The 108,078-nt window shown below is 56.6% G+C and overlaps 2 protein-coding genes and 1 long non-coding RNA gene across 3 annotated transcripts; 2 read left to right on the top strand and 1 right to left on the bottom strand.

Moving 5' to 3' along the window:
* Nucleotides 1-17,838: 17,838 nt before the first annotated feature.
* On the top strand, nucleotides 17,839-20,544 carry LOC129736070 (noggin-2-like). The gene has a single exon (XM_055710225.1). It carries the CDS (start codon nucleotides 18,890-18,892, stop codon nucleotides 19,526-19,528), a length of 639 nt encoding a protein of 212 aa, XP_055566200.1. The 5' UTR covers nucleotides 17,839-18,889; the 3' UTR covers nucleotides 19,529-20,544.
* A 20,410-nt stretch (nucleotides 20,545-40,954) lies between these two features.
* Nucleotides 40,955-72,929, top strand: NTN3 (netrin 3). Its single transcript, XM_055708820.1, has 7 exons — nucleotides 40,955-41,088; nucleotides 50,141-51,136; nucleotides 58,154-58,342; nucleotides 63,582-63,731; nucleotides 64,714-64,767; nucleotides 70,814-70,888; nucleotides 71,163-72,929. Exons 2-7 carry the CDS (start codon nucleotides 50,170-50,172, stop codon nucleotides 71,489-71,491), a joined length of 1,764 nt encoding a protein of 587 aa, XP_055564795.1. The 5' UTR covers nucleotides 40,955-41,088; nucleotides 50,141-50,169; the 3' UTR covers nucleotides 71,492-72,929.
* A 29,805-nt stretch (nucleotides 72,930-102,734) lies between these two features.
* Nucleotides 102,735-104,372, bottom strand: LOC129735794 (uncharacterized). Its single transcript, XR_008731645.1, has 3 exons — nucleotides 104,303-104,372; nucleotides 103,517-103,655; nucleotides 102,735-102,818 (listed from the first exon to the last, which is right to left on the bottom strand). It is a non-coding gene; the product is annotated as an uncharacterized LOC129735794 (long non-coding RNA).
* Nucleotides 104,373-108,078: the final 3,706 nt, after the last annotated feature.

The raw sequence follows: 108,078 nt of genomic DNA, 5'->3' as shown, positions 1-108,078 counted from the left end.
CTCTACCAGGGACCACAGAAAACCATCCAACCTGGCTATAGCTGCTCTTCTCCCCACCGCCTGTGCTTCTCCATCCCTCAGTGCCCTGCATGTCCTCTCCCCCAGTGCTGATCTTGTGGGTGGCTGCCAGGAGTATGGCAAGGAGGTGACTTGGAAAGCATCGGCTTCACAGCACTAGTTCTTCGTGCCATCCCTACCGTCTGATCCTAAAAGGGAGCATTTTTCGGAGAGTTATGAGCCTGTGCAAACAGGGCTTTATAAGGCAGCATCACTAATATGGAGCGTAACCTTCCTACCCACAAACATCCTGATACCCTTTCTGGTGTGAGTTTGGCTTTGTAAGCCAAGCCAATCTGATCAGGAAAATCCTGGGGAGAAAACAAACAAGGAGCCCTGGGAGGAGGCTGGAAGTCTCTTTCCAGAGTCAGAGCAGATGTTGTTTAGCAGACAATGATGCCACAGATGTGCCTTGGCTGGCTGATCCATAAGGCCACAGCAGCCTGGCCACTGGGCAGAAGGGGCTTTGTCCCCACACTCCTGGCTGTCCCAGCCCTGCTTCAGCCCCTCTTCCCCCGGCAGCTGCTAGGACAGGCTTCAGGAGCATCGAGGAGATGGGGGAGCCCTCCGTGGCACGCTTAGTCACCCCTCCTTCCCCTTCCCTGGCCCATAAGATGGCATTTCAGGGTCAGCTGCTTTTGTCCCGGTGCTGATGCCAAAGGTTGTGAAAAACCCATTTTCCCAGCTCAGCAATGCCCCGCTCCTCCCAGCCACAATGTCTGCAGCTCCACGCAGCAGGGAGAGGCCAAAGCCCCAGGGAAGGGACTCCTTATTTAAAAATTTTATTTCCCTTCCACTTCTCAGCACTGCTGCAGCCGTGTCCATCCCGTACCACCCCCCCACACCCCCCCTCGATAATGAGCTGTTGTCTTGTGCAGCATTGAGAGCTAAGTAAGCATGAAAAATTGGAACAATAAAGAAGTAGTTCTGGGACAGCAAAGCCCCATGTTTGACAAGGCTAATTCCACACCCCCCAGCCTCATTTTCTTTCAGGCACCTTCCCCCTCCTCGCTCCTCCTTTATTAAATGAACTGGCTTTTATTGGGGTGGAAGCTGGGTTTCCTTTTCCCCTCTCGCCTCCCCCTCTGTTCACATGTAATTTGGAGAGTTAATCTCCTCAGGCAGGAAATGTTGTTTCTTTCACTCTTTCTCTCCAGCCCTTTCCATTTGGCTCTTCTAATTGGGGCCCAGACCAAGGAAATGGCCACACCACAGAGCCCAAGCAGGAAGAGGGCTGTTTCTGCTGAGGGGCCCTGAGCATCCCTTCCCACTGCCCCAGCTCACTTTCTCCCCTTTGGCAGATGCACCCTTTGGCCAGGGACAGGGGTACCCATCTCCCCTTGGACAGCCGGACACCCCAGCTGCCCTGGGGAAAGCGGGGCTGGAGATGTTGCTTGGCATTTCTGCTTCTTCTCTGAATTCCTCTTCCTGCTTCAGGTCAAGTCACTCAAAGGTTTCAAGGTGTGACATCCAGAGCCATCTCCCCCAGCTCTCCAGTAGTAGGAAGGAACTTGGCTGCTAATATTTTCTGTGGAATCTCTCTGAAAGTCATGACGCTGTAAAAACCCATGGAAATCTCCTGATTTTTCCTGATGTTTTCCCCCCAGTTTCTTTTAAATAAAATAATTCAGTTTTAATAAAAAATAGAGAGCTGGGTTTCTCCACCCACCGTCTATCTGTCTTGTTTCTTTAGGCCGAAGGAGATATACAGCAATCCCTCTTGCTGGCACGTGGGGCACATGGCCCAGCGTGGACATCATCTTGTGTGGTGCTGGTGAATACAACTTGTAGTACAAGCAATCGTGATTGATAGTACTATGAGACCTGATCGTTCAACACTCACTAGATGAGGGCTTCCTTCAGAAAAGACAACTAAAATCAGAATCCATGCTTCATTTAAAGGCAGCATGATACCATGCCGAGCTTTTTTTTAATAGAGAATCCCAGGAAACTACCTGAAACTCATGGGAGAAACCTTTCCTAGAGCAGAGCGAGGCTGGGCAGGAATAGACACTTGGAGCCTGCAGCAGCCTCTGAAGATGCTGGCTTGATACGCGCCAGCGTGTGCAGGGAAGCATATGGAGGCTTGAAAGGCTTGTGATGGGAACAGCTGTTGGAGCCTGGTCTGCTGCTCAGAGCAGTGTCCTGCTCCCACCGTGCCCTTTGGATGGCAAGGTGCACTGGGGACAAAGCTCCAGGACACCCCTCGATTTTTCTGCACCAGCCTTTAGCTGCTCCCGGCTCCTCTGGACACCCAGCCTGGGGGGATGAAGAGGGACTGCTCCTGGGTAGGGCTGAGAAAGGGCAGTTATCTGCCAACCAGCTGGGAGGCTGTGGAGACTCCAGCCTCCTCCTAACCACAGTTTGGCCTGAACATTCCCAGCTCTCTGGCAGCCAAAAGCTTTTGGATCACTCTTTGGCACCATTCATCACTCCCAACAGGGCAGTGATTCACGCCGGGAGGCTAATTATCATTGAATTCACTCATCCCTCTATAGATAACCTCTGGAGGAGGGGATGGCCTGTGGCTGCGTGTTCATCACCTGCCATCCCCGACGGGACTCAAATGCCAGGGCAGGTGGGGGAATCACAGAGGACCCTGTCTGCATTCTGCAGTATCAGGTACTACCTGGGAGGGAGAAGCTCAGCAGGCAGCACCCAGTCGTGCTGCAGGAGAGGCATCACCTTGCTGCAACATGTACCATGCCTGGATTGATGGCCACGGGGTGCCCTGCTTAAACACTCGTTGAGAAAAATAGGCTGCTCAGCATACTGTATGCAGCGGAGGAGACTGAGCTCTGAGAAAAGCTGCCAGATTTTAGGACTAGATAACCAGATCTTTGGCATGAGTTGATGCTGTCCTGGAGAGAGCAAAGCTTTGCTGGGCCACGCTGGGTGAGTGTTCAGCCTCTGGAGTGGGAGGCTGGGTGGCTGAGGACAAGGATATCTGGAACGGGGATGTCCTCACTGGGGTGTGAATGCAGTAGTGTCTGGCTGTAAAGGAATTGTAGAGGAATGAAGCTGGGTTAATTAACATTGATAACATACAGCTGTGGGCTGGCTTGGGGTGGTGGGTTGGCTGGTGTGGATAAGGTGCAGCTGTGGCTGGTTCCTGCTAAGTAGTTAAATAGCTGTAAGGGGTAGGGGAGAGGAGCAGTGACTGAAGAGAGACCTGGAAGAAGCAGAGGGAGGTGAGAGAGTGCCCTGGATGTATGAGAGACAAGGAGAAGGATGCAGCAGAGGCAAGAAGCAGGACGGACTGTCTTGAAGAGGATGATGCAACAGCACAAACAGTAGATGAACTGTTGAAACCTTGTGGGGGATTGGTGGCTGTGCTGGGGCAAGGTGCAGAAACTACTTATTGAAGTTAGCCTGGTACGGGGTGGTAAAAGCCTTGTTGCAGCTTGACAGTTTTGAGAGTGCTGTGACAGCTGGCTGTATCTGGAGGGAAGGGAGATATCACTGCAGGCAGAAGTTGCTGTGACCCACAGGCTATCTGCCATCTCCACTCACCTATCTGGGGAGACTCTTAGTCCAGTGAAGATCTCAGTCTCCAGCAAGCTCAGATCCCAGAGCACATGAACCAAGGGGACAGACTTTTCTGGAAGACTTTTTTTAGGCAGTGTGTGAAATCCTGCTCCTCCCCATGCCCTGTGCCTCTGCATGGGGACTTGGGAGCAGTCCCCAGGCTGTGCCTGCTGCTGGCTGCAGAGCATGCATAGGCTGCACATGGCTCAGGGCTCACTGACCTGGGCTCAGGGCTGCATGGGAAGCTGGCTTTGCACTGACAGGTTGATCTGTGCATGTAGAAAATGAAGGGCCATATGTTGCCTGCAGTGACATGTAATTCCCTGCACAGATGCTAAGGAGAGCTATACCTCTCTTGGTGCACCCCAAAATCATCTGGGTGGAGGGATGTGGTTCCTTTCATTTAAAGCAAAGCAAATCAAACCCCAGCAGCATCCCCCTGAGCTAGCCAAGATGCCTGGCTCTGCTTCCAGTGCAGCCTTGCCCTATAGCAGCCTCAGCCCTTCACCTCCACTTCCCTAAAACTTGACCACCTGGAGCCAGGTGAGAGTGCTTGTGCCAGGCTTAGGTCATGCTGTGGTCATCGGGGAAAGGCAGCGTGCCCTGCTCGGTACCTCCTGTGCTGGACTGCATGGGCATGTGTCCTCCATGGTATTGCAGCATCACACAGGGCTGTGCCCTGGGTTGTAGGATCCAGACGCAAGTGGGAAGCCAAGCTGTTTGGGCACGTCCCCAGCTGCCTTCAGGAGCTCAAGGCTCGGACTGGGAACGGGCAGCAGGGGCTCATGGGCATGGCACCAGGACAGAGATAAAGGGGCCATCCAGCGGCTCCCAGGGATGGCACAGTGCTGCTGGGTACAAGTAAGGCCTTTTGATGCTGCCGTGTGGCAGGGGAGGGTGGTGGCGATGGGAAACCCGCGGCAGAAGCTTCTCCTCGCAGAGCCCGGCCGAGGGGGACCAGCCCCGGCCGGGACAGCGCTGCCCAGCGTCGCTGCTGCGGCGGGACCCCGGTGCCTCGCCCGGGTGCCCGAGGGACATGGGAGGCCGTGCCTGCCCCGGAGTGCGGCCAGGAGAGGGTTAACCCGCTCCCCCAGGTCCTTTGCAAGAAGATGATGCCACGCTCTCCAGCTCACAGCCTGCAGCCTTCCCCGGCCCCCCCCGCGCCCGTCAGCGCTCTGAATAGGGAATTAGTTTTGCCTGCGTTTAGACCTCTTAATTAGCTATTCTTTTTGCTGGGCTGGGGAAGAGGAGGGGCGAGAGGAGACCCTCACGCACCCCCAGCTGAGCCCTGGCCCTGCTCCTGGAGCAGCACAAAGGAGCGCAGCAGGCAGAGCCATCGGAGGGCGCTGGGGACGCCAGGACCTGTCAAAGCTTGTTTCCCACCTTCCAGAGCCAACCTTTTCTGTCCCAGCCAGGAGACAGCCTGCCTTAATTGGGCTGAAAATCTAATCATTTGTACCTCCGGGCCTGGGAAGGGGGCAGGGGCGGGTGCGCAGAGCCCGCAGCCGCGGAGCGGGGCTGGTAGGAGGGACAGGAGGAGGATGAAGACGAGGGGGAAGCGTGTAATGGGGAAAGGCAGGACGGAGATGAGGTAGGAGAGGGGTAAGCAGAGTCCTAGAAAGTGCGTAGGCTTGTGGAGGAGCCGAGAGGGCAGGAAATTACTTTTTTAAAGAAGTAGATTAGAAGTCAGTACTTTGAAAAGGGAAAAAAAAGAAAGTGAGCAACTGAAGGGTGGAAGAAAAAGATAGCAGCAGAACACGTTAGCCACTTTTCCTGATCTCAGTCTGCTCTGATAACTTGACCAAGGCTGTCTTTGTCATCCTCACATGTCCCACCAACATCCAGAGCCTGAGATGCTCCTGCATCGCGGGCATTGTGTCTGTGTGGCTCCCGTCTTGGCATCTGCTTTCTTCTTATGGATTTGACACCGCTCTCCTGCCCCTTGGGTGCTGGAGGCTTACCCCTCCCACCTCATAATAACATGTGCAAGCCTTGCCCAAAAGTGAAGAGCAGGGAAAACTATTCGAATTGCGGCCGTGCAGCTTCTGCCATTGCTCACATTTGTGGGGCAATGACTGGTGCAGCAGCTGTGCTCCTGCTTTATCTCAGCTGAAGGTTTTCCAAAGCTCGGGCTTTCTGTGTTCCCTGTGATATCAGGGCAGGGCAGGGGGGTGCCAGCCAGTGTGCTAAGCTGTGTTTAGCTCAGTCCTGGTGGCTTTGCCACCTACCTGGTATGTGCAAGCCAGGTCTGAAGAGTGAGGACCAGCCCCAGGTCCCTTGAATCTTGTCAGTGCTGCTTCTTTGCTTACACCACTTACACCCTTCTGCTTTATATGCCTTTACATGGTGGCTGGGGGCCTCCCCATAAAGCTGACTGTTTTCAGGCAACGTTGTAAGGGCAGCCGTGGATGACAAGCCTGCAAGCAGTGCTGCCCTGGGAGCCTGCCAAGGTGGGCAATGGTCTCAGTACCAGCACTGACAGAGCACCAGGCATCAGTTCTACAGCAGTTGCTCCCCAGAGCTGCTGGAAAGACTCCTGCAAAGCTGGAGATTTTATTGCTGGGAGCCAGGAAGAGCAGATGCTCAGCAGTACTGCTCCTGGCTGGGCAGGCAGGGAGGGCAAGCCAGGGCTTTGGCTTGATGCTTATCCATCCCAGGAGGTCCTCAGTGTGTGAGGAAAGGACAAGCCTAGGGGGTTCATGGGCTTGTGAGTGGGTCTGGGCACAGAAGGTCAGGAACTGCTAACCCTGCAGCAGCAACATCTCTGGGCAGTCATGTGCAATGAGGAGGGTTTCAGGCTCTGGTTTCAGAGAGCTGCTTGGGGAGAGGCTGCTCGGAGCGTGAGGTGATGCAGGAGAGCACACAGCTGGGACAGGGCAGGGTGCTGGGGTGCCCAAAACACCTACTGCTCTGCAGGGTGCCATCCTTTGCACAAGGCACCTGTGAATGCAGCTACCGACAGCAGCATAGAGGGCTGCAGCGTGTCCCAGGTCAGCTGAGGTAGCTCTGTCCCAGCCAGTGATGATGACGAATTGCAGACAGATAGAGGCAGGCGATCTGCCCTTGTGATACCCTTACATTTTCTAGCAATTGATGTCTTAGTGACTTCCTGAGCCAGGAGCGGTTTGCGTGCCATCCCATGTAATAGCCACCATGGAGTCTGCCCTCAGTAAATTTGTCTAATCTCATTTCAAAGCCGTGTGTATTTTTGGCCTGCGTGGCATCCTGTGGCAATGAGGTCCACAATTTAATTACACGTCGCGTAGGATAGTAATGCCTTTGGTCTGCATGGAACCCAGGGCCGGCTTGTTTCATTCATAACTTCTCCCTGTAACCTCAGCTTCCTGATTCCAGTGGAAATTAGTCAGCGAAATGCTAGGACTCCCGTGACTGGTGTCCTTTTAGCTGGAGAAGTCTATGGAGGCACGCAGCCAGGGCTGACCTTGGTGGAAAGCATGGGGAGTTTGAGGCGAGCAGGATGCCCGTGCTCAGTGAGAATGGAGGGGCTGGGCTGGGTAATGCTCCTTGCCATCCTGCTGCAGCAGGGAGAGGATCTGAAAGATCCATAGGGGACCAAGGAGAGCAACCTCAAGGGGTTCTTGGGGACTGGGGTTCCTTGGGCAGCTCATGTCACCAGTTGGAGGCATGAAGCTTGGGACAAGGAGTCAGTGGGTGTATGCCATCGGAGTGAGATCGTGAAGCAAAGCAGGGTCCCAAGAAGAGAAGGGGAAGGGCTGCGATGGTGCCGGAGCCTGCACCAGAGTTGGACAGAGCTGTAGCAGAGGAAACCTGGAGCATCTCCTACTGTGTTGCTCCAGAGTGGGGCTGCCCTGAAGAGTGCAGCAATGGAGACCCTCAGGGGTTGATTAACACTGATATAGACCCTGGTCTTTAACACTGCTACCCAGTGTATCTAATCTTAATCTCTTGTAAGCAAAGGGGGCATTGCCAACATACTAAAAGTACTGCTTGAATAACCAATGTCCAAATCTTTCCAGCCCAGCCCAGCTGAAGAGTTACAAGACATGACAGACAAGGTGACGAGCTACAGGGTAAGATACTGGATTTTAGTAGATTATCCCATTCAGCGTGTCCACAAAGCCTGGCTCCAGTGAGGCTCCAGCACGGCCAATCTTCAGCCAGGTCCCAGTCAGTGCTACCTCCTGGCACAGGTGCAAGAGTCAGGTTGATTTTGTCCCTTTTTTGAGCAACTATTGCTTCTGGCTTTGTGCAGGAGTCAAGAGTCCAAGAACACAGCAGGAGCCCTGGTGGTGACCAGGAGGTGATGGGACAAGGACTGTGGATGTCTGAAGGCACTGAGAAACATGACTGTAAGTTGACTTGGATAATTCAAGTTGCCTTGAATAATGAGGAACGTCCTTTGGCACAGAAGGTCAATAAATCACTCGCTCACTGGATGAAAACTGCCAACCCCCTGCTGTGACCTGGAGCAGTTTCAGGTCTGGGCTTCACATCAGCGTGGAGGGAAGGGCAGGATGCTGTCGTGCAGCAAGTGCTGCCTTCCTCACTCTTCTCCAGCAAGGAGCTCATGTCCTCCCTGTCCGCACCACCCCTGCCTGCAGATGCCTGCCCTGCTGGCGCAAGCCCCCAGATACAGCATGCTGTAAATGGTCACCTCCTTGTACCCCTTCCTCACCTTCAAGTCATGCGTTCCCCACAGCCTGGAACAGGAAGGTCTGGACAGCACTAAATGAAATTTTTGAGATGAATATGTTATTGCTTTTTTTGTTAAATGCAGACTCAGAGCAATCAAGACTTGTCTTGAATTTAGATCAAATTAAGCAAACGGTTTCCTCTGGAAAAGAGGAAATGTCTGGAAAACTTTCATTCAGACACTGAAAAATCAAATAATTCCTATGGACGTCTCTGCCTGGTTGGTGAAGTGGAGCTGGGTGCCCTGTGCAGATGCCAAGGGGAAGCCCAGTTACGAGGGTGCAGGTGCAGTTGTCCCTCCCTGGTGCACTCCCAGCTTCTTGCATCTGGTGCTTGTGTCCCCTCTTCTGTGGCATGTGTCCTGGACCCCACACCATCCTGTAGCAGCCGGCTTCACAGGCAAGGGCTGCACAAGAATTGCCTCTGCTGCTCAGTGACACGTGGGGTGCTGAGGAATGCCGTAGGAACCAGCAGGGTGCTGGGGCTCCCTCCCCTCCTCTGGCCACCACGCAGGCCAGTGCTGCCCTCTCTGCCTGCGAGTGGCTGGCCCTGAATGAGCACCCCAGTTCAGAGGGCTCTGAGGCTGATGATCCAAGGCTTTTGGTTTCTTTACCAGTTTTTGATGAATAAACTACTGTTTCTGCCAGTGGAGCCCAGATAGCCCCCAGAGGGCCCAGGCTGGATGGCATGAGAAGGAGGGATTTCTCACCTGGGAGAAAAGGCACTGAAGAGCCCATCCTCACATGACAGCAGATATCTCACAGCTCTTCCCAGATCAATACTATTCCTTCCCTCAGCTACTCTTTTGCTGCTGCCCTCCGAAATGTCCATCAGGAAGGACAAAGGCCACATCAAAGTGTCAGCTGTACCAAGAGCATTTCTCTCGCTCCCTTTGTGGTTCCCTTCAGGGCTGATAAAAGACCCAGAAGCTTCGGGATGTGAATCCTAGTTGTGCAGCTTCTTTTGCAAGCATTCGCATGGGGTGTGCGGGAGTGAAACACCCCAGGTCAGAGCAGTGGCCCCTTGCACCCACGAAGGGCTGCACAGGACAGGAGGGTGAGTGGGAGCCAGACTCAGCTCGGCCGCTGATGCATTTGAACTCCTTTGCCGCTAACTTTCTGGCCAGAGGGAATGACTGACAGAGACTGATGGTGTCTCTGCCTGTGTGTAATCTTAGAGCCGGCTGGATTTGGGAAATCTCTTTCATTGCTTTAAAAAAATAAGCAAGCGACTAGACTGAAGGGTCCCGATTAACCGGGAAAATCTGGGCAAAATGCAAATGCCTTCTCAGGTTCTTGCCCCTGCCAACCTTGCTGTGTGTCCCAGGGGAGGGCGGTGAAGCCCAGCTCAGGCTGCAGTGCAGGAGGTACAGCTCGAGCCCCAGGGAGGGCCAAATCCTGACCATACCACAGCCATGTGAACAGATCCTGAATGCAGAGCTGGAGCTCCCCTCCAAGCCACCCAGATCTGGAAAGGTCTTTGGATGAGGAGCACTTTGTAGGCACTGGGATTCACTGCTGGTCCTGCAAGCCCTCCCCTGTCTGCCCTTGATGGGTCATGCTCTGGGATGTTCATGCCCTCTACGCCACAACAACTGCCTTCCTCCTAGGCATCACACTCCTCAGGGTCTGTAATTCTCCCAAGATACAACTGTCAGAGATGATGTTATTACGTTGAATTATTATTCACAGACAGGCTTTTTCAAACAGGAATTTAGGGAGGATTTCACACCCACCCCCTGGCTCTGCCTGCTCCCTTCCTACGTGGTCCCAAAAGTCACCCAGTTCCATGTTTATCTCCCTACATCTCCACAGCATCTTAGGGACAAGTAAAGCTGGAACTGAATCAAGAGAAAACGAATGTATTGTCAGAACACAGCATAGAGAAAGCCGCATGGGTGCAATATAAACTCCCCCAGGGTGTTGACCAAAGCCTACAGAAAGCTGGAAAGCTGTAGTTCAGGCAAGTTTTGAACCAAGTAGGTTTCTGCACGCAGGAAAGCTGGGATGCTGCTGCGTGTCTTGCGTTAGAAAGACCTTTGTCAAATACATAATATTGTCTTCCATGGCTGAAATAAATTGAATTTGCAAGGCTGGAGTGAGAAATGCCAGGTGGAGCATCTGCAGCAGCAATTCTCCCGGCTGCCCAGCCATAAGGCTGGGGAAAAACAGGAGGCGGCTGGCTGTGCACACTTTCAGAGCTGGTGTGACCTCCAGCACTGAGCCACGGAAGAGCTCCAAGCCAGCACCGGGGTCCCCTTTAGATGGTGTGTGAATTGTTCCAGGGTGAAAAATATCTCTTTCATGAGGAGAATCACCTGGACACCCCTGCTCTGCCCCTCCAAGCTTTGGGATGGGCTCCGTCAAGGCATGAGGTAGCTCAGTGTTAATCACTCTCAGGGGCTAAGCTTAGCCCAGCCTCTGGGTCCCCTGGGATTTAAAGACAGAAGAAACTTGTCCCTCCTGCAGTCAGTGCGGAGCCAACTGCTCACATTGTGGGGCAGGAGGAGGTACAGATTTGAGGTACACATCAGAGTGAGAGGTGGGTGGGAGAGCTCCACAGCAAAAGTATCTTCCTCAGGATAAACACAAGGTCACATGCTGACACAGAATCCCATTTTCCATCCTGTGTCAGCCCATGCCTCCTGCTGCCCTGTATTAGCTGCTTCTCTTGAGCAAGGGACCCACGCCACTGCAGGGAGAAACGTCCCTCCTGGAGCTACCTGGAAGAAGAGGAAGCAAACAGAGGGGCCTTCGCTCTGACTGACCCACACCCCTTGCTGTACAGGAGTACCAGGCTTTGGCAGTGTTAAACCTCACACACACGCTCCTAGGATTGCTCTGGCCTCCGTGGACCTTGGCGTAGTGAGCGATAAGTCCAGGTCCTCAAAAACACTGAGGTTCCCTAACTCCTGGTGATTTGAGCTGTCTGACAGCAGCATCACAGCACGGTTATGGGATCAAGTCTCTGCCTCCTGCCAGGGCAACCATTGAAGATGAAAAAATCAAAGATAAAAAAACTTCTTAAAATTAAAAAACCTCAAAGATGAACAAAACCTTGAAGATGAACAAAACAAGAAGATAAAAAAGATTTGTCCATGCACATTTGCCTTCAGCACAGCTCCCAGGACACAGCCCCTTTGCCAAGGGAATGTGTGTGCCTGGGCTGCCAGGCTGGAGAGAAGAGCTGGGCTGCAGACGCAGTGTGGCCAGTGTCACAGGTCCCTTGGAGCCTCAGCATGGATGTGTCCCAGGCTAGCAGTGCATTAGCTGGTGCAGCAGCAATTCAACCTCTGTGGAGCAGAGTGCAGGTGACTGAACTGCCCAGGTACTCCCTGTGCACCCTGGGAGGGCCAGAGCTGGCAGCCAGTGCTGAGCCCTGTCCTGGCTGCCACCTGAGCTGGACCTGCCTTGGGTCCCTCCACCACATGTCCGTTACAGCCACAGCTTGGAGTCCCTGGGACCATCCTTGCTGTGGTGCTCCCTTCAGCCTTGAGCTCACTGTGGTGGGACGTGGGCTTGCACCCAGGGGAAAGCCTGGAGCGTGTTGGCTTGGAAAGGGGCCTGAGGGCAGGCTGGGACTGCCGGGAGCCGACCTGCCGCGGTCCTGCGGGAAGGAGAGCCTGAGCCAGCACTTGGGGCCTGCTAGGAAAGGCAGCAAAAGGAAAGCGCTGTGTCCTCCCACAGTGTTTGCTGGAAGATGGATGTTTGCAAGAAGAGACGTGTGGGGAGTGGGTTGGGGATGGGCTGTAGCTGGTTCTTTGGTCCAGCTGCAGTTGGAGGAGGTTCCTCGGAGCTGTGTTGGGCAATGCCTGGGTGCATTGTGCAGGGCTGCGGCATCTCCTCTTCATATTCAAGAGCTCCCATCACCAGCTGCCAGGTGACCCTGCATTTCAGAGTGGCTCAGGGCAAAAGGCAGGGCTTGTCAGAGCAGAAAGGAAGGGGTGGCAAATTTGGAAAAGCCTTGTGTCACCAGGTTGGCCTGGGGCTGGTCGTTTGGGTTTGGTTTCCACTAGCAGCAATGCGTTCTCCCTGGACAGGGGCTCTGGAGACTCTGAGCCAAAGCCGCTCCCCTCTGTAACCACCCTCAGTGGTGGGCCATGTCCCCAGGGCATGCTCTAGCCCTTTTATTCAGGACCTTTTCAAAAAATAGCTGCCCTGAGCATTTCTCTCTGCCTTGGACTAGTGTTGACAGCAACTGCCACGTACAACATGACGTGGCAGCATTGCTCTGTGTCAACACATGCGGTGACAGATGTATGCCAAGCGGGTAGAAATCTCAGAGCTCCATGTTGTTGTTTTTTAACTTTGGCGGCTATCCAGGGACCATTCCTGGTCTCTCCGCCGAGGAGCGTTCCTCTGGGTCCCCCAGGAGAGGAAAGCTCGGCCTGGCTAGTTTTTGAGGACTCCATCCTGACATCCTGGCTTTTGCAAAGCCGCAAGGCTGTGTGGTGGATGCTTTGGGCTGGAGAGGGGTCAGGAAGATCAAACAGCTCCACTGGGGGCTTTTCTTCTGCAAATTCCCTCACTGGAGGTTGAGATCGCCTGCCCACAAGCACTGGGCCCAAATGACTGATGCATGTGAGTATTTACATATTTACAGGGCGAATGGTGACAGAACTGCTGATGACTGCAGTGAAACAACCCTCTTTCCTCCTGCCTGTAATGCCAACACCTGCCCAGAAGGAGCTTTGCAGAGGACACCAGTTGAGTCAATACAGTCTGTTAGGTGGCAAGTGTTGTAGTCACTATGAGTGAATTGAGACCAACCAGACCGTAAAAGGTTCTTTTCCAGTACCCTGAGCATCACCTGTCCCAGGTGCTTAGGCTATAGGACACCACGAATTGGACATAAACAACCCCAGGCTGTAATGGAAGAGGGAGGAAAACTTCGCCTTGGACTTCTTCACGTGTACTGGCAAGAGGGTAGGTTTTTCTGAAGAATTTAGGACATCTAGCACCACTGGAAATGTGCCAGGATTTGGGCAGACTGTTAACTGGAACTGGCAGAGCAATTCTGGGCTCTCAGGGACAGCAGGGGAATGGGGGTTTGGAGTGAGTGGTACCTAGTAAGGGAGACCAAGGTGCCGCAGCCAGTGCACAGTGCAGTCATCCACAGTGGAAATGTCAAAGGACAAGCTCCAAGCACCTGATGGGGACTGTAAGATAAAGCTGCATGGAAAACAGGGAGATACAGGGGCAGGCATAGGGCAGGAAATCGATTTGGATTGTAAATGGGTGAGGCAGTGAGGGACGAGGCATAACACCATGGTGCCAAGAGGAAGAAAGTAATGAGGAGCCTGAAAAGCATAAAAACATTTCATGATAAGGACAAAGAAGGGATGCTAGGAAGCTCAGAATAACAAAAATGCCCTGCTTGGTACAGAGAAATTGTATTTCTGAGGCACAAGCAATCTCCCTGGAGCTTCAAGGCTGGTTTTTCTTTCTCATCTCTTTGGCACATCTGAATTCGGTGCAGGGTAAGTGCCAGGGAGGTGCTGAGCTCCCAGCACCATAGCTATGAGGTTCTGCTGGTGTGCTGTTAGCTCGACTTCCCAGAAGAGACCTTTGCCAGATGCTCCTGCACAGCCCCACTGGGGAGGGGCAGCACTGGGCAGCCAAGGGGGCTTTGTTGGGGCTGGTGGCCCATGGCTGTAGAGGAGGGAGCTGGGGGTGAGCAAGGGAGGTACCAGACCTGCACAGATTTAAGCCCCTAAAGCAGAAGGTGGCTGGGGCCACTTTTCTTAATGCCCCATTTCTCTTCCCATCCCATTCCTGATCCCATCCTGATGAGATGGTAAGGGAAACCTGTGAGCTGGCAAATAACCTGATTAATTTGGGGACTGCCAAACTACTCTAGAGAAATTAAACTTAAGTAGGTCTATGATGAGAATGAGAAACACTGTGTGTGTTTCTGTGTCCCCGTGTCCCATTCTTTTGACCCTTAGGGTGACATTTTTGCCCCAGGGGGATCCCGTCAGCTAGAGACACTAAGTCCTGCCCCAGCCTCCAGGGTGCAGAGGTGCCTGCCAAGTCCAGCCAGCCCCAGGCGGCTGAATGGGCTTTGCTGTGTCCCCTGCCTTCACCGAGTTTTGGGGCCAACCAGCCACTCTCAGCCTCCAAATTCCTCTTGCTCGAAGCAGACGGCAGGGAACCGTCGAGCCCATGAGCTGCTGCGGGAGGCTGCTCCGTGGACCCCTGCCAACCACTTGCCATGGCATACTTTGGGAACCGCTCCTTTAGACACACTGACGAGAGCAGGATAATGTATTTCTACTGGAAAATAAACATATCTCTAATGAAAACCTGGTGCACCATCGTTTAGACTTTTTTTTTTTTTTTGGGTTCCTTAAGTGAAAATTAGGGCTTTTGTCTTGTCAGACCCAAGAAGCCTTTCCTCATACTTGCCATGCCAGCCCATCAGCATTATTTCTCAAGCATAAAGAGAGCCTGGAAAACTTAAACAAGCAAACAGTGCAACAGAAAAACCCAAAAGAGACAAAGGATGTTTGGCTGGCAGTTGTGTTCCCTGCTCTGCTCTGCCCTTCTCTCATTTTTAGGTTTCCAAGCCTGGGCTTCCTGCTCTCCTGGATAGAGCAAGAAGCTTTTTCATGGTTTGAGGTGTGCGTTTGAAGCTTTTGTGCTACAGCTGAAGGAATAGGAAGGACTTTGTAACAAAGATAATTTTGTTCTGTAGCTTTACCCCTGGCTTTGACTGAAATTAGTGCTGCCTGAAACAAACTAAAAGATAAAAAACTTTGTCAGCTGAATAACTGTGTTGCTAAGACAGTATCACTGATGTTTTGCTGCTACTAGGAATTTACTTGCTTGTGGAGCCTTCCAGGGAAAACAGAGCAGGCACTGCCTAAGTTTCAAATGTGAAATAGAAATGCCCTTTTTCTTTTGTTACAGAGTTTTTCAGGTCTTCTTCAGATGGCAAAAGCATGCTGGATGAGGGAAAGAAGCAAAAATAAGCTGTTTGCAATCATTTTAACCTCCAGAAGGTACCTTTAACATCACATCTTTCTTCTTACACGGAATTATTTTGATAAGGCTTTTCTGTATGTGATATGTACCCTTTCCAACTTTAAATCCTTTAATTAAGGGCTAGATTGTGAGTTGGGCTGTGTGCCCATGGAAAGCAGTAACAGGGAAGGTATATGAATGCATAGCACTGCTCAGCCTCTTAGTCCATGCATGCAGCCATAAATAGGATTTTGTCCCAGTGCCTCTGGTCCCGGAGAGAAGGGAACAGAAAGGGGCTGGAGAAGGAGCCTTTGGCTGTTGTGGTGGACTTGTCTTTATTTCCTCCCCCTGCCCTTGAAAAGTTCATAAGAACGCCAAGTGAGATGTTTCACACTGGCTAGCACAAGAGCACAGCGGTTAGCCCACTGCAGATGGACCGCCCGCTAGAAAGGTTGGGAGGGTCATCCAAGTCCCCTGCAGACCTTGGTGCCTTCCCCCCACTGCCACTGGGACCTGCCAGGCACCATTTTCCAGGGATCTTGCCTCTGAAAGGGGAAACCTTCCCCAGCCCACCCTGGAGAACCCCTCCTCTCCCATGGGAGACCTGTCGCAGTGAGGAGAGCGTGCCCAGAGCAAAGGCATCTTTGCCTGGTGTGGGATGATTAAGAAGAATGTTTATAAAGTCCAGGAGACAGCTGAAGGAGTTAAGTTACTTGAGTGCTTTGGGATCCTTCAGGATGAAAAATGCTGTATACATGTCGGATTTTATTATTACAATTACAGTCAGATGTTAATCCCCTCACCGGGATTTACTAAGGCAGCAGTGCCAGCAGCAGTACATCTCGCTGAGTAATTGCCCCGTTCCTGACTCTTGGGTGTCTCTGCCCTGAGCTGCTTCTCATTACTGTGTTTGCTTTAATTCTGACACTGCTGAGAGACCTGCATTTTCCCACCCAGCAGCGATCAGAGGCAGGGCGCACATCTGCCTGTGCATCAAGGCTGACTTTGGTTCAAGCATCACATGTAGATAGGGCTCAGGAAATCGGTGGTGGAAATGTTCTACTGGCAATATCTAAGGGACAGCGATACCCATCTCTCTTGCAAATTGTTTTGAGAGCTAATGATAAAAGAGCACTTTTGTTTCACAACTGTAATTGTGGAGTGTGTGTGATTCAAATGAGCAAAGAAAATCTCAAGAGTTCAGCAAACCACGCTGGGATCAGGGTAGCAGAAATGCACAGCAAGGCAAGAAAGGCTGGATATGTTTAAACTGTGCGCTTTAATCCTACGCACTGTAAATAACCAGGATGCATGTGCCCGGCTCCTGAGCCAGTGCGCAGCAGCTTTGTCCCCACGAAGTCCAGGGGATGCTCTGACTCCACGCAAACTCAGGGCTGGATCTCTGACCTCTCCATTTTGGGGGGTGTGTGTGTGTGTTTTCTTTTCCTGTCTGAACCCAACATTTGGCATTTCTGGGATGATAAAGAGAGAGAAACCGGGACACAGATGGACACATGCTCCGTTTGTTAGCTTGCTGAGCGAAGCCACCTCTGCACACGCTTGGCGTGCGCTGGTGGGCGCTCCTGGCTGGCCTGCCATTACAGCCCTTCACTTTGCTTGGTGGGTCATAAGCACGTCACGGTGAGAAATTGGCCCCGCGATCTGCCTCGACCCCTCCGCACCCGGCCTTGGCCCCAGTGGGTAGCTGGTTATCTCATGCTTTTGGGAGGGAGTGACTGGCATGGGCAGGAATGTTCTTACACACTGTCGGCCTGGAGGAACCAGCTGTGTGTCCAATTTCTGGACATGGTTCAAGCGTGAGCTCAGTGCCGAGCGATGTGGAGGTAAAGGAGGTGAGAAGGGTTTGGGTTTTCGCGGCGTTGACACACACCAGGCTCCCACACTCTGCGCCTCAAAGGCTGCGGGTCCACCTCTCCATCGAGAGATTTAGCCCCACGCTGCTGCGAAGGGGGTGAAGGAAGAGCCACCGGTTTAATGGGGCTGCCTGCCGCCCCGTGCCGCACGGAGGATGCCGCGGCCCTTCCCCTGCAGCGGGAGCGCTGCTCCTGCGGGGCTGCAGCCTCCCCTGCGAGGGCGGGGGGGAGAGATGCTGATGCCGGGGGCGCTGCGCTGGGGGCTCTGCCCGGGAGGGGCTGTTGGGACACGGTGCCCCGTTAGAGGCTGGGGAGGGCTTCGAAGGCGGCGTGGGCTCCCGCGGAGAGGCAGGCACGGCGGGGCAGCGGCGGGGCTGTGGGAAGCGGAGGCAGAGCGAGGGCCCGGCGACCCGGGAGGTCTGCGCCGCTGCCCGCCCCGCCCCGGGCGGAGGATGCCGCGGGCAGCCGAGGGCTCCTGGCCCGAGCGCGGTGCCGCGCCCGCCGCTGGGGTGATGCCCCGGCGCCTCTCCGTGCGTGGCCCCGCGGGTGGGACGCGCGGGGCGGGGGGGCGGCAGGACCCTGCGGCGGCGGCGCGGACGCGGCTGTCACTCAGCGCGCGGCGAAAGTGACAGCGGGGGCGGGGCGGCCGCGCGCCGGGCGCGTATTTAACCTGGGCGGCGAGCGGCGGCGCGGCAGTGCGCGGCGGGCGGGCGGCAGGCGCGGCGGGGGGAGCTGCGCGGCCGGGGGAGCTGCGCGGCCGGGGATCGCACCGAGCTGCACCGACCTGCGCTGTGCCGAACCGAACCGAACCCCACCCGACCCCGCTGGGCCGAGCTGAACCCCGCCCCGCCGGGCTGGGCTGCGCCGAGCCGAGCGGCACCGCGGCTGGATGCGCTGAGCGCGGCGGGGCCGACCGGGCCCCCGGAGCAGCAGCAGCAGCAGCAGCATGGGTCGCCGGGGCTGCTGAGCGGCGGCCGAGCCTGCCCCTACCCGTCCGCGCCGAAGAGCCGCGGGCGCCGCCGGGGACTGCGCCGGGAGCCCGGGCGCGCCGCCTCGCCGCGCCGGTGCCGGGGACACCCCACCCCCATCCCCGCCCGCCCGCCGAGGATGCCCCGGGGGGCCGCGGGCCGCCCCCGCCGCTCGCCATGAGGAGGAGCCCGACCGGGCCGCGGGCGCTGCCGCCGCCCGCCGCCGCCTGAGCCCCGCGCCCCGGCGGTGCCCGCGCAGGGGCCGCCCGAGCGGGCCGCGGCGCCGTGACCCTCCTCCCCGCCCCCTCGCCCGGCTCGCCCGGCTATAAAGGAGGGTTTTATTCTCGGGCTCCGGTCTCACGCCAAACCCTGTCACACCGTCTAGACGAGCTGTCGTGGGGCTCGGCCCAGCTGTCACCATGGCGATGGAGACGAGTCCGCTGTGAATTTTGGGGGGGAGCGAGCGAGAGCGGCGGCGGAGGAGGAGGAGGAGGAAGGCTCGGCCGCCGCCGTGCCCTGCCCTGCCCCGCCGCCGCCCGCGGGGGAGGCACGGACCCCCCGGCGCTCTCGGCCGCGGCTGGAGCCGGCCCGGCGGGGAGCCCCGGGGAGCCAGCGGCCGCGGAGCGAGCCTCAGATGCGTCTGTCACACAACCCCGGCCGAGCTATTTAAAGTAACGGGCCTCGCCGGACTTTTGTCTCTGCCTATTTATGAGTCCCCGGGAGCTGGCAGGCGCCGCCGGGCAGCGCTAGGAGCCGAGCCCGCCGCGCCAGCCCCGCGGGGAAGCCAGCGCCGAGCCGGGGCCGGCGGGCGGCCGCCCGGAGCATGACGGCGATCCGGGCGCTCCTGCTCTGCTGCTGCCTGGGGCTGCTGCGCCCGGCGGGCGGGCAGCCCTTCCTGCGGCTGCGACCCTCGCCCAGCGACAACCTGCCCGTCAAAGACATCGTGGAGCACCCGGACCCCGAGTACGACCCCAAGGAGCAGGACCTGGACGAGAGGACGCTGAGGAAGAAGCTGGGCAGCCATTTCGACCCCGGCTTCATGGCCGTGGCCGTGCCGGGGCCGGCCAACGCCTCGGGCGCCGAGGCGGCGGCGGGGCGGGGGCGGGCGGCGCTGCCCGCCGAGCTGCGGCGGCTGGAGCTGGGGCCGGCCCGGGGGCCGCGCCTGCGGGTGGGCAAGAAGGCGCGGCGGAAGGTGCTGCAGTGGCTGTGGGCCTACACCTACTGCCCCGTCCTCTACACCTGGAAGGACCTGGGCGTCCGCTTCTGGCCGCGCTACATCAAGGAGGGCAACTGCTTCGCCGAGAAGTCCTGCTCGCTGCCCGAGGGCATGTTCTGCAAGCCCGTCAAGTCGGTCACCAAGACCTTCCTGCGCTGGCACTGCCAGGGCTGGTCCAGCCAGAAGTACTGCACCTGGATCCCCGTGCAGTACCCACTCATCTCCGAGTGCAAGTGCTCCTGCTAGCCGCCCCCGGCCCTTGCACCGCTGCCTTTCTCGCTTGGATGATGGGGGGGGTGGGGGGTGCTTTTTTTTTTTCCCCCTCCCCACCCCCAGCGCGGGGTTGGGGGGCGGGGGAGAGAAGGAACCGAGGTTGGGTTGGTTTGGGGGCTTTTTTTTTTTTTTTTTCCGGACTTATTTTAATGTTATTTTATTTTAAAGGGAAAAGTGAACCCAGGAACTGCAGGGCAGGCCAAAGGCACAGTAAAGCACTACAATCAGATGTCTATTTTTATACGTATATAGCCTTCTAACAAAAGAAAAATAAACTAAAAAAGAAAAAAAAAGAAAAAGAAAAAAGAAAAAATGACCAGCCGTGTAAATAGAGAGATTTTAAAGGAAAGGGGGGGAGGGGGGAAATTGCAGCTGTTTTTTATTATTATAATTATTATTGTTATTATTATTATTTTAAAGACATAGGACCACATTTTAAACCCATCCCCACAGAAAACCTGAGCACTTTCCCTGGTGAAGGGAAGGGCAGAAATTTCCTGTAAAGGTGGATTTTAACAAAAGGAGAAAGGGGTACAGGGGGTTAAAAAAAAAAAAAAAAAAAAAAAAAAAAGGCAGCATCCCCGAAGACAGTTGTTTCTCTGTGTTGTTTTTGTTTCCCCCCCCCCCCCCTTTCTTCAGACCTTGTCACTGATGTTTGAACTAATTTGCCAAGCTCTCTAGGGTGGTTGTTTTTTTTTTTAAGTGTATAACGATTAATTAAGGAGGAAATTTTAAAGAAAAGTACAGATCTATGAAAGAGTGGAATCGTTTTGTTGTGTGGGAATACATATAGTCATGTAGATGTTAAAGGAAATTTTCTGTGTACAGTTTATTTATTTTTAACTTTTGTGTATAGGAAAAAAAGCTAGAGATTATGCCAGAAACTATTGGAAATGTTTACTTGAATATTCCTTTAAAAACATATCAATGTAAATATGAACTATCACTGATCAAAACATTTTTAGCAATAAACTCTATCTTTGAAGAAACCCCAGCACCACCCCCACCCCCCCCATGCTGCAGCCCATCTTCCTGGGAGATCGGCAGAGACTCGAGTTCTTGCTCAGAGCAGGTGATGAGTAAAAGACTTTGGCTGGGCCACGCTGGGGTAAGTTGTGAGATGCCCTGAAGGCTGGTAGAGCCCTGCTAGTTATTGCTTCTCCAGGATTGGATTTGCTTTGTGTGTGTAACCTGTTGGGGAGGAGAAAAAAACAACAAAAAAAGACAGGAGAAAAATGGCTTGTAATGCATAAAAGAGCTGTGATGTCCCGGACAGGAGGTGTCATCTGAAGTCCTTGGGAGATTCCATACTCTGTGGCTCCTGGATTCGGCTCTCCCGCTGGCAGAGGAAGCGGTCGAGGTTACCGCCCCGGCCATCAAAGCGCCTGACACAGCTTGGCAGCCCTGTGTCTGTCAGAACAAATGTTTTTTCTCGGCTGCCGCCACTAGCACAGGAGGGAAGGATGGAGATGAGCCCTGTGCCCAGCCCCGCTGCCGCGACTGAGCCCCAGGGCTGGCATCCCTCCCCACGGCGTGGCTGGGTGGCGCTGGGGTCAGGAGGAAGCGCTGGCACTGCCATGGCACTCCTGTGTGCCAGGGCCATGGGACCCCCGCTCTCCACGGAGTTGGGGCAAGGGAAAGAGATGGGGGCTCAGGCCGGCTGCCGGGCCAGCTGGGGTGGAGCCCAACACTGGTGAGCGGGGGTACCGGCAGTCAAGCCTGCTCCCGGCGGAGGTCGGTCGGTCTGTCATAGGGCTTGGAGTGGGGCCCTGACGGGCTGCCAGGCTGTCCCCCTGCGATGTCTGCGTGGGCTGCCGGTGCTGGATGGGAACGTCTGGCCATTCCCTGCGATGTCTGAAACGCACCCGGCATCCCTGAGGAGCAAACGTCTGCCGAAGGCCCCTGCCAGTGCAGAGCCGTGCTCTGCCAAGCCGTCTGCAGGGTGGCGGGGAGACCCTGTCCCCCTCCAGCTCTGTGGGCAGCGCAGGAGAGCAGCGTGACACCGAGCCCGTGGGAAGGCACCGGGACCCTCTGAGGGCTCTGGCTGACATCCCTCTGCCATCCTCCGAGGGGACTGCAGTCCAGTGAGCCCCCTGGAGCAGGCCTGCAGAACCCAGGGGGTCTTGTGCAGACTGAGGCTCAAACAGGGAGAGAGCTTTTCTAATTGGCACAGTGGGGACAAGGCAAGAGGGACAGTGGCATCCAGCAGCCAATGTCCCCGTGGCCATCTGCTCAGCCCCACGCAGTGGGGCAGGTTGGCCTTTCCACACGTTTGTCAGCAAGGGACCGAGGAAGGGGGGGATGCGGAGGGCAGGGTGGAAAAGAAACCTCAGCGAAGGCAATGTGCAAAACATCAGGGGCATTTGGGAGAGGAAGGGGAAAGCTCATTTTGCAAGAGGAACAACATCTGTGGTGTGGGGGCCGAACATCTGTAGGAGGGAGCATGGGGGGAGGGCATTCTGGGAAAATATTTCTGACATAATCCCAACAGTATCTGGTGTGTTGGGATTTGGTTACAAATGGCCCTCTAACGTCTTTGTGCGTTTTGTTCTGCTGGTTTCAGGGGCACACAGAGACCCCTGCTTTGTGCTAACCTGGGAAATAAACCATTCGCTGGGCTCAATGGCTGAGTTCAGTTGCGCGGGGAAGCGGGGGGGGGTGGGAATGGGGAAGGCGAGATTTGTGTGAACTTCAGCGAAAACCAGCCTAAAAGCCTCTGTGCCATGTGCTGGAGGGAGGAGGAGGGGCCACCGCCGTTCTCTGGGGAGAACTTGGTGGTCCCGCTTGAGATGACGGCTTGTCTGGAGGCAGAACCATGAGACCTGAGAGCCGAGGTGCCCAGCGCAGGCAGGGGCCAGGGAGCAGAGCATGGCACCACGGGCTGCAGGCCAGCTCGCTGGGCCCTGCCTCGCCAGCCCGCCATGACGTGGTGCATGGTCACCTCGTGCTGGCGCATGGTCACCTCGTGCCACAGAGCATCCTGCCCGGCTGCCCCGGGAGGCGATGAGTCGGACGTGTGACGGCTGGGCCGTGGGCGTGATGGCCCGCCTCGTCTGCTGAGCCTCAAAGGAGTGAAAGACAAAGGGGAACAAGCCTGATTCTTTGGTGTGGTTATTTCATTGTCTCCCCAAGCTGCTTGTGATTAAGGGACAAGCTGGGGGGAGTGTTGGGGGGGTGGGGGTAAAGGGGGCAGAACTGGCAGAACCGGCAGAACCCCAAGATGAGGTGGGTGCCAGCTTCTGAAGACAAGGGTCTTTGCCCTCGCACTCTGGGGTGGTGGCCTGCAAGATGCGCCTGGAGCACCAAGGGTGGGTGGCATCCTCTAGGTTGGGTCCCACATGTCATCACGTTGGCAAGAGACATGCATGGCTGTGGCCACACGCTGACAGGCATGGGCACACCCGCCTCTGGGCGCCCAGCCGGTCCCCCTGTTCACCCAGTATTTGCAGGGGGTCACAGCTTTGCAGCCTGCCTTCTCTGCGCTGGGCTGCATCTCCTCCAGGCTCAAACAGAAGGTGGTTAGTGGGAGGATCAGAGCTTTAACCCCTTCTTCCTTTGGGCAGGGCAGAGCACACACGATGGAGGAGGCTCCGTGGGACCTGATGCCCGCCCACCCCACGTCCTGCAGGCACATGTCCACTGGCAGCGTGGGAAAGCGAAGATGACTTTCCTCCCCACACCCAGCACTGGCCAGGGCTCACCTGCTCTGGCACCACATGATGCGCTGCAGCAGCTCCCTTGACCGGGTCACATCCGATCTCTTCCCTGTAGTCCCTACAAAGCCTGGCTCAGAGCAAAGCGCCCCTCTCTCAGGTCCACAGATGTCTCCATCTCTTCCTTCTGCATGTCAAGGCCTTTCTGTCACCTGGTGAATCACTCTCCCATGTGCTAACCCCAGATTTAGACAATCTTGCTTGTCTTGGGATACAGCGTGAGCTCAGGATGGCTTCTGACGTTTGACTTGCTGGTATGGAGACACTTTTCCATTTGTCTTTCACATCGCGGTTTTGCTTTGACACCAGCAGCAGATTAACTCTTTTGTCTTTGCTGGCAAAAGATATTTCAGCCCCATTTTCCTGTGCCACCTCACCCCTTTTAGCTCCGTTCCCCCCAGCTAAGGCCAGTCTCCAGGAATGCGGTCTCTGCTGGCGCGCCGGCTCTGCCAGGGTGACCCAGATTCACAGGGCGCAGGCTCACAGATGTCTGATGCCAGCTCTTGAGATATCTGACTCAGGGCCGGGTGATGATCTAAGCCCATCACTCATCGTTCCTAGAAAGGCAGACGAATGGTCTGGAGGCAATAATTGGCCTCCTCAAACTTCCAAGCCCAGGCTAAACTGGGACTTTTCTCAACATATAAAATTGTACTTGTCTCCTCCTCCGGTGTCACTCGTCTTTGCAGCCTGGTACGGCCACCAGGAGCTGTCAGGGAAGGCCAGTCTCCCTGCACACTCTGCTTGTTCCACCAGCAGGTCCCTGGTGAGCTCGTCCCGCTGACCGCTGCTGGCCAAGAGATCTGGCTGAGCTGGACCGGCTTCCTCCAGGAACTCCCAGCTCCTCGTTCGTCACCACAGCGAAAAATATGCACAATGCTGAGGTTAACAGGTAGGGGCCAGGGTAGACCGCGCTGACTGCAGGCATGCCCCGTGGGATGGGCAGAAGTGGGCTCTTGCCTCACCATCTCCCCAGGGCTGCTGGGTGCAAGGGTGGGGGATCTGCTCCCTCTGTGCAAGACCCACCTCAGGCTGCCTTTCTCCCCGCTCATTTGCAGTTCTCCTTAGCTGCCTGTGTCTCCATGTATAGTAAACCCAACCCCATGGCCAGTTGCTGCTCGGCAGAGCTGGGCCCTGGCCCCTCACCAGCATGCGTGTGAGGGGATGCAGGGAGTATCTAGGGCTTTACTCACTGCCACTCCAAAGGTGTCAGACAGACTGCTGGTTTATCTGCAAAAAATGAGCGTGAGCCTGCGTTTCCCCCTTGGTGATTAAAAACAAACATTAACAGCAGCACCATCCTAGGAGATACAGTTTCTCTTTGGTGTTTGCTATTTGGTATTTCGCTTAAAAATGTCAGACACCCTGTCATGGAGAAGGGACCACATCATGTGGCGCTGGGGAGCCCAATTGGAGAGGCAGAGCCAGGAGGAGCACATCACGGCTAGCTGGGAGGCAGCGCTTGCAAGCCGACCATTGGCTAAAATGGCCCTTTCAGGCAGTGGGTGAATGAATCCATTCACAAAAAGGCAGGGCTAGTTTGCAAACAGCTAAACAGTCTACATATTTCTTTTTTTTTGCACAGGATGAGTCTGCCAAGGAGACACCCAAGCCCTGAGGCAGATGTGTGGGATGTGGCTGAGGCGGCCGTGTCCAAGCCCAGCATAGGTACAGCAAACTCAGGAGGACCAATTCCGCCTCTCTCAATTTGAAGGCCCTGCCATTCCTCCCACAGAGGTTCAGTGCCCTGCCCAGAGAACCTCAGCCTCCTGCCAGACTCCCTGGAGTGGAGCACAGACCACTGACAGCCCACGGACTACCATCGGGGTGTAGTAGAAGACTCTGCTCTTCAGCATCACACAGATGTCCTGGAAAGGGAGAGGAGCCCTAGCAGAAGCCCATGGTTCCAGAAGTGTGACAGAGCCTGTGATGGGAAAGCATCCTGCTTGGATATGGAAGCTGGGACTGAAGGGCATTACATCAGGTAAATGCCACATCTGGGGCCTGGTTGCTCACAGAGGGCCTGACTAGGTCAGCCATGCCATGTCATGTGCCTTGTCACTCACAAACATGGTCCTTGGAAACCAGTTATCTCCCTGTGCTGGAGAACAGAGAGCAAGGTGGCCAGCCAAACTCACTGGCTCTGGTTAAGATCTGGACCTTTCCCCCAAGGGAAGCTTTACAAGCCACTACAAAAAGCTTGGGGTTTTGGAGCCAGTGCTGCCAGAGCTGCTGGGGGTGCACAGTGAGGACCCTGAAGCTCCCAAGATGGTGTTTCTGCCCCTTGTGCAGCAGCATGCCCAGCGAGCATCATGCTGCACCTCCTCCATCTCGGCGATGCTTTGGAGGCAGCCTTGGGGGAGGCAGCAGCAGGCACAGCTGAGCAGCAGGGACACTGAGAAAGAGGTAAAGGATGCATCTCTGGGTGCCAGGCAGTCTTTGGAGAGCAGGCTCTGAGTTTGGGGTGGGAAAACTCTCTCCAGCAGACAGGGCTGTAGAGAGCGAGCTCCTTGTGGATGCTGTCTCACTCTGAGGGATCATGTACAGGTGTTCAAGTCCATAGGCTTCTCGGAGGGTTGTTGCAAGAGCCATCAGATCCCATCTGAGGCTGACTGTGTCCTCAAGCGTTGTCTGGTCTGCTTCCACCCCATTTACTGCCAAAAGACACTTTCTCTCCAGGAGATGGTACTAACAAAGGACTGGGCTTCCAGCCTTGGCTCAGTTTATCTGCTTTATTGGGACAGGGACCATATTTCATCCTGGAGCTGAGATTAGGCACTGAGCTGGGCTTGGTGTTCTGCTCTTTGACTGTATTTTAGGAAAGAGCCTACTTTGCTTCCTCCCTCATGGACACCTCCTTGAGCCAGAGAAGGCAGCGTGCAGGTCAACACGTAGCCATGGAGCTGGGCTTTGCTGCAAATAATGAAGGGCCCTGATGAAGGTGTGTGTAGTGAAGCTGTACTGGGAGGTGACTTCAGCCCAGGCTGCCCACCCACTGCAGGGCAGGCAGGAGCCGGCAGGAGTGGGCAGGACTGGGCAGGGCAGGCAGGGAAGACAGAGCAGGCAGGGCAGGCGGAGCAGTCCGGAGCAAGCAGGGCAGGCAGAGCAGACAGGGCAGGCAGAGCAGACAGGGAAGGCAGGAGCAGACAAGGCAAGCAGAGCAGACAGGGCAGGCAGAACAGACAGGGCAGGCAGAACAGACAGGGCAGGCAGAGCAGGCAGGGCAGGCAGAACAGACAGGGCAGGCAGAGCAGACAGGGCAGGCAGAGCAGACAGGGCAGGCAGAGCAGACAGGGCAGGCAGAACAGACAGGGCAGGCAGAGCAGGCAGCGCCCGCCGCGGGCGCCGTGACCCGGGAGGAGGGCGCCACCTGGCGGCCGCGCGGGGCCCGGCGGGCCGCACCCAGCCCCGGTGTCTCTCCGCCCGGTACCCCCCCGGCTCCGGGCCGTGCCCCGCGGCCCCCGCGGCCGTGCCCGGTCCCGGGCAGCTCCCGCCCGGTACGCAGGGGGCAGAGCGCCGTGTGTCTGCCCGCGGGCTGCGACCGGCGGGGCTCCTGCACCCCCCACAGGGCTCCCGGCCCTGGGGGAACGGGGGGCAGCTGGCCTCTGGCCCCCCTCTGCCGGAGGGGAGGTGGAGGGGAGCCAGAGGGGGGAGGGAAGTGAGCCAGAGGGGGGAGGGAGGGGAGGTGGAGGGGGGATGGAGGGGAGATAGAGGGGAGCCAGAGGGAGCTCAAAGGGAGACGGAGGGGGGCTGCCAGCGGTGAGGACACTCGGTGGCCTTTGCCGAGTGGTCTGGGAGAGGCGCAGTGCTGGCAGTGTCGGGGAGGAGCTCGTGCCTTCCCATGGAGCAGCCAGGGGCCCTCGAGCCGAAGCTTTGAGCCGGGCTGGATGACGCGTGTTAGGCACACAGCGGCTCTCCAGGACATCCCGCTTTTCACCAGCCACCACTGACGCGGGAGGTCCCATCAGGCCACCCCAGCATTGCAGGAGCCTCTTTTCCTCTGGCAGCTGCAGCAGCAGTGGCAGCCCCTGGCCAGAAAACAGCCCCAAGAAGTCCAAAGCCCTCCACGACTTTCCTCTGGCCATTTATTCTTCACGAGGAGCTTTAGCGTGCCTTGAATATAAAGGCTTCCCATGGGGACTGACAAAGCAGCCCTCCGTCCTCCCGAAGGGAGCGGTAGAAGAAGCACAACCAAAGATACCCTGCATAGAAGAAAGGAGATATCCCCCGTGAACGTGCTGAGTGAAGTGGGATTCATCTAGGCTCCTCCATCTCTGCTGCCTACGCGCCGAGTGTCTGTACACAGTTGTTGTCCTGGTCCAGGTCCAGCCCTGTTGTCCAGCTCAGTTACTTCAATAAGCCTTCAAATTGCTTAACAAATACCACACAAATGTTTAAACCCTGAGAATTTGTACTCCAGGCTCAAAATGTGATTTATCTTCATCTATGGCTGCAAGATTTATCAGCCCAAATTAAGGGAATGGCTGCGCTCTTTAAAACATGGTTCTAGTCAGAAAATCCAACTGGAGTCTCCTCTCAGTCAGTAGGACACATGGCCAAACCAGAAGGGAAAAACTGAGAAACATTTTTCTAAAAAAAAAATCCTTGTGTTTTTTGGTCAAAAATTTTGAAGCGTGGCTGAATTTAGAAACATTCAACCAACTCTGAAGCAAGCCAGGAGTCAGGAAAGGAATTGTGAAAATTCAGTCAGGTTTTTTCCTCTGTTCTTCATCAAAATGTCGTATTTTGTTGCCATTTTTCATCAAAAACCGCTGGCAAGCACTATGCGGCACATCTGCCTAAGAAAGGCCATCTGAGACCCATGCTGGAAAGGAACAGCCCCAGGAAATGGATTTGCTATTGGCAGGAAACTTTTTCAGACCTTACCTTGAACCATGTTATTTGTCTATCTGTGCAATTTCCCATCAAATTAAATTGTAGCAAAAAAAGTCATGATGGGGTATTCTAGAGGCTTCTTTTCATCTAGTTGGAACCCCCTGACTCTGCACATTCAGACTGTGCTGCTGGTGTGTGTGGTCACAGTGGCACAAGGCAAAAAAGCAACCAAAAGGTTCTTTCAGGCTGGATGGTGGATGTGATCCTTTTCCAGTACGTGCAAGGAGAATGCTTTTTTCTTCATCAACTTGCCTGGGTCAGTATGCTTTTCTTCCCCAGAGAAAATGCTTTGTAGCTAAACCTTTTCTATGCAGCATTTCAGGGTGCATAACAAAAAGGATTTTCCTGCCTGGAAGTGGTGTGCTGTTAGACTTTGCTAGCTATAGCACTCAGGTTGGAGATACAGAACAAAAATCTGACCTTTTATGCCCACCATCTTTGGAGCTGGGACTGTCCCGATTTCAATCTCAGCAACAAACGGTACATGTAAGTCTTGATTTAAAAGGTCTGAAGTGACTCTCATCATCTCCTCTGACTCCTTGTCTCATCCAGCCAGTCTCACCTCACCCTGCCTCACCTGGAGTCAGGCATAGGCAGCTGGATCCCATCCGCACCGCCAGCCCGGTCAGCCCCTGGGTGAGATCATTGGGGCCAGATGTCCGGAGGTGGGTGCTCAAGGGGCACTATTCCCCCTGTTAGTACCCCTGTCATGTAGCACAGCTGTGCAGCTGTGAAGTCTCCCCAGGCCTGACCCAGCCTGGTTGCATCCATCCCAGCTGCGCAGGAAGGCACACGGGGCAGGAAGGAGCCCCCCAGGACCAACTCTTTCCTGAGGCTGAGCCAGATCCATGACGAGAGAGGAACCACAGGAGATGCCCTTGTTTCTCCACCACTGCCAGCAATCCATTCTGCAGCCAAAGACCTGAGAGCAAGCCAACCCCAGCCCACTCTCTGTGGTCCCCTTGTGTCACCAGTGACGCTTGGTACCAGCCCTGCCTGTCCTTATCCCCTTGGCTACATCACGGAGGACACCGAGCAGCTGGCATCCTGCTGTCTCTGTCTCACGTGCTGTTTGGCATGCAGACAACAAAAAGGTGAGAAGATGTGCAGCGACTGGTCTGGGGGGGTTACCTTGCCGTTGCCTTTTCAGACACTAAGAACAGATGATGAGCCACCAGCTGGCAGGTGGCTGCCACTGGGCAGAATCCCTGCAGTCTGCTTCTGGCACTTAGAGTGCAGCAGGCAATATTCTCTCCACCAAAGAGCACTAGCTGACAGTGTGTGTGATTTTTCCCCAGAATGGGGAGGTGGATCACAACTGCAGAAAATATTCCTGATGCTGCCAGCACCCCTGAGACACCAGGTGAAACAAAAGCAGGGTCATAGTATCTGTTACCTCAAGATCTCTCCTGTGTAGGTGGGCATGTCTGGGCAGATGTGAATGATTTAAATCACACTAACAAACAAGATTTCCTCCTCACAGGATGCATCATCTTGGCTACTGCTCAACACGCTCTGGGAATCGCACTTCAGCATCATAGCCCTGTGCCTTCAGTCAGCGATCTAAGAACTGCAGCCAAGACTTGCATGGGCACCTGCCCACGACTCCCTGGACTTGCCATAGAGCTCTCCCTAGGGTGGCTTTCTGCCCTTGGCTTTGTTTAGCATCCCCAGGCCTTTCCTAGGAGAGAAAATACTGGAAGTGTGAATTTCCATGCCTCAGGACTGCTTACTGGAGCACGTGCACTCCAAGCACCAGTGGGAGAAAAGCACAGGGTCACATCCCTTGCTCTAGCTGCAAAACCCGCTTCTTTCTCATTGCAGGGTGTCCTGCTGGGGGGGGGGTCTGCAGCTTCCCCGTGCCTCCTGGTTAGGAGTAGAGCTGCAGGGCTGTGAGGACTCCTTTGCTTTCACCTGCATGCACATGGGCAGGTTTCGCTCCTGTCTGTGCTAGTTCTACTTCTGGGTGAGCCAAGGGACTGTCTGATGAGCTGTTTGGGTGTCTGAGTCCAAAAGCCTGGTCCCTGGGCTACAGCTCTCCCAGGTCTGAGCTGCTTTTGAGACATCTGCCGCCCAGGACTGAGAAGAGGTTCCCAGGCCTGCTCAGAAGAAAACCGTCGCTGCCTGCTTGGCACTGGAGCTTGGATGGGAATCCTCTTGTTTTTCATGAGCAGGCTGAGCGGTCAGCACATACCACGAGCAACAGTCAGAGGAGCAATAAATAGCCTACCCAGACCAGAAGGAGACAACCTGTTCAGACGGGACCGCTCATCCCCTGCGCTGGGCGGAGTGACTATTGCTCTGCGTAAGGGTCTCACGCGTGCTGGGGAAAGCAAGCCACTGGCCTGGCCCAGACTGCACCAAGTGGGTCCTCCAAGAGGAGCCATGGTTACTGCTTCGATTGGGACGTCCCAGGGATGTGGTAGACAGCCATCAGGGTTGTCTTTGTTCCAGAGGGACGTTTCGCTCCTACTTTCAAATCTGAGCCAAGAGGCAGATGCCATCGCTGCAGGCTGGCTGTGGACTGCTTCTCCAGGGCTCGTTCCCATTTGGGATCGCACCCAACTGTACTCCTGCATCCCAACGAAAGTCCAAGCTTTGCTTGTTCTCCAGGAAAAGGAGCACTTTGAAAACATTAAGGTTCTGTAATTCATCTCCTGAAAACACTGTTTTCCCAGATGATGCTTCTTTGTGGTCTTAACACCAGTTGTAAGGCTGTGGGGAGCAGGAGAGGTCCCACACAGTCAGTGCAAGCCCATCGCTTAGCACTGCCCCTTCTCCCCTTTAAGGTCTACGACAGAAGCAGGTGTGAAGCACGTTCCTACTGCTTAAGGCCAACATTTCCTCCTAGTCACCTCATGCCGAGCATCAAATGTGGAATAGCCAGGGGTTATAAAGTGCTCTGAACCTGAAAAGTGCTAACTAAGAAAATAAAGCACAACACGAGTGTTATTAATAAATGCCAGCCGCTGTTATATAACTCCTAATCATGAGCTGCGTCTTTTGGCCCCCATTGTTCCATTGTCAGGCCCCATTATCTGGGAACTCTTACCCACCGACCACAAGAAATAGCCTGGGCTCTGCGGGTTTGCAAACTTTGTTGTTGGAAAGCTTTTCATGCAATTGTTTTTGCTTTGCACTGTTGCCTTCCTTATTGTACAGATGTGGGTGTGCATCGCAGCCCACACCCTCTGTCTCTTGCCCCAGGATAACTTTGAAAATGAGCTGCTCCGTCTCAGCGAGTGTTTTTCCTAAGAATTCTTTTTAAAAACAACAACATTCAAACTAAAAAAACCCTCATTTTCCTGAAGTGAAGCTTGTGCTGGGGGAAGATGCTGGCCGGCAATGCCAGCAGAATAAAGACTGCACTCTATCCTCAGAAGAGACTCCCCGCAGGACTGGCAGCGCCTTAGCCCAGGCCTGAAGGAAGAAGGGAGCATGGGGCAACCAGCTCTCTGGGACTCAGCAAGAGCAGGGCATCTCTGTGTTTGCAGGGCTGGGCTATCGGTCCTCCCTTACTGGCCTACGAGCTTTCAGCAGCCCCACTGCAGCGCTCCTTGTCCCGTTTGCCACAGCCCACCTCAAGGTGAGCTTCTGCATGGCGTTGCTACCCGGGGGTCAGCACGAAGCTCATGTGGCACTGGCATGAGCATGGAAGCAAGTCTCAGCTCTCCTTACAAGCTAATCCAGATCCATGCAAAAGTTTCCATGCCCTGATGAGGAACGTGTGGATCTTGGTAGCACATTCACACTGGTTGGTGTAAGACACAGCAGCGTGAGCAGCTCTGCAGGCTGTGATGTGGTTCATGTTGAATGGGTCATGGCTGTTCAGGTTGGATGGGTCATGGCTGTTTATGTTGGATGGGTCGTGGCTGTTCATGTTGGATGGGTCGTGGCTGATCAGGTTGGATGTGTTGTGGCTGTTCAGGTTGGATGGGTCATGGCTGGTCAGGTTGGATGGGTTGTGACTGCTCAGGTTGGATGGGTCATGGCTGGTTAGGGTAGAAGCGCTGTCATTCCCAGGGCTCAGGCTGGAACTGACAGCACCAAAAACTAGCTTTCTGGTCAAAATGAAAAATTTTGCTGAACTTTGTCTGGGTTTGGAAGAGGATTTATAAATCAAAACCAGAACATGTCAGGCAAAGAGCTTTTGGTGTTCGGTTTATGAGGCCTTATTTTCTCTACCAACAACATGTTTTAAAAATCAGTGCACTTTTTTCTTCCTTTCGCTGGAAAACCTGAAATGACACAGGAAGCTAAAAATAGTAACAATACCCAACCAAGTCATTGGTGTTTTTCAATCAGCTCCAATGCAAACTTTGGTGTTGGCTCAGGCAGGTTTTGTTATTTTTTGTGACCAGGTCCTGTGTTAGGATTGTGAATATGTCCAATCAAAATGGTCTAGGAAAGCCACCAAGCCATTCCTGAATGGTTTTACCTGGACCTTGTCCAGCACCCCTCACCTTCAGGCAGCAACAAGCGGTAAGCACAGGGGTGCTCTTAGGATGGGGACAGAGGTGAGGAACACTAACAGCAGTGCTGCGGTATGACCACAGCATGGTCCCCAAGCCTGGGGCTGCAGCTCTGACATCACCCTCCCTCACCCTCAGGAGACATAGGCTCTGGGACACTGTCCTCACAGCACCATCCTTGGTGGCTGCATCTCCTCCCCAGTTGAGCATGAGGTCTCCCAAGTGGCCGTCCTCTGGCCTGTCCCATGTTTTGCAATGAAGGGCCAGTGCAGAATATGTGTGGTCACCACCAGGCATCTTCTCACCTCCTTTGGACCTCACCCGGCCAGCCCCAGTGCTTTCCCTTTAAGAGGGAGCGAGACACAAGGCACAGAGGTTGTGTATGCTGTGCGGGGAGCTGGGGCAGCCCAGGAGACCACTCTCCTGGGACCTCTGCATGGCACAGAGACGTTTACCTAACAATTGAGGGAATATTTTCCACCCAAAGAATCCATCCCGTGGTCCCCTCTTCATTTGTGACACAAGGGAAAATGTGAAGCAGCCAAGACGCGTGAATCACTGTCCCAAACAACATATAATGAACTCATAAAATCAAAGGCAGGGTTTGTTTCAACCCGTGCTGCCAGGGCTCCTTGGACATTGTCTGGAATGAATTTAAGTTGTTACAAAACTCTCTGTGTCTCTCTTCCCCCCAACCCGTCTTTCTTCTCTTCCCCCTTCATGTTCTGCTTTCCTATGAGCTTCTTGCCCCTCCTTTCCCTCCCACCTTCCCTCTCCCCTTCCTGCCTTCTCTCCTTCTTCATCCTGGTCCCTCCTTCCTAACCTGTTGCCCTAGCCCTTCCCCGTGGATCCCTGCTCCCTCCAGCCCTCCCTGTGGCTGCCAGCCAGGTAGCCCCACCACTTTCCAGACAGACTCATTCCCAGGACAGCTTCAGATAAAGACCTTTAGATGATACAACAGGGCCCATACTGCCTGCTTGGTGTGACACGGCCACTCCAGGGCACCCCTGGGCTCTCCCCTGGTGGGAGCTGGGCCCCAGGACTGTCAGCGGAGGCTGGCTGGAGAGGTGACCTTCCCGAGCAGTAGCTGGGGCTGGAGGAGTGTGGCCACAGAAGAGCAGCCCCAACCCCACCATGAAATCTGCGGCCATCTGTAGCCATAGCAAGTGCCACTGGGGGCTGAGGCTGGGGGCATGCTGGCCCGTGTGGGGTGCCACAACAAGGGGCTTTGACAATATGGCAGCAGCCATGCTTGGGAAACACCTGCACACCCCATTTGCACACTCTGGCTCAGGGCACTGTCATGCTTGGCTCCAGCACTGCTGGGAGCAGGGATGTGCTCCGCAGCGAGTTCAATAACGCTGGCAGTGGTAACAGACGGCTGGTCCTGCAGGCACATCAATTTGCCCAGGTGCTTACAGTGCTTCTGCTGCCTCCTGGGAATTACCTTCATCCCTACGGGCCTTTCCATGTGCCAGCACTCCCAAAGAGGGCAAGGCACTTAAACCCACCAGCACTTCAAAAAACAGGGATTTTTTTACATCATGCCGGGTGCTGCTGCTCGCAAGTCAGTGGGCTCCAGAGCGCAGGCTGCTAGCAGAGCCTGCAGGGTACAGCTCGAGGCAAGTCTTAGCAGCAGCAGGTCCTGCTGCTTTGGGCTCCTGGGCCGGCATCTCTGTGCTGCAACTCGTGGGCCCAGCAGCAGCCTGGGAGCAAAACAAAGACACGCTGCACCATGCCCGCCTGAGTGGCAGAGGCATGGCCTGAGCTGCTGAGGCTTTCTGGAATCCCAGCCCAAATCTGCCTGCTGAAGGCTGAATCGGTTTGAAGCAAACAAGACACAAGCCAAACCTCAACTCCAGCCATGCTAAAGCCAGCCTAGCGAGCTGCTCCCAGCTTGTACAGGACAGCCTCCATCTGCCAGGCAGGTTTGTGGGCTTCTTCCCTCAGTGTCTGGCTGGGAACACCCCTGCGGCACCAGGAGCATGCGGCGCTCCGATTGCAACATCAGCAGCTGCTTTCTGTGGTGAACGCCTGCTTCTCCAACGCTGCGGACGAGGTGCTCTCCGTCAGCCAGATTCCTCCAGTGCACGAGGACATTGCCCAGCTTCTCCAGATCCCTGCAGGTAGCCCAAGGTTGTTCGGCACCTGACTGGAGCTGGGAAGTGAGGGCAGGCAGGAATAGGGTCCCTAGCACCCAAAGATACTGAGGTACCTGATGAGGTTAATTAACAGAGCTCCTTGTGCTAAAGCTTAGGTTTGCTGCTGACCTCAGGCCTGTGAGCAGCTTTTGGGGGCCTGAAAGGCAGTTCTGAAAGGTCGGGTGAGATGTTTTCCAGGAGAAACCCTTGCCCCACATCCACATAACCCTGCTCAGCAGAGATGCTGCTGGCAGGTAGCCCTGCTTGCCGAGAGACCCCGCCACGCAGGGAGCGTGCCGAGGGCTCCCCCATCACAAGTGCAGGCGTGCGAGACACCGCCCCGCATCCTCCCGCTGATGAAAACACAAATTTAGCCGCAAATGCCGCGGGGGACGGGTTTCCCCGCTCCCACCGTACGGAGCCACCCGCTGCAGGCTGCCGCCGCCCCTCCCCGCGCAAGCCCGGGGGCCAGCCCGCAGCGGCGGGGAAACGGCACCACCTCGCGGCTCCCGGCCGGGGCTGCGCTGCCAGCGGGCCCGCACCGGGGCTCGCCGCGCCGCACCGCCGCTCCCGGCGCCGGGGCTTGCCTGGCCGGCGCCCGCAGCCGCTGCTGCTGCGCCTGGGGACACGCGTGTCCCTTTGCTTGCCGTGGGGAAGGGACTGCAGTGGCCGCAGCGCAGGGGGTGGCCGCAGGCAGGCTGGTAAGGTGAGCTGGGGTGGTGAAATTCTGGAGCGACCCGCAGCCGCGGCAGCGCAACGGGGGCAGTTAAAAACGAACCGTAGGGTGGCTGGGCAGGGCCAGGCGCGGGGCTTGCAGCTCAGAAAGCTGCCGGGGGCAGAAAGAGGCACGAAACCCCCTCCTGAACCCCGCGAACAGCTGCTTGCTGGGCCTGGCGGCCTGCAGTTAAGCAGCTCCAGGAATTCAGCATTGCCCAGGGCATGCCTGCACCTCGGCAGTCAGCAGAGCAGGAACATGCCAGTCCCTTCGTCCTGGGGCGAGGGCAGCCACAGCCACAGGGAGATACCAGTCCTGGGGCGAGGGCAGCCACAGCCACAGGGGGTAACGCAGAGCTGGAAGAGCAGGACCTGAGGTGCCTGCAGAGCTGCAGCTTGCTGGGGTCACAGAGGGTGTCTGGGGAGGTGTTGCACGTACTTCCTGGCTTCTTCACCCTCCTCCTGCAGCATCCCCCCAGCCCAAGGCTGGGAAAGGTGACAGCACTGGCACGTGGCCTCAGCACAGACTGCTTGCAGGTTCAGCACCCCTCCAGCCTCCCCCTGGCTCGGTCCTGCTGGGGAGGGAGGCTGCAGGGCAGGCTAGCCCTTGGTCTGCCCCAGCTTGGTTTTGTGCTTTTAGCTAAAGCTCTGGCTCCGTGCCTGGCCCGTGCCATGTTATTGTACAGCCTCCTCTGAGCGGAGTGAGCAGGGTCAGGGCAGGGAAAAATACATGTAGCATCACTATGCAGAGGTGTTACATGCTGGATGTTGCAGTGATGTTGTACCTTGTTTCTTTTTCCCAAGCCAGGTTCATTGCACATCTTTCAACTGACAATCCCTATCCCCACCGGAGTCTGGTGCTCATGTCTGCTTATGCTTGGAAGCACGTATCTATGTCAGCGGTGAAATGGCTCGTGTATAAATGAGACTCGAGCCCCAGATGCTCAGCTTTCCCCTGGGAGATGGCAGGCGGAGGCAAAGGTGTGTGCCTGTCTGTGTTTTTGTCTGTGGCAATGTTATGCTGATTTTACACAGGCTCATAGGGGCACCCAGACCTGAAAACTTCATTGCGAGCTGTCCCCATTGACCCTCCCGGGTGGCAGAGAAGAGTTACTATGGCACAGAGCAGTGCTGCTGGTCCCCAGGAAACGCCCATTTGGGCTGGCCCTATACCCCCACTGTACTCAGACCCTGGGTGCTGCCTGCACCTGGACCCCAGGGTGGGCAGGCAGCCTAGGACGTCTCTGTTCTCCAGCCAGTGCAGACTGAGAGGAAAGACTTACCGCACCGTGGGTGTGCTGTGCCTGCAGGAAGGCTGGTAGTGAGCAGGAGGCTCAGGGCTGGAGGGCATGGTCCCCCAAGGGCTCATGAGCTGCAGGGGAATCCCAAGCCACTGGCATGATGGAGCTGTGGCAGGATACCTTGAGCAAAGCACACCCCATGAGGCAGGGTGTTCGTACCTCACTGCATGCCCTGGCAAGACCGTGTCTCAGTTCCTGGGGATAGTTGGGGAGACCTGCACTCCAGAAGAAGCCAGTTATGGTGACAGGCTCTAAACACAGCATGGGAAGGGAGATGGGTCTGCCGGGAGACTGGCAGCCCAGCAAAGGAGGCAGTGTAGGTGGCCTTTGAAGAGTAAATGGCACAGAAAGAAGGGGAAATGTGAGAATTATGGAATCACCTTGAAGACGACCCAGTGGCTAAAATGGGGGTCTCTTATCTTACTGCACTGGGCAGGGGCCTGTGGGACCAGCCAAAGGAAAGAGTCCTCCCTTCTGGCAGCAAACCTCTTCCTTCTCCAGTGAAGAGATTAAAGAAGGACTTGGGGAAGTTGGTAAATAGGGTCTCTTCCCTGCCTGCCTAGCAGGACGGCAGGAGCCCGCCTGGGAATGGGAACCTCCACCTCTCCTTTCCTAAACGGCGGGATGCAGAGGCAGCAGGGTGCTGGAGCTGCTGGTGCCCACGCATCCTCCTCTCTCCAGTGGGGCTGGGGGCTGTGGCCATCCTGCTGCGGGTCTGGCAGGGGTGCCACCTTGGGGTGCCCGGCCCTCGCACCGCCGTCCCTCCCCGCCCCCGCTCCGGCCCCCCCTGCCGCCGCCCCCAGCCGCAGCTGAGCGGGAGGGCAGGGGGTGACCCCGGCTGCCGGGGTGGCCCCGTGGCTGGCCGGGGTGGCCCGTGGCTGGCCCGCACCGCTCGCCGCGTCCCCGCCAGCCCAGCAGAGGGCAAGCGAAGGCCGCGCATCGCCCGAGCGGGGGCTGCCGGCGGCGTTCACAGCCCGGGCTGCCGGGGGGCGGGCGGCTGTCGGGGGGCAGAGCTCATCGCAGGCCGAGGGCAAAGGCCACGCACGTCCCCTGCACGGCTGGACCGACTGTGAGCGTGTGTGGCGGGGGGATGTGCGGTACTGATTGCAGAGAGGGTGCGGGAGCTGGGGTTGCTCAGCCTGGATGACAGAAGGCTGCGGGGACATCTACTGCGGCCCTTGGACATATATAAGAAAGACGGAGTGAGACTTTTTACCGAGGCCTGTAGTGACAGGAAAAGGGGCAGTGGTTTTAAATCGACAGAGGGTAGGTTTGGATTGGACATAAGGAAAAAAACTCTTTACCCTGAGGGTGGTGAGACAGCGGAACAGGTTGCCCAGAGAAGTTGTGGATGCCCCATCATTGGAAGTGTTTGAGGTCAGGCTGGATGGGGCTTTGAGTGACCTGGTCTAACAACAGAAGGCCCTGTGGTGGGGTTGGACTAGACGGTCTTTAAAGGTCCCTTCAACCCAGACCATTCTGTGATTCTATATCTGCCCCAGCTGACTTGGTGCTGGAGCCACAGCTTTTGCTCCAACAGCTTACGGATGTCCGTATCCTTCCAGCAATCCTTTGTTAAATGAGAAGCCTGGCTGGCACCAGATGTCATGCCTTCACATGGCATGAGGAGCAGGAATGGATGCACATGCAGAACAGAAGCTTGCAGGGGGCAGAGCTTCCTGCAGACACCAAGGATGCAGAAACCACCAAGTGCATTTGCCTTCTCCTCCTCCCAGCCCTTGGAAATCTGTCCAGGAATGCAGTGAGCACTGGGTACCCAGTTCATGGTAATGTTGGTGTGCAGAGGGACACCCAGCAGGGTCTCAGCAGTCCGATTCCTACTACAGCTTGTGCTCCATCCCTGCTGATATCCTCAGCATCCCCTGTTTGCCAAACCCAGATTCATGTTTTTTTCTCAGACTCTTCATCCTGCAAAGAGGGAGTGTGCAGGGAACAGCGGAAATGGGGAACCAGGAAACAGCTTCTGTCCTTCTCAGCTGGGTTTTCACTGATGTGAAGTCTGCAGACACCAGTCCCAGGACTTCCTCGTATGGTGGCCAGCACCTCTAACATAATGTTTGAGTCCCAAGGCAGGGATGTCTGATGAGTGTGAAAACAGCAGCACTGAGTTTGTGGTGACACAGTCCCCCGGCTCAGCACCACCCTGGAACAGCCAGGCTTAGCATCACAGCTCATGTTCATGGTAGTCCTTGTGCTTTCTGGTGAGGAAAACACCTTCAGGTCCATCCCTGCCACAATTCCTGTTTTACGTCACCTCAGGATCTTCAAACCATACCCTCTTTCGCCCCATGGTCATCCCAGCCTGTTCCCAGCCCCATGCATACAGTCCCTCACTTTCCTGACAATCGCTGGCCTCACTCTGTCCCACACTCTGATCTAGCCCCACGAAAAGCAAATGCTGGCCCTGCACTTGCTTCTCTGTGATCTGCATCTGGGCTGCTGGGACTTTGTGGCTTGGCCTCCTGGCTTTCTGAATGCACAAGTGTCACAGAGAGAGACAGAAGATACAGAACACCCATGGCATTGGGCTTATAGACCCTTGAGGTTCCCCTGCCCCATCACTCAGTGAAGCTTTACCCTTCCTTATCCACGTCCCTGCTGCTGGAATAAGTGGAGAATGCTTTTTGTGCGACAAGGCTGAGAGCAGCAAACTGTGTTTCCCCTGGGACTTGTGGCCAGCTGGGGTCTTCTCCCTCAGCAAGCATCTGCCAGCCGGCTGGGGAGAGTGCTTCTGCAACCTGCTGCCCTGGAGCAACAGGATGTGGGTAACCAGGGATCCTCTGGGAGCGGGGTGATGCTGGCCTGGAGCCTGGGAGGTAACGGGTGAGCACAGCACCAGCATCTTGCCCTTCTCCCCACCTCCAGTACCCTCCCGAGTCCTTGCATCCATTGCAAGGGCATCAACAGAAGGACGTTCCCCAGGCCATGCTGGAAGGTGTGGGGGCTGCAGGGCTGCGAACGTGACCCCAGTGAGCAAGGGGATCCAGGTCCAGGTTTTCTGCTCTCCTCCAGCGCCTCACACAAATGCTGATTAAATTAGTTTCACCTTTTTCCTGCCCCGCACGCAGGTGGCCGCGGGCGGGGGAGGGGGGGTAGGTGCAGACCCTCCTGGGGAAGCCCGGAGGCAGCTGTGCCGGGCAGCCTCTCACAGCAGAAATTGGAAATGCCCCCATTTTTCTCCCCCACCCCCGACCAGAAATCAGAGGCCAAGGCCAGCCCCGGTGCCGCAGCACGTGAAAAGCCCCCGCATCACGGGATGGAGCAGAGACTCTATCCTCCTCCATAAGAGGAGGCTGCTTCCCGCCTGGTAAATCCCTCATTTCTTCTGCTTTGGGAAGCCGGGGGAGGATTATCAGCCGCCTGCCTTGCGGTACCGGCTGAACTCTCGGCGCGCTGGGCTGTCGCTCCGGAGCTGCCGGTGCGCCCGGGGTGATGGACCCGCTTCGGGCAAAACCAGTTCCCGGGGGCGCGGTGGGGCTGGCCGGGCGGCAGGTGGGAGTTCGCGGGCGCCGGGACCCCCGCGGCAGCGCCCCGATGGGGAGGGCTGTCCGCCGGCGGGGCGGCCCCTTCCTCCCCTCCCGGCCCTCCCGGCTCCCGGCCCCTTCCCGCTCCGCTCCCGGCGGGGCGGCCGCGGCGGCGGGAGGGTGGAGGCAGGGCTGGCAGCGCCGCGGCGGGCGGCGCACACACGCACACACACCTCCCTGCATGTGATTAAATGGCTCGAAATCTGCTTCTGATTTCCTCGGGGAGGTGACTTTTCCCGTCTTTTCAACCCGGGATTTATTGGAGCCTTTTTACTCCGCTTCCAGGCAGCGGTCGGGGCTCAGTTTCTCCACTTCTTGCTTTTTTTTTTTTTTTTTTTTTTTGTTTTTTTTTTTTTTTTTGTTTTTCCCTTTTCTCTCCTTTTCTCCCTTCCCTCCCTCCCTCTCGCAGCCGGAGCAGCCGCGGGCGGTGCGGCGGAGCGGGCGGGAGCACGGCCGGCTGCGGGCACGGCGCTGGGGACCCGCCCGCACCGCCGGGAGCGGCACTCCCGCTTTGCACTATTTCGCCTTATTCTGCTTTCTTTTCTAACCCCCCCCCGGCCCCTCTTCCCTGGCAATTTGTTACTATTACGCTTTTTTTTTTTTTTTTTTTGGTGTGTGTGTTGCGATCAGCCAAGGGAAGGGGGACCTGCCCCCACGCCCGCCCTGCGGCTGCTGCGGCGGCCCCGGCTCCTCTCGCCGCCTGCCCCCCGGACCTGCTGCCCGGACCGACCCCGCTACCTGCGCGGCCGCGGTAAGCTGCGCTTCCAACTTCCCGGCGCCGGCGGCCCTGGCCGAGCAGCTCCCTGCTCTCCTCCCCGCCGCCCCCTCCCTCGTTGCCTTTTATTCCTCCCTCTTCCCACTCCCCCCACCCTCCCTTTATTCCCCTTTCCATCCTTTCACCGCCGAAACCGGGACCTCCCCGCAGCGGGGCCGGGGGTGCCGCCCGTCCGCAGCCGAGCCCCGCTGCCGGCCCCGCGCAGCCCCGACCGCTCCGCGCTTTGTCCCGGCCCGGCTCGCTGCCACCGCCCCGGCGGGGGGGACGCGGGGGTGCTCGGCGCTGGGCGAAGCCTCGCAGTGTCGCAGGCCCCCCCCCCACCCCCCCGCCTTTGCGCGGAGCTGCTGGGGGGACCGGAGCCCGCCGAGGCGCTGAGCCCTGGCACCCACCGGCGACGGGAGCGCTGCCTGGCTGCTGCCCGCAGTGCCAGCCCCGGCTGGCCGGGCACACACGTGCTCCCTGCCTGCAGCTCCTGCCTGGCCTTCCTCCGCTCAGGTCTCCGCTGGCCTTTCTCTGCTCAGGTCTCCACCACCACAAAGCCACTGGGCACTTTGACGGGGTGGCTTTGCCCTCACCACCAACCCATGCGTGAGGCTGCTGCTGGTCCCTGCCCAGCACAGCTGTCTGAGAGACACCCCCGCTGTGAGGCAGCTCGGTGGGGGGGGTCCCTCTGGAAATCACTCCCACACCATGTCCTCAGCTGTGTTGCAGTCCTGGGGCCAGGCTGGGTGAGACTCCCCAGCACCCTGCCCCAAATGACAGCTGGGGTGAGGCTGGCAGTTCTGGCTGGGGCATGGGTGAGTGGGTGGTGGCACAGGCAGAGTGGAAGCTAGGCTGTGTTTGGTGGGTTTGTTTCTGCTTTTCTGCCTCAGGGCTGCTGAACCCTTGTTTCTTCAAAACGCTGTCCCTCTGGCAGCTTCCCCGGCCCACTGGAGAGTGGGTGGATGGAAATACCTTTCTTGGGATAAGGAATAACTGGCATGATGGGGGACGTGGCGCTCAGCAGTCTGCTGCCTTGCTTGGCTCTCGCTGAGCAGTGTTGGGTGAGGAAGGCCCCGTGGGCAGCAGCAGGAGCTCTTCCGGCAGTGCAGCGGTCCTGCCGGATTGCCGTTCAGCCAGGCAGCACTTGTGCATGGATTCTCCTCTCTCAGATGACCTCACCCCATGATCATACGGGATGTAAACCAGGCTGAGCATCCCTGTCTCCATCCATGCTGTTAGTGTCGAACCTGTAGTCGGGCTGAAATGATACTGAGTGTAGACCTGGATGTGCAAACCCCGGATGGCTGGAAATGACACAGATCCTTCTCCCCTGGTCAAGTTTTCTGGTGCCTGCTCTCAAAGCCAGGAGAGGCTGGAGCTCCCTGTAACTAGTGTAGCCGGGCTGTGGCTTGAGACATGCTTTGAAAACACCCTCCAAGGTGTTTGGATGGTGGAGGGCAACTTTTTTTTTTTTCTGCAATATTCCATTTATAAAACAGAGGGAGCTGCTGTGCTTTTCTGATCACCTGGTTGGAGCAAGCTGGTGAGGGGACAGGAGGTCCAGCGGTCCAAACGCAGAGTGGGCTGCGGGGGTCCAAACAGCCCTTCCTCCTCCACCTGTGTGTGGAAGGAGGAAGGCGAGTAGCATTGCTGCAGAGAAGAGAGCAGGTGTAACACGGGGTTGGGAAGAAGCAGAGGTAAGTCTGGAGTCTGGGGAAGAAAGAAGCCAGACACAGGGATGCAGCTGTGGCCTGAAGCGAGGAGCCCACTAGAAATGCAAGCTGATGGGAATCTAGGCTGAGGAGCATTGCTGTTGCTCCTTGGGTGCCAGAACATGTCTTCAGCCTGGGCTGGTTGGAACAGAGGTCCCACATTGGGTGGCAGCTGGCAGAGGTGTGGATCTGAGCAGGGTTTCCCAGCCCTGAAGGAGGTGAGTGTTGGTGCAGACCCTGGGGCATGTGCTGAGACAGCTTGGTCTTCCTTCTGCAGGGAAGCAGCCCGCCATGCTGAGGGTGCCCACGGCACCTCTGCCTCCTGTTCCCCCACCCTGTTAGTCAGGCCCCGCTCCATAAGGAAGCAATTATTTTGTGCCCCCATGAGCCCCTCCCTGAGCCTGCGCAGGACACTTGTGCTCAGTATGGAAACGCGACAGATTTTCCATATTCCGCTTTGCCCCGTGATGTTTAAAAACGTACGTGACGGCCTCTTCCAAATGCTGCAGACTTGGCTGGCACTCAAGCAATAACAGGCTGTGTGACACCAGGGGCATGAAATATCGTACCAATAGCCAGGGCGAGGCGAGGGGGAGGCGGGGAAGAAAAAAAATGAGATGTCAAAGTGCAGCATGTTTCCGGCCCCGTTGTTGTGAGCCATCCTCTACCCGATGTGAGAGATCTTTCAAAGCTGGCCAAATGTTGTCATCTCTGAATACCATTTTAAATATTCATCCAGACTATTTTCAACATCTGTGCCCGGCATGTTGTGAAAAGGCAACGAGGGACGTTATGGAAACCAGATCACTTTATTCCCATATGGAGTGGAAAGGGGTTGAAGTGATGAGGACTTCTGGGCTGGGACCACGCAAGTCCCATGCATCTGCTGGGAGCAGCAGGAAGAAAGCCCTCTGCACCTTGAGGGATGCTCTGGGAGCATGTGGCAGAGCTGAGCAGCGTGGCAGGAGTGTGGAAAGGGGTTCAGGGAGGTGGGGTGGGATTAGAGTGGGGCAAAGCAACAAGTCAAGCAGTAGTAGAGGTTAATAAATAGGGTAGCATCAAGGCAGGCATGCTTTCTGCTCCTGCAAGGCCGGAGGCTCCAGATGTCTCCTTGAGCTGCTGTTGCATTGGGAGTGTGAGGAGGAGATCTCTGGCTTGCGCTGGCCAGGGGATGCGAGAGTGTTGTAGCAAAACAGATTCAGCTCCACAGCATGTGGGTGATAACATGCTTAAATCATTGTGACTTATGAATTACCAAAACGGGTGAGCAGGGACGCATCTGGGCATTCCAGCCTCTCACAGCTCTGTGCACATGGTTGGGTAGCCCAGGGACTGTTTGTTTTGTAGTGGATTTCTTTCTTCCCCCTGCCACCCCCCCCACCCCCCCCCCTTTTTTTTTTTAGTTGTTTTCGATAACCTAGGAAATCTGGGCTCCATTTCTGCCTTTTGTAACGTCAGGCAGCAACTAATTCAAGCCAGGCCAGATTCTGACCACAGGTATGCCAGTGTAAATTTGAATGGAGTCGCTTACGTCTTGGTTTGGCCCGATCTGAATGGAGTTACTTCTGGCTGATGCCAAACGGGCTGAGGTCAGAATCTGGCCCATCCTTTCCTGCGTGCAGTGTAATTTGTATGCGTCTCCTGGCACTGCTGGGGTATCGTATGGCTTGTGTAATTCTGGCTCCGGCCTGCCAGAGTGCATTGCAGTATCTATCGCCAGGAGTGCCTGCTGCAGGAAGGCACTGCCGTGTAATTGCCCATGTGAGCTGCACATACTTTGGGGAGCAGGGTTGGAAAGCTTGAGGGGCTGCCCAGAGCACTTGGTTCCATGGATCCATAGTGCTTGGAAGCTTCTGATTTAAATATCAGAAGAGAGGAGGGAGATTGTAAAGAAAAGCAAGGCATCTCCTTGGTGCCATTAGCTGCGTCCCAAGTGGGCACCCGTTGCTCCATTAGTGGCTGGGAGGCAATTAGTACTGCCCGCCTTGCTGTGTCCCTCTGGCCTCTCCCCACCGTGCGCACTCCCTCCTGCCAGGAAGCCGAGCCTGGTCCCAGTGCCTTGGCTGCGTGGGGTTTTTCCTTTCATTTTAAATACTTCTCAGTTGTGTTTTTTTGTCACAGCGACACATGGAATGATTTATCCATGGCCGGAGCACAGTTTGGTCCTGACGTGTTCTGCTTGCTGCATCCCCCCACTCAACATCTGCCAGCTGGCACGGTGGCTGAGGGACTGGTGCTCATGGAGGGGAGGGGGGCAGAGGGACCTGGGGACCCTGGCAGCTCCCCAGGATGGGTGCTATTTATGGGGCTGGAGCAGATCTGTAGTGGGTTGCTCCCACAGCACAAGTGGCAAGGGAGAGGTGATGCCCTTGGAAGGCCCTAATGAGGTAGGAATGTGCAAGGTCTAAAAGCTTATACATCCTTATTAAGGGACATGTTGGCCATTTGTGCCCGGCTGCAGCTTCTCAGCACGCTGCTCCTCTTCTGCTTTGAGTCTCCTCCCCTCCCATCTCACCAGTGCCCTCCTGCACAGAGGACACCAGAGCTGCTGGCAGGCTTTACTGGGGGTGGCACAGCTCACGGAAGAGCAATCCTCATGGATCAGCCCTATTTGAGCACTTTGGATCTATTTGCTGGGTCCACTCAAGCAGCCGGGTCCTTTGGTCCTTGCCTGGGGTTTCTCTACCCACTGCTTCATGGCTATGTTGTGCCATGAGGGGCCTTTTGGTGCCCTGTGTGGGTGGGTGGCTCTGTCGTTGCCCAGTGCTGGCACTTAGGAGTTCATCCCTGTGCACAGGGTGATGCAGCACCTTGTGGAAAGCAGGCATCCCCATCTCAACCATTTGCAAGTGAGGCCATGTGCTTTCCTAAGGTGATGCGAGCACCCCACGCACTGTGCTGCCCTGGCCTGGAGGAGAAACCCAGCCCACTGCACCATGCCAGCAGCATCGCAGAGGACCCAGGGGAGCAGCACAGGTCCCTGGCAGGAGGGCACCATTCCCCTGCCATCCCTTGGGGCTTTCCCCTTCCCCTACCAGGCAGTGCTGGCTGCTCAGCTTTAGCCATCTCCTGTCCTCTAAGCCCACATTTTTTGGTAGCAGGGCTGCAGTGGCTGGTGGAGCACCACTCAGGCTGCTCACACCTCCCCCCTCAGCTTTAATTAGAGAAGGCTGCTCCCGTGCCACAGAGGTCCTGGGATCAAATCTGGCTAATAACCCCCTTCCCTTCCCGCCCTGTGTTGTTCCACTTAATCCTGTAATTACCTCTGCAAAGCTGTTGCTGCCCCTAGTCTACTGGGTGGTGACCCTGGGCCTGCTGTAGGCACCAGCGTCTGTATTTGGGAAAGTTTGTTCTCTTTGCCCTGGCTCACCTGCTGCACTTGCCTCAGTTTTGGGGACCAAGCACCCACCTGGTGGCTTGGCACCGGGAGACCTTGAGCTCTGGGCATGCATCTGTGCCCAGCATTGCTCTCAGCAGCACTGCCTCCCGAGAAAGTGATGGAAAAGGGAACCCACAGTGGGCTGGAGCATCACCCCGACAAGCCTCCCACAAGGCAGGGAAATGCTGCCGGCTGCTTTGGGAAGCGTGTTGCTGTAGGGAGAAGGGGTGTGGAGGTGCTGGATGCGGTAGCTAATTTTTTTTTAAAACACTTCTGAAGCGCTATGGCGGCATGACTTCCTTCCAAACCGCACGGCTGTTAGCATTCCCCGAGCGGAGGAGTGAGGAAATCGCCCACCTCAAAAATGCAGCCACTTCTGGGGAGGAGCTGGGAGGGTGGCTGCTTCCTCGGGTGCTGCTGGTGGCCAGGAGCTGGCGGCCACCCGAGAGCCTTGCTGGGGACACCTTTGGGATGTTGTCCCTGGGAGATGCACCCCATTGCTTATGTTCCTCCTTGTGCTGGATCCAAGCGGGTGCTGGGCTGGATTCAGCGCCGAGGGGCTCATCTCCTTTCTCCCTGCTTAGTCAGCAGTGTCTCCATTTGATCTGATCCAGGGGCAGTGAAGATGGGAAGTGGAAAGGGGGGGCATATGGGGGCCGGGAGGAGAAATACCCACTCCCAGGCCTCTGGCAGTTTGCCGACAGTCCCGGGGTCACTCTGAATATGCATACAAGGGAGCAGATTGCCCTCCTCTCTGATACGGAGGTGAGGTCTGCAGAGACCACCGGCCCCGGCTCTCTTTCAGCGGGATAATGGGGTGAGCCGAGCGCGGAGCGTGCGTGCCTGTGTGTGGTCTTGCAGATGATAATGATTTCCATTCATGCCCTGCCTCTGCAGCGCCGATGCACTGCTGGGTGAGCATTGGCTCCCCGGCGGCTGCTCCTCAGCAGGAGCAGAGACCCCAAAAGTTGGGTACTGAATCTCTGGAGCTTTTGCTTTGGTCTGGCTGGCAGGAGGGATGGAGTTTGCCAGCGGGGCAGGGAGAATGGGCAGGAGATGCTGGTGCTCCCCATGTGCCCCAAAAGCAGTGGTAACCCTAGCCTGGGTCCTGGAGCTGCTGCCCCCACCCCTGCTTGTAACACCTTCACCTCTGGGCTCTCCCCTTGCCATTACTGTTGCTGGTTCTGTCTCTCTCCCCTGGGCAGGGTTTCCCCTTACCTTTGTGTGTTACCAAACAGGGAATTAAAAGGTATTTGCAGGTGGCACATTTGAGCATGGCCCTAATCCTGTCCCATTGCTGCCATGTAGCAGAGAGGAGGTGGAGAAGATCCTCCTTAGCAGGGTTTAGTGGGTACTTTGTCCAATACTCCCTGAGTCCCCCTGGGGTGGATGGATGCAGCTGCTGAGGCATCCCCAGGGGTTTCTCCTAGCTCCTCCCAGCGCAAAGGTCTTCCCATGGGGTTGTCCTCATGCTATGTACTGCCTTGGGGCTGGTGGGATGGGAGGTAGTGGTGGCTGCACCTGGCTGGGTCCCTTTCTGTGGGGTGCACCGTGGGATGGGGATGAAGGAGAAGCTGGCAGCATCACAGGACTGAAGGGGTTGTGCTGGTCTCTGCAGGTACATACATGGCCAGGTCTTGTCGGGCATTGCAGGGGGATAGGTCAGCTTTTTGCAGCCTGCTGTGCTGGATGTGAGTACAGAAGCAGGGCTCTGGCTTGCTGCTCTGCGCCAGGCAGGTGCTGGGGATGGTCCCGTCAGGATTGCATTAGCAGGGTCAGCCAGGTGCTGTCTTCACTCAGGTTCCCAGACAGGCAGACACTGGGGAGCTTGCAGCAGCTGTGGCTTTGCCTCCTGCCCAGGAGGCAGCTGCCTGCAGTGGGGCTGGGGCTCCCGACAGAGCCTGGTGGGCTTCCTGCAGCAGGGAATGCTCTTCACTGCCTGGTGCTTGTGGCAAGGTGCTTCCTTTGCTGTGTTGATTGCTCCATCCTTGCAGCTCACCCTTCTACTCCTGCAGCCCTTGCCTGCAGCCTGCTCCTCGAGTAGGGGGTTCTCGGTAATCCAGGTGCTCCAGGGACAGCATCCCTCATCTTGTTGCCTGCTGGCTGCCCAGCCACCGCGCCATAGGCTGGTGTCCCCAAAAGGCTCCACAGCACTGCCGGATAGCGGGGGACTCACTGCTGGGGTGATGCAGAGACCACCAAGGCAGCCACCAGTTTTTCAGCACTGAGCATCTCCTTTTCCATCAGCAGAGGATTAAGCAGTGAGAAACTGGCACAGAGGTGGCAGGGCCAGGATTCGTCCTGGAGGAGATGCCCAGGGATGGGCTGAGACCCCCGTCCTCACTCCTGCCTCGGCGGGCACAGGCTCTAGCACTGGCTGAGCAGCTGAGCATGGCTTGGAAGGGAGGAGCTTCCCCCCATTTGCGGTTTGGCAGCTCAGAAACAGGCAGCTTTCTTCCACAGCCATGCTCCTTTCCTTTTTTTTTTTTTTTATTTTTGGTAAAAGGGGAAAAAAAACCCCAACCAAACAAAAAAACCCAGATCATTTGAAATGGGCTGTTCCCTGCCGGCCTCCTTTGGCCAGTGTGGGCAGCTGGACCGGCAGGAGTGGTGCTGGGGGCTGTAGATGGGAAGCGCAGCATCTGCTATGCTGGGTCATGCTGCCGGCACAGGCCTTTGTTCCTGAGAGTGAAGTGCAAAACTCTGTAAGGATTCACTAGTGGGAGAAGGGACAATGAGAGGATCCCCTCCACCTGCCCTGCCTGTGCCACAGGCTGGCAGAGGCCAGAGAACCTGGCTTGGTGGCTGGGGTGGACAGTGTGGCCCCTCCAGCCAAATGTGGGATGGCAGGTCTGATGCCATCCATCAGCTCAGCCAGGCAGCTCAGGTCTCTGCCGCCAGCTGCAGTGTTTGGGGCCATTCTCAAGTGAATCTGTGAGGAATGGCAGTTTGCATGATGCTAAGGATGTGGCATGGCCGATCTGTATCTTGTGGGATGCTCCTGCTGCAGCTGGAGTTGGTGGGAGGGGACATGAACTCCAGCTCCTCTTCCACCCTCCAAGCCAGCGATGATATGGGAGATGGGCCGTGTCCCCTGGGAGCCACCCAGCACCCCTTACCCTATGCTGCAGCTGCTGGGAGAGGAGCTCAGCCAAACCCTGCATTTGGTCCTTGCCTTTCCCTCCATTAACAGACAGGCCAGACCCAAACCTGGGTTTCTTGGGGGTGAGGCCAGAGTCACCTCCCTTTGCCACTGGGAATGCTCAGGTAGTGTGGCAGTGGGATCTGGAGGGGACCCAGTCCCAGCTTGGAGAAGCCACCATGTCCATGGTTAGCAGGATGCTGCTGGGGCTGTGGCACAGCAGGGAAAGTCATGCTGGACCCAGGAGCCCTGGGGCTTCATCCTGGAAAGCTCCTGCCTGTTGCAAAATGTCCCTGTAAGTTGTTTTTGCTGCTGCTCCTTTCTCCTGCACTGGCAGGAGCTGTTTCAGACCGCAGTTGGATAACCCAGAGCTCGCAGCTACTGTTGCAGCTGAAAGGTCTCCCTAGCTCTTCCCTGCCACCAGTCCTTGGCAACCGCGTGACAGCTGGGGCTGGTGGCAGATGTGAACAGTCTTGTCACCCCTGAGAGTTTATAAGAGGCTGGGGGAGGGCTGGACCCTAATTTCAATCTCCTCCTTCCAAAGCTAAGCTCCTTTTGCCATTTCCCGTGGTATTTCACTCTCGCTGATGAGCGGTGAAGGATGGGTGTGGATAAGGCAGTGCAAATTGCCTCCCTGCCCCGCTCCCAGGGTGCTGCATCAGTAGATGTGGGGTGGGAAGGTGGACACGGGTTGAGGGCCAGGCATGGGGGTGTTCCCCATCCCTTACTAGCCACCCTGCATGGGCAGTGCCACGGCCGTGTGGCTCCTGGCAGGGCTGCCAGTGCCATTTGCTCTTTCTGCTCTTGCCCTAGGGAGGAGCCTTTTCCCTCACCCTGGGAGGATGGAGGTCCTGCAGCTCCTGCGTCTGCTCCTCACCACCGCCATGCTGGGCCTCTCCCAGACAGTGAACCCCTTCATGGCCCAACAGACTCCACCAGACCCTTGCTATGATGAGAGCGGTGCTCCTCGCCGCTGCATCCCTGAATTTGTCAACGCTGCCTTTGGGAAAGAGGTTCAAGCCTCTAGCACATGTGGGAAGCCCCCGACACGGCACTGCAATGCCTCAGACCCCCGCCGAGCCCACCCACCCGCCTATCTGACTGACCTCAACACTGCATCCAACATGACATGCTGGCGCTCAGAGACCCTCCACCACTCGCCCCAGAATGTCACCCTCACCCTTTCCCTCGGCAAGAAGTTTGAGGTGGTCTATGTCAGCCTCCAGTTCTGCTCGCCCCGTCCCGAGTCAACTGCCATCCTGAAGTCCATGGACTATGGCAAGACCTGGGTGCCATACCAGTACTACTCCTCCCAGTGCCGTAAGATCTACGGCAAGCCCAGCAAAGCCACTGTCACCAAGCAGAACGAGCAAGAGGCTCTCTGCACTGATGGCCTCACTGACCTCTACCCCCTCACTGGTGGGCTCATTGCCTTCAGCACTCTTGATGGGCGACCCTCTGCCCAGGACTTTGACAGCAGCCCCGTGCTCCAGGACTGGGTGACGGCCACCGACATCCGTGTGGTCTTCAGCCGCCCACATCTTTTCCGTGACCTGGGCAGCCGGGATGCTGGTGAGGAGGAGGGAGGTACTGGCTCGACCCCCTATTACTATGCAGTGGGGGAGCTGCAGGTTGGTGGGCGTTGCAAGTGCAATGGACATGCAGCACGCTGCGTGAAGGACAAGGAGCAGAAGCTGGTGTGTGACTGCAAGCACAACACTGAGGGTCCGGAGTGTGACCGCTGCAAGCCCTTCCACTATGACCGGCCCTGGCAGCGGGCGAGCGCCCGGGAGGCCAACGAGTGTCTGGGTAAGTGCTTTTTAATTTTTTATTATTTTTTTTCTGGGGCTGAAACCCTAAAATGGGTTACTGGCGGAGGAACTGGTGGGTGCTGAGCTGAAGTGATGGAGCGTGCTTGTCTGGAAGTGCTGAGGAGCATCCCCCTTGCTGGAGGGCTGGGAAAGGCTCAAACATCTACCTGGTCTCTGCTGCAGGTGCTCACCCTCCAAAAAACCACTGGTGTCAGTAAACCTCGGTGTGGGATGCCCTGCAGGAGGTGTTTCCCTCGGGCAGTAAACCAGCAGTGCCTGTGCCAGGAGGGGCAATCATGGCAGGCCCCTGCGAGATGTGCTTTGAGGCAGGGAGCAGGCAGCAAAACCTGGCAGAGATTAGGGAAATACTCGAGATATCTCCATTCAACATTTCATCATCTGTGTTCAGTCTGGCACGGTGCTTTCCATGGTGCTTTTAGCTTTTCGGTCCTTGCAAAGGCTTCCATGAGTTAAAAATACCATCATTGAAATGAAACGTTTCTGAAGCGTCAAACTGGCGTTGCTTGGCTGTCCCGCTTGTGAATCTTTGTGAGATTTTAGTGGAGGTTTTTGCCTTTTGTCCTGATTTGGGATGGGGTTGGGGGATGCCAGAGCCCTGTGAAGGTCTGGGAGAGGGAGGAAGAGCCTCTTGCTCCTGCTGGACTGGAGCCCAGGTCCCAGGGGGTGGCAGGAGGATGGAGACAAGGGAAAGGCATACCATTAATCAGCCCCTGAAAGGCTCAGTGGATGTGCCGGAGGTCAGAGGGACCTGTTAGTATTTGTGATCAGTGTCTTGTTGAGATCCCAGCTGTTGGCTTTATGTGTGTGTGTGTATATATATATATTACAGTGGATTTCTTTTAGGAATGGCTAAAAAGGCAGTGGATTTCAAGCAAGTGCTGGAGATGATGCTTTAAAGCACCTCACACCCTGTAAGAATGTGCCAGCCCTTGCTTTTTCTCACTTGTCTCAGAAAGATGAGTTTTGGATCAAAATTCAGGGAAAAAACCCCACCCTCAACTTTGCACCCTGCACAGGGCTGCTGCCTCCAGTTGCCGGCAGGTCGGGCAGGGGAGGGCTCCGGCTGGTGGGTGAACCCATGGAGGCCACCTGGGACAAAAGGAGGACCCTGACCCGATGTCTGCCTCCCTTGTAGCACCCCACACTGCATCTGCCTCACCACTGAATCCTCCAGTAAAGCAGCATGGTGGCTCTGCTGGCACAAAAGCAGTTAAACCAGAGGAGGCTCATTTTGGGGGAGCATCTGCAGATCTCCTGTGCGTCGTGCCCATTGTGGGGTGAGGGTCTGGTGCTGCAGGGCCGTGCTCCTGAGCATCCCTGTCCCCAGCTGCGTCACCCTGTTGGCAGATGGGGCTGAAAAGATAAATGAGGGAGAGAAGAGGAGGTGGGGGCACAGCGCGGTCCCTTCAAGCTCCCCCCAACAAGCCCCGCGCACAAAGACCTTTCCCCGAGCTGCGTGTGAAAGTAGTTTTTCCTGTTGATTCTCTCCCCTTCTTTCTCCCTTTCCCCTATCGGGCTTTGTGCCCTCTCTGAAGGGACCTGAAAGAGCTTCTCCATCACCCGCCTCCGAAGGGCTTAGCGGCTGAAAGCTGGATTAGCTCCCCGAGCCTTCCCCTCTGTGCCTTTCAACAATGACATCTCCCCAGCCAGCACGAACAGACGCAGCAATTAGCACCAATTAAAAGGAGAGGCCGCCCGGGAAGTTCCCTTTGCTCAGCCTGGGGGCTGCGGGGTTTCGGGCTCTCTCCTCTGGCCGGGCATCACTGATGCAGGCTTGTGGTGGATGGTCACGCGTGGCTGGAGAGGAGTGAGCAGGAGGAAGGTGGATGGATGCAGGAGCTTGTCAGCCCAGTGCTGGCTGAGGGGCAGGGTTGGGGGGGCTGCAGCACCCCGGCAGTGGGTCCAGATGGAGCCATAGGGCTGGCACAGCATCAGGTCGTGTTGGGATGTCACCTCTTGTCTCTGTGCTCTCCAGCACCCTGCATGGGGGTTTGTCCCCCTTCAGTGCATGGGTGTCTCTGCCTGCTCAGGCATGGGGATAAATTCATGTCCTGCACCGTATCACGGAGCTGGGACATCCATTCAGGCAGCTGAAGGTGAGGGCAAACTTTTCTTACTTCACATGAATTTCTGCCTCTGGCTGGTGTGGGGAAATGCAGGGGTGAAACAGCCCTGTGATGCCTGGGGTCTGAGCATACGCACGGGTCATGACCTCGCCATGGCTGCCATAGGGTGGCCGTGGCATTCGCAGGGACATCACTGTGCCACAGCGTGACTTTGGCAAGCAGGCAGGTTTGGGGATGTTGCAGCCAGGATGGTGACAGTGGATTTGCCATGCTGCTGGCTTGGCAAGAGGGCACAGTGCCAGCTCCATGCCGCAGGGTGCGTGGCCCTGTGCCTGGTGGTTAGAGAGCAGTGCCATTGGTCTGTGGGTACAGGGGGCTTCCCAATACCCCAAAAGGGCTGTGTGTCCTGTGGGGAGCTTGTTCCGCCAATACTGGAATGCTCTGTGTACCCTCTGCTGTGCGCTGCCCAAAACGAGAGAGAGAGAGAGAGGGTCAGGAAGGAGAGACACGTGTCCCCATCCATGTGTGTCCCCAGCTTTTAGCCTGGGTCAGGCTCAGCGAAGCATAATCCCAGCAGAGCGGCCAGCGGGAGCAGGATCACCAAAATCCCAAGCCCCAACTGTGTGATGCATCAGCTTTATTCTTGCAGACTCACACCTCTTCCTTCCCGCTGCTGGTCCCTGCCTGCACACACTGAGCTGCTTGGGGCAGCCTGGTCTCCCCCTCGGCAGGCTGCCCCCCAAACCCCCGGCCTGGGGAAGGGGGGGAATTGGATTAGCACAAGGCAGCCACTGGAAGTAATTGATGCACTCGCTGGTAATGCGGGAGCTCTTGTTCCCTTTGTGGTGGCCGCGGCGGGAGCGCTCCCGGGAGCACCGGGATAATGCACGGGGCTCGCTTTGATCGGGGGGCTCGGCGGGGAAGGGGCTGCGCTCTCCTGGGAAGACTTTGCTGCCTGCTGCTCCCTTCGCTTTGGGCTGGGGGGCTGTGGCAATCGATCCGAGATGCCAGTGCCTGAAAACACAAATCCCTGGAGGGGTGATGTGATTTAGTGGATCCCATGTGCTTCCCCCATGTCCTCTGCCCCTTCCTGTACATGCATGCTTGCTTTCTCTGTCTCAGCACTTCCCAGGCAAAAACTATCTCAGAAATGCCCCAGTGACCTGGCCTGGGCTCTTTTACCCTGCGGAGCAGGATCCGTGCTGCCGGTGGCCTGTTGGCAGTCGCATCTGCAGCCCCTTCCCTTGCCGCGTGCCCCACGGTGGGGTGCTCCCCAGCCTCTCCCAGGTGTGCTGGGAACCAGTGTGTTCCCAGTAGCACTGGCCCCAGCTCTTCCCAGAGAAAGCGGGGGGAGTGGTGCAGGGTAGGTGATGGCTTTTGGAGGTGGGCAGGTGGGCAGAATCCCCCCTGCCACCCCTGCCTGGGCACCTGCTCCCCACGGGGTGCAGCATCCCAGATGATCTGGGGAGGCAGCCACCACTGTGGTGAAGGGGATTAACTCTTGTCTGACCATCCTGAGTCCTGTTCCTCTGAGGATGGGGCTGGAGCAGCTCAGTCTTGTCCCTCGCACACCTATCCTCAGCTCACAGCCCCTCAGGGAGGACTCTTCACTTCTATTTCCCCTCTTGCTTCTTAGTGGTAGAGGCAGGAGCCCAGGCCCCTTTCTCTAAACACCTTCCCCATGATGGAGGGGCAGTGCGGATGGGATTGAAGGGGCTTTTCTGGTCTCTGTTCCCATCCCCAGGGCGGAGGTGCAGCCCCATCCTGCCCTGCCGTCCCAGCTGGGCTCTCCTCCAGCCAAAGCAGGGGCGTAGCTCGAATCCGCTGCGGGTTGGCAGCAGTGGCCGGTCTAGGGTTTCGCTGAGCCGGCTGCCTTTGCTAATTATTCCCAGGGAGCTTGCAGGGGCGGCGAGCCCTGCTTCTGCCCCGCGGGCTCCGTGGCCTGCACCCATGTGCCCCGGCACATGGTGCTGCCTGTCCTGATCCAGGGTCCCTGCCCCAAAGCCCCTCGTGCCATTGCTCTGAGCTCTTCCATGTGCAGCAGCCCAGAGGAGAAGAGGTTGTAGGGTGGCCAGGGCCTGGGCAGGGGTTCAAACACCATCAAAAGAGGAACATAAGGTTGTTCCATTGCAAGGTGTTGACGTTTAATTAGTCTATTATAGCAAATTATTAGATCTTGTGATTGTTTAATTGATCATATGATTGTTTAATTGGCATACTGTACAAGGGCGGAAGTGAGCTACCACGTAATTAGCCCCAAACTGTGCAATTAAATTCTTATTAATACCCCAAACAGCAGGGAACATTCAAGCCTTTAATTAGTGATTAACGGGAGACAGACAGAGCTTGCAACCAAGTCGGCACTGAGGAACAGTGCAAGTATTTAGCTGGGTAAGAGTGGGGACCCGTCTGCTCTGATTAGTGCTGGATGGCTGCGCCAGGGGGGGTGAGGGGACAGTCACGCGTGCTGGTGTGACCCTGTCCCCAAGCAGGGGACAGCCACCCCTTCCTGCATGGCCAAGCCCAGCCAGGTACCCATGTTGGCTGGTCGGGATCACGCCAAAATCCCGGCTTGGTTCCTGCTAAGCCGGCGGCAGTTTGCTGATGCCCAGCCGGGGCTGGGAGCAGCAGCCCAGCGTGGGCAGCATTGCTGCATGCAGGCAGAGGGGACCCGATGCTGGGCAGCCAGAGGAAGTTTCTTCCCAAAAGCTGGCTCCTGGGAGGATCTGCAGCATGTTCCCAGGGAAAGGTGGCCCCGGGACTGATGGAGACATGCCAGCCAGGAGGGGCCCCAGCCTGCGGCAGGGTCGGTGATGCCGTGAAAAGGTCCTGGCCAGTTACTCTCTCACTGATTAAACTGGAGGCAGAGAGGGACCCGCGCCAAGGGCAGCGAATCATTTACCTGACCTTTCTCCTCCGTCGCCCATCGCCTCCCCTCTGGGCTGCTGTCCCCTTTCCGTCCAGAGAGGATGCCGGGGGCTCACAGGAGTGGCCCCGAGCATTCCCAGCGGGACAGTGAAGCTGCCTTTGGGGGTGACCTAACTGGTCTTTTGGTGACGTAAGGGAATAACAAGGCAGCTCTACCCCAAAAAAGTTGTTCCTTTGCTGCACTTATGCGTGGCTGCCTCAGTTCAGTGGCATAGACCACCCCAACTTGTCCCTGTGCCATTGTCTCGTGAGTGCAAGAGCAGCCTGGATGTTGAGATACTTCACTGCATCTCTCCTGGCCCTGGCAAAGCCTGGCCAAGTGTCAGCATCCCTGGCACAGCATTATCCTACGCTGCTCAGGACCATGGGCAGTATTTGCTGCTCTCCCTCCAGGAGCTTTGTCCCAGTGCCTAGCCCCATGTCAGAATTGGCCTCAGAAGTCCCTATTTTTCACTGGCACTGGGGGGACGGGGGGGGGATGGGGAAGAGCTCAAAAGGTTCAAGCCTCCAAAGGCACCTACCACTACACCAGAGTGTTATTTTGATGCCTGCCATGTGATTTTTACACTAATCTCGTAACCCGGGGCAGCTCCCAGGGGAGCTGAGTTTTGAGTGCATGGTGACGGCAGCACCAAGGCTGGCAACAACCTTTCACTCAATTCATTTAAGCCTCCAAAAAGGCTCTTTTTTAGGTCTGGGGTTTGCTCCGGTTTTCTTCCCCGAGCATCTCCGAGGCCAGAGCAAGGCAGGCGAGGGAGCGTTTGATCTGCCCGGGCTGAAGCTCCCACCAGCGCTGCTGGCTGGGGGGGAGGCAACTTCACACGACTGCCAAGCCAGGCCTAAGCAGTTAAATCTGGGCTGACACGTTAATGAATTTCACAGTACGCCTGGAAAAACTCTCACCCAACCTCAATTTACCGGCGCGGGGAGGGGGCCAGGGCTGGGGGAGGAGGGCGCCGCATTTTGCCGAAGGAAATCTTGTTCCCATTATCTTTTTGCGAGGGTGTTAAGCAGGAATGGGCATTGCTTTGCCTTTTTATCTCGCACACGTGGAATCGGGCGGGGGGGCTGCGCGGTTCCTGTGGCTAATGAAAAAATAGTGTGCGTTTGCCGGGTCATGCATATGTGTGTGTGCATGTGCTGGCATCTGTGCATGCATATTCGTGCATGTTTATGCATGCATACACATGAGCATGTGTATGAATGTGCATGCCTGCACGTGTAAGCGTGCAGGTTTGTGTACACATCTGTGTGTGCATGTGTAATGGTATGTAGATATTTCTGTGTGCATGCATGTGCACACATACGTGCTTGTGTGCACATGTAATGATTTGTGGATATTTAGGGGCATATTTGTGTGCCCACGTTCGTGTGTATGTGTTTGTGTGCATATGAGCTTGTGAGTGTGCCTGTGGGTGTTTGTGTGTGCACACGCATGCATGGATTGCTATTGGGGCTTCTTTGTGTGCATCCACATGCATGCAGGGTCAAGCCTTAAATATAAGGAATGTGGGGCCTCTGTGGCTGACGCTGAGGATGGTACCCTGTGAGGCAGCAAGGACAATGCCATCACACCCCCTGGCACGAGACAGGTGGTCCTGCAGAAAGGCTGGGTGGGCTCTGTCACCAGAGCCAGCTGTTGGTGAAGGGGCAGGGGGGACGGCAGGGCTGCAGGTACCCAGCTGGCCCTGCTGAACCCCCCAGTTGCACCCCTCCATCGCACACTCGTCTGCCTTCAGCCAAGCAGTGCCCTGTCCCTACATGTGCCCTTTCTAGTCTGCCCTGACCTCCCAGGACCAGCCCCATGGGGCGGCAGATACTGCACATCTGGCCGGCACATGGGGGCCAGCTGTGCTGTGCCATGCCCTGCCCATCCCACTCCCCCGGTGCAGGCAGCCCTGGCCCTCAGCAGCAGCAGGTGGCACCGGGGCAGATCCAGCCCACCCAGGGGGGATTCCAGGCTTTGCCTCTTGTCCTCACCTTCTCCCTTTCCATTGCAGCCTGCAACTGCAACCTGCATGCCCGACGCTGCCGCTTCAACATGGAGCTGTACAAGCTCTCGGGCAGGAAGAGCGGCGGTGTCTGCCTCAACTGCCGGCACAACACAGCGGGGCGGCACTGCCACTACTGCAAGGAGGGCTTCTACCGGGACCTCAGCAAGTCCATCACAGACCGTAAGGCCTGCAAAGGTAAGCTGGGGGTGTCTCCGTGTGGGCGGTAGCATAGGTGATATAATCTCTTCTGGATTCCTTGCTCTTCCCTTCCATGCTTGGGGCATCCCTCTGCTCAAATCCCAGCTTCTCCCTTCAGCAGCTGCAGGTCACCTCCAGGCTCCATCACGCTGGTCACCTCTGCCACACTAAGGGCAACAGACAGGGACATCGTTTTGAGCCCACGGTCTCCTTCAGGGATGGGGACGATGATGATGGGCAGGGAGCAACCAGAGTCCCAGGAGCCCTGGGAAGGTCCTGGTGTGGCAGTACCTGCTGTGCAGTGCAGTCAGTGTTTGGAGAGATGCTGGGCAAGTGCTGAATAAGGCATGTGACTAAACATCTGTGATGCTGACAGCGTCTGGGCCATAGACATGCATTCAAGCTGCTTCACAAAATGACCCGTGATGGCTTCCCTGCCTTGGAGGGCTGGGGGTGCTGATGCAGGTTTTCCTCTCCCTCCTAGGCTGTAGTGCAGGACCCCACAGTGTGTATTTCAGCTGCGGGGTGGCACTTGGGACCTCTTTTTTGGGAAGATGCTGTGCAACATGTCTCCCAGTGCCTGCAGGCAGGGTAGTTTGTCCCCAGGCTGGCCAGGAGCCGCACTGGCTCCAAGCCATCAAGCCACAGCTTGACCTCACAAGGTCTCCAGCCTGTGCCAAACATCACAAAACCTGCACCTCTCCTCTCCCACTAGCTCCTGGCAAAGCCTGTCTGGTTTGTCTTATCTCTCCCTGTTCAGCCCCCTCTGTGGAGCCATCTTCCTTTGTGAAGCCTCAAAACAATAGTTTCACTAAAGAGGCTGAGATGGCCACAGCTGCTCTGAGGCTGGGAATTCATCCCTGATTCATCTTTTTCCAGCTTAGATTGCAAGTACCTCCCAGAAAGGAGCGCATCATCCCTCTCGAGTGCATTGTGCAGCCACAAGAGCACGAGGCACCTTCACTGCTGTGAGGACATGATGCTGGCATGTTTATGTAGGGGCTACAGGAACTGCTGAAGCAGATTTCAGACCATTAATGTGTCCACAGAGCTAAACTGAAGGATTTGGCTTTGGGGTTCCCTTCTTGGGTGCATTAGTATTGTTTGTAGGTATGGCTCTTGGGGCCCAGATGTAATAGGTAAAATCCCTCCGCTGCCTGTGCTGCATCAGCCACCCCTGCCTCACCGCATCCTTGTTCCCACGGGAGTGCTGCAAGGATGGAGCAAAGGGAGAAATTTCCTACATTTCACTGATGTTGTGGCAGCAGCAGCAACATGGCTGAGGGGGCACTGGCAGGGGGACCCCTGCTCGCACCCAGTGCGTTAGCAAACAGTGAACTAATCATTTTTTAATAACCTGAGCAGTTGATTTGACAGGTCCCACCTCGGCAGACCATGGCCCCAGGGGACCACACGCTGCTTCCCAGAGCCATGGCCTTGGCCAGCCCATGTCACAGCTATGGCTGGGGGCATGGCAGCCTCCCAGCAGCAGCAAGGATTTCCCATTGACAGGGCTCATGCCAGGGAAGAGAACACTTCCCCACCCCCCCACCCCCCAAAAAAAAAATTTAAAATAAAACCAACCAAATAAATCAAGCAGCATTTGGCTAAGTGCCGGAAGCAGAGAGGAGGGTAACTGAATATGGTACGGGTCTGTGGGACCAGGGGCACTGTGGGCGCAGTGTTTCCTGCCTGGGCCTGTGGCTCAGGTCCCTCTGTTTTCAGAGCTGAGGATGGAGGAAGCAGAGGGGCCCTGGCTGCCTCAGTCTGCCTGTGCCTGCCTCATGCAGGCATCAGCCTGCGGTCTGTCAAGGCAAGTCCTGCTCCACCATCCTCACAGGGCAGTAATTGTGGAGTGTCAAGGTGATGGAAAGCATCTTGGATTCAAAGTGACTCCTCTGGAAGGGATGGGGTGGGCAGAGCATCGTAGCGTGCTCAGGAGCTGGTGGGATGGGGCGAGGGCTGATGCCACTGTGCAGGAGAAATGCCAGTGACCAGTGCCCAGGCTGGAGCAGAGGAGTGGGGGGCTGCAGCAGGTCCCCCCTTGCAGACAACCCCCCCGCCCTTGTCTGTCCCCGTGCCAGGCCACAGGCAGGTCTCTGCCAGCCTGACCTGGAGGGTGCCACTTCCGGAGGGCTGGCAGGGTCTGCCCGTGGGTTGGGAATGCTGCACGGATCAGCCTGGCCAGATGAACATGTGCACAAGGGCTGTCCCCCGCTACGGTGCATATGTTGAGGAGGATCTGGCAGTAAAGGCAGTACCCTGGGTCCTGGGAGCCAGTTCTTAGCTCTGCCTCAGGGAACAGAATTAATAATAAAATCCCTGATGCTTCCCTTTTGGCTGCCCCTCCTTCAGTAAAGCAGAGAGCGTTTCCACCCTTTCTTATACTTAGCCAGTGGTGGACTGGTTGAGATTGGGAGCTCCTTGGGAGCACCTGGGAGCCTGCCTGCCTAGTGCCATGAATGGGAGCTGGTGCTGCCAGAGAGATCTATACACGCACAGAGAGAGGACAAAACAGTTTGGGCTTTGTTTCTCCAAGGGTGCGTCCTGTACCTATGGCTTGGGCATCTACGCTCCTGCAAGAAAAAAATAAAAGGAAAAACAGGGCTCAGGACAGTAGATGTTAAAAGCTGCTGTGAACTGGGGGCTGCAGTTATGAACAAAGGTTTCTGCTCCTACTGCAGTGCTGGTGTAGGGCAGAAGCTGAGCATCCCAGCAAAGCTGGGTGTTGCAGGCTCTGGGAATGAAGCTCAGTTCATATTCAGGAGGTGAAATACTAGCCCAGAGGCTAGGGACTATTACATTTTATTTAAACAAACCCCAGCACATGTTACTAAATAACTATCCAACCAAACCATCAGATCATGGTTTGTCTCTGCTGGGATGCAGTGTCTTCACAATAAGCACAAAAATATCAACTGCAGATTGCACAAGCCTGCATCTCCTGCCAGCAACTGAGCGGAGCCCTCAGCCACTGTCCAGCAAGTGGGGAGGCGAGCTCTTCCCTCCAGCCGCTGGCCCACCAGCAGCTGCTGTCACTGCTGGACCCTGCTAGACGGAAAAGCTGGGAGGATGGAAAAGGCAGAACAACCTGCAGGATTAATTCAATGGTGGTAATTGAAAAGTCAAATAAAGAATGGCTGTGCATTAATCCCTGTAATTTAAACAAAGCTGTAAACCGTGAGCTTTCTCCAATGAAAACTGGTGAAGCAGTAGCAGCTAAGCCTTAAGATGCAAAAATACCCTCAATATTAGGTGCAAGACATGCTTTCTGGCAAGCACAGCTCGATGAGTTAAGCTCCAAGCTAGTGACTTAATCCACCATTCAAGCACTGTGGGCCAGATCCTGGCAACCAGCAGGGCTGTGAGCAGCAGGGCTCGGTGTGTGGGCAGCCGGCATGGAGCTGTGCTGTTCCCCCAGCACCTGCATTCCCTGGTGCCAGGATGGGGTCCCTGAGCCATGCGCCCCACTGTGAGTTCTGTCAGGATGAGGAGGGATGGAGATGCTAGAGCCAGAGCAGTGGGATGCGGCCACAATGGGACATGGGACTGGTCGGGGCAAGCACTGGGTGTTGCCTCAGATGTTTTTCCCATTGGAGCGGGAAGGAGCAATGGATTTTGTGGGACTGTGGGAAATCCCACCATGACAGGGCGAGGGGCCAGAGATTGGTCTGGCAGAGACCAAGGTCATCTCCAAAAGACACTCTGAGCAAAGCTGCCTTAGTTGCCGATCCAGGTAAAACATCAAGACTCATTGAAAGCCTTCTTCCATGGCATGAGGAGAGATCCGCTTTAGATGACTTGGATCCTGATTGTGCTGAGATTTATGTCCGTTCTTAAACTTTACACCAGGAATACACCGCTGGGGCCCAAGAAAGACCCCATGTTTCTGACAGCCCTGCGTCATGCCAAGACTCGCTCTCTCACTGCCATTTGTTATCACAGCTGAGCCCCCAAAATATCCTTGTCAGAAAGACGTCCGCTTCCAGTCCCAGCCAAGATCTGATAAGGACAAAGCATCTGGTCCTGATTAGAGGCTGCTCGCTCTGGTTTCTGGCTGTGCGAGAGGGGGGCTGAGGAGCAGCTCCATGGTGCTCCCACCAATCCCATCTGGTGAAAATTAGGGAAACTATACCATCGGGGGCTGCGGGGTGGTGGTGGTGTTGTTTTTGTTTTGCCTTGGAATCACGTTCAACTCTTACACTGATGGAGGCTGAGATAACCTTCTTCAGCTCATAGCCAGCCCAGCCCTGGGCTGGCAGATGGGGAGGTCGTCTCCTGAGCGAGCATCTCCTTCCCACATCCCTCCATGTAGACAGTCTTTGGTGGGTCTATCATCTAGTGTGGTGTGATGGAGAGCCGCTTTGGGTCTGTTCTCGGGGTGAAGACCCAACTTTCACCTACCTTAGGTGTGGTCTGTCCCTGGGGATGCTGTGTTAGAAAGGAAGGGGGGCATCCTTTGGCTGGAGTCTCCAGGAGCTAGGATGGGTACTGAGGCTCATGAGCTTGGCAAGCATTGAGAAGATGCACTTTAGACCATCCTAAAATCAAGACAAGTCCAAGGTTTGTGTAAAAGCTCGGTGTTGGTTTACCTCCATGGACTGAAAAGCTCAGAGGTGGGTGAGCAAGTGGAGAAAATGCTTTTTACTGCTGCAAAAGGACCATCACCCTGGGGTTGAGGTGAGGAAAGAGCAGACCTTCTGTCTGCTTTCTGTCCTGGTAGTGCCCCCAGTCCCACCCTGACCGTGAACAAGGTTTGCGTAGCCCCCTGTGAGCCCCTCTCCCTTTGCTTGCACAGGGCACGGCTGGCAGCAGTGCAGGGCTGCCCGTGGAAGTCCCTGCTCCTGCCTGCATGCGTGCCGGGCTCTCCCAGCGCCGCTGCCTGCAAAGCCAGAGGGGAGAAACTGTGTCCTTCAATGCGAGTTGGTGTCTGCAGGTGCCCACGTGAGCTGTGGGGTCTCCAGGGGCTCATCCTAAACCATCCTTGTCAGTGGAGGCCATACCCTGGCCAAGTCCTTCGTCCACTCGCCCTCCTGCCCATGCTGCTCACAGCACACATGGGGCCGCAGCCTGGACCCCTGGGTCTTGGCTGTGCTGGCCCCAGCAGCTGCTTTCCACCAGTGTGCTGGAAGGGCTACCTCCTCCTCGACTCTGTGGGGGTGGTACGCTGGGTCTGATTTGGGGGTTGTGTTGTGCAACCACCTCCCATGTAACCTTTTCTCTCTCTCCCACGCAGCTTGTGACTGCCATCCTGTTGGTGCAGCCGGCAAGACTTGCAACCAGACAACGGGGCAGTGCCCATGCAAGGATGGTGTGACCGGCCTCACCTGCAACCGCTGTGCCAAGGGCTACCAGCAGAGCCGCTCGCCAGTGGCCCCCTGCATCAGTGAGTGCTGCCGTGCCCTGCCCTGTGCTCAGGACCCCCGCCAGTGCTGGGGGATTCTCTCCTTGGGCTGGTTCCAGTGGGTGCCTCTCAGTCCCCCACCACATGTGGTGGGAGAGAAGCTGAGACGAGAGAGTGGCCACCCTTATGGACGTCCTCCAGGAGGTGGTTGAGTTTGGGTGGTTTGGTCACCTTCTGTGGGCACCCATGCTTCACATCTCCCCACGCAAGAGGCTCTGAAAGACCCCTTGGGTTAGTTTTTCCAGCTGGCTGAAACAGCCCTGCTGGGTCACATCTTTGGCTGGAGCAAGGTGCCCTCCTCACCTGGCTGAGCCCTGAGCATGGTCAGGTCTGGGGCAAGGCCAGATCCTGTGGTCAGTGTAAAACTGTGTTTATTGTTGCAGTATGTCTGAATTTGACCCAAGTGGCAGAGGAACAGCTTCCCACCTTGTAGCATCCGCTGGCACTGCTGGAGCGGTGGCAGTGGGGGTGAGCTGGCAGGGCTGGCTCCTCTCCTTCTGTTCTTCCCCACATTTGGGGTTAGGACCGAACTTCCCTCAGGTTTTGTCACCAGGTATCCTGAGAAAGTGGGGGCTTGCCTACACTTACCCTGTACTGTGCAGCCTTGAACATACTCAGATCAGCCAAGCACCCATCCGATGCCCAAACTGAGTCCAGGTGAGCTGAGCATCCAGGGAGCGTCCGTCCCTGGAGCATGTGTCCTCCACAGCGGCAGCTTAGGGCTCTTGGGGGTTGCAGCATCTCAGCCTGGCCGAATTTACTGAGCTCAGTCTGGGCATCTCTGGATCTGTTTAATAGCCTGCAATACTCAGGTCAGACTCATCCCATTGTCTTTTTTAGTGAGTCACTGGAGATGACCCACAAAACCCCCTCTACACCCCGCCTGCAAGGGGGCTTTTGCTCAGGTGTTAGCCCCAGAGCTGATGATCCCTTTCCTTAAGACATCTTTCCCTTCCTCTTCCAGAGATCCCTGCCATCAACCCCACCTCCCTGGTCACCAGCACAGAGGCACCCGCAGGTAAGTGCTCCACGTCCCAGGCCGAGCCTGTGGCCCCAGCCCTATGCAGAGACCCTCCCACCTCCCCTATCCCCTGCACATTGAGGGCTGAGCCCTGCCAAGCCCTTTGGCAAAAAGGTTAATAGTGAAAAATGTTGGTGAAAAAAATAACTGAGATTTGAAATCATGTTAATTTCTTGGAAGGAACTGACAAAGCTTGATGAGGCTTTCTCAGGGAAAAGTTTTCTCCATCCCCTCCAAGGAGGAAAGCAGGGGTGCAGCCCACCAGCTCCTCACCACCCCTTGGCAGCACCATGCTCAGCCCTCCCCACTGCTGCAGGATGTGGCCTTGCAGGGCAAAGCAGCCGCTTTGCACCTCCTCCCTGACCGCCCCTCTTCTATCAGCCACCCCCACCATCTCACTTCATCCTGGCACCCCTGTGCCCTACGTGGTGGTCACCAACAGTGGGAGCAATGGATGGGCTGTGCTGATGCTGGGCCAGGTCTTGAGATGCATGCATGGCCATGCATGGGAGGGGGCTGCAGCAGGGCTTTTCTCTCTCCCCTCCTCTCCTTCCGCAGTCCTGTCAGTATGGTAGCGTAACTGTTCATAGCTATCCTGTTTCTATCCCTCTGTGGGGATCCTGAGCCAGGTCAAGGGGGAGAAGCTAGGGAAAGAAGCAGTCCCTTTCCTCCTCAGGCCACCCTTCACCCTGCTGTCCTCAGGATCTTGGTCTTCTCCCGCATGCCAGTGTGGGGTAATACACAGCCTGTGCCCTATGTGCATCCTTCTCCCCAGCTCTCCTTCCTGCAGCCACCTTGCCTTGGGGATGGAAAATGCCAACAGCCTCTTCCCTGGCGGACATGTGCTTAGGATGTACTCCCCAGCCTTTTGGGAACATCTAGCATGACCCCTGCAGCCACATGCACGCACTCAGTGACCATGGGAGGGGGACAGGGACAAGGGGTGTCAAAGGTGTGGATCTACGGCAGGACAAAAGCGTGCGGATGGGGATGGAGAGGGGAGATGGACAGAAGGAGGCTGGTAGCTCAGCTGCTTGCAGAGCGACGTTGGCCCTGCATGTGTGCGGATCCCACGTATCAATGAAAGACCGGGAGTTCTGCACAGCCCAGCGCCCACCCAGCACCCACAGACACATCTCAGCCCTTCCAGCCCTGCTCCGCAGAGGCTCCAGAAAACAGGAGGGTTATCAGGTCGTGAGTCGAGCCGCCCTATGTGAGTCCTGCAGAGGTTTCACTCCACGCTCTGGCAGCATCTTGCCCGATGGGGTGACCATAAAGGCTGAGCTGTCAGTGATGGTAACGCTGCTGGGGAGGCTGCATGGGATGGGGCAGACCAGCACCACCCCTGCTCCTGCCTCTCTGCCTGCCCTGCCCACACAGCGGGCAGGAGTTGGGAACACCAGGCTTTGGGAAAGGGAAAAAAGTGGTTGGGAGGGAAAGGGGGATTTGGACGGTTTCATTGCAAACAGAGAGCGACACATGGAACAGAGTTAATCAAGGTGACTCCCCTCTAGTGCTTTATAAATAGGAACAGTCTTAGAGTGATGTCTGATCTTTTCAGCTGCGTAAAAATAAATGGCACTTTCTGGAGACCCGGGTGTTTACTTTGTTTTAGCGGAGCAGGTCTGCCTTAAACTGCCTCTAGTTTTATCTGTGGGTTTGTTGTTTTAAGATTTCTGGCTTCTAGCTTGAATATCTTTAATGCAAAGTAGCTCGCCTCTGCCCAGAGTCTGCACTGGGGGGAGCAGGGCGCCCAGCTGGGGTCCTGCTGCCCCCTTTGCTGAGGCAGGGGATCAGAGATGGATGGAGTAGGTGGTGCTGCCCTGCCCAACTCTGCCTGGGTTACCCTGCCTGCCATGTGCTTGTGCCATGGGCAGGGCTGGCCACAGCAATGCACCCTGCCTGCTGCCTGCACCCTGCCTGCTGCCTGCACCCTGCTTGCTGCCTGCACACTGGTGCCCCTCTGCCTGCATCCTTCTGCCCCAGGAGCCCCCAGGCTCCCCTGTGAGCAGGGCACTCACCCCCTCAGTGCCCACAGTCGTCCCACCCTAGGCAGCCTCTGAGCCCCCTCTCTCCCCGGTTCCCCACCTCTCTCCCTGCCTCGGGCAGCAGGTGCCGGGCTGCAGGAACAGGGGCACATTGTTCAGGGCTGCCGCACTCAGGTGCTGGGCTTCCCCCCCTCTCCCCATCCTCCTCCCTGTCCCCCTGTGCATCTGGGCTTTTCACGGATGTTGCCATCCTCTGCATCGATCTTCCCAGCTTTCTCCTGCCTTTCCAACCCTCTGCAGCCTTTGAGGTCCGGCTTTGATCTCTCTGCCTGAGCAGCCGACTGGCTCAGCAGTAAAACGTCGTAGGTCCACTTCTCATAATTTTTATTATTATTATCTTAAAATATTTTCCACTTAGTGGAAAAAAAATATCCTTGTTCCCTGTTAGCAGAATTAACAAAATTCATGGAGCACAAAACAGGGCTTTAAAAGAATTCAAAGTCAGCAGTAAAAGTTTTGCAGCCATAACACCTAATTAAGTTACATCTCTCTTAAAACAAAATATTCTTTTTTTTCAAGGTGAGGAGAAGTAAACCAGATGTGCAAAATCACTGCCTCTTGCACATGCTCCCCCTCAGCGATGGGGGATGCCCATGCCAGGCTGGTGGCTCACTGGTCACCATCTATCTCCTCCCACGTGTGTGTGGCATCGCCTGGTGCTTGCTCTGCTCTGTCCATCCGTCCCACGTGCCAGCTCCCCACTGCCAGCGGAGACGTTGCCTGTCCGTGGGGTGCCACTGCCTGGGACATGAAGGGGACTGAGCGTAGGACAGGGCTGTAGCTATCCCAGGGGTGCACCAAGTGTCTAGGACCGGGCTGTGGCATATCCTGGGAATGCAGCAGCATCTCGGGGTTTGTGGGTGCACTCTCCCAGCCTCAGGTTGTGGCAGGTCTCTGCCATCCCCCAGCACCTCCATGGGGCTCAGCTGCCCCACCAGGCTGTGTGGGCACGGTGGGAGGGGTGGGCAGGAGGGTGGCTGCAGGTGGGGGCTAAACTTGATCTTCTTTCCACTGCCCTGCAGGATGTGTAATGCAGCAACTGGGAAGTTTAAAAAGGAGCTGGGAAAGTGGGGAGTTGCTCTGGGGGCTGCCAGGGGAGAGGCGCTCATAAAGCGGCTTCTCCGATGGCCATTCAGATGGCCTGCCAGACGATTTTAGGGATGGACGGAGCGTGCTGCCCTGCTGAGCTAGCAGGGTGGGAAGAGCTGCTGCCAGGCTCCTTGGGCTCTGCCTGGGGGAACAGCCATCCCCTGGCATGTGGCATCCCAGTGGGCATGGGAGGCTGCAGCTGTGGTCCACAGCCATGTTGTGATGAGGGCTGGGGGCGGAGACCCCCAGCAGAGCCCTGCTGCAGGGGAACCTTGCAGGAACTGGATGGGGTGCCCAGGGAGAGGCAGTTTGTGGAGGTGCAGGCAGGACCCAGCTGCCCCTCTGGCAGAGAATGAGCTGGGTGGCAGGCCTGGCACCCCTCACCTGGCCACCCCCCACCCACAGCACCCATGCGTGGTGATGGAGCCACACACTCAGAGGCAAGGAAGGCAAATGCTTTGAGCTACTTGGTCTTTGTTTTTTTCTTCCCAAGTTTCTTATAGAAATTGAGCAGGAATTGCTTTTATATTTGAGGAACGTTCCTCAGCACAAAGCTGAGGTTAAAAAAATCCCCAAAATAATCCCAAATTGTTAATTCCCAACACCATTTTCAGTTATTTTGAATCAGAGTTTTATGATGTTAATAATGAACAGGAACTCAGGGCAGTTACTGGTTTTCTTTCTGCTTTTCTTCCCCATCACCGAACAAGGAGGGTGGCAGGCTGGCCAAGGATGCCCTGCAGCCTGGTACCACCACCCATCACCCCACCACTCATGGGCTCAGCACCATGTGGCACCCACCCTGGTTCATGGCCGGCTGCAGGATGGTTTCTGTGCCCCCCAGCTGTCTCCTTTCACCACCTGGCCCTGCACGGCATGGCACTGGCAAAGTGCTGCAGTGGTAGGGCTCCCAGCTCCAACTCCAGCAGCATGAGCACCACAAACCCATGTGGTCCCACACCTTCACCAAAGGCTCGCGCAGGGCTGGGACCCAGGCTGGCCCCTGCAGCAGGCAGGGAGGGGCACAACCTGCACCCAACCCCAAAAAGTAGTTGCTTAGGCACATGACATCCTCCTCTGCTCTGCTTGGGGAGGAAAATGTCACCCATCCTGCTGGGTGCTCCCCAAAATAAAGTGGGAGCTCCCTTTTAGAGTCCCCTTCACGTAGCAGGAAAGGACAGAGCAGAGTGTCAGGGATGGGCCCATAGCATGTCCCAGAGGATGCAGCGGGGTCCAGGACGGGGCTGTAACACATCCCAGGGATGCAGCAGATGGGGGCAATTTCCAGTGGCCACAGCAGAGCACTTCAGAGCACTCGGCAGCCACGCTGCATGGGGCAGCCCTGTGCCCCCTCCACGGCCACCACCTCTGTCCCAGGGGATGCAGCGGGGCCAGGGCAGCTCTGCCAGCCTGGGCAGAGGGGTAGCATGGCAGCACAGGGGGGATGAGCCGAGAATCAGGGCTCACCCACCTCTGCCAAGAATTAGGTTCATGCTGTGCCACTTCTATCAATGACAAATTTGGAACAGGCGGCACAAAGTCCCAGATAAAAAGGAGAGCAGCAGAGCCCAGAGCCAGTTTGTGGTCCTGGGCTTCTTTCTTTCCTCTTTTCTCCTCCTCCCCTTGGCACAGGGCACTGTTATTCCCCCACCTTCCCCCCGACCCTCTCCTCCATCCCCAGTGATCGCTGTGGCAACCTGCAAACAAAGACAACTTCAGAGACTGCTGGCTCTGTCCCGGGACATGGGGCCAAGCCAGAGAGAGAACCTGTGAGGGGGAGAGAAAAGAAGAAAGATGGGCTTAGAAAAAACATGCCATTTGGAAAGAGACAAATTGAGATGTTCAAAGGAAGATGGCAGGGGGAAAGAAAGGAGAACAGGGCTGCTTCAGCAATTGTTGGGATCAAAGCCTTGGGGAGAAGGAAAAAGTCATTCCCTGCCCTCCCTCTGCTTGAGATGCAAATCTGGGGTCTTTAGAAATGCACGGAAAAAAAGCTTCCTTGAGGACATGAGCCTTGTCTGGAGCTGGGGGACAGCAGGGAGGGATGCTTTGTGGAGTGGTGGACAGCCTGGTGGCCTCTCCAGCCCTTCTGGAGCAGCCTGAGCAGGGGATGCTTGGGCAGCAGGAGTGGCCTGGCAGAGCAGAGCCACTTCCCTCATCCACCTGCTTCCCCCAGCCCGAGTCCCCTTCCCTGCTTCTGGGCACCGATGAGGTGTGGGTCTCTGGAGGGGCAGCCCCATGAGGATGCTTCCCACCACCCTGGCCCCTGAAGGCTTTCACCCCGGAGGATTACAGCCTCCTTGGTCTGGGATCAGACCTTCCTTTTGGTCTCTGGCCTCTGGGTCCGATGGTGGGGTTGGTACTAAGTTCTCTCTTCCCCACATCACCCAGGTTTGCAGGGCCATAGCTGTTCTGGTTGACCCTCCTTGGCCATGGCCCTGCCTGCTCGCCATGGTGGCCACTATCACCTCACCTGCATCTCTCCCATCCATCCCCTCCTCTGGAGGAGAGTCCCCAGGCTCCCTCCACCACTCCATGCTGATTTATTCTGCAGGACATCATCCCCATCAGTACAGGACATGACACAGTCGCTTTGTGGGCACAAGGCCCTTTGATTTCTTCTCCAAGCTGATGTGGTGTCAGTGTTCATGCTGGGATTTGAGCCCCCAGCTCTTGTGAGCTGTCAGAGGGGCATCTGGACTTGCCAAACCCCCATCCCCAGAAGCAGCCTAGGCCCTGGCTCAGGAGCCTTCTGGAGAGTACTGGGATGTGGAGTACCCACCACCCTGTGCCAGGCTGGGTCTCATTGCTGTCCCCTCCACCCTGTTCCCTCATACCTTGCAGTGCGACAGGACCTTACGTACCTCAAGCCCCTCAGTGCTCAACCCTCTGTTCTTCCTCCACAGATTGTGACTCCTACTGCAAGCCAGCCAAGGGCAACTACAAGATTAACATGAAGAAGTACTGCAAGAAGGACTATGGTAAGGACCTCCTCCCACTCCAGGCCCCGCTGGGCTTTGCCACAGAGGCAGCCAAGGGCGGGCTGCAGGCTGGCTGTGGGTGGGGGAGATGCAGATGTCCCAGGGGATGGGGAGTACCCAACAAGGAGGGGGGTCCCCAAATCAGCCACCCCAGGTGTGGTGGATGAGGCAGGTGGGGCTGCTGGGGACGGGCAGTTCCCATCACCAAAGCTTCCTTCTGACAGCAAGGCAAAGCATCCCCCATCACCATGCCTCCCCCCCTCTTTTCACTCAGTGGTCCAGGTGAACATCCTGGAAATGGAGACGGTGGCCAACTGGGCCAAGTTTACCATCAACATCCTCTCTGTCTACAAGTGCCGCGATGAGCGGGTCAAGCGCGGCGACAACTTCTTGTGGATCCACCTGAAAGACCTGTCCTGCAAATGCCCCAAGATTCAGATCAGCAAGAAGTACTTGGTCATGGGGATCAGCGAAAACTCCACTGACCGGCCAGGACTGATGGCCGACAAGAACAGCCTGGTCATCCAGTGGCGGGATGCCTGGACACGCCGCCTTCGGAAACTGCAGCGGCGGGAGAAGAAGGGGAAGTGCGTGAAGCCCTGAGGGGTTTCCACACGTCCCATCCCACCCCGTGCTCAGCCCCAGCCCGGCTGTGCGCTGCCAGACTGCGCCCAGAGACTCTGTACATATATATAGTGTGAACGGACTCTTCTGTCTATAGTGTATATTTTGGCAATGGTTTCCCTTTGTGTGTGCGTGTGCACGTGTGGGTGTGCGTGTGGGTTTTTTTCTCTAAGTGTGTATTAAAAATAACACAGTAATGACAAACCTTTAATGGGGAGCAAAGTGGAGCAAGATCCCATGGGTGCCTGTCACTTGAAGGAGCTCAAAAGGGATTGGTGTCCTGCTCCGGGCATTTCTAGGCTTTTCTTTTCCCTTTAACAGTCTTCTGCCCGGTGTGGCGTTGACACCTGAGTTGACAGTTCTCCTTTCTCCAGTGTCCAGGGCCTTCCTCTTCCTCGCTTTCTGAAAACATTCTGCTGTCTCAGACCTCTGTCTGCCCTTCTCCTTGCCCAGTAGGAACAGGAGCTCAGAGTCTTCTGTCCTTCATGCCAATGTGCAACAGGCAGGCTGAGTAGAAACCAGCCAGCGCTGGTTGTAGAATCCAACGCTGCAGAGGGACCGGCCCCAGGAGCTCTGCCAGGAAGAACAAATGAACTTTTGCAAGGCCTGATACTCTGGTGACCTCAGGTTCACATAAACCAGTGCTGCTGCTGGGGCAGGGCCCATGCGATGCTGCAGTGCCGCGGGGAGGAGTCAGGCCATGGCAGTGGGTTGGTGGCCACTACCAGGCTCTGTGCCCACCAGGTAGAAAGGAACACACTTTGCAACCCCCTGGCCATTACCTATCCTGGTGCATAGTCCAGGAGACCCAGCGGGAAAGACCTGGAGACACCCATTTTCCCCTCCCATGTCCACCAAGGCTGTAGCCTGCCCCACCAGCAGGACCTGGGGTGGAGTGAAGAGGCTGACTGGAGCCATCGTCTATCATCATCCATTCACCCAGGTCTATGCCCCTATATTCTCAGCTGCTACCAACTGACAGAATTCCACCTGTTTCTGTTGAGCTGACGCCAAGTGACCATCTGCCTTGGTGTGCATCCTTCAGAGCTGGCCTGACTGCATGCTCTCCTTGGGAAGTATTGCTGTGGCCGAGATTGTCCAAGGAGGTGCACAAGGCAGAGCTGGCAGGAAGAGAGAAGAGCTTTCATTGACCCACCTCTAGTCTTTTATATCTTCTTCACCGTGTGTTAGTCTCCAGTTCAAACAGACATCAGTATCTTCCCATGTTGAGATTGTAGCAGTCCTGGCATAATAAATATGATTAGAAATAATAGGTGCTCTGACAATAGATATTCCTTTCCCTACAAACCTTGCCTTGCTTGTTCACTGGCTCAGCAAGGTATTGTAACCTACATCACAGTCTTCCAGTGCTTTAGGATGATGCTTTGCCCTTTTGAGCCCACAGCAGTTTGCATGGACTCCCCATCCCATGGGTGGTCTGGTGCTTCTGGGCTCCAGCATCCCAGGGTGGGATGAAGCCAAAGAGACTGGTGGAGCACTGTCTGTGTTCAGCACCCGGGAATTTGGGAAGTGAGGATCTAGGCACCGGGGGATGTCTGTGTGGACATATAGGTGCCCTAGTCGGGGAACTCAGTGCATTGGTGAAATTGCTGGAGGTGCTGGGAGTGGATTTTCAGAGATGTGGAGGGTCTGCAGTGCCAGCTTTCAGGTCCACAGGGCACAGGCAGAACTGGAGAGAGAACAGAAGCTGAAGGGCAAAGCATATGCAGGACCAGTTGGGGTTAGATGAGCTGGTCCTATGCCACACTCTTAACTTAGACCCCAACTTTCCCTCCTCCAGCTGAGCTAAGGGGATCCCCTCATCCCTGGTTCCTCTTGTTCTGGTTGTCATAGGCTATTGGCCTCTGCTGTGAGATGGTCTTTGAAGTATGTGGGCCACCCAACCCCTCTTCCTCCCATGACTGCTTGCATGCAGGAGCCCAGGAAGCAGAGCTGCTGCCCTTGCCCTAGGCTCACTCCAACCCCACATACTGTTAGTGGTGGAATATCCTTCGGTTGTGCATGGCCAGGACTCCCATTGGGGTCATCTCCACGGCCCCAGGGACAGCTCAGTATCACCCCATGGGGTGTGTGGGCTCCCTGGCCCCTCTTCTCAGCAGCCACACCCCACAGAGGAGCAGGCTAGTACCACTGCTCCATGGGCACGGATGCTTATCAGGGCAGAGCTGCAGAAGGCACATGCTTTCTCCAAGCAAGGCACGAAGTGTATGTGCTCCTCAAAAGTGCTCTGCACATCCTCTTAGGGCAGGAGACTCCAGGATTTCCTTTAGCACCTGATTTCTCCTCCCCTGAAGCAGGGCAATTACAACTCTTTGAGGACTCTGATGTTAATGGTTGAAGTTCTCGATTTATTCTCCAAGATGGCTCTTCCTTCTTGTTTCAGCTCTGCCATCTGGGACTGCTGACAAGGAGAGATGGCTCCCAGCTGGTGTCCTCATGCCCATGGGTGCCCTGCTGGGGCAGATTGGAGACCCCAAGGCAGGACGACCACATACCCCCTGGGCTGCCACTGAGGAGAGGAGCTCTCCCCCTTTGGCTGGAGGATGTCCTAAAATCCTGGCCAAAAACTGGAGTGGGCCACTCTGCACCTTCACTAGGACTGCTGCCTGGAAGATGTTTTTCTGACTTCCCCTGCTTGTGTCAACCCCAAAGGCCGAAGTAAGGATTCGTCTTTCTTCTTCCTCTCCCTCTCCCTGGCACAGCCAGCTGGAAATGCCTACACATGGGTTTGGCTGTCCCTGGAACACCGGAGCTGGGTCACCCAGAGCTGGTGCCAGGGTTTCCAGCATGATGGTGGAGGCTGCACAGAGATGCTGCTTGTCCTGCCCTGCAACTCAGGGTAAGGGCTTGGCGCAGACACTACCACAAGCACAGTTCCAGGGAGGGCTGCAAAACCAGGGGCTGCTGTGCCGTCTTCACAGGGATGCTGCTGAGCTGGCTCGTCTGGCTGTGCTTTCCATGCCCCACTTGCCATGCAAGCAGCTTGCTGGGGAAAAGAGGCCCTTCACAGAGAGGGCTGGCGACATCGCACCCAGCCTGCACGCAAGCCTTGCAGGGGCTCTGCGCTGCACAACCCCACACCGCTCTGACGCTTCTGTCCACATTTAACCGGAGATACAACCAGAGGCATCCCCAGGTGCAGGTGGGACAACCCCAGTTGGGGAACTCAGCCTGCCAAACCATGCCCCACGCCTGCTGCAGCAGGGTTTTGGGGAGAAGCAATGCTGCCCAGGGGACTTAGATGTGCAGCTGCTCCCAGACACATATTTGAATCTCCACATGCATCGACATGTCTCTTTAATCTTTTTCTGTCTGCTTTGTATTTTAAATGTATGACTGGACGGAGCAGATCCAGGATGCTGGTGGGACCCTTTGCAAGCACCTTTGGGGGTGGGCTCTGCTGTGTTTCTTGGGGTGCCCTGGGCCTGGATGCTGGGACATGTGTCATGTAAATACCACCCTGAGGGTGCCCTTGCAGAGGGACCCTGGCCCTGCAACTTGGTGGCTTCTGTGAAATATGTAAAAAGAAAAGCCAGCAAATGTTATGGACTATAGTGTAACATATATGATATGTATGTTTGGGGGGGTATTATTATTTTATTATTTTTATTTTTAATAACACGAGTCTAATAAGTACTTACTGCCTAATTCTGCATCTTCTTCACACGCACTCTCAGTTTGCATGTGGGCTGGGAAGCCGAGGGCTTTGCCGAAGCGCTTCTCTCTCCCATCACCCCCAGCTCTGCAGGTTGGGGCTATGTTGATCCATAGGGTCTCATGAGCACTGCAGGAGCTTCCCCGTAGCTTTGTATCTGGATGTGGGTGGGCTCAGGGCATGCCATGCGGCTGGCTCTGAACATCCCTTGGTGCACCAGGGACCGATGGCTCATGGGTCATCATGATCCAGGCTTGGCTCTGCAGTTGTCCACCCATCTGGGTACAACCGGGACAGCAGATCCCAGCGAGCTCTCCCACCTCACCAAGACTGGGTCACCAGCCTCCAGCTGGCTTCCTTGTACTCATTGGACTTATCAGGGCAGTGGGGGACTCTCCACAAGCCACCACCCACCTCCACTTCTCTGGTACCTCAAGCATCCAGAGTTACCCAAAACCTGCAGGACTTTATAGCCATGGAGGTTAAATAGCTGAAAAAACTCTTCCACCTTCCCATCATGACTCTCCAAGAGCTGTAACTGGAAACACCAGAAACATTAATGGTATTACTTGCTGTTTATTTTATTTAGGTATTGTTTTTATATACTCATTAATGGCTTATGTAATTACTTCATTGCTGTTCATAACACTAACATTTAAACAAAGCCACAGTTAAAAGAAAGTGCAATCAAGCCAAACTTCCAGTAGGCTTAACTGCTTTCAAAGCTAATTTAAAGGGGAAAAAAGGGGATAATTAGCAGTCAAGCACGAAGTTGCCTTTCCACCCTCGATGCAATGGGAGGCTGGTTGGCACAAGCTCTGGCAGCCTGAAGCTGTTCTGGGGCACTCCCATGTCCGCCTGCACCCACCCAGGCCTGGCCACCCCCTTGGTGGTTGGGGAGTGCTTGTCACCACGGGGTGCTGCCAGAGCCGGTGGTGACACAGGGCAGGGGGACTTGGGTGGTAGCAGGGGATGGCATGCAGCCCTGGTGGCCACAGCCAGCAGCCATAGGCTTTGCAAGGGCAAGAGATGCTGCAGTGCAAATTCGCCTTGCCACAAGGAAGACGTATGTTTTCCAGAACAGCTCTTCAAGGAAAAAAATATTAATTTAACAAAGGACATGAAAAGACTTCAACACACTCTGGTGTGCTCCCATTTCCTAGAGCGCAGCTCTTGCCTGCCCCGTGCAGCAGCTGGCTGAGCTCAGGCATGTGCCGAGAAACTCTGTGCTGGGACCGGCTGCTCCAGGCAGTTTATGCCTCGTCCCCACACGGGAAGGGCCAAAACGACTACGCACATTTTGCATCAGTTTGTTGTTTGGGTTTTTTTTAAATAGACCTTTTCCCAGTATTCAGCTGGGGCAAAATGTTTGATATTCAAAGGCAGCTGAAAGAGAGGCCAGGTTTGCAAGTTCCCCCCTGCTTTGGGACTGAATTTTGCAGCTGGTTGAAATTTTTCTTATTTCAAAACACCAATGGACATCTTTCATGGAAACCCGGAATTTGGCCAAGGAACGAATCAAAATGTGAGAATACTACAGAAAACTCGATGCTCTTTTTCCGTGTCATCCAGCCAGCTCCACTCATGAGAGATCACAGGCGTTTGGACAGCTAAACCCCAGCCTTAGTGGACAGACAGATGGGTGGATGGGCAGACCAATGAATGCACACACAGATTATTTCCCATCATTTTGTTCTTGGTAACTGAAATCCATATAAATAAAAATAGACCTGAATCCCACAGAAAAACAGCTCCCTTAGGTGCAGCACAGTCGAGCAAAGAACATTTTGCTCGGCCAACAGGGCACAGCTCAGTGCTGGGCTCTGGGGACACCCTGCCTGCTGAGGAGCTTGTCTCTAAGTAAGGGCAACACCTACTTAGAGAGGCAAGACCTACTTGCTTGGCCCCTTGTCATGGCTTGATACAATCTCCTTGCTCCCTTGATGCTCTCTGATATGCAGAGCAATTTCTCTCTGTCCTGCGATGCAGATCCATGTGGGTTTTAGTAGGGGATCCAGCTGCTGGAGAGCAGTGACGGTGGCCCTGCCAGCCCATCCTTTCCATGCTTCTGTGGTCAGTAACGTGGAAGAGTGGTACTCTGCCTCCTGTGGACCCGGTGTACTAGGGAATAGTGGCCTGCAGCCATCCCTCAGGTGTGGTGACCTGTTTGACTGCCCCGCTCAGTGCCATGTCCTCCATCCTGCTCTGCTGTGCCCTTGGTACTGCAACACTCTGTCCATCACCCCTTACCCAAGCACGGCATTTTACAAACCCCAAAAGCCTCGTTAACTTCCAAAATTTTGCTTCCTAAGCAAATCTCGGCCTCTGCATTTCCCAGCCCTCCTCTCTTGCCCTCCCAGCCCCAACCAGGGCTCTTCCACCCACCCAGGCTCCTGGGCAGCATGTACTTTTCTCACTCACGACTGTGTCAGCCAAGTGTTGAGGGGGTTTAGCTGCTCCAGCCACTCTCATCCTTGCAAAACTGTTAGAAATGTGCTATTCTTCAAAATGCCAAGTGTATTTTTACAAGCCTTGGGGGCATTTATTACATCAGAGTTAATCATTGTGTCATTCATTTGTTTGTTCATTTATTCCTTCATCCAATCTATTTATCTCCTTGTTCATCTTTATTAGGGCACGACTCACTGGCTGAACACCACGCACCCCGTGTGCACAGGGTACCCAGCACCTGTGTGGGGTACGGGGAAGCAGGGGCTGGTTCAGCAGAGCCTGGGGAGCAGGGAGGCAGCTTCCCACGTTGGCTGCGCGGGGGGAACATGAGGAAACCATTAATCGATGGGCTGGCCCGCGCCGTGTTTTCCTAAGGAAGAGCCGAAGACGGGGAACAGCTGGGGTCAGCAGGGCACCATCTGGAGAAACCCGTCAATTCCCTCCTGCTGGGTCTTTCCCACCTCAGTGGCAATGGAGAGGACGAGGCAAAAAGGAAAAGCAGTCCCCACCAGCACCCTGGGGATGGGGGCACCCTGCTGCACCCCATGACCTGCATCTGCACTGCATCGGCCATAAGCATCAATGTGATGTTGTACCAGGTTTGCCAGTGGCACAGGGACCATGGCACAAAAAAAGCATCCCACCCAGGGCTGCTGCTGTGTGCTGTCCTGGCAGAGCTGTGCTCGTCCCCCTGTGACTCAGGCTCAGCATCGCTGCACCTCCTTCCAGACTTTCACCGCTCAGCTGCTGCCACAACCTCATCCCCCCATTTCATCCTCTGCCATTCATGTCCCCAGCCCGAGAAGCATGGGACCTGGTGGGACTGCTTTTTCAGAGGGATGCTACATCTCAGTTAAATCAATGACAGGCTGCGAGCTCCATGCAGGGCAGGATCAGGTCCTCACTGCCGAGCCACCAGCCAGCATCTATTAAAGCAAGCCCTCTATTTACACAGTCACTGCAAGACTCAAATAAACTACTTCTGTTTTCATTTTGGACAAGATGCACTACCCCAAAAGCTTGGAGAATGGGCCTCTCCCCTGTCAAAATAAACACCACCCACTGCTGCCCCCCCCCCCCCCCGCCCCAGCCCCAATACACCCACGCGATGGGAAATCGTTGGCTTTTGTTTATCAGGAGAGGCAGGGAGAGGCGTCATTCCCAGAAGACGGCTGCTGCTGGGGGAGCTCCGCGGAGGGGTTGCCTGTCGAGAGCCAGCAGCAGCCAGCCCCACATGCAGCCACCAGCTGAACTCTGGGTTTGTTACAGCGGGACCAGGATCCTGCTCACGGCACAGGGAGAGAGGGGATGGAGACAGGGCTGAGAGGAACCAGCTCAGCACATCTGAGTGATCCGAAGACACCTGGGTCAGGTCTCTCTCTGGCATTAGCATCCCCGCAGGGACCTCTGAAGCAGCAGTGTAAAGCCAGACACTGTGTCCTGCCTGTCCTCTGCCTGTGCCCTGCCAGGCAGAGGACAACAGGAGCAAAGCTTCTCCAGTGCTTGCAGCTCTAGGTCTGCGCGATGGGTCACTAACCCAACCTCATGGCCACTGAGGCTTTTGGTATGTGGTGACTCTTAAGTGTCCCTTCCCAGTGCCGCTGGCCACCCATGCTGCAATTTCTGTGCCCCAGGGCCCAGCTGGGATAGGGTTGGTGCTGCTCAGGTTGGTGCCCCAGGAGTCCTTGGTGCTCTCCATGCTGTGACCCAATGCCGGTGTTTGCCCATCCATCAGGAAGCCCAGCAGAGCCTGGCAGGCTCTGGCTTGCATCCTGAGCCAGAAATCGGGGTGGCTTTGGCCAGACCACCCCTACAGAGTTTCACACCATCCCTTTTCCGGAAAGGCCAGACAGTACCTAGAGCTGGGAGCCAGGCAAGGTGGCCAAAGGTGGCCGGTGCAGTGGCCAGGCAGTGCTGTCCCCACCACCAGCAAGGCTCAGCCATTCCTCTTGCCCTGCCCAGTTCCGAGCCATGCAGCAGCAGCCCCCTGGGTATTGGTCGCCACCTCCATCCCCATCCCTCGCTCCAGCACTTGGCTCCTCGCCTTTAAGAGCAATCCCTTCCCATCAAGCTGCCGGCTTGCATGGGGAAATTCCCCATCTTGTCCATTATGCAAAATTAGCTCTCAGGGAGCGCCTGGTGAAATCGTGGGGCCTTCGTCTGCTCCGGGTGCTTTCAGACTTTTCCCTGGCATCCAGTGGGACGGCCATAAATCTCTGCTACTGCCTCCGAGTCGAACATTTCCTCCGAGCCCCATTATTAATTTTCTGAAAGATCCCATAAACCCCCAGATGGAAAAATACAGAGATATTTGCACATGTGCCGTAAAACACATTGCCCATCTATTTCAAATGGATGTGGCAATATATAAAACATACTTAGGGCATGAGCCAGGTTTCACGGTATTTAAACAAGGCAGCATGATGTAATTGGAATTTACAGTATAGGAGCAGATTGAAGCTGGGACTTGGTTGCGTACCATATATCTTCGATCTCCTGAAGATTTGGCCTGCTTTATAATGCCAAATGCCTTTTGTACTTGTCACCTATATTTTAAGTGGATGAGCAGCTCCTTTCGTGAAGTATAATGGTTGGAAAATTTTTTTTTTTTTCCATCTGAATTTCGCAGCCACTCGGGAGAGGAGAAATCTGCCCTGTTCCTCTGCAAACAGTGCGTATTCCCAGGGATGCAGGTGTCTCAGGGTTTTGCTCGCCTCGTCCCCCAGCCCACATGGCTCCTGTCCCTGGGCAGCATGGTGCCACAACTTCTCCTGCTCCATGGCCTCACACCCACCCAGGGCTCTGTGGTGTGGGGTGGGAGTGAGGACCTGCTACCCACAGGCACTCTTCCCTGGGGCAGAAGAGGCTGGTGAGCCCCTGATGCTGGAAAGAGCAGCCAAAGTTCCAGGTGCTGCTCACAGGCAGGAGCTGCTCCAGGCAGAGAGCAGCCCCTGGAAGAGGTGTCACCATCAGGTCCCTTCAGAAGATGCCTTGGCAAAGCCTGTCAGATGTGGTCCCACCTCCCTGAAGCCAGCACTGGCAGGGGGGCGGGCATCGCTCCACAGCCAGGCAATGGGAGGGTGGTGGGAGAGCTGGGGATGTTCAGAGGCTGCCCCCAGGCCATCCCCATCACCCGTGCAAGCACCCCTCTGCCACCCTTCCCCAGGACAGGGCAGGCAGACAGGTGCAGCAAAGCTGGGGATTTTTCAGCTCCAGGAACCCTGTTCCTCCCTGCGAGGTCCCAGTTTCTCATCACGCTGCTGAGATACCCCTGTGGTGCTCACCCCTGTAGGGGATCTCTGGGTAGGTGGAGGGGGGGCAGGGGGGCTGCAGCCCAGCTGGTTCTTGCCTGCTGCATCCCCTCCCTGCCTTGCCCATGCCCTTCCCACAGTGCCTGACCTGGGGGACCTGCCAGCATAGGCTGGGGTCTGAGCCCCAGGGTGGGAGGACGGTGTGGCCCCATGGTTAGGGCAGGGAGATGGCTCTGTGCCCTGTCTGAGGGCAGGTGCCCTCCACTGCCTGGAAATCTCCTGGGGCTCCCCCAGCTGCAGGGAAAGGCAAAAATGGAAAGGCAAAAGATGCCAAAGCATAAAAATTAAAATTTTGCTCGTAGATGAGCTGGTGGCTCCATCCCACTGGTGGGCTGTGGGTGCAGGGCTGGCAGCACCCTGGTCCCTAGCCCATGAGTGCCAGGGTGCTGTAGGCACAGAGCTGGATGGGGGAGCCCACATGCAAGCCCGGGGCAGCAAGGAGGTGCTAGGAGCTGGAGCCCCCATGCCTGTCAGCTTCAGCTGGGGCTGGCGGACCTGGTCTGGCCAAACTCACTGGCCCTGTCTCCACCCTCTTCCAAGCATCAAGGGGGTTCCGATCAGGAATTTTTGAAAAATTAATAAATCAAGTTGTTCCCTTCCGGCAGAAAGAAAAGCCCTCCAAAAAATGTCAGTTAGAAATAATCCAAGTGATTTGTTTGGAAAATTTTGAAGCACAGGTCCTCCCGAGAGCCAGGATGGCCTCTCGGCCTCGCTCTCCAGAGCCAGGAACCAAGAGCCAAGACCCCGGCTCCAGGGCAGGAAGCCTAGAAACTCTCATAGCCACAGCTCAACTGGAGCCCAGCAGAGCCACAGGCCACCTGCAGCTGAGCCGGGAGCGGGACCCCACGAGCCCACCTGGAGCCAAAGCCAAGCCTCCCTGGAGCTCTCTGGATGCGGGGGTCCAGCATCCCAGGGGTGGGCTGGGTGCTGAGGAGGGACCCGATCAGCTGGCTCAGTTCAGGAAAACACACTTTTTCAGAAGGTAAAACCATTTGGGAATTTTCTAACTAGCCCTAGCGCCTGACCATCAAGCGTGGTGCTGGCCAGGGACGAGACACGGGGGCTGGTGCACGCTGGCTGCTGGTGTAGAAACTGGGTTATTTGTCCTCAGCAGCCCCTGCACAAACCACATCAGTGGCAGACCCTGTGCTGCCACCCCACAGGACCTTCTCCTGCTCCGCAGCTCCGGACTTAATTCCTGCTCATGAATGATCTGAACAGCTCTACAGAGTTGTGTCAGCAGCCACTGGTTAGCTGGACAGTACTTGTGGTTTCTCTAGCCCTCAAGAGACCTCCTCTATCATTTTCTGAAGGGCTCTTACTGCCAGACAGAAGGTCTCTGAGGGTTTCTTGTGAGTTTCAAGTGTATACAGTACAGTGAAAATTCCTCAACGAGGCTGTGTGTGTGTGCGTTTCCAGCCCTCAGACCTCGTGGAGACCCAGCTATTAGAGGATGTTGAGCATCAGGTCTTTGAAAGCCAGGAGCCTTTCCGTCATTGCCATGAGGGAGGCTTAATAGGCAGGCATCTGGAACCACTTCCCATGCTCGAGGTTTGGACTTCACCAGGCCAAAGAATCAGCCTCACCTACTGCTGCATTTCTGGCGTTTAGCTAAGTCTCACGGGACGTGTCCTGCAGAGGTGTTGGCACAAGCAGGTCAGCACCGCACTGAAAGCCAGGTTAGAAGTGCTGGTGGAGGTGCTTGGCTCCTTGGTGCTCTGGGGCCAGTGACAGGTTTCTGGCATGGGTTAAATGACGTAGAGCTCCATTCCGTCATCCTAACTGCCTCTTAATGGCATGCTTCTCTGAGACAAGCTCTCCCAGGCTTGTTGGTAGTCATCCACAGGATGCATCAGGTCGCTCCTCTAGGCTGACTGCAGCGGTCCTGTTGGCTCATTAATTCTAAGAGGAAGGGGAAGGCAACAAGAGCTTTTCTTGAGTTACCCCCATGGCACTATTTTTCAGGGTACCATTACAGATGTAAGAAGAGAAGAAAACAGATGATTTAAGCCCTGTAGCTTTATCTAAGGAGTCTACAAAACCCCCTGGGGAAGGGGTGAGATTTCCAGAGGCTGGGAGCATGCAAACCCAGGTGAAGCAGCCCTGACAAATGGATGGAGCTGGAGGTGATGGCTCAGAAGGGGATAGCGTAGATAATGGGAGACAGGCATCGTGCTAGAGATTCTCTGCCTGAAGAGATTGCAGATGGGAGAGCTCTAGGGCGTCAGAGATACGTGAGGCCTTTGTCTGTATGGAACACAGTGGGCACAGACACTGTGGGGCTGACCAGCATACAGATGATCTTCAGCAGTAGTAAGGACACACAACAGAGGCACCACATTTCTGTACTTCTGGATTTTCCTTTCACGTTCTCACCACCCTCCTCCATCTTCTTCTTATTCATCTCTCTCGCCTTTGACCTCTCCCTTCCTCCCGTCAAACTTTCTCTTTTCCCAAGTTTCTTGCTGTTTGGCTGCTTGTTCTCCCATTCCCGTCAGGGATGATAAATCACCTCTTCGGAAGAGCGTCATCAACATACCAGACTCATCCTTCTTTTGACCTTCTCGGCTCTGAGCCACTTCCAGGAGGTAAGAACTGGACCCAATTACACTGGAAAGGAGATCACCAGTTGACCTCATGAAACAGGAACTGGGCCATTCCCCTTTCTCCCTCCAGTCACAAGTCCTGCCCTTGTCAGTCCTGCGTGTTTGGTGCAGACTGCACATCCCTCTAGCCATCATGCTGTGCATCCAGCTGGGGCACCTCATGCTAAAGAGATGGCCAGGTACACATGTGCCTTTTTCTCTTGATCTCTCTTACCTTGCTCCCCCTTATCCCTCCCCCAACACACATCTGCTCGCACAGTTCCAGAGAATTCATTTCATATCACCATTGAGCCGTTTATTTCTTTCCCAAGAGTTAAAAGCCTGTCTCCCTTGATTTAGTGAGTCAAGAGTGGCTGGGAGGGAGGGGGGAGAATAAAAGAATGAAAGAAAGAAATAAAATAATGAAAAAAAGGTCTTGGGAACATCTGGAGTTGCTCTTAAGCAAGACGCAATATTCTCATCCAGATGTTGAGTGACTGGCTTCTATTTGGGAAATGTCAACATGTCAGACGTCAAAATCCCACCCGACACCACCTTCCCCTCCCTCCCTGCCCCTCTTCGCCTTCTCCTCATCCCGCTTTCGTTGTGCTGCCTGCGTCATCCCCTTGGGATGGCAGTGAGAGGAAGGGGCGGTTTGTCTGAGCCCTTGATGAGTGTCACCAAGAGGCATCAACAGGCCGAGCTTGTCACTTGGAAACAACTGGTTCACCGAGCAGAGGGATATGGAGAGGCTGGGTGAGCTCACAGTGGTGCTGCCTGCATTGGATGACGCAGAGCCAGGCAACTGAGGAGACATCTACAAGCAGTTTCAGAGAGCTGGAAATGGGGCTGCAGCAGGACCGTGTGGGTGGTGAAGCCATCTCACATCTCTGGCAGCAAGGCTTACCCAGCAAGGCAAAGACAAGACCTTTCTCAGTCCCTGGGTGAACACAGCTGAGCAGACAGCTGCCAGCAAGGGCACGGGCATGCTGGCAGTCTTGAGGCCACTCCCCCAGAGAAAGGAGCTCTTGGACAGAGCAGTCATACTGAGTCATTGTTGTCAGGATAAATGGACTTTGAGGATTCAGAGCTGTCTGGGCGAGCGGGGAGTGCACGTCAGCGAAAGCCGAGGGGGTGACATCCATCCTGAACCAGACACACTGTACTGACACCCTGAAGCAGCAGCAAGCAGCAGTGAGCAGCAGCCGCTGGAGGTGCCACCCCTCATGGGCTGGATGTGGCACATCTGCCAGCTGCCTGGGCCAGCACCACGGAGCCCTCTGCTCTTGGGGGCTGCCCTTCCGCAGCACGCCAGATACAATCCATCACCCGCCAGCCTGTGGTGCCCATCCATCGCAGCGGCGCATCCAGCAGCACCTCCCAGGGACGCTCAGGAGTGAAATACTCCTTCTTCCCACCAGTGGTTTATAAATTATAAATCATTATGTGAAAAAGCAGAACTGGGAGTTAATCAGAGGAAAAGCCCAATAGGCTCCTCAGGAGGAGGACTGGCATCCCAGGACAAGAGTTGTGCGGGGTGGCACCCACCACGCCAGGCCAGCTCCTTCCCCATGCTGGATGCCCTGCAGAGGCTGAGTTCCACCCACTTGAGCCTGAGCACCCCTTCTACACCTCTGGCCTCAGCTTCCAGTGCTGTTACCCTAGGGCCAAGCCTCTAACCTGCTGTTCTTCAGCTTCCTGCAACCCAGGGCGTGGGCTTGGCTCATCCAGGGAAGTAACCATGGCCAGGACCGTCTGCCTCCCTTCGTTCACACGACCTGAGGATAAAAAAAAAAAAGAACCGGTCCTGCTGCCAGTCAAACCCAAGCACCATCTAGGGCTTTGTAGGTGACTTTCAGCTCCCCCATTTCATTATGAGTGCCAGGAACACAGGTTTTATGGTCTATATGGGTTTTTTGGGAGCTGGAAACTATCCTCATGCCTCAGCAGTATCCAAGTACCAGAACAAGCTGGCCAGGGCTCATCCAGGGCTTCCCACACATCAGAGATTACTCTGGGTGCACAAAGCACCATCATTGTCTTCCCACGCCACTGAGCTGGATGAGGTTAAGCAGAGACCTGCCTCCCTCCCCAGCGAAACTGGAAAACGAAGGGTGGAGAAGTAAAGGACAGCTGAGCTATCCCTCCCATTGCCAAACCCTGCCTGCATGTGGTTATCTCCAAGGGGTGGGTGTCACAAGGCTGCCACAGCTGGGACCTGCCTGCCAGAGGTTCCAAGTCCACCAGCAGTGCCCTCACCCAGGCAAACCCTCCTTCTCGTCAAGGGGTCCCTTTGGGTGCTGCTCTCCACGCTAGCTGCAGGGTTCCAAAGCCCACTCACACCCTTTGGGTTTCGCCTGAAGAAGCTGAGGAACCACAGCCAGAAGGAGCATCTTCTACCTCTTCAGGGCAGGGACAGGGATCACCTTAGCTGGCATGTGGAGTAAAGATTCAGGTTCAAGGTGTGTATGTGGGTCTGTCTGCAGCCTTCCTTGGACTTCTTTCCTTTTCCTGGACCAAAATACAACAGCTGAAAGGCATCTGTCGAGAGCACAGGAGCCACCCAGCCTTGGGGGCTTTCCATCTCCCCATGGCCCAACAGCCCCCACTGCCCCGGCACGGGCTCTGCTGCTGGTGGACACACGGTCTTGCTGCCTCTGCCAGTCCGAGCCCTGTGTGTCCCAGCTGGGCTCCCCACAGCCAGGAGAGGCGGGACCGGCCGAGGAGGGCTCAGCTGTCCCGGTTGCTGGAGGTCTGCAGCAGGAGGGCTTGGTCCTCACCCTGACCTGGTGCATCAGCAGGGAATGTCTAGGGGAGAAGGGGGTGCCCTTCTCTGGGTGCCCAGAGCCTTCATCCCCATGTAGCATCAAAGCTCTATGCTCCCTCCAGCTACAAGGGGGGACATTTACACCCCTTAATCCCAGGAAGGGTTACCGGGATGGATCTGTATGGAGACAGCATCTCTGAGCAGCGCATCAAGCTCTGGTCCCCTTTGGAGAGGAGCATCCCTCCCCACACTGCCTGGGGACGGGCACCGGCTGAGCAGGATCGTCCGTGAAACCCCCACGGGGCGTCCCCCGGCCCCGGTCCAGGGGTACCCGGTGGGAGCGGGGCCCAGAGCACCGGCAGCCTGGGGCAGGGGCGGCGCAGGCTCAGGTGGCCGCAGCGGGGGCGTGGGGCGGGGGGCGGCCGCGGTAATGACAACCAGGTGAGCAGGCGGTGATAAGCCCCCAGGAATGCGGCGGCAGCTGCCGGCCCGCGGCTCGTTCAGACCTTGGATGGGCCAATTAAGTAAATAGAAAATTTGGAGCGCGGGATCAAAGCCGGAGAGCGCGGGCTTTATTTATTTGGAAAAGGTCAGATTATATTGGCAGATGTGTTAAAGGAGAGATGAGAAAAAAACCTTTCAAAAACATTGGCCCTGATTTGAGGTTTCCTGACGGGCGGGCCGTTTTTTTTTTTTTTCTTTCTTTTCGGCCCACGGGTGGGTAGGAGTGCTGGCAGCGCGGGGGGCCGTGGGAAGGGCACGTCCCGCAGCCTTGCCCACACCGGGCTCGATGCCCCTGCCCACCTGCCTGCTGCCCCCCCACCTCTGCCAGCAGCCCCAGCCCCAGCAAAGGGGTTCCCTCTGGCACAGAGCCCGCACCCCACCACGTCACGCAGGCCGCAGTCCCCTGCAGCTGGCCCCTGCACCGCAGTCCCCAAGAGCTGGTGGTCTGCAAGGTGGGTGGACCTGATGGACTCTACCCACTGCTTCCCTTCCCGCTCGCCCCCGGTCCCAGCAGCTCCCTCAGTGCAGGGCTCAGCACCCTGAGGTGATGCTGCCATCCACCCCGTGCCACCCTGGCTGTCCCGGGCCATCCCAGGCCACTGTCTCACCGCTGCTCTGCTGCCTTTTTGGTTTTCCCAGCTTGTAAAGGTGGTGGCAATGCCCCCCGAGCAGTGCCCCCGAGGAGGGGCAGAAGAGTGCTCAGCATTGCCTCACTCCGCCTGCCCTGCTCGCAGGCTCACTCTCCTGGGGGGGCAGGGGGACCCTTGGACCACCTCCCATCAATGAGCCCGGGGACATTCCCAGTGCCAGCCACGCTGCCAGCGGTGTTTCTGAGCTGGTGCCCAGACTGAGGCTGGACTAGGTGCCCTTGGCTCCCACTTCCGATCACCACCTCCTCACAGGTGCTTGGCCAGCCCCCCCAACACTGCAAATGGGGACAGACATCACCTCCTTTAGCACCCAAAAACTGCAGAAGGGTCACGCAAACCTCAGCTTCCCACACCCCTAGGCTTTGCTCTGCTTCCCAGAAGCAGTGTGGGGGTCACAGCTGGGGAAACTGAGGCAGGGAGGCAGGAGGGGAGAGGGAGTACGTGGTGCGGACAGTGGCAGCATGGAGCAGCAAGGTGGGAAGGTGGCAGGAGGGACCTGCGATGGGGGAGAGGAATGTGTTCGCCGGGGCAGGAAATTGTTGGGCTCGGCGAGCTCGGGACCCGCCTGCTAAGAAAACAAGCGGAGGCCGAAAGGCAGCGGGGGCGCAGCGCCCGGCGGGGGGGCAGGAAGGGGGCTCCGGGGGCAGGAATGCCGGCTATGTTCCCGCTCCAGGCAGGTGTGCCGGACCCGCTGCCGACCCATGCCAAAGCTGCAGCTTGGCCATGGGAGCCCTGTTTCCTCTGCACAGACTGGCAGGCGTGGAGCGTGGCAGCCCAAGGGCTGCAGGCAACTCCTTTTCTAGTCTTGGCCTGGCCCTGCCTCAGTTTCCCCAAACTTCAAATCACCCTGCGCATCAGCCACACATGGTGGCAAGCCCCATCCTGGGGATGCCAGGGCAGGCACGAGCTGCCGGCGGGGAGAGCTTCAGGGCTTTGCTGTGCACGGCCCTGGACCTTGCTCAGAGCCGTGACCAAGGGAACTTCTGGTCTCCCATGCTGTGGGATCTCCCATGATATCTCCATGATTATGGAGAAGGCAACCCCTGTGTCACCACTGGTCACCCTGCCAGGTCCTGTCCACCTGCACACCAGGTGCCACAGGGGCGATGGACTGTGGAGCAGAGCCCACAGGGTGGGAGTGAGTCAGACCAGGAGCAGAGGGAGAAGCCCACAGGGTGGTCCTGCTGGACAGGGCTGGTGGGAGGGGGTATGACCACAGTGGTGGCCAGGGGCAGGGCGTCCCTTATGTTGTCATCTGCCCACTGCCTGGTCCCCCACGGGGCCACCACTGCATGGCCACCCCAACGACCTGCCCCACCTTGTCCACACCAAGGAGTGCCCAGTGCAGTCCCAGACTGGGCTTGCAGCTGTAGGGACATTTCTAAGCCCTTTCTGTTCCCTTTGTGGGACAGCACAGCACAAAATGCCACCTGGATCACGACACTATTTGGAAACTCCGCTGGCATGTAATACAATATCTGGCAGGGGCGTCTACGACTTTATCTGCAACAGATCAGGTTGGAGCAAAACCTTCTGAGACAGCATCTGGAAGTGGTTTAATCTTCGCCAAGTTTTGCATGAAATACCAATTTTCCACCCCTTATATTTAGTTTATTGAAATTAGGAGGGGAAACTCCCCCTCCTCCTTTCTACTGCTCCCCCCACCCCCGGGTTCTCCTCTGGGGCAGCTCAGCTTCTCAGCTCTTCTGGAAAAGCTGAAGATGTCATGGAGCTGCATCTCGGGCCGGGGAGTTCCTCTCCATGCTGTGACAGGCAGCAGGGCTGCGCCTGCACCGCTGCATCAGAGGCCTGGGCTGAAGGCAGCTGAGCTGGGTTGCAGGCAGGCAGCGGAGGCAGGTTGCAGGCAGGCAGCTGTGCTGGGTTGCAGGCAGGGAGCTGAGGCAGGTTGCAGGCAGGGAGCTGAGGCAGGTTGCAGGCAGGCAGTGGAGGCAGGTTGCAGGCAGGCATCCATGCCGGGTTGCAGGCAGGGAGCTGAGGCAGGTTGCAGGCAGGCAGCTGTGCTGGGTTGCAGGCAGGCAGGCCACGTTGCTGGCAGTAACAGGAGCAGGAATGGCAGGGCGGAGACCGTGGTGGCCAGCACTAACAGCGGCAGAGCAGGGATGGGTGCAGCATCTCAAGGCGGTGACCAGGGGGAAAGTCCCACTGTGCTGAGCAGGGACACAACTCATCAATGGGACCCAAGCAGGAGCTGCGAGGAGCAGCCGATGGCACCACCAGCTGTGCCAAGCTGCTACCGATGCTGAGGTTCCAGAGGGATGTTTTAACCAAATCTGGCATTTTCACCCTAGTCTTCATTGTGCTGAGCCACAGGCCCTCACTGCAGGGCAAGGAGATGCAAGCTGCTGAGCAAACCATCACACACACTGGAAAATCCAGCCAAATTCTGTACTCGGCTTCAAACTGCTCAAGCAGCTGCTGGGCTCCACACCCTCTCCCTGAATTTTTCCTTTAAAATTTATGACCTGAGGCAGAGGGACAGAAAGGGACAGCTTTAGGAAGGGCAGTACCAGCCTTGCCACCAGCTCTGCCTGCCAGCAGCCACCAGCCAGGTCCCAGGAGGTTCTGAGGGGCCAGCTCGCACATGTGCTGTGTTTGCAGGATCTGAGCAGGTGTTTTTAGGATGGAGCTGGCACATCGGCTTTGGGGACAGATTTGCATGTGTTTGCCCATGAGAGGTGGGGGCTCATGGCAGGACCGTGTCATTCCTGGCACAGGGCAGCAGCAGTATGCTGTCCCACGGGAGAGCTGGCAGGGGACAGGGAACTGGCTTTCCTCCCACTGCAGGGACAAGGGTCAGGGGACAGGGACATGCCAAGGCCCCTGGCCAGGGAAGATGTGCTGGAAAACTGGGAGATGCACTGCCTCACCAAGCAACTAGGGTATTAAAATAACTTCCATCTTCCAGGTTGGAAACACATCCCAGATTTTACCCGGCGGGAGGCTGTGCGGGCAGATGCCCAGCTGCCTGCAGCTCCCACTGGCACAGGTCCATCGCACCATGGGGACAGTCCTTGCAAGCTCTTTCTTGGACATCCGAGGAGCACAGGGAGTGTGGCTGGAGGCGGCACCGACCCAGGCTGCATTACACAACCTGGACATCCCCTGCTCTGGGAAGAGGGCTGGGAGTTCTGAGGCTACTCGTCCCCTTGCTGGCCCTGGGGGCCTGGGCTGGAAACAGCCAGCACAGCGCAGCTCTGTGAACCAGACCAGGGTGCAGGGTTCAGCCCTGCAAAGGCCTGTCGTCACTACGGTCCTGGCCCAGCAAGGCTGGGGCTCTGTGCTGGCTCCCCCCTCGCTGCACAGCTCCGGCCCTGGCTGTGCCGCAGCTCCCCACTGAGCTGCTGGGACCATATGTCCCTGCAATGCCGCTGTGATGCTGCTGCCAAGGCTGAGCATCGCTTCCCACCACTCCCGCTCCTGTGAAAGGGGAATGGAGGGAAAGGGGGCCTTGCTGCACATCCTTAGGGTGCCTTTAGCCCCCCCATGGCCGGGGTTGCACTTCTACCCTGCCCCAGGACCTGCTGCAGCAAGGATGGAGGAGTCCTCTCCTGCTCCATGGCAGGGGGCTTTAGGAGGTCTTCCTCTCCCGCACAGCCCCACAGCCCCCCAAGCCCTGCTCCTCCGTCCCACTGCCCCCTGTGAGGGGCTGGAAGGGCATTTGTTTTCCACTGGCACAGGTCCACACGGAGCCCGGCTGCCAGGCAGGGAGGGGAGGCGAGGCTAAGCCAAAAGCTATAGAGCAAGGCATGTGAAGCTCAAGGTTTATCTGTCCTCGTCCCTGTCCTACTCCTCCCACCCGCTTGTCCCCAGAGGACTGTGCCTTTCCCATATGCTGGCAGGGCCAGGCTGGCTAGGAGCAGGGCCAGGGCAGAGCAGTGGATGCACCCAGCTGCAGCAGCCTCAGGCTTGGGAGCTGTGCCGAAGCCCCTCTGTTCTGGGGGGGAAGGAGGGGGAGTCTTCTGGGAGCTTCGGGAGCCTTCCCAAGCCCAGGCACTCCCCAACAAGCGTTGCTGTCTCAGCATCCAGCCTGTGTCTCCTGCCCTGATCCAGCCCTGGCCCTGCAAGAGGTGGGCACAGGCTGGGGATGGGCCATGCTGCAGGATGCGGCCCATGGGGGTAACCCCCCCTGAGTACCTGTCCTGGGCACCGTGGCTGGCGGGACGTGTCCCTCACCACTGCTGATGTCAGCAAGGTGGCACCCATCACCTTTGCCAACATTCTTGCAGGGTGGGGAGCCGCAGAACCTTTAGGGACCCCTGGGAAACCCAAGCTCCATTTTTTTTTTTTTGGGGGGGGGGGGGGGGAGCGGGGAGGGCAGGTTATAAGAAGAGTCAGACCTCCCATCCAGCTGGATTTCAGCTCCTCCATCTGCTACGTCCCAGCACTCCATGGGGGCCACAGCCTGAGCTTCACAGCTGGGTGAACTGAGGCTCAACAGGTAGGAATACATCCCAGCCTGGCCTCAGCCAGGTGCCACCAGCGTCCCCTGGGACCTGGGAGTCCCCTGCTCTCACTGCGGGGTGTCCATCCCTGTGGCATGCCAGTGTGGAGGTGGGATGCAATGGTCCCATACACATGAACAACTCCTCCAGGTTTCTTCCATGTGTTCAGTGATGGCTCCATCCCTTTCCCCAGCGCTGGAGCTGGCCAGCGTGGCCTCACCAACAACTCTGTTCCTCCATCCTGCAAACCCCTGGGGTGTCCCAGTGCCCACAGCCTCCTCCCTGCACAGAGTTGCACCTATTTAATTAAAGGTGTGAAATGATCTCATTAAATCAGTGCTGGGCTCTTTGTCCAAACTGCTCATACAGCTTTTGAATGGCTTTCTTCCACTATGTTTCATTCTTTTTTTTTTTTTTTCTCTTTTTTTTTTTTTTTGGCTTTGTTTCCAAAGCAAACAAGGTTTCTGCAGTAGTGGTATGTGCAGGTATGTCTCGCTGTCCAGCTTTGTAACCTTCAAAGCACCAGCCAATTTCAACTGGAGTCGATGCAGGGATGGAGTTCGGAGATGCTCCATCCCCACATGGCCTGTGGGAAGGGTTGGAGATGCTGCATCCCCAGCTCTGCTTTCACTGGACACCAGAGGAGCCAGGTGGGAAAACGGCCTTGAGACACAAATTGCCAAGTCAGTGCTTGCCCCCACCAGCACCAAGAAAACTTTGCTCTTTCCTACTGGAAACTTTGCCTGCACCAATGCTGCAGAGGTTGATTCACTGCAGGAGCCATTTTGACCAACCCCCCAATTTTAAAACATTCTTCCCATTTAATAATAATAACTGAGGAAGATGAAAAGAAGAGCAAGAACCAAGCAATGTGAAACTTGGGCTGGGCACTGCCAGGGAGCTGTGATGGTGCATTGCCACGTGCATGCACAGTGCACCCTGCATCACCACGGTGGGCGTCAGGCAAGGGCTGCCTGGCACAACCAGCTGGCAGCAGCAATGCCATGGGGTCCCAGAGGCACTGACCGATCCCAGTCCTTGCTCTTCTGCCACTGCCCTCCACTGCAGTCCCTTCACCCTCTCCTCGCTGGGGCTCCACTCCCAGCTTGGTCCCTCACTCTCCCCTTTCTTGGCTGGGTGTTTGACGGCACAGGTGCACACCAGTCCCCCCCTACTGCTGCCCTTTTTTAATTAGTTGATAAAGAAAGCGTCCTTTTGAAGCAGGTAGGGGATTCCTCACATCCCTGGCATTGCTGGGCTGCCTGGCTGTAACCCTATTCCGGTTAAAAGCTTTCTGCACCCGTCCATGGCCGCCGGGCCTCTGGCTCGCCCCACACCTGCAGGCAAATCCTCGCGGGCTGCCTGCTCGGCCACTCGTGCAATTACCCAACGTGATGATTAACTGAGGGAGCGCAGGAGGGATGAGGACTTCACCTTGCCAGCAGTGACTGCCTTTGCCTCTGATGTGGGGCGGCTGGGTGCCCCCACCCTGGGTACTGCAGCACCCAGCACTGCCTCTGGAGCAAACCCCAAAGCCAGGGCTGCAGGTGGGTGTTGGGGGCACCCGGGTCTCAGCATAAATGTCCCCTCCCTGGCATCCCCGTATCTGGCTCAGAAACCTGGTGCTGCGGGGCAGAGGGCTGTTTGCTGCCAAACCCAAAGCTCAGGTGGTTTCTCCGCTCCTCCCAGCCCTCGGGCAGCAGGTTCATGACTTGGGAGGTGAAAGCCAGGCAGGGGGCTTGGAGTCCTCTCCTGGGCTGGCTCCCTGCTCCCTGGTCCTCAGCACCCTGGCAGCCCTCAGCCAGGTGGAGGACAAGGTTGCAAAGCCCAATGCACATCCTCCTGCAGCCCGAGGCACATCTCCCTGATGCATGTCCCCCCTGCAGCCCGATGCATGTCCTGCAGCGCGATGCAGGTCCCCCCTGCAGCCCAGATCAGCAGGCCCCATGGCGCGCCAGCGTGCTGAGGCAGCCTGTCAGCACAGCACGGCTCCCGGCCCCATGTGCTGCCCGTTATATTGCGGAACCAGTAAAAATTATTTCGGCATGTGCCTGTGTGGTCCGCAGCAATGCCCCAGCCTGGGATAACCAAAGCAGAGGAAGCCCCAGGCTGAGCTTTAAATCTTGCTGCCCTTTGCCAGAAGCCCCCAAGTGCCTGAGCCCCCCTGTCCCATGACCAACATCCCCTCTCTGTACCGGAGAGACGGCTCAGGGACCCCCACGGCAGCCCCCAGCAGCATGAGCCCTGCACACCACAGCAGTGACGGCATTCAGATCCCGCTTTAAATCAATTGCTGCGCCCTGGCAGCTCTATTTCCACGGTTCCATGTTATTCTTTCACTCAATCATGGGGAGAATGACTCTGTTTTCCTTCGGCAGTTTTGGTTCTTTTTCCTCTTTTCTTTCTTTCTTCCTTTCTTTCTCAGGGCAAGGATGGGGTCGGAGCGAATATTCATTTCCACGGTTCCAGCTCATTGAGAACAATAAGGGCAGTAAACAGAGGGCAGCATTGCTCAGGAATGTGAAGCATTTGCCTGCGGTTTAAAATTACTAATTTTTTTACAGGCGAGAATATATATATTTTTGAAGATCTTTAAGGACAGGCCAAATTCTGCTCCCCCTCACCACTCCCCCCCAGCACCCCCAGATCTCCCCCCACACTGGGTTTGTTGCAAACTGGCACTAAGCATGAGAGGTGATGGAGGGCTCGGCAAACTGGGGGTCTCAGGGGAGCCTAGCCGTGGACCTGGATTGGGAGGGGAGACCCGAAGTCACCAGTTGAAGCTGCAGAAGTTGGACCTGGAGCCCGCAGGTTTCAGGAATGGGCACAAAAAAAGCACTGCTGCTCTCTCACTGCAGAAAAAAAAATTAAATGTGGCTGGGGTGCAACAGCACAGGGTGGCACTGGGGAGGGGATGGGCTGGGGGCATCGCTGGTGGCAGTCCAGGCTGCAGGGTGGGGGGACCTGCTGTGACACGTGTGCCCTTCCCTGGGTGCTGCAGGGCAAGGCCAGGCTGTCCCTGCACAGGAGTCACATCCTGCTCTCAGGGCTGCTGCTGCCCATCAGGAGTGAGGGCAGGGGACAGCAGGGCCACAGGCTACAGGGAGAGAGTGGGGACGTCCCCAGCTGCCCTCAGGACAGCCACAGTCAGCTGCTCCCCTCTGACTGGGCACCTAAGACCTTCCCAGTCCAACTGGCACAACTCCCACCTCTGGGAGGGAAGCAGGCACGTGGAGGGGCTGTGCCCCACCACTGCCATGCCCCAGCCGAGAGGCGCTGCCCATCTGGCCCTGGTACAATCCCATCCCTGCATCCCCACATTTCCACCGGCTAAGAGCAACCCCCTCCCCCTTGCCGCAACGCAAGCACTATTGCTGCTCCTCATGCGACAAGAGCTGGTCTGGGAAGACTGAAGGGATGCAGGAAGGCAGGTATGTCTTCACCGCCCCACCTCAGAGGGATGATGGCTCCTGAGAGTCCCTGGCTGTAGACCTGCTCGGCTGCCCAGTACAACAGCCAGCAACTGGCACAGTGGGCAGAGCCGCAGAGCTTGGCCTGGGGGCACTGGCACCGGGTGATGTGAAAGCACACAGGCTCCCGCTCAGCTGCACCGAGCCCCACGTTTCGATCAATTCCTCCCTCTCAGCAGAGGCAGGAGGACCAGGGGAGTCAGCTGAGGACGTTCAGGCTCACAGCTTCACTTCCAAACGAAACGGCGGAGGGAAGCATTGTTTTATTGAGAGCAATTGCTTTCATAGCCCTGCCCCAACAGACACGCATGCATCCTGTCTCAGGGCTGATTAGCTCCAGATATGCACACACTGGCTGTGTGAGGGTGGCTGCCTCCCGCTCCTCACTCCCGCAGCCCCCCTAGCCCCGGGGCTGCCCCCCACCAACCTTCCACCCCATGTCCCCAAAGCCATCCAGGCTCCGCTCGCAGGGAGCAGCTGTGGTTCCCCCCATCTGGATCCTCTTTGCAGATCCAGCTCCCAAATGTTTTGCCGCTCACCCAGAGGCTGAATGGAAACATTTGGGCCCTTTCTCTTTGCTCGCCTCTTCCTCTTCATGGCCATGAAATCCTCCCTGTGCCTTCTGCAGTGGCGTGGATGCGACCCCGGGGCATCAGGGCTCACCCCAAGCTGCTCTCCTCCATGGGACACTGGGCAAAGACCATTGTAGACTCCATGCTGGACCCTGCAGCAGGACCAGCCAGGGCTGAGGGATGTATTTGGAGACCAGACAAGCCCCTGGATGATGCAGTTTGCTTCCATAGGCCTTTTACAATGACTGAACAGCTTGAAGAGTCACAAGCCATGACGGAGTATAGCAAAACCTCCATAAATCAAGAAAAAAGGCATAGACATAAAGCTGGGAAGACATTTGCCTTTTATTGTCTCTTCAGACAGGCTTAGCATTTAAAGGCTTTTATCTCCTTTTTATGGTTTTTCAGGTGGGCTTCAAGCCAGTAGGTGCCTTGCATCCTTACTCTGCATTAAATTACATCACAGAGAAAGGAGACTGGGGAGCAGATCACAAGGAGGATGCAGCCAATGCATCTATGCCCACGGCTGGGTATGACTCGCCCCGGCCAGTGCTGACCCCCAAGTGACTCCGGGGCAGCTTTCCTGCCCTGCAGACCTCAGGCTGTTGCCCAGCCTTAGCTGGTGGGAGGAACTGCCCTACCTAGGACTCTGGCGATGCTTTGCAACAAGCCAAAGGGACCGCAGTCCCTCGGGGTTTTGGTCTGGATCAGAGCCACACCTGCACTAAAAGCCTGGATCCCAGCACTCAGATGGTGGAGAGGAGTCCCAAAACCTTAAAGGTTTGTGCACACTGCTGGGGGAATCCCATCTTCCTTCCTAACAGACCCTTAGCACATCCTCCCAGATCCCACGTGCCAACAGAGACCCCAAAGCTACCCTCTCCGAGGCAGCGCCCAGCTGCAGTGAGCCACAAGCAGCCAGCTGATGGGATGGTGGGAGCCCCAGCCACTCCTGGGACCCCTGGCCCCTGGGTGGGTCCAGGAGGCGGGGATGCTGCTGGAGCAGAGGAGTGGGCTTATTGCAGGAGAATCCCAGGGGAAATGCTGCCTTGGCCAAATCACCCCCACAAGGCAGGCGGGAGGCAGGAGCTCACAGTGAGCTCATGGCAGGGGTGAGGGTGGTGATGGGGAGGGTGCACAACCTCCCCAATCCAGCAAGTAGACCCCTCGGGGGGGGGACTGGCCTGGCTGCGGTGACCCGCAGTTTCAGGACAGACTGTTCGTGCCACAGAGCTGGGTTTGCTTAATAACAGGCATTGAATTGAATGTGCTTTTTGTGCGATTCCCTGCTGACACCAGACATCGGCTGTGTGATGAAAGACCTCTGCTCCCCCCAGCCCAGCACCCCATGGCTTCCTCCCAGGACCTTGCCCTGGAAAGGTTCCTGTCCCCCTACGGAAACCTCTGCGGGGGGTATCAGGGCACAGGGAGAGGGAAGATGGCCTTTGGACCCCCATCTCATCTATCCCTGCAAGAGTTGTCCCCAAAATGGGGTCATGGCCCCCAGAGGATCATGGCACTATATGTGCCATGGCACCATATCCCCACTATATGGGGACATGGGTGGGATGTATAGCAGGGAGTCACCATGCCAGGAGTGGGGCTGTGGGCACACAGTGGGCTGTGTTGCAGCAGCTCCCTTCTACATCCCCTAGGGCCAGGCTGGGTGAAGGATGGTCAGGGACCTCTGCATCTGCAGGTGGCTGCTCCCCAAAGAGCCACCTGCACCTGTATCCTGCCACCTTCTGCTCCCCCAGCTCTCCATTGCCTTTCTCATCCCAACTGACAGCCCTGGGGATGGGTTGTCTGGGGGCCAAGGTTCCTTCTTCTGCAGGACTCCTATCCCCTGGGACACAGGGGACCAAAGCCTGTAGCGAGCATCTCTGCCCCTGCCCTGCTCAGCCTCCTCGCCCGGCCCCAGTGCTCAGCAGTAACTAGGCACCCTGGTGTTCCCCGTGGGGCTGCAACCCCTGCTGAAACCCAGAGGCCGCAAGACACTCACTTAGATGCCCGAGCAGGCATTTTTCTTCCCAAAGCTTGTAGTTGCGCTTGCAGCAGCAGGTAGCTGTGCAGGCAGGGGTGGAGGGGTCCAGATGCAGCTGCAGACGGCAGGTCAGGAGAGTGGGGCATGGCAGAGCTGTGCTTCTGGTGCCCCCCGAGCAAGGACGTGGCGGTCAAGTGGAAGAGCAAGTCTCACTGTTCAAACCAAGCATCTTCTGGCCAGACATCAGGCTGAGGGACAGCTGTGGGCTCACATTGAGGTGCTGCGAGGGGGACACACGGAGAGGAAGCAAGGGGAAGGGACATGGCACATGAAGGGTTAAAGGTGTCCTTCCCACCCAGCATACACTGTGTGCCAATCCTCCCAGCCATGTGTTTGAAATCCTTTCTGCTATCTCCTGAAAATATTTACAGTACACGCAGATAAATTAGCTGTAGCGCTTATTACGTCTCCCTGGAAATATATACAGCAGTTAAAGATGTTTAAAAAAAATAGCCGAAAGCCGTCTCTTTACTATATCTGGAAGATATTTCACAGCGCGGGGAATTTACAGGGCTGGGTGGTGGGGAAATCACATTTATTTTCACTCGAGTAGAGAAAGTTAAAGGACCCTTCACTGGAGTTTATTTTCATCTCTACTTTCGAGACAAGGAGCCAAGGTTGCCTTGGAGCGAGCCGTCACGCCGAGGTGGGGGTACGTTGGGGTAGCGTGGGGGTGGAGGCCAGGAGCTTGGTGGCACCATGAGCTCCCGGACACTCGGACACAGGCTCCTCACACCCCTGCAGGGCATGCTGCCTGATGAGCCTCCAGAGAAAACAAGTGACATGGAGGCTGGGGACACCATTGCTAGGTACCCGTGGAGGTTTAGATGATGGGACACCTCTGGTAGTCCAGGCTGCCTGGCGCAGGGTCAGGGTCTCTCCTCCTTCTGGGCAGGATCTCAGCCAACCTCACTTCTCACAGACCTCCCACAAAACACCTGCCTGTCCCCTTGCCCCCAAGCACACATTTCTGAGGGCACTGCACCCCAGAAGAGCAATGTCCTCAAAGCATATATCTCCTCAGCCAAAGCAGCCTGAGAGGCTGCTCCCATCCCCAGTGCCATCCCAAGTCAAGAAGCTCTGCCAGGACAAAGTGATGGGGCACCGTCGCACTCGAGGCTGCTTTGTTGGTTTTTGTCTGCCAGAGAAAAGCAAAAGCTGGTGTCATCTCCATGCACAACTTTCGCCATAGCTTCTGGGTGAAAATCAAGGTGATCTTCAAACCCGAAGCAGAGGCATCAGGTGTCACAGATTCTCCCCATCTCCAGACTTCAAGGCTGACCCTCCTCAAATGGCCTTTCCAGAAGTCCCCAGATCTCCACACCATGGTGAAAGGGCTGTGGTGGAACATCTCCACTTCTTGGTTAGCTCCTGTAGCCAACGTCATCTTGCCTGGTGAAAGCTCATTGATTGAAACGTTCTCTTCCTGTCTTCTCTGGCTTCTCCCTTGGCTGAGGGTTCCCATGGGAAGACACCTGCCAGCCAGGAGTCAAAGACCAAGGTCCTCAAATGCACTCATTGACTCATGGTCACTGACCAAACATTAGATGACAATGTCTTTTGGGCCACTGGCATCAAGATCTGGAATCAAGCTGCTGGCCCTGACGTAAAAGGCTTTGGGAAGCCATTTGCTAATTCCCCTGAGTCACCCGCTCCCTCTGGCTGTTTTGAAATTCATATCTAATGAGTGGTTTGGGTGAAGGAATTCTGCAAAGATGCAAACAATTCCTTTGCCAAAATAAATGGAGCCAGAGCCGGGCTTATAAACATATAAATCATTTCTAGTTTTTAGCTTGCAAACAAGATACTTGTTTCTTCATACAGATTTGGGAGAGGGTACGAGGCAGGAGGAGGAGCGGGGGGCGCTGACTGAAGCTCCCCTCCAAGCGCAGACCATGCCTTCCTCAGAGCAAAACATGGGGCACCAGCCACCCTCCAGAAAGTCTCAAGGAAGTAGCTCCAGAAAGTCCTCCAGAAAGTCTCCAGGAGGGAGGAAAGTTGGGCTCTCCAGCAGCTTTTTTGCTTATTGGCTCCTCAAACAATAATCTGCAGCAAATTAACTCAACCAATTCTTAATTTTCTCTCCAACTGAGGGATGTCATGTCCTGGGCCAGGCAGGAAGGAGAAACATCCTTGGGGTTGAAGGACATTGCACAGAGAACAACTTAACCACACTGCACAGGGCTGGCTAAACATGCGCACTTTGCTGTGCATGCACTCCATGCAGGACCGCTATGGGACAGGAGAAAAATGATGCAAATCACCCAAACCAGAGTCAAGAACAGCATGGCCCTAGCATGGCTAGCAGAGGACAGAGCTCACCTGGCTGCAGGGTCATGGCATTCCTCTGAGCCCCATGCCGCTGGTGGGGTTCGGCACCCCTGGGACATGGGTGGCCCCTTGCTCTGGTAGCCATTTGCCCAGGAGCTGGGAGATGGCAAACCTGCACCCTGGGATGGGAGCTGCTCCCGTGGAAGAGTTTTGCACCGAGTTTGTGCTAACCACATTTTTTCCCAAATAAAGTGTTCTAGCTTGGTCAAATTTGAGCATATTCCAGGGACACAAGACAAATCTCAGCCTCTCTTCCCTCCCTACTTGCCAAATTGCTTCAAAGACAGAATTTTAAAACAAAATAAGGAAATAAGGACAAATACTTTGCTTTCCCTTATCCCCATTCTTGGAAAGAGCCACGTTCTCCAGCTGAAAGCTTCCCCCAAAATTTAACTGGAGGCTGCAACCCACCCTGAAAAAAATTGCCACCCAGCCTGGGATGGTTTGGCAAAGCTGGCAGCAACTGCAGGCAGGGTTCTACAGAAGGAAGCATCAAGTGTCCTTAAAAGCAGGGGGCCCTTCTGGCTCCCCACCCTGAGCACATGGAGTCCGTCTGTGGCACGCTCAGAGCACAGTCACTTTATTTATAGGACACAGAGGATGTGCCTTGGCCCTCCAGGGGCTCTTTCCCCCCTTTTTTTTTTCTTTTTTTTTTTTTTTTTCCCCAAGCCTGCAGAAGCCAGCCAGATAACCAAAGCTGTTCCTCACTTTCACAGCAGATAAGCTAATTGTCGGATATGCCCTTTGAGATAAGCAGAGCCGGGTTTACGAGGGAACATGTGTTCTTGGGAAACGCTGTCACCCAGCTGCGATGCGTGTGATAACCCAAGGACGTGCAGGCTCCTTCCCCGAGGAATCGGGGAGTCCCTTGGCTACCGGGGCTCAGGGGCTGCTGCCTTGGGCCGCTGTGGTGTGTTTTGGGTGTGGGGGGGTGGGGGGGTGTGTGTTCCCCTGCTCCCCTGCTCCGTTGCTGCTGAGCAAGGAAATGCTGCAGTGCAGAGCACCGCCAGACCCCCAGGAGACCCAGTTCTTTGGATGCTTTGTAATTCAGCAGAAGGTTTAATGCGTATTGAAACTCACAAAAAATTTGCAGTGAGTTTAGGACAGGTCAGGCCAGGCTGGTACTGATAGAGACTCCCTGGCAGCACCAGTGGGTGCCGAGTCCCTGTCTGAAGCACGAATACAGGCAAGAGGGTATTTCCCTCCAGCCCCTGCGGACCCACGTGGCTCTATCACTGGTGGGGCAATGGCTGAGCACCAGTCTGCACCGGGTGAAGCCAAGGCACTGGAGACAGAGGCTCAGTCCAGACAGGGCTGAGCAGGGGGAAGCCATGGGTGACCCCACAGATGGGTCACTGGTGGGCTTGCCTCCGCTAGCTAAAAACCTCTGGCGAGGAGCTGTTGCCCATGCACAGCCTCCAGACCAAGGCTGGGGCCAGGTTTCCCAAATTTCACGTAAATGTCAAAGCCAGGGGACCCCTTGGAGGCCGTTTCAGCTGCCCCAGCCTGCCCTGACTGCAACCAGCCTGTTTGGGAGCAGTCAAGTCCTAGACTCTCTGCTGATGGGGATGGCAGAGCCTCCTGAAGCATGGCAAGGCTCACCCTGACATGCAAGACATGCTGTGCTGGCAGGACCGTGCACCGCCCAAAGGATTTGCACCAAAATCCTTCCCACACAGTGTCCCCAGTCTTCCCTGGCGTGGGAAGAGAGCAGTCATGCTCCTCCGGGGCCACGCTTGCACACCAGGAGTGAAAGGCAGGCAGAGCTAGGGCATCAGGGTGATCTGAGCCGCTGCACCCTCAGCCCCAGCGAGGATACTCACAGGGTGCACAGGAGAGGGCTGGGGGAGGAGATCTGCTTCTCTGCCCTGCAACGAGACTGCCTTTGGTGTGGCCTTGACCTCCTGCCTGGCTCCTGCTGGCCCCCTGGCTGGCTGTCCTGACCAGGACCTCCCAGCCTAATTGTGGGGAAGCCACCTGCCTGCCACTGGGGGTGCTCAGTCCGGTGTGGCTCCCAGCACTGGAGATGGTCCATCCAGTGAAACTCCCAGCTCTGGGGATGCCCTGACTGGTTTGGCTCCCAGCACTGGGGATGCTCCATCCAGACCAGATCCCAGTGCTGGGGACGCTCTGCTCAGTCCATCTCCCAGCACTGGGCATGCTCAGCATAGTGTGGCTTCCAGCACTGGAGACACTCCATCCAGTCCAGCTCGCAATGCCACCACCCACAGCCACACCTGCAGGACCTGCACAGCAAAGGCACCCACCCGCCGTGATCCCACTGGCCCCGTCCGAGCAGCTCTCCGAGGCAGCAGCAAGGCCGTGCTCCCTTGCCCCCCAGCAAGTGAGCCACCCTTGCTCGGCTGTCCCTTCCCTCCCTCCCCCCAAACAGCCATCACTCACCAGGCTTTGATTACGGCCACAAAGGAGCCTTGGAGGAACCATGGGGAAGCTGGAGGGAGGCAGGCAGATGATGAAAGAGCTGTCAAATGGGATTAAACAGTAACCGTCTCCCCTACTGCTGGGCAGCGGGAAGGGGGACAGATTGTACTGGATTGTAATGCAGGAGCCCTCCCGCTGCTGGAGCCTGCCAGGCCCGTCCTCCTGCAGGCTGCCGGCCGGCCGTGCCCCACCAGCAGGCAGCGGGACAGCCGGGCAGTAGTGCCTGTGTGGGAGGTGGCAGTGGGCGATGCACAGCGGCTCTTCACATGAGCACCCACATCCCCCAGCATCACCCCCAGGCCCTCAGTGAGACCCTCCGCATCCTCTTGTGGGCTGAGGAAGCCATCCCCCAAGTTCCCAGGCATGGAGAGCCTGCAGGGGTTTGGATGGAGCTCTGCCCACCCCCAGCCTGCAGCTGGTGATGTCCCCTTGGCCCCACCAGCACCTGCTGCTGCCAGCATAGCCCTCCCCTCCCCTGCCAGCCCCAAGGGGAGATGGTCTGGCAGGGAACACCTCACTCATCGCATCCTTCTTGCCAGCCCTTGGGTAGAAACTTCTTTTTTCCTTGCCTCATCTCCAGGCAGAGAATCACAGAGGTGGGGAAGGGGTAGGCACACTTTCTTATAGCACAGGGACCAAGCCAGAGCTACCTGGGGACCTTCTGCAGCTCCTCAAGGATGTGGGTGCTGCTTAATCCCACCAGAGCTCTGGAGGCAGGATGAGCATAGGGGACCCTACCTTTCCATGCATCCTCCTGCCACCCCTCGAGCAGCCCAGCAGGTGGGACACAGGGTGCCATGACCTGTGGATCCATCCCATGCATGGTACAGGCGTGTTCTGGCTTTCCCATGGGTGTGCAGCGTCAGGATCTCAGCATCTGGTTGACAAAACGTCTGGGTGCTGGCATGTTCCCCGGGATGCTGATCCACACTGACACCTGTGCCCCAGGCTCCCACCCCTCCACTCCCTGCTGCTGCTCCGGCTTTGCCCTCACCCCTCCATCCACTCCCTAGGACAGAGTGTCACTGTGGGCATGGGGACATCAGGGATGCTGCTGCCCACAATCCCAACAAGCCACTTATACAGGATCTAATGACCAGCACCGCCGGTGCCGTCCCAGTGTGGGTGCAGGTCAAGGAGCCCTCCACCAAAACCGGGGCTGCCCTGGCGTGGCCAGACATCTCCTTATTCCTTCCACATGTCCCAGTTCTTGGGCACTGCGCTCCAACACGCCTGCCCAGGGCTGCCCTTCACCGAAGTGGGAGATGTGGCAGGGCAGACCTTCCCCCGCGGCTGCGCAGCGCCGGAGGCTGGGAGTGCTGGGATGGGCACCAGCAGGGCTGGCTCCCCGCAGGCAGGGGGACAGGCAGGGGGATCCAACCCCTGGCTTTCCAAGCACCCAGGCAGCAAGGTCCCTGGGGAGCACGGATCACCCCGCTGCCTCTCCATCCCAGCACCCCGTGGGAGCCCCCGCCGGGCGCTCACAGGCAGACCCCCCCAACCCCCCTAGCACCGAGTCCTCACCACCCACTCCGCCAGCGGCAGCTTCAGTTTCTCACAGCACCCTCTTTTCTGAGCCATTCGTCACGGGCCCAGCACAAAAGCCAGGGAGAGAAAGAAACAAGGAGTAGGAAAAGGAAGGAAGATAAAAAAAAATAAAATAGAGAAAGGGAGCAAGAAGGAAAGAAAGAGGGAGGACAAGGCGTGAAAAGAGCCAGGTCTGTCGCCGAGAGGGGAGGAGGGGAAATTATGAAATAAATGAAGCACCTCGGCGGTTCGGGGGGCACTGGAAGACAGCCCGACCACGGCTGAATTTTAAACGCCTGCTGCACAATCGGTCCCATTTTGCGAAGAGAGGAAGCTGTGTCCAAAGACCCTCATGTTTATTCATGAGGAGCCTTGCTGGCCCCTCCCACCCTATTGTCTGGGGGTATTTATTTGGGGGCATCTGTCTGGCCCGATGAATGGCAGAGGGGTAATAAATGGGATGGTGGGGCCGGGGAGGGGAGCTGGCGCAGCCAAGCTGGGTGGTGGGCTGCCCTGTCTCCCGACCCCCTTCCCACTCCTCCTTTCGGCCCCATGCCACCTGCGGGGAGCTTCTGCCCCCCACACTGTCGCCAGCCCCCAAAGCAATGCAAGCAGAGCTCCCCACAGACCCATGGTGGTCCAGGGGTGGCAGGGCAAGGGGAGTGGGGACAGGTCTGGAGGGCAAAGATGGATGGTACTGGGTCTGTGGGCTGCTGGAGGCCAGGGGAGTGAAGGGTGGGCATCCCCAAGGTGCCAGCGGCAGCAAAGTCAGGACAGGGCACGCCACTGAGAGCAGCTGCATGGGGCAGGGCTTGCTGGGGGCTTGCCTTGCCTGGCTGGGAGCAGCAACCAGCCCTTCCACAGGCAGCAAGAAGGAGTAGGCAGCCCCCAAGGGGCAGGCAGGGCTGGTTCAGGAAAAGGAGGACCCCATTCATCCACACAGAGGGGCAGGAGGCTCATTGGGGACAGGGTGGGCAGCCTGCGGTGGGGAGAGCTGCATCCCATGTCTGCTGGGCCAGACCACCAGTCTCCTGCCTCTCCTGCCAGAGAGAAGCTTCCTCCAGTGGAAACTCCACTTCATCCTCCCTCAGTGGGTCACAGTCCTCTGACTGTGAGGAGCTCTGCATCAAAACCAGCCTCGGTCGTGTCAAGGGGCTCAGGCACTTCACAGCCTGGAATCAAGACCCTGGTGTGTCCTGGGGTCATTGGGACCCATGGGGCACTGCAGAGGCCAGCCAGCCTGGCTCTGGGAGAAGCACATTGCACCAGAGAAACCTGGTGGCTCTCCTGCAACGGGGTTGGTGGAGGTGTGGGAACAGAGTGGCTGAGCTGACGTAGGCAGCTTGGCTTTCTCCATCCCAGCCTTTCCTTCACCCTGTGCTCAAGGGAGCTGGTGTCCTGCACAACCCTTGCCCAGGGAACACCTGCAGGACACAAGGGTGATGCTCTTTTACAGAGAAAACCATTACAAGATCACCCAGCTGGAAGCTGGAGTTCATCAAATTCAACCTTGAAACAAGCCACAGCCTTGAAGAGGAGCAAAGAAAGGAGGTGGCTCTCAATGGCACAGCCACAAGACCCACTTGCCCCAGCGCACGCTGTCACCCAGATGCTGGCAGAGGTGGCACGATGCAGGGAGGGGACCAGGGCTCCTGGCCAGCCACCTCCACTGTGGCAGCAGGGCCCAGGCAGATGCTCCTGCCCAGGCACCGGGTGCCTGAGGAGGGTTGGGAGGTGCTGGGCAGGGAGAGCAGCCAGGAAGAGCCAGCCTGGCCAGCAGCTCAAGGAGCAGATGGTGCAGTCCACAGGCGAGCACAGACACCTCCCCGCCTGGGCCAGGAGCCAAGGCGATGGCGCGGTTCCCTGCCAGCACCCACAGGCTCTGCTGGGACGGGGAGGCAGCCGGGTGAGTGGGCTCCTCACACCCAGTCTCCCTCCTCAAAACACGAATGTCCTCGCTCCTGCACGGCAGCAAGCATCACACCGGCCAGCACGTATGCCCCGAGTGCAGAGGTCGGTAGGAAGGGGACGGAGCCATGCCTCCATCTTGGTCGCTGGCAGAAGCTCGCTCAGCAGTTTGCTTGTGAGTTCTATCCAGGAAAGTAGTTTTGGAAGGGCATTAGATTTTTGGCAGAGAAGTCGCCTCGTAGCCACGTAAGCCCAAGCACAGCTGCCAGCTGCACTTCCCTGATCTCTTCCATTCCCAAACCTTGGCAGAAAATCCCTCTGTAGCCACAGCCAGTCACCCCCTGGTCCCTTCTCCCTCTGCCCTTGCTTTGGATGGCTCCTGCCTCACCCCCTCACCCCCTGTGCCAGTTTGTATCCCACCTGAGACAGTCTCCAGCAAGGAGACTGGGACCACTAGGGCTCTGTTCAGGTCCCTCTGGGATAATGCCCTGCAGGAGAGCCACACGGGACAGCAGATCTCCAGGAGGCCAGGTGAGGAATATCCCCCGGCCACCAGCCTCTTGGGACAACAGCAATGGGACAGATCAGCCCAGTGGCACCGCTGAGGATCCAGCTTTCAGTGAGGTTGTTAAACACTTGTAACCACCATCCTCAGGGCTCTGCCACTAGACCTTCACCTTCTCCTGGCCCGGGTGACACCACGCACCCTGGGAGGAAGGGCAGAGAGAGGTGGCGGGGAAAGAAATTGATAGGAAAATCAGCTTATGCTTCAGCCCAGCAAAATCAAATGCCTCTTCAGCCAAAGTGGGAACAGGGAAATGATGTGACGAGCTGGCAGCCTCCAAAACCCCATCTCCTCTCCACTCAGGTGCCACAGGAGAGGTCGTGCACAGGGAAGATTACCACAGGCAAGAGAAGGTGGTGACCAGATAAGCTACTCACCCTCTTGCACGCTGGCCAGCCCACATCCCTACACTGCTGGCAGAATGTTCTCTGCGCCCTGTGTTTTGGAGACCTCACATCCCACTAATGAGATGCTTCCTAGGTTGTAATTCGGACAAGTTGGCTTCGGTTGAGAGAAAACCAGAAGGAAAATCCTCCCAGTCCTTCCGGCTTCTGTAATTGAATGCAAATTGTTCGGTAAATATCTGCAGCCAAACACCCCTGCGGCCACAGAGCGGAGGAGGGAGTGCCGTGCTCCAGCCGGGATGGTTTCTACCACGGGGTGATTTTTCCGGCATGCACGCTTGGCTCTTCTTGACAAAGGGAGAGAGCTGGGGGGCACATCCCTGGCCAGCATCAGCTTTGCTTCACAGAGGTGGTGACAGGGTGGACAGCACATGTGCCAGAGGCTGTGATCCTCCCGCTGCCCGCTGTTGCCAGCCCTCCCTGCCTGCGGGGGGGTCCGGAGGTCCCTGCAGAGAGGGCAGCGTGGTGAGGCAGGGCAATGCCCCGGCCAGGAGGGATGCTCCCTGGCCAGAAGGGATGCTCCCTGGGACGAGAAATGAGCTGAGTGCAGGCAGGGAGGACAGGAGGGAAGAGACGTGGGAGCAGAGACGACCACATGGGCACTGCCTTATAGGTCATGAGCCGTTTGGGCAAGGGGGGGTTGTTAAACCCCCGAGCTATTCGGGATAAAGCAGCCATAGCCAGGCTTAGGGCACTGCCCTGCAGGGGCACCTCACTGCAAGAGGGGGGGTCACATCTGATGCTGCATCCAAGCCTCAGGGATGCCTTGTCCCCCGTCTTCGGCTGTGGGGTGCAGGTCAGTGCCCAGGCTGGGCTCCACCTGCCCTTGGGGAGAGGGAATGGCCCCAGAGCAGGGCTGGTCCCCACTCTCATCCACCACCCAGGGGGAAACCCAC

This window comes from Falco cherrug, chromosome 4 (assembly GCF_023634085.1).
Source record: "Falco cherrug isolate bFalChe1 chromosome 4, bFalChe1.pri, whole genome shotgun sequence".
Taxonomy (NCBI): domain Eukaryota; kingdom Metazoa; phylum Chordata; class Aves; order Falconiformes; family Falconidae; genus Falco; species Falco cherrug.
The sequence above is the reverse complement of the archived record's forward strand: the minus strand, read 5'-3'. Positions and strand labels throughout refer to the sequence as shown.

Excerpts from the sequence above, each read along its gene's own strand:
- LOC129736070 (XM_055710225.1), top strand. The coding sequence starts at position 18,890 with ATGACGGCGATCCGGGCGCTCCTGCTCTGCTGCTGCCTGGGGCTGCTG.
- NTN3 (XM_055708820.1), top strand. The coding sequence starts at position 50,170 with ATGGAGGTCCTGCAGCTCCTGCGTCTGCTCCTCACCACCGCCATGCTG. Across the intron at positions 64,768-70,813 it reads CAGCACAGAGGCACCCGCAG|ATTGTGACTCCTACTGCAAG; the intron begins GTAAGTGCTCCA and ends CTTCCTCCACAG. Across the intron at positions 70,889-71,162 it reads GTACTGCAAGAAGGACTATG|TGGTCCAGGTGAACATCCTG; the intron begins GTAAGGACCTCC and ends CTTTTCACTCAG.